The 144,179-nt window shown below is 32.1% G+C and overlaps 4 protein-coding genes and 1 pseudogene across 4 annotated transcripts; 4 read left to right on the top strand and 1 right to left on the bottom strand.

The window, feature by feature from the left end:
• The first annotated feature begins 37,046 nt into the window (after positions 1-37,046).
• On the top strand, positions 37,047-39,164 carry LOC124358241 (MFS-type transporter clz9-like). The gene is made up of 2 exons (XM_046810535.1): positions 37,047-37,669; positions 37,857-39,164. Exons 1-2 carry the CDS (start codon positions 37,565-37,567, stop codon positions 39,162-39,164), a joined length of 1,413 nt encoding a protein of 470 aa, XP_046666491.1. The 5' UTR covers positions 37,047-37,564.
• Positions 39,165-40,996: 1,832 nt separating this feature from the next.
• Positions 40,997-59,887, top strand: LOC124358658 (blood vessel epicardial substance-like). Its single transcript, XM_046810961.1, has 7 exons — positions 40,997-41,304; positions 43,015-43,213; positions 47,101-47,228; positions 48,527-48,635; positions 50,291-50,402; positions 56,485-56,706; positions 59,177-59,887. Exons 1-7 carry the CDS (start codon positions 41,003-41,005, stop codon positions 59,413-59,415), a joined length of 1,311 nt encoding a protein of 436 aa, XP_046666917.1. The 5' UTR covers positions 40,997-41,002; the 3' UTR covers positions 59,416-59,887.
• A 16,799-nt stretch (positions 59,888-76,686) lies between these two features.
• On the bottom strand, positions 76,687-98,403 carry LOC124357066 (peroxisomal targeting signal 2 receptor). Its single transcript, XM_046808472.1, has 8 exons — positions 98,203-98,403; positions 94,340-94,506; positions 92,356-92,531; positions 89,575-89,688; positions 84,074-84,182; positions 82,096-82,289; positions 81,177-81,262; positions 76,687-79,661 (listed from the first exon to the last, which is right to left on the bottom strand). The coding sequence occupies exons 2-8, from the start codon at positions 94,443-94,445 to the stop codon at positions 79,472-79,474; spliced, it is 975 nt and encodes a 324-aa protein (XP_046664428.1). The 5' UTR covers positions 94,446-94,506; positions 98,203-98,403; the 3' UTR covers positions 76,687-79,471.
• A 6,292-nt stretch (positions 98,404-104,695) lies between these two features.
• On the top strand, positions 104,696-115,708 carry LOC124357065 (arrestin homolog). Its single transcript, XM_046808470.1, has 7 exons — positions 104,696-104,849; positions 106,839-106,960; positions 109,562-109,906; positions 111,103-111,291; positions 111,985-112,173; positions 113,080-113,248; positions 114,253-115,708. Exons 1-7 carry the CDS (start codon positions 104,783-104,785, stop codon positions 114,402-114,404), a joined length of 1,233 nt encoding a protein of 410 aa, XP_046664426.1. The 5' UTR covers positions 104,696-104,782; the 3' UTR covers positions 114,405-115,708.
• Positions 115,709-142,374: 26,666 nt separating this feature from the next.
• The window catches only part of LOC124358657, an 8,402-nt pseudogene continuing 6,597 nt past the window's right edge, over positions 142,375-144,179 (top strand).

Below are 144,179 nucleotides of genomic sequence, written 5' to 3'. Positions count from 1 at the left end.
TCCATCCATTATATTTGCAAAAGAAATACATAAGAAGGTCAAGGATGATATATAGTTTGTATAAACGACAAGACGGAATCTTTCTGGAAGGTCTCAATGAAAAGCCATTAAGAGATCTTATTCCTAGAAATCTCGTGGAATATGAGTGTATGAATGGCAAAAGTGTCCAATAAACTTTCATATTTTAATGAGTTTAAGTCTTCAGTGTAAATCTTTACGTTTTCATAGAAATATATTAACATACACTGAAAATTGTCAGAATGAATAATATTTTTGTTTATTGGTGTCAGTTAAAGTACAATGTGTGACAGGACCATGTCCGATCGAAACCTTTGTTCCACCGACTGCTCCGAAGTGGGTGCTCATTTTTGGCTGTCAAAAGTTGCCATCCTGAATAGAAGAATATCACGCAAGACATGGCATGCACCCGAGAGGCCTCACCATGTTGTCGTGTAGCATTGAAACCTGTATCAGATTGTGGCAATATTTTAGCATTGACTTATTTTTTAACATATTGATTTTGACTTGAAATGTGTACATGGTCCATTGTGTTTTCCGATAGAAAACAACGTAAAGCTCAACGCAAAACGTTATTACGATATAAGTATATTATTGCAGTTTCAGTTACTTCATACAGTAAATTCGCTTATTATAATACATTTAAATTTAAATTTTCCAACTATTTGAATGAATACTTTCAATGAGTTTAAACTATAATACAGATTTGTGTATTACACAATATTTACACCAATTCGCCTGTGCATGTAACAAGTAAGAAATTCCTAAAGATACTTAACGAGGAGTCTTTGACTGTTTTCAATTATTATCCAATCACCATTCTGAGATTATGTTTTGCAATAAAAATAAAAGAATATAAATAGATAATTATGTCGTAATATTAAATATTCAAAGCTCTGATAACAGACACAAATATATAATAATTAAAGAATAAACCCATTTTCACTATCTACTGCCTTTTAGAACAGGTAGGTATCATATATTATCTGGCTCGAAATGCTCTCAATTCCATGAAGTAAATTCTTGTCTTAAGAATATCTAACACAAATTTCTAAGATAAGAATATTTTTAGTTTTTACTGAAAGATTAGGCTAGTTGCACACACACCGATTTTGGACGACCGATTTTTTACCGGCCGTCCAAATTCCAATGTGAACCGGCGCCGATCAGCTGTCGGCGTGTGTGCCAGGTTCCGTTCCCTCATTCAGTTCACTATTGGAATTTGGACGGCCGGTAAAAAATCGGTCGTCCAAAATCGGTGTGTGTGCAACTAGCCTTATTTTATAAAAATTGTAGTATATGTTATACATTTATTGAATAAAGCAATAAACAATTATGGAGTAAAACAATCTTTCCTCCAGTGTTCGCAATCGTGATTCCAAAAAGCACGATAAACTGTTAAAACGTCATAAGGATAGTTATACAAAAATGTTTATTTATTTTTATAACAAATCCGAAACATTTTATTCATATTAAGTATACATTTATTTTTAGTTTTATAAAGATTCTATATTTTTGCTTATCTTGCAAAATTGAAGAATAGTTATCCGCTCAAGATAATGAAACAGCTGCTTTTCAGCTGCGTTCATATTGCGCCTTGTTAAATTAAGACATGCAGTCGTTAACACATAGTGTTAAATTGTCCCTATATAAGATTTCTGGCGATTGTAAATTGGCGTTTATACATAATAATACAATAATACTTCCTTACATTAACTGTTATATTAATTTAATTAAAACCAGCCAGTGAATCTTCTTTAATTTATAAGTTATTAGATTTTTTATATTAAATAAATTATCTTGTCTTATTAAACAGATGTTAATTACAGGCGTGAAAACAGATGTTATGCATTATTAATCTTCAAAATATTCTAAATATAAAAGCACCCATTTTGAGAAAATTAAAACATTATGGTAGTAACATTTTAAGTTAATGTATAATGTGGTTTAGGAGATACTTATACTTAGTTTTGGAAGTTGCTATTTAGAGAGAGCCAAATAGAATACATTTTTTATTTCAGTTTCAGCATTTGAATAGCACACAATTTTTGAATATCAAATGTTTTTTTACTAGCATTTTTAATTGATATTCAGTTATAAGTGGTTCTTTCAGGTGTTATTTATTTACAAGTTTCGATTTAAGAGGCTGTTTACTTTTTTTGAAAACAAGATATAACATTTTTAATCAAAGTCCTCCGTTTTTTTTTACTTATTCATTTTTTTTAGTGAATAGGTCACTCCTTTTGGATTTCCAGATATCTCATTCAGTGTGTTCATTAAAATACAAGATACTATCCAATAAAATTAATAGATCCAATCCATTATTTCCATTTTTAATTCCAAAGAGAGTGCAAATAATTAAAAAATATAAAGTATAATAAAGCATTTGCTTTGATTTAAATTAATACAAAGATAAGAATGGTTTGATACAACTCCAAGTATACATTTTTACAACTTTATTGTTTTGATTGAGACAAAAGTATCTTTTTAAGCTTAAATCGACAGAAACGTTCTATTCGGGAATAAAGTATTAGAGCAATGTTTAATCCATTATCAAAGCAAACTCTACAGTCTTTAATACGAATATATTCAGTAGTGTAAACCTTATCTCAATTATTTGTTTAATTTTTCCGCCAATGTGATACAATCTGTGCTAAGAAAATATATTTCACAAACAAATATAACTTATTTATTTTGTTACAGTTATCACAAACGGTTACTTATTCTATTTCAAGGAACTACACAAAACAAACATATATTTGCTGTATTCTTGCACTACACAAATATAAGAATTCAGTATTGGAATGTTGCCACAATATTGACAACAAACCTGCGTTAGGCCATCACAAGGTTCACTGATGTTCTGTCATTCCGCCTACTCAGGATTTCACAAGAATGATCCATCTCTGGAACGAACAAACCTGCGTTAGATCATCTTTTTCTTTTCAACCCAAGCATTATAAACTTGACTAAAAAAAAAGAAAAAATGTTGTAGTCTAATTCTTTTGTTTATTTATTTTATAAACGTCTTTCTACAGAAAACGTTTTTAGCATTTCTAAAAAGAATTTTAGTTAATAATCTTGTTTTTATCAACGTTTTCCACGTCTAGCACATTACTTTAAAACTAACAGAGAGATGCTAATATTTTTTTTTATTTCTTAAAAATTTAAAGCAATAATGGAAAAGTGTAAGTTTTAAGGTATCAGTGAAGCACTTCATTGCAGTGAAACGAACTTGTGTTAGAGTATTGTGTCAAATGCAATCAGTAAAACATGTTAAAGTTCTAAATTTGTATTTAAATAATATGTTTTATGAACTATATACTAAACATACATGCATATAATCGGGCAATATCTTGTACAACATTCACATTTGTGATACCATAAAATGGTTAAAACCTATTAAGGGTACTAATAAATAAAGTGGTTTTATGTTATTACATAGGTCAGAAATTCAAATCGCTCTAAACATTATTAGTAATGAATGCAATTTCAATACGATTTCTGGATGCTCGTTAGTGTCTCTAGTTTTTATTAACAAATTTTATTTTTGGTATTCTCGTCTTAAACTTCAATAAACTAAGGGACACAACGAAAAGCCGTCAAAGAATATTTTTTATTTTGTCCATATGCAAAGCTTTTTTTACTTTTACTAACAATTTACTTTGCTTAACTATCTAGTACACATTAGGCATAAAACACACTCGAGGAATACATGTATAAAGATTCATTAAATATTCGGATGCATTAATGTTAAAGAATGTGACTAAAGACATAAAATTCTTAGGTATTTTCAGGTTTCTCTTAAAACTCATTTATAAATTCCATATTATAAATTTTATATTGTTAAACAATTAAATATTTTCTTTCATTATAAATAACACGTTGATTATATTTTTACATCTCGTTACAAACTAATAACAAAGTACATAAGTCACTGAGTAACTAATACAACACATATAGTGAATACGCTAGGCACATGCTGAACGTAAATCCGATCGCTTACTGGCTCACCACTTAATAAGAATGTAGAGGGGTTTGCCACTGCCAAATCCTAATAGTGCTGGTCGTATTTCGTAATTATGTATGCGGTCTCATGTGGGGTTGCATCTTGGGAATTCGCCAATTCTGATACACGGACGTGACACACATTACGCGATCCCTACTAGACAGATCCACTTGCTACCACGTGGAAGGGTAACTTTTGTACCGATAATAACGAGTGTAACTATTGCAAATCTTGTCAACTTTAGGAGCACTGGATGCTACACGGCATCGATGATAAAAAACATAAATATAACATGAACAATTTAACCACATACTGATTGACTGAGCGTTAGCGAAGGCTATCACTAAACGACTTGAAAGATTTAATTTCAGTCATCTGTGTATCACACAATATCATGAGAACGAACTAACTTATAAGCAGTAAATTTTGCGTTGAAGATTCATTTCTATATAGGCAATATTAAGTTTGATGGAAGTTCATGTCACTCCATAGGATTTGGCTGAACGTTACTGAACATTTTGACGTTGGTTATGCAAGTAACCATGATGGCAATGAAAAATAGCAGGATAAATAAATAAATTTGTAAACAAACTGTTTACGATCGAAGTATATTACTATATGACTATACCGCACATAGAGATATATATGTAGACTGTATATTTTGCATGTAATTTATTCCTATAATGTCCATCAATGGTATTTGGCTGAGTGTCATTGAAACTTATCACTTAGTTGGCTGACACAATATATCTTATATGTGACGGGAGATGTAAAAACTGTCAATATAATTTTCTATATTATTGATGGCCTAGCCGTTTTTTTCTATCCGCAGGATATTTGAAGTTTTCCCTTTTAAAACCAAGTATTTTCTGCGAGATATTTAAGTAATATTTTTATCACTGATTAAACATAGGAAGAATCCAAAAAGACCAAGCCCAAAGAGGGAATTCTGTGGGGTTTCGGAGAAATTCTCCTTAAATACTTACAGTAAGGATGAAAACGTGATTTTAGTTATTTTTGGAGTGATATACTTATATCCCACCATAAATTTAACTTTCAAACTTTATAAAATTTAAAGTGTTCCACGTCAAAAATATGTGCATATATTTCAGGGTTTGGAATAGGTTACAGAAGTACCAATCATGGTCACTACACAGTTGAAACAAATATGGGCACTCCAGTTGCAATGTGGTACGACATCTGATTAAAAGTTAGGAAACAGAATGCTGAAGGATGGAAGTGAGATAAACAGGTAAAATAAGACATATATGATATACCTTTCTTTAAAAAAATTAAGACAATTTCCGTTTCTCTACCAAGTAAGTAATATTAACTATCTACGTTAATGACATTTTGTACAGTGCTAAAAGTAACACAGCATTGACGCCAAACATTTTGTACTCGCAGGCAGAGATTTAATGGCGAGATGGAAGTTCTGGTATTTAAAGAGCAAATGAATAAAACTCTCAGAATCGATTCAACTTTGAATGTCACAGCTATTTCCGTCCTTCATTCTGAATGGGGTTCTCATATGTCAAAGAAACAAAAATGAACTGCGTTTTATCGTTATTTTATTTTTGTATAGATAGAATAGTGGATGATTCTAAAATTGTATTTATATACGTACAATTTAGTTACTTTTAATATAAACCTTATACTGACACGACGTTAACCGATTAATATTTATCCCTCGCTTATTGATTTATTAGTAATTACATACTATCTCCTTCCTTTGGCATTTAAATGCCAGTGGGTCGAAGCTCAGTATTAATTTCTAAACATGTGTAAGATTTATTTTATTCTAACATTTAAAAATCCTAACTTTATATCATAAGTATAAATATAGGCTAGAAAGTTAAAAGAATAATGTTACTATTAATCAAGTATTTTAAAATTATAGTGTCTCAACTTTAATTTTACATTTACACTAAAACTTCAAATTTGCTAGTTCTAGAAGATAATAAAATTTAAAATAAAAGTTGTCTTTTTAAAATCATTATAACCTGGAGCAATTACAGTAAACGAGCGTTTGGGATAATACTTTCAGAGGCAATATTCGCTGAGAATTCTCAATTTCCGGAAGTTTTCATTCACTGAAGCTCCAGAGGAAGAAGGTTTCTAAAATCTGGAACTCATAAAGACCAGGTATCACATAGGTTTGGAGTACGCAGAATTCGTGTGTTTCTAGAAGATAAATTCTACCAGAGGCCGGAATATTCGAGACTTATGAAGCGTGAAAAATATAAACAATCAATTAAGATGTAATAGGTAGCTGCAGTATATCAGTTATGACTTGTGACTTAGATATTTGGAAATTTGGAGCCATTTATATTGTATACGCATTCAACATAGTTTTTCGTACTATCAATAGAATAATTTCCCTTAGTAAAACATTTATCGTCAGCTGTGTTAGTGTGGTTCAGAATAGGAGGTTATCGAAAGAGCAGAATTATCAAACGAAAAATTTGTTCCCACCTCGGACATGTTTGCTTATCTATGTATAATTAAAAGCAGTCGTCAGTTATGTAAATAAAATTTAAAGTATACGTATCTTACTATGTTTTAAATTCCTACCGTTTCACCTGTATACAACAAATGAATCGCATTTCTAAAGCATTTTTCATCAACCATTCTTGATTACTCACAAAATTTAACATTTTCTTCAATATTTCTTTTTACGTTACACAGATTTTATAGTGAAGGGTTTGCTTTATAAGAGCGTCACCTGTCAACACTACTTGTAAATGTCACTCTTGTCACTGTCGACGTCATGTCTACTCTGTCAGTCAATATTTCAGAAATTAAAAGTATCAGAAGTAAAACTTGGTCCTTGAGTTGTCGCATCCCTTGTCACTGGCCTTGTCATCTGGGGTGTCCCAGCAAATCTACTCGTCATGTTCTTGTATTTGAGAAAGTTCGTCTCATGGTATCGTATGAAACTAAAACCTAACTCGAATATGACTAAAAAAAATAATTAACGTGTAACATAAAAGATTTCCTCATCTTAGTACAACTATTATATTACAATAGGGCATACTGGAAGACGACATAAAAAGAACTTAATTACATTACTCTTAATCAGCAAGAACGTAAAATAATAAACAACACCCTGTACAGTATAATACAGCGGATTAAGGACTGAAAGGTAAAGGAACCGCTGTTTTAGGAACAGTATGAATATAAGATACAGTTATACAACTATCTTCTTCCCTTCGTGCTTTCATTTAGTTCGATATACCGAACTAGGTCAAACTATGTATCAACGCCCAATATGGTCTGCCAAGCATACATAACAATGTGATGAGAATAATTTTATATTATATACAGTTTTACAACAACCATTGAACATATGCCACTACAGCAAATTCCCTCAAAGCTTCTAGTCACCAAATGTAACAATACAAATCGGGCCTGTCAAGCAGATATATCAATGTTATGAATGTAATTTCATTCTATATACAGTCTTACATCCACCTTGATACATTCGCCAGCACATGCAATATCTCTCAGACCTCCAGGTCATCAAATGTAACAATACAAAAACGGGGCCTCTCAAGTAAAGATAGCAATGTGATGAGAATAACTTCATTCTATCTAAATTTTTACATCTACCTTGATACATACGCCAGCACATGCAATATCTCTCAGACCTCCAGGTCAACAAATGTAACAATACAAAAACGGGGCTTGTCAGGCAAATATAGCAGTGTGATGAGAATAACTTCAATCTATATACAGTTTTACATCCACCTTAATACATACGCCAGCACATGCAATATCTCTCAGACCTCCAGGTCAACAAATGTAACAATACAAAAACAGGACCTGTCATGCAGAGATAGCAATGTGATGAGAATAACTTCATTCTGTATACGTATTTACATCCACCTTGATACATATGCCAGCACATGCAATATCTCTCAGACCTCCAGGTCAACAAATGTAACAATACAAAAACGGGGCTTGTCAGGCAAATATAGCAGTGTGATGAGAATAACTTCAATCTATATACAGTTTTACATCCACCTTAATACATACGCCAGCACATGCAATATCTCTCAGACCTCCAGGTCAACAAATGTAACAATACAAAAACAGGACCTGTCATGCAGAGATAGCAATGTGATGAGAATAACTTCATTCTGTATACGTATTTACATCCACCTTGATACATATGCCAGCACATGCAATATCTCTCAGACCTCCAGGTCAACAAATGTAACAATACAAAAACTGGGCCTTTCAGGCAGAGATAGCAATGTGATGAGAATAATTTCATTCTATATACAGTTTTACATCCACCTTGATACATACGCCAGCACATGCAATATCTCTCAGACCTCCAGGTCAACAAATGTAACAATACAAAAACTGGGCCTGTCAGGCAGAGATAGCAATGTGATGAGAATAACTTCATTCTATATACAGTTTTACATCCACCTTGATACATACGCCAGCACATGCAATATCTCTCAAACCTCCCCAGGTCAACAAATGTAACAATACAAAAACGGGGCTTGTCAGGCAAATATAGCAGTGTGATGAGAATAACTTCATTCTATATACAGTTTTACATCCACCTTGATACATATGCCAGCACATGCAATATCTCTCAGACCTCCAGGTCAACAAATGTAACAATACAAAAACTGGGCCTGTCAGGCAGAGATAGCAATGTGATGAGAATAATTTCATTCTATATACAGTTTTACATCCACCTTGATACATACGCCAGCACATGCAATATCTCTCAGACCTCCAGGTCAACAAATGTAACAATACAAAAACTGGGCCTGTCAGGCAGAGATAGCAATGTGATGAGAATAACTTCATTCTATATACAGTTTTACATCCACCTTGATACATACGCCAGCACATGCAATATCTCTCAAACCTCCCCAGGTCAACAAATGTAACAATACAAAAACGGGGCTTGTCAGGCAAATATAGCAGTGTGATGAGAATAACTTCATTCTATATACAGTTTTACATCCACCTTGATACATACGCCAGCACATGCAATATCTCTCAGACCTCCAGGTCAACAAATGTAACAATACAAAAACTGGGCCTGTCAGGCAGAGATAGCAATGTGATGAGAATAACTTCATTCTATATACAGTTTTACATCCACCTTGATACATACGCCAGCACATGCAATATCTCTCAGACCTCCAGGTCAACAAATGTAACAATACAAAAACTGGGCCTGTCAGGCAGAGATAGCAATGTGATGAGAATAATTTCATTCTATATACAGTTTTACATCCACCTTGATACATACGCCAGCACATGCAATATCTCTCAGACCTCCAGGTCAACAAATGTAACAATACAAAAACGGGGCCTGTCAAGCAGAGATAGCAATGTGATGAGAATAATTTCATTCTATATACAGTTTTACATCCACCTTGATACATACGCCAGCACATGCAATATCTCTCAGACCTCCAGGTCAACAAATGTAACAATATAAAAACGGGGCCTGTCAAGCAGAGATAGCAATGTGATGAGAATAACTTCATTCTGTATACAGTTTTACATCTACCTTGATACATACGCCAGCACATGCAATATCTCTCAGACCTCCAGGTCAACAAATGTAACAATACAAAAACGGGGCTTGTCAGGCAAATATAGCAGTGTGATGAGAATAACTTCAATCTATATACAGTTTTACATCCACCTTAATACATACGCCAGCACATGCAATATCTCTCAGACCTCCAGGTCAACAAATGTAACAATACAAAAACAGGACCTGTCATGCAGAGATAGCAATGTGATGAGAATAACTTCATTCTGTATACATATTTACATCCACCTTGATACATATGCCAGCACATGCAATATCTCTCAGACCTCCAGGTCAACAAATGTAACAATACAAAAACGGGGCTTGTCAGGCAAATATAGCAGTGTGATGAGAATAACTTCAATCTATATACAGTTTTACATCCACCTTAATACATACGCCAGCACATGCAATATCTCTCAGACCTCCAGGTCAACAAATGTAACAATACAAAAACAGGACCTGTCATGCAGAGATAGCAATGTGATGAGAATAACTTCATTCTGTATACATATTTACATCCACCTTGATACATATGCCAGCACATGCAATATCTCTCAGACCTCCAGGTCAACAAATGTAACAATACAAAAACTGGGCCTGTCAGGCAGAGATAGCAATGTGATGAGAATAACTTCATTCTATATACAGTTTTACATCCACCTTGATACATACGCCAGCACATGCAATATCTCTCAGACCTCCAGGTCAACAAATGTAACAATACAAAAACTGGGCCTGTCAGGCAGAGATAGCAATGTGATGAGAATAACTTCATTCTATATACAGTTTTACATCCACCTTGATACATACGCCAGCACATGCAATATCTCTCAGACCTCCAGGTCAACAAATGTAACAATACAAAAACTGGGCCTGTCAGGCAGAGATAGCAATGTGATGAGAATAACTTCATTCTGTATACAGTTTTACATCTACCTTGATACATACGCCAGCACATGCAATATCTCTCAAACCTCCCCAGGTCAACAAATGTAACAATACAAAACGGGGCCTGTCACTCAGAGATAGCAGTGTGATGATAATTACAAATTCACCCATAATTCTGTGATCCAATACAACAACACTAAACGCACGCCAGACTTTTGGTCAGTTTGAAAGCCTTCGTGTTTGCAATGCAGTGGACAACATACTGACGCGGAGAATAACTCCCAATGGACAAATGTCTCATATTTTCAATTTCGGTATGGAGGTAGAAGAGGTGAGGTTTCATACAAGGTTTCGACAAGTATCATTCATACAGGCACACTGACAGAATTTTGCTTTCACTGCCTTACGGTGGAAGAGACTCTGATAAATTGTTAGCCAATTAAATCTCGTGATTGCTCATTTTTAATATTTAAATTCGTTTTAAGATTACAAAGTTAGATTTAGCTCATCATCTTTAGAAAAGCAGTTCACTTGCGCCTGCAAAATCATAGGAATAAAGTAACACTGCATTATCCAGTGACAAACATGAATTGATTTTCTTGCGGAAGAAACCGTATCCTCTGTTTTATGGGCACTATGCTAGGAATATGAGAAGACTAGCATTTATACGAGTGTTTACTATGGGAAGCAGTAAATTCCATATTATAGCACTGTCATTTAGTTCTAAACTATGTTCCCAATATTATGATTATAAGTCTTTGTAAAGTGTGGTTCAAAATCGATAAATTTTGTGGTACTTAACAGACTAATAATAAATCGAGTTAATAGATATTTCCGAACTACTATGCATAAATGAGATCCTTTGTGCGTCCGACCCATTTTTTATCAATAATCCCAGAGTTAAATATCCCTTTATCGTTTAGTTTGGTATGTAAATAACATTGCAGATTAAGCTAAAACGGCCAAATTTAAGCAACTCCATTACTTGTGTTGATAAGTTACTGAAAAATGTCATGTAATTAATATTTACGTATATTCCGTTTACTAATTTGATTATCTGTGTTTTCTCGCTGCACAGTATGGTTACCCGTAAGACCAATGCAACCAAACTCACTAGTGGACAGAAATCAGCTCTCTCTATATACCGACTCAATATTTACCGTTCTAGATAGTGATGTACTGATACTAGAGGTACAGTTTCGCACTGAATTTCAACTCTCTGGGTAACCTCGTTCGAGTCTTATCTTGCGTACAGAGAAACGGAAATTGGATTTCGTTCACGAGCAACCGGCAATAGACTTCGCTAAACGTTCAGCCAACAAGGCCAAGGGTTGTCTGTCAAGCAGACATAACAGTGTGATAAGAATAATTTCATTCTAGGACATAGTTTGATAAACACCTTCAAAAGTACACTGCCACATGCAAATTCATTCAAAATTTTAGGATACCCAATATAACAGTAGCAAGTGTGGTCTGTCAAACACAGATAACAGTGTGATAAGAATAATTTATTTTGAATCCAGGTGAAGAGGTGTTCTCCTTGTCCTATCAGGTCTACACTGACGACACCACGATATTTTAGATACGCTATCTATACGTGATGGAAAACGTTCACTTTGAACTTCTTCATCGTTGACTGTTTTAGATCCCATCAGAAGTTCATAACTCCAGATTCCAGGAGTAAAGTCTGTGACAGCGTTAGATTCCAGATGGTGCACTTCGAGGCAGGTGGCCAGGAGGTAAACTCAATATTCACATTGAATCAACCATTCTGACCATGCTATGCCATACTTGATTGTCAAAAATATTACTAAGATTCGATTAGCTCACAAATCTAGGTCGTCCAGTATATTTATTAGATATGTTAAGTCAATTTCGTCAGGAAGATATACAACAATATTACCTACGGTACATCCATGACGCGTAAATGTATACAAACATTTAAATATTGAGAAAAATTACGATTTCTGATGAATTTTTACATTATTTAAAATAGTTTTGGCCACTACTCTCGGAAATAAATATTATTCTTATCCTGTGTGAATAAATATATGAATAAATTTTTTAATTGAAAATGTACTGAAACTATTAAGGGGATAATGTACTGTGGTTTATTTGAGATGCACGTACTACATATGAATGTCTTCATTGCTTTAATTTTTTAAACATTAATTAAATTTTATAACATTTTTTCAACTCAAGGGTTATTTTATATACAAATGTTTCGTATGTTCAGTTTTTAAAATGCGCCTTCACAATTAATTTTTGCAGTTGTTCCAACCAATTAGGCAATTTAAACAACTTAAATTAAATCATTATAAAAATATGAAAGATATATAAATTTGTAACTAAGTAATATTTTTAATGTGTGAGACCTTGTCTTTCAAGACATGTCTACAATGACTACAATGTCTAGAATGTAGAAGGAGATGATGTGTTTTATATTTTTGTCATATATATTTGACTACACTTTACACTTTATACATATAATAATAGTATATATATATATATATATATATATATATATATATATATATATATACTATTATTATGTATAAGTATATACGTCATTCCTGAACGATTTACAAAAAAAGCCCCACCAAATTTCATCTCAGGCTAATGGCACTTCCTGAATGTACTTCCGGCATCCACAGCTGATATTTCCGGTGGGACTGTGCCCAACACTAAACCGCGTGGAAAGGCTTAAGCCAGCTGCTAGTGAAATCATTCTTAGTAGTGAGTAATACTGTAGAGATATCATAGCAAAAATTATAGTGCTAGAATAGATATCCAATTGAGAAATTTAGTCAATTGTTCTAATACTCAAAAATAAATCCCCTTATTAAAAAAAACTGCCAATTTTATCGATAAAATGACAACCATTAGTTTTTCATTGCACTTACTTAGAGTAAAAACTATTAAATTTATGTCTATAAGAAATCAGTAGGAATTTATATCATTTTTATTGTATTTAAGTTTCTTTAGTTGATTTTGTAATTGTGCTTTAGTAACACATCAAAACATTCATGATAATATTTAAATTATTTTTAATTAACCACCTCAATACATTTTAAATAAGACGATAAATAAAAAAGTTTGTTATTCTTAAGAAACGGACTACAAGGTTAGATTTTTCAAGCTCATTAGGTTAGGTTGTGGCATTTTTGAGATTTTATACGTCAAGCCAGTAACAATTTTAATTGTGACTTTTGTAAATTTATACCATATCTCAATAGTGTTATGTACACTGCGTTAGTTTTTATAATTTACAAATCCTCCAGAATAAGTCTCCATATACTCCAATTATGAAGTTTTTATTAAAAATAAAATTTTAACCATTAACCTTATTCAAATATAAGCAGCAAAATTATTTGTTCTGAGCTATATAATGATAATAAACGGTGTATTAAAAATTAACTTTTATACATTTAAATTATATCTAGTAAATTTGCATTTGTCTGGAAATGTACAAATATAAATTCAATTTTAGTTTCTTAATATGTTACAGTTCATTGTTACAGGGATATGTTTTATGGTTATATATAAATATGTATACATGATTAAAACATTATTTAATCACATATCAGATCCGTTTTAATTCTTGTTACTGTGTAGTAAATTAAGCATATTATTACTTTAAATCAGATAAATTCAATAGTCTATTGTAATTAAACTCGTCACAGAATTAAAAAAATAACTTTGTCTTTCCCAGTTACAATATCTATGCCCTAAAACCAATCATGTGCAAAAATATATACATAGCTAAGTGCGATATAATTTGGAATTTTTAATATTAAAACTAGAGTAATTTTGACTAATCCAAAATTGTATGTCCCTTTATAAATAATTACTTCATGGAACAACATTTTTATAGATGAAAATATCCCGCGCAATACGACTGCACTGCCCTAAGCAACATGGACCTTTTGCAGATACTTACGTTGACCTACATTTGCTTACTATAAAATTAATTTTGATTTCAGTGCTTCATTTTCAGGCGTCATAATATAAAAATCCATTTTAATGTAAATTTCTAATTTCGCAAAATTAACTAGTGCAGAAATATTTTTAATAATTCATTTCACCTTATAGTGATTATTAAGTAAATATGGTTCTATATTATTTAAGGAGTGTATTTCTCTGATTTTTTGCATAAAAAAACACGTATAAAATGCTAAAAAAATGTTAAAAATTCGCGTAATTTTTTGTTAATTAATTCATTGGTTCTTACACTAAATTCTCTCCGACTTCTATGCTATAATTTCATAATAGGTTTAATAACGATGTTTCAAGAAATTTTCCATCTCATTATGTACACATTACTTACAATTCCTTACTAATGTGCTTCATATGGGCTTAATCAGAAAGGGATTCTTTTCCGAATATGTGTTGGTCCTACTATCATTTAATAAATTCTAGATACAATATAGACATCGCAACAACAACTGAAACAATTAGATTACAATTGCATGGACTTTCATGTTACCAGAATGATATTTTCTTAGAAACAGATTTACCCTCTTAATTCCGAGCTCCACCCTATCGGTCTCATATTCCACATACAAATCTCATAATTTGTCTTTCATGTTACATCAGAGCTGCTCTCTAGGAAATTAATTTGCTCTTTGAGCTGAGGAAGCCGCCTGGCCTACAACTAAATGTCAGGAACTATTCTAATAAGAGCTTTGAAATTTCTTACAATAGTTTCTTCCTTTATATGTGCTCACTAATAAACGGATTACCTATTTATTAATAGCTTTCTTCTATTAAACTGATGTATGAGGAACCACTTCAACAATATCCATAACATGCATAAACATTTATGTTATTTCATGTTTGCTTCCTAGAAAAAGGATTACTATCCGATACCAGAGCTTAACCAACCGACATTTAGAGGTAACTAGAACTAAGCATTATGGTAATGTTCCAGGAACTGAAGCCATCTTACAATGATTGTTATGTGTACAATCATATCCGCACTGTTTAGAATAGTTTTATAAGAAATTAAACACATTATGCTATGAATTACGGTTTCTGTTTCTATTACGCTCTAATTGTTTTGTGAAGGTATGGGAACCAGTACCACGGTGTATGGGCCAGTAGGTGTACAACATTCACTCTTGATGCGACTGCCCCGACTATAGTAGCTGACTGTTTATACCGGTAAAGTCATGTTTGACACGATTATTAATCTACAAACTAATTATCATGATAGTTTTAACTTGGAATAAATATGCTGTGGGATTTTTCCAAAAGTTACATGAATTATTTATGTCTTCCTTAGCTTGGCAAAAAATCTTATTTTCTTTTTTTAAGTTTATCTCTTATTAAGATTCTGAAAAGATATTGTTGACTAACTTATTCACATTTATCCAAGGGATAAGACTTAATTAGAGAAAAAATATTTTAAAAATCCTTCAGACTTCAGGAAAAACAATGCATGTAGAGAATAGAATTGTAGGGCTATATAAAGTCTTCAGGGACTCATAACTACTAACTTAGGACTGCGTCTTCACATACGATGTTACAATGTACCGCGGATGTGTGTTTGTGTATGTGCGCGCGCGCGAGCTTAAGAAAGAACTCTAAAATCAGAGCCAACTCTAGAGTTCTACTATCTTTTAAAACATTCTATCTCAATTTGCTATCAGGTTAATCAATACAATAAAGCAATTAAAAATTAAACTTTTAAAGCTCATCTAAAACACCTCTTGATGTGTAAAGGCTCTGGATGTCTCTAGTAGCTATTCTCTGAAAGAGTTCGTAGCAGTCGAGAGGAATAAATCATTATCTTCCTCTGCTGTTAGATAGGTTTAATTTAAAATACAGAAATTTTTTTGTGTATGAATGAAAACCATATTCTCTAAAGATATTAGTTTGTTTTACAATATCTTGTATTACGCATTATGCATTTTTACAAGTTTGATATAAACCTTTACTTTTACTATAAAATAAAAACATTGCCCAGTATTATAAATATATTTTACATTTGACTTAAATAGTATGCAACGAAATTATACGACTATTCGTATTCTGAAGAAGTGATTGATTATTCTATAATACACCTTTTTTCAGTCCCTATCAGTATATGTAAAAATATGGATTCTAATAACACATCTGTGTATTCATGAGTACTATGATATTAATAGTTTACGTGTCTTTGAGAGTACCAGTTTAATTTCGTTTCTGCTTAGTACCTATTAACGGGTTTAAACTTTTTAGAGATCAATTCCATTTGGAGTGTATACTTATTTAGAATTATATATATATATATATATATATATATATATATATATATATATATATATATATATATATATTATATATATATTTTAAGCTATATTCAAATCAAACTTAAAATCCCTGTAAAAACTGTTTTATTATTTTGGTGGAATATTTAAAATGTTTGAAACTGTTAGAATATGTTTTGGAATCTATAAATTGAGTGAATAATTAAAATATAAAATAATGGAACTCAATAACTTACTACTTAGTATCTTACAAAATCTAATATTCAATTTTTTTCTTCTCTACAATTGCTTACATTTTCTACATTTGCCTATTACTTATTTCTGAGAACACCTCAGTTATTTAGAAGTGAAAGGAAGTACACATAGACTACGGAGCAATACATAGTAGCATATATATTTATTGATGAACAGATGCATGTATAGTGAATGCAAATAGACAAATTTACATGTAAACTGAATGTACTGCTTGAATGATACAGAGCCACTTCCTGTTTGTACGGTACAAGGAAGGACTCATTACAGGCAGGTACCAGGAAGGAAGAGTATCGACCTAGCTATGAGTCACGCCCTGTTGTTAAATCTTATCGTGCAAGTGTACTTCTGAATACATATCTTTAGAGATTGTGTGTATGCATTTGTGTATGTCTATCCCTCTCTAGACACACACTGCTTCTCAGGAATTATTCACCACAATTCGACGTCCTATAAGGGTTTTTGATGACGGCTCTAGTGCAGATAAGGCTTGATTCAGAGAGATTAATGTTAGTTGTTTATCATTGTAGGGTGCAGTGGTGATAAATGATTTCCAGGAATTGTCTACGACATTTCAACGTCCTATAAGGGTTTCTGATGAGGGCCCTATTGCAGATAAAGCTTGATTCAGAGAGATCAATGTTAGTTACCTATCATTGTAGGGTGCAGTGGTGATAACTGCTTTTCAGGAATTTCCTGCGACATTTCAACGTCCTATAAGGGTTTCTGATGACGGCCCTATTGGAGATAAATTTTGATTCAGAAAGACAATGTATATTGTAGTGGTGATAGCTGCTTCTCAGGAATTGTCCATTACAATTTGACGTCCAATAAGAGTTTCTGATGATGGCTCTGTAGGATATAAAGCTTGATACAGAGAGACAATGTAGGTTGCTGTGGCGATGACTGCTTTTCTCGAGAATCGTTCAAGACAATTCAACGACGAATGAGGATTTCTCTTGAATGCTTTATATAGACTACTACGAGCTTTCGAGCCAGCTGTATCCAACAGGAGGAATTATGTAATAGTAGATGTCCTTTACTATTAATATTACTAATCTCTGCCATGTCTTAGGGTATCTTAATGTGAACACATCTGAAGACCAGGGTTCCAAACGACGGCGTTTGTGAGCTATTATGTTTTAGTAAGAATTGATCTCTGACCAACCTTTTACCTATGAAACAACGCAGTGTTTGGGGAATAAGATTAGAGATTTGAGCAAAACCTTTTTTTTTAGTTAATACTCCTCAAGTTAACATTATTTTGAGATAAAGAGCGTTTACAGAATAAATCTGTAAGTATGTTATGCCATTGTAAGATTTAATAAACTGAATGATAGTCACGACCAAACTATTAGCTCTTTAATACTTAAGTTGCAACGTATGATATCTGATGATTTAGGGCTAAAAAGCTGAGTGCTTGGGAACAATATTGAAGAAAGGCATTAATTGTATTATTACTTAATTTTATAAATATATGGTACTTGTATACAAAAAAAACCCAATAATCATGTGTTATAATTCTGTGTTATTACCCATAGATCATGGTGAACAGTGCAATAAATTTTGAGTATCAAATAAAATGTCATTACATCTTGTATGATGGGTTTATCAAAAGCTATTACTTTGCGAATACAAAAAGCCATTTCATAGTTAATTTTTCATATATTTTCATTAAAAAATGTTTGAATGTGTTCCTTTTTTTCTTTTTAACGTTGCTCTTCAACAACAGTGTCATTTTAATGTCATACTAAACCTGTTTAAGGCAAAGCAGTTTGCCATCGATCTTTTTCTGCAAATCCTAAATGAAATACTGTTCATATTGTAAAATTTAGTAACTGTATGCCTGGGTATCCATAAAAATCATGTAAATATGATATTATTCTAGTCCATAAAAGACAATTTCTACAAATTGTGAAAATATAAAATTTATATCATATATAAGCATGTAAATATAGGTTTCCACATATTTTATAGTTTTGAATTAAAAGCTATAAATATTATGAATGCCTTCAAAAATTATTAATTTAAAATTACTAGAAACTGCAGGGTATGGCATAAACTACAAATGTCAAACGAATACTCCACCCCTTCCATCCCAAGCCTTATTCTGCCCGTCTTCATGGGCCATTGGCCTGTGCGAGGATCTTATCAAACAGAATAAGGGGGAGAGTCGATACAGTACAAGGTCGATGGTACTGATAAAACTTGCTGCTGTCACAGCCATGCTTTGAACATGTACTATCAATAACGCAGATCAAAATTCCGACGTCTCAGACCGCTCGGCCAACGGCCATCGGCTATTCCACTTAAGGCATTTAAAGAATAATTCACATTAACACTTTTCCCTCATCTAGTGGAATGTCGATATACATAAGCTGCATAGGTGTAATGCTCTATGTAAAAATATATATATATATATATATATATATATATATATATATATATATATATATATATATATTATTCAAGCATGCTATCAGTTTTTTTTTTTTTTTTTTTTTTTTACTGTTTCAAATCACTGTGAATGCATCCACACATCGATATATACTATGCTTTGATTCATTGCTCGTTAACCACTGGTATATCCTCTTATAGTTATGTGAATGAACTAAGATGTTTCCAGTTGCACAAATCTTACGTTTTCACATGCGCATTTTCCACATAACCATTATGCACTGCATGTTCACAAAATTTATTATTAGTTATAATTTTATACGCAACATTTCGGACATATTACAGAAAAGAATTTTGTTCTTTTACTATGTATAATAATTAAGTTCTAAATCTAAAGTAAAAATTCATCTAAAGAACATGATCATGCCTATCTAAATAGTAGGTTATAACAAATGGGCTAGGCTTCTTGCTAAAAGAGGCAATACAAATCTGTTCTCCAAAGTTTAAATATATAGGGTTAAAGTTAAGCAACTAAGAAACTGAAACTAGAACATTTACAGTTTGTTTGTAGATATTGCATTCAATTTGCAGGAAAAGGATATTAAAGAACCCACGTATGCATAGCGTTATAGATAGTTGACATAGCTTAGCTATGTAACAAGAAAAAAATTAAATAGAACAGATAATCTATTTTTCAAAATGGTAATGTACAGCAAAACATATATGTATAATTTAAAGCATAATCATAGTAATTGGAATATTTTTAGTATATTACAAACACCCATAATACAGAAACTTATACGAGTACATACGCTATGAATAGAAAATATTTAGATTTAACATACGCTACGTCTAGCTCTACATATATATATATAGTCTAAACATCTAGATAGAGCAAGCAGGATTATAATAGACAGATGTATGTACTCCTTAGTTTGAATATAAAGTCGATACCTTAAAATGGAATTTTTCAAGTTTTACAACACATAAGAAAAATGAACAATTATTATCTAATGCTGAATATTGATGAATAAGGTTGATAAATATTTATGAATTGATCTACTTTATCAAGTAAGACGAAAATATAACATTATTAAACATTAGTTCAAGGAAAATCTACTTTTTAATTAAATTATATTGAAAAATAGAACACGTACTATACTTATAGAGGTATAAAGTACGTTGTAAAATTTTAAATTAATGTTAAAGAAAAGTGTTAGTAAATAACTACACAATATGTTGTGAATAAATCAAGTTTATTTTTGCTTATAGTTTACCAATTACGAGTAGTAAAACCAAAATCATAAGTCTTTCATCCAAAAATTCAATAAAATATGTTTTAAATAAGTATTTTACAATAATCTCTGATTTTTAGCGTATACAAACAGTTATATACAATATGAGTGTACGCCACACTAGGTGTCGCGTAGGAGGCTTCGCAGAGGTCGCATCCAAGCTTTAAAAGCTATGAATCATTTTATTCCCAAGATTTCCTGTGGACAAAACAAACAAACAATGATATAGAAAAGGTATTTTTGCATTCCCCGAAAAACAAAAGATTAATTGCCCTGGCCTACTGGGTGATAGGCCCCAATAAAACTGAACTAATTCCAAACATTGGATATGCAACATAATAGAAATCTCTCTTCTCTATGTAGAAATTCATATCAAATTTGGAATCTAAAGATGAAATATCTCTCCAAAATTTTTCCAATTGTTTCCCATTATGTTAGGTTACATTGAAAAAAAAATGATTGAAATGATTAGGTTACATTATGTTAGGTGTTCAAAAATTGAAAGTTTCAGGGAGGGTATTGTAACATAAGTGTTCTGAGATCAAATCGTCTCACCTAGTATTAAAACTGACTATGAATAAAAGTAACATTTTCAAATCTAAAATTATTGCTTTCGGTTTGTTCACAAATTTATGTACTGTGTTTTTTCTCGTTCCATCGTGGTTACCCAACCACGATTGTAAAGATATTCTCTAAAACCCAGCCATATCCCATGGAGTGACATGCACCACCATCAGACCAAGTGTTGGTAATATATAAATAAAGCTTCATACAAAATATCAAGTCTATTAGTGTGTTCATTTTCGAGATATCGTCTGGACAGACAGGCGGACAGAAATCAAGATTTTCAGTCCACAAATAAAAAGCTTCGCAAAAGCTCAGCCAATTACAACAAATATCATACCACAAATATTTAAGGCTTGTAATTGAGATATATTATACCTTAAAAAATATATCTGATAACATTTTTTTTTACTGAAACACTCGCCCTAAAACCTATTCTTCTCTTCACCCTAAGTGTTCATATATTGGTTTCAAAATAACTGTAAATATCACAACCTCGATATATTACATCGTTATTACTGTTCGATTGTTCAAAAACTTCGATTGTCTGAATAGTCCACGATTGTTCAAAATTGTCTTATACGCTGGTCAAAATAAAAATATAGTTATGAGCCCCATTGAGTTAAAATTGTATTTAAAGTTCTTTTTTAATTAGCAATTACATACTCTTTGATATAATGTGTTGAAAGAATTAACCCCACTGTTGAATCATTAACACAAAATAAATACGATCATAAATCGTACGTGAAAACTCTTTTTTTCATCAGTAATGCACCTTTGATTTTTAAATAAGATTTGAAACGGAAAAATATGTTAGATAAATACGTTCTGATATTTCATGATCAACCTGATACTCGTATTAGCTTGTGAGCAAAAAACTATTGAAGGGTTTTTGTATCATGCATAATCCACTTTATGGTCAACATTTTAAATTATAAATAATAAGCCATTTACTAACATTAAAATATAGATTACGTTTAAAATATATAAATAGTGTTGAAACCTAGGAATCCTTTGTACTTGTTTCTTGAGTACAATGTTTATTGCTCCTTTTCTCAGACGCGTTGCAGTGGTAACTTATAAAATCAATATATTGATCTTAACATTGTAATTGTTGCACTTTTGGAAATTCAAGAGTTTTTATAATTATACTATCCTTAGTAATTGTACGAACTGACATTAATTTATATTTACTGTATACATTGAATCTTATTTCTTTATTATTGTACTCACATTATAGGTATTAGAGGATGAATGAGTTCTATATAGGAATATCAGTACAAATCAAACTACAACAGACTCGATTAAACTAGTATTACAATCTTGCTGTATTTACTGTGATACCTCTCTAGACTAAACTCATTACCAAGAATGCATTTGCCTTATCTTGCCTGAATCTTCCCAAACGCCTTAAAGTTGGACAAGGGCCCACTGGAAATATCAGCTGTAGCTGCTGAAGATCATTCAGGAAGTGCCATTGACTTGGGATGGAATTTGCTAAACGTATTCAGTAACTTTTTCAGTACATAATCTTTGAATGAGAATATTACGAATGCTCTTCATTTTTACTATATCTTTAAAAACCACGAGCTCTATACGTCATTTAGATGTTATTTAGTACAACGTGAAGTTTAACATTCCAAAATATGTGAAGTGTTATATACATTAATGCCAAATACATAATTCGTTTACTTATTTTATTATTGATATCATATTTACATTTGGAAAAACCATACACCTTGGAATGGGCAAATGTTTATTCAAGGATATGGATGGGTGTAGCTTATTAAAAATACTGGAATTATTAAATATTCGGATTTAGTAATGCCAGTTGGCAATGAAAACTTTAGTTATTTTCACTCTCTGTATCTCATTGGTTAACTCTAATAAAACATTTTATACGTGGGACGGTTGGTTTACTCCAAATAAAAATATAACCTGCGAAATAATTATTATTATTTGGAATTTACACTTTTTGTTGCTTACACCAACATAATTACCTAGTCTAATTCGTGTTTTATTCTTCATATGCTACTGGCTTTATTACTATTTGACTAAAACTTCAAATTAAAAAAAAAAAAACAAAGATCAATTCTAAACGAAACAATGAATAACAAGTTGCTTGTAGAACAGCTGTTTTCACCGACAGCTGCTCAAGGAATATTAATGATATCATACAGTTGTGTGCACTACATGTTGCTTCAAACCTAGCTCCGCCTATGATCGATTTTTAGCCGAGGTGAAACTTATCTTTTTATTCCATGCAAAACAAGGTTTTTTACTCTGATTTAATGAAAATTTTTACTCAAGTATGGTGTTAGTATCATTCAGATGTTTAAAATACATGTAATAACCATTTCATCACATATTTCTAAATGATAGAGATAAGAGTTCAGGTAGACTGGTGGTGATTTGGCCCCATACTGTGCCAACTGACCATCAACATCAAGCCCGGCAGCCTAACGTCACGATGCCAAAACACTGACCTACTTCACTCGCAACACATGTCATTTTGTGTGTATTACTTTTGGAGCTATCGTTGCTGGGAGTAGGTAATTTGTATTGATAGTAACATTAGCCTGTAATTAATCAAATATATACGTTTTAATAGTATTATTCCTAGTATCAATAACATAATATAGAGGTGTTTTAAAATTATGTAATGACTGAACCATTTTGAATGTGCATAGACTTCGGAGAAAAACTTATGTACAGTTTTGTTGAATTCTACTAAAATGTTTTTAAACAAATTAAGACTTTATGATTTCTGAATTCCAAACCAAACTCATTGCTGTGAATTAAATAGTGGAAGTGTATTGTTAAATTACTAAAAAATTCCAGGAATTACTGATAAATCGTTTTATAAATAAAAAAATATTTTTCAATTTTCCTTGTTTTTTCTCAATTTACTACTTTTATATTATGTATTTAACTAGAATTACTTTTTTAGTTTGTGTATACAGAAACTATTTTTATTTCTTCCTTTTATTTCTTTATTTATTATTTTAAAAATTATATACATAACGATTGGGTTTTTCAATTATAACAGTAATTAACGACGAATTATCTTTATTTATTGGTTCAAAACTATGGAGTCATCATTTTTTTTCCTACTAAGTCAATTTAAAGTAATTTTTTATTTAGAAACGGAGAGCTTGTTAGACGATTATAATATTAAAGTACACATTGTAACAAATTGTTGATAAAAACTCGCTTAACGTTGAAAACCCATATATTTATAAAGATTTTTGCTGTTGCTCAAATATACGTATGCTAATGATTTAATTTGTCTATTTAATACATTTATTACATTTAATAAGATTTATGTATTCCGCCTGTTTCTTGATACACTTAGATAGATATTTATTTTTCCAACCTATAAATTATTTTCAATCTGATTAATTTGAAATCAGTACAAGAAATACTTAAGTAATGGTTCCAGTTTAATGGGAATGTAGTTTTAAATGAAATCATTGAAAGAGTCATTCTACCCTTAATGTAAAGACCATTCTTCCCATATTTAGACTACTAAATATTACTTTTTATTAGTTTCTACGCTAAAGTAACGAAAAAATAAAATTAGGAGTATTGTAAAGGTGGTATGAGATCGTTGTCGATGGAGATGCTAAACAGAATAAAAACCAAGTTACGTTATAAATTTTGCTTGATTCGGTGAATTATATTCCTAGTAAAAATATAAATTATTGAAGTTAAAGTCATTTTAAAACAGAATTTCTAAGTAATACACCATTATCTATTATTATTTTGAAGAGTAACAATGCAAAGTTTGAAGGAGATCGAATACACGTTGGACTGTACAATACATGTATAAGAAAAGGAAAGAACTCTGCTTGGTCAATTAAATAGTTTTATCCTGATTCGATCCGGAAAAGGCTTTGTACAGGACGCTGTGCGGTGTAGGATTAGGTGACCTAGTTTAGTGCGAGAATTTGCATGTAAAGGCGAGGGATGAAGAGGGTAGTAAAGCGGTATCACAGGGTTATATTGTGCTCACAACTCTGCTATCTCCGTCTGACAGGTCTTTGAGGTATCTGACAGAGATAAAGTTGCCCTCCAGAAATACACGAATTCACACGACACACGCACACGTGAGACGTTTACACATAAATAAACAGACGCACGCGTGCATGTACGCTCAGATAAACCCTACAAGCACGCTATCCGCCCATTACTACGTGACTGCCCTTCGGTCTTTGCATTCGTTTCGACTATCTTAACGTGGCTTTTATTGGAATGGTGACACCTTAACGATAACATTGTCACGCAAGACTATAACGGTCTTTATTTTCCACAATTTAAGATTTACAACTATTTTTTAGATATAAAATCTTATATACATTTTTACATGTTGGTTTTAAATCTTTGTATCCAACACAGAAGAGCTTGAGAATTGTTCGAACGCGCGCGTACGTACGTAAGAGGAAAATCACTATCGATGAGCGTCCTATTGGAATATCTCACAGATAATTAATTTCAAATCAATAAACATTGTCACAAACTACTCGAAGCTCAACTCATTTTCCATAAAAAAAGTTGTCAATACGTTACCATCAAAAATATGAATATGTATTTTAAACGTTTTTTCTGCCATTTTCCAACACGGTGTTTAACTTTAAGCTGTTCGTGAGACCCTTTTATTTTTCTTAATATTTTCAGTAGAATATAAATCTTAAAGTATTATTATAGTTAAGTAAATTATTATTAGTAGTATTAGTAGTAGTAGCGTGTCCAATTTCATTATAATATGAGACATATTGCAAGTGCCACAGTTAAGACGGACACTCTGTATACAAGTCCAATCTTTCTTCCTTAGTTATACGTATATTAATAGGACAAAGAAACCCTTTCAGTGTACAAAAATCATCATTTACAAAAAGATATCTTAGGCAACTTTTTGCCTAAAATATATAGTTTTCTTAGATTTTTAAAACTATACAATAGTCGTATACTTGTTATAAGTAATTTTGAGACAAATATGGGAAACATAGGAAATTTAGTGACTACATTCTTTATAAAATAGGTTAAACATCAAACTAAATCGATCAATTCCTACTAACTTGTCCACATCTATGTAATAGCTTTTTATTGATAGTATATAGTTTAATATAATTATGATTTAATAATATGAAAGTAAACATCTTAAGACGCTCAGCTTAGGGCCAGTACCAAAGAATAAAGTATATACCTTGGTCGCTGTCAAATATGAACGCATTATTATTGCGTAAATGGTTTATTTTTGAACCAAAACGTTTAAATGTGCATTGAATATATTTCTTAAGATAACGTAGAAAACAAATTCCTAGATAATTCGTTTGTATGTAAACGTGTTTTACAAATAAAATATAATAGTGTAATATGAAATGTTAATAACATAAAAGGAAACGTTTTAAGAAGCTCTGCTCATATTCAAATGCCAGCGACTAAATAATATCCTGTGCGTCACTGTCAAATACGAACGCATTATTCATGACTGGTTTATTTTTAACCCAAGGAGGTTTAATGTGCATTGGATTCATTGCTCAGGACAACGTGACTATCATTAATCTCCTTCCTATTGGAAAATGATAAAGCAAGTAGCTTGTGGCTTTTCAATGTCTAACAAAGAAGAATTACTTTACTTTATCATCGTTAATTGAATTATAATTAGGTTAGTGGGTGATGAAATAAAATACTTCATAACGTATTGAGGTGAAATTTATGGGGTTAGGTAAAATATCTGTTTAAGTAGTAAATGCGTTAAAACAGTAGTATAAAAAATTAACAAAGTTTTCATTTTCTACAATGAAGAATTAACCTTATCTTTAAAAATTTAACATGAAAAAATGTAATGAGTTCTTATTCAGCCTTGTTTTGATTAAGTAATGAAGATTGTATTGAAGTTTTGACTTCTATTTGAAAAAGTGTGATCATGAAAAACCCTTCATAAAAATAACAAGTTTACCAATTTTCTTTCCATTCCTTTAATGCATTACGTTATATGTGTATTTTCCCTACCTACTTCAAACAACGGTGTCATGCTTACGAGGCTTTGGGTCATTTAGCTGAAAAACAACACAAATAATTTTTGTTTTTTAATTAGATAACCCACATCCTAAGACTAAAGCCCCCAAGTTTAGATCGTGATGAGCTTGACATCTCACGAATACTAATAACACGCACGATGTACTTTATCTGAGTCCTGTTGTCCGTAATCCCAAAAATGAGTAAAGTTAACTGACGCAGTTTCATTAATGGTGAATAGCATTTGTCCAGTAAAAAACTAAACGATTTACAATCTGATCTCTTTCTTAGGCGACAGCACATAGCAAGACTAGGTATCTTAAACCTTGATTCTAGTCGTGTGTGAAGTTGTAAATATTCACCAGAGAGAGAGATGAGATTGCAGGTCTTGAAACGTAATTTTACTCATTGTATCACTAAATTATTGCATGTGTGCAAAAATTCTTATTGACTTTAAAATCATTTTATTGCCAAAAGCTAACTTTAAACAAATAATTGACAATAATTAATTGTCTTCAAGCTAAACTACAGCAGAATAAATGGTTATTGCATAATTACGATTTATCCCTCAATCGCTTGGAAGGATACCGCCAGGGCCACCGGCATGGAATGAAAAAATGAAATTTCAAATTCTTTATATCAACATGCCAAGTGATAAAGATGAACGTCACAGTAAAAAATTGTTATTCCGACAGAAACCACTTTTTTAAGCCGAGAGCCCAAGCTGGAACCTTGAGGCACTACTTACAGGCAATCACTATAATTATTCTAGTAACGTCTTGTTTGGTATCTGAAAAGTTTAAAAACTAACATCTGAAAACATTTAAATAATTAGTTCTATTAATTTAGTAATTTCACTCATTTCCACCTGTAAACAGTTAGTAACTGGACGTCACGCTACTGTACATGTTTTAAGGGGTTACGCCCTGTTGACCTTGTTTTAGAGCTATGACATAAATGCAGTTCATAAATGAACGGGTCGATGCAGTTGTTATTGAAGTATGGGGTGTTAACATTGAAATATTTGTTTGAATTGGTAGTTCACCATGAAACCTTTAGCTTTAATTGATGTGTTCAACTTCAACTTAATGAAAACTAGTTGAACGATACTAAAATGTACCTCTAGCAATATCTAAATATTGCTTACAATCCTCAGAACCTGACCTTTTAACTATAGCTTTTACTGTGAAGCAAAGTAATGCCAACCTACTCCTTTGAAGTTCAGCAAAACTTTGATAGTGCTATGTATTTGGTAACATAAACAATTAATATTTCACTAGAAGAGTTGAATTATACTAGATCAAGGGCTCATGTGTTGCCTAGTCATAGTTTCATTTATATCTGTTATAAACATTAGCCTTTTGTTAAACACCACCAATCAGCATATTAGCAAACACATTCCTTTTTTCAATGTTTTAAATTCATAGTTGTTGAGTGTACATTCCTATAAGTAATTTATAAAATGGACGCTGTTCCTACGAAAAAATGAAGTGTGTTTTTATATATTTAAAGATCTTTATGTAATATTTCCAAATTTACCTTTAGTAAATACTAGCTTTAATTTTTACAAAGCCAAAAGTAAAGCTAACCCTTTATTCTAAAGCTGTATTACAGTATATTTAGATCACACAAAGAATCAAGGAATTGATATAACATTTATAAAACAGTGGATCAAACTATGCTTGATGCTGTTTGAGAGAACAGACATCGAGGACTGCATACCAATGAATCAAGTGCGACCACATCATCCAACTCTCTGCCAAACAATTCGTCTACTTAATCTCTATTTGATGTCAGCGATTTAACACAATATAGATCATGCAACTGGGGGTGTAGAAAAATATTTATACGTGTATTCCTTAAGTTAAAAATTTATACATTTGGTTATTTTCAATCTTTAAGCTTAGTGATTCCATTACTCTTATTTTCTTTCTCAACAAATCGTCTAAGTATAAGTATAAAATGTCCTCTTGTTCTAACAAATTCTAGAAATAAATTAAACAATCAGCAATAAATGCAATTCTTGTAATATTTCATTCAAAACTTTATTAGCATGCGTGTGTGGTTTATAACACCATATTAATTTTAAATTTAGGAATTATAATATATATTCGTCGGGAATCAAGGCAACACTATGGAAAAAATACTAACAGGTGATTAAACTATAATTCCCATCAATATACACGTTTTGACATATTGTGTTGATTGTGGCAACAAGGAAAACTCAAAATTGACGTCTGTAATATAATTTACTCGAACCAGATGTTTTCATGCACGAGCAAATACAAAGAAAGTTGAAATCGCGGGTAAAAGCTAATAGTTTGAAAGCGAGATCGTAGCTTTAATACACAGAAAGCACGATGGAGCTGATGATCACTTTCATTGTTCCAGTGGCCTGTGTTTGCGCGTGGTATCAATAGAAGTTAATTCCATTTTACCAACTACGGAAGTGGTTGAACATTTGAGTCAAGGCCTTCAAATCGATCATCAGCTAATGGGGTTCTCGTGTATGTAAAAAGCGTCCGATTTGGACGTTCTACTATATTTTCCTACCTCTGAATATTGATTCTAATTAGATGTTCAGAACACGACCACTATTTAATAGCCAATTTTATATGACTCTTGGATTTATTTTCTTTTATTAATTTCGCAACTGTATAAAATTTCGAAAGTAAAAACAATCATAAAAGTACACAATCATTTATTACAATAAATAGTCCTTTTTATTAAAAATGGAATTGCAAACATAAAAAATATGATGAAATGCAATACATTATTATATTTGTTATTGGCTGCTATTTTTACGCTAAAATATTAATGCTCAATATATGAAAATAAGTAAAGGGATTTAAATAATGTTATTTTTATGTTAAGATTAGGCAAAGGAATATTATAATAGAATAATTTGTAAAGTTTCTGAAGTCTTTATAACTAACTCTTATTCTTTGTTTCAAGTTTGTTTTTTATAATGGAAGGATTATTCTCAATGCATATGCATATACATACACAGGTCTGAGAAGGCCACTCATATCAAAAGATAATTCATGAGTATATAACTGAATTTTAATACAGACAAATAAGGATTTTATAACAGTCTTTAAATTTATAGGAAATGTTAGATGGTAAATTGGTCTTTTATATCTTACAGTACTGACCAAGTAATGCATACTTAAAGTTAAAAGTATGTTCTTCTTAAAATGTTTCATTTCCGTATCTAGATATTTTCCTATTCTGTGCTCAACAGCGGTTACAGAAAAGGTTAAAATAAGAAGTGTTGTAACTCTCGAGCCTACTCTATGATTTCAAACTGTAAATATAAACAAATTTTAGTGATTATATAAATTAAACATATGGTTGTGTTGTCATAATACAATGCGTAAACAGAGCAGTTAATTACATTTACCAGGCTCTTTCAATTAATAATATTGTTTGCTGTAATGGAACTGTAGAGAACAGTTGGGCGTAGCCTGGAGGCATTTTTAAAATAGAAAGAGGACTACATATTGTTAACTAGGGACCCTAAGAATGTCCATATACAGCACAATCGGTTGAATCGTTTACGCGTAACAAACAAAGAAACTCAATTTCTGTTTATAATACTTTTAGGATAAACATAATGACGCCTATATTGGATGAGATATTCAACTAAAGTCGAAACACACATGCTGGACGTGTGGTTATTATCAATTACTAACCTATTGTTCTGAATCTTTGTGCATTCCTTACACTGCACTTTGTTTTTTTGCGTGTATGTTTAGAATCCAAAAATATAAAAATCGAATTCAGTTAGGGTTGAGTAACAACTGGAAAATTGTGATTATTGTCACCTTTAGGAACTAATTACATTATTGAAAACCACTAAATATGGGGAATAGGTACGTTGCGATAAGACGCGTGTTAATAAATAATTGTAAATGTTACAATTAACGCGTTATACTGACACAAATTAAAGAAGAAGCGAGCATCAGAGTTACTAATTTAGATTTGTGTTACGCAGGGACATATAATGATAGATTGTACTCATTTCAGAGAGTTTGATTAAAACTTTTATTCATTTACAAACAATCCTAGAAATAAATAAGCAAATGCAAAATAATTTTCACAAGAAAAATAGACCCATTTAGTTATTGTTCTTAGAAAATGTGCTGAATGTACCAATCGGGATCTATGGCAAATAATATATATATATATATATATATATATATATATATATATATATATATATATATATATATATATATTTCATTTTTAACAATGTTGATCAGATCCATTTCATATAGCAATATCCACAGAGATTATTAATGTACTGAAACAATTTTACCTTTGAGTTACAGCTTTAATGTTTTGCTGCTTTTCTAATATGATAGTGATGATTACATCACATCTATCTTATTGGTTAACGGCACTTTAAGGTTGACGGAGTAGAACTAAATATTGATGAAACCTTTAAAAGGAGTATAAAACAAAATGTTCTAAACTTGCAATAATATTTCGAGCTAAGACAAAGCCACTAAAGCCAGGTCAGCCTTATCGTTACAGAAATGAGACCTCCGTGATTACGTACAAGCCTAGAGTGACTCGGAGCTCTGCCAAACTAGACTCTTTCCACCAATTATGTCGGTCATTAGCCTTGAAGCAGGCCTTTACTACGTGGACATTATGGACCACGTGACACCAATGTTCACTTTTATCGTGATTCTACAAACTTTCTGAGTCTTTGTATCTAATATTCTAGAATTTCACATTAAAATGTAGTAAAACAGTTTAGCTACGTCAGTAGTTAAAAGAATACTTATTGAATTAATTTAAAACTTACTTTTTGTTTAAAAACTGTTTCAGTATAAAATAAAGCGAATGAAAAATTTCGGATATATTCGTTTTGATTTCCATACAGTTTACTCCACTACATTTCTTTCTCTAAAATATTCCTTCATAAGATATTTAGCTATTGTAATAATTGTTATTTAGGTATTAGAATTTCACTTCTCTCCGTCTACCTCTACGTATATTTGTCTAAATAATGAACTTTATAGCGCCGAACGCCTCTTCGTCTTCCCCAAGTTGTTAACTTCACTAAATACCCAACTACGAATTAATATTAATTCTCATGCTGTTATGGAAACCATCTTATTCAGTACATCAAAAACAACACATAAACGTATTATGCTGGTTTCTGACTCATTATTTTACGATGTAAATTCCAGTTGATTTACCACTATATACAATGTTACATTACGTCAAACTGTTAATGTTTGATACATTTACATTCCACCAATAATAGTGCACTTTTAACAAATTCTTGTTCCATTTTGAAAATTTCACATGATAACCTCTAAGAAGTATCATGACGGCCCACTCCCAGGTGGTGGTGGCATGGTAATTGCGGGAGGAAGAGGGTAGGGAATGGTGGAGAGTCAAGGGAGGGTAACACTGGAAGTCGGCCAGCCACTGCATTGTTGGCACCCCTTTATCTGTCAAGGATTAACAGCCCACCTAGTATATTTCAGTGCTCGTATATTAAACCAGACTAAGGACATGTCTTTCTGGTAACTGGGCCCCCTTTATAACTATAGACCCACTTCACTGTTCCGATCTTTAGATTTATGTTACTACATGTATATTTTATTAAAGTTCCGTTTACCAATAAATAGATGGGTTAAGTTAAATCAATAAATATGAAATCAGTGGAGTTGTAGGACAAATTAAATTTGTAATTCAAAGATAAAACTGATTCATTATATAAATAATTCCATTTCTTTGTGAATATCACTAGTTAAATGGTTCTGATCATCAGCGATTCTAATCGGTCCGTTCTGCATATTTTCTAACTATAAAATTTAAATAGGTCAATTGTTTTAGTACTAAGATTGAAATTTATTTTGCATTCTATTATAATTTTTGCAGTTTTCTAAAAGATGTTGTTTTAAATATTTTAATCAACGTTGAGTTTGAGTTTTATTCATTATTTGGTTCGGTTTGATAATAATTAACTGCTTGCTTCTTCTTTAGTATTTGCTAATGACAATTTGTTTATCGTAAAGATCCTAATTATTTATTAAACCACGTATTCTGGCAATGCATTAGCTCCTTCTTTCTAATAGTTTTTTATACAATAATTAAACAAAACAGAAAAATTGTATAAATTTTCTCAGTCTTGAATGATAGTCAGCGTTATGATGCAGGCAAAATTCAACATAAGTGTCTGTCTTACTAAAATATTTTTATTAATGTCAACTTAAAAGTAGCTCTTGTTTAAACATGTGATGCCAAAGTTCATGATGACAAATATTAGAATTGTAAAATGCTAAGGAATATGACATTAAATCCCAAAAAGAAACAAAACCGTGTATAATTCTTTTCTTAGAATCTCATAAAACAAAAGATAAAGGCGATTCGATTCGGACACTAAGGGGATCAGCCTATCCTTAAAAAGAATCATTGTATGCCATTATGCAATTAAATTATAAATAAAATTACATTATAATATTTAACATTTCCCTTTTGTTTATCATTTAATTATGAGGAAATAATAACATTTTTATTTTAGAACCAAAAATTATGATTCTTAAAAATATTCAGCCCAATCGGTTTTATTGCTTTTGGCAAAGTTTCGAACCCAAACATATGTTCTTTTAAAAACTTTAATACATATATTTAATAAAAATAACAACCAAACTGAGTTTAAATTTCATAGTTTGAGCCGTTTTAAAACTAGCATGTTACTTTTTAAACAATACACAAACATATGAGAAACTAAGAAACATATAAAAAGTACATTACTTAAACTCCTTGTATATTTATCCCACCAAATTATTTGGTGAATTTCGGTAAGTATTACGAGTAAGATCAGAAACAACGACATTATAAAGGTTTAGAGGTGTGAAAGTGACGTTTAATGGACACAAAAGGTGACTAGATACTCCACAGAGAATAAAATTGGTAATGAATGTGACACCTCCACCTACCTAGAGCTGAAAGTTAAGATGCGGCTGCGAGGGCGTCCCTGGGGCATTGAACAAAACATCTCGTTACTCTTGATGCGACAATAGCCTTTGTTTTTTCCCGCTTCAATGCAAGCCTTCGGGGAATCTGGCATCAAGTAAAGGGGTGTTTTCAAAATACTTGAACTTGCAATGAATGAGAGCCCTTCGGAGAGCCATTAACATGATTCTTAATGAGGCCCAAGTGTGAGACACTTTATCTTCGAGAGTTGATCAAATACATTTGTTCAAGTTCTCCGACTCGTTTTAATGTTACATCGTAATTTCGTTTTACGAACCATATGGTTAAAACACCGAATAAAAGATGCATGTTCGTTTTAATTCATTACTAAGATAAAATTATTATTAGTTCTTCAAACGAAAAACGACACACTCATTATAAAATGAAATCAAACCTAGTAACATTTACCATTCGCTTCTCCGGCTCATCCAAGCTAGTTTTTCATATTTGGCCTTGTAATGTTCTCAGTTTGTGCTACAAGTTTAAAATAAATTATTTTAAATTTAGTGCATTAGAGTACGTCAATATATCACTTGCAACACGAATGTAACAAACTTAAACCTGACAAAGTTGTTTAATAAATAATTTGGTATATTTATCAGTGAATTCAACATTATAAAAGTCTACAAGGTATATATGAATCATTTAATTTATAGTATCAATAACAGTTACCCACGGCTTCCCATTTAATTTCATTCTGAAAACTAGAGACACCATAAGTACATACTTTTAAAATGGAATTCCAGACAATACTAATAGTGATATTCACTGAAAGTTATTTCAATCTCTTGATCTATTTTAGATTTAAGTTTAAAGATGGCTCCCTGAAGTCGGTGAGAGAAACTATTTTTTTAAGTACCTCTGAAAATTCTCGAATTTCTGACCAATATTTCTTTGTATTGTATTGTATTGAATATCTCCAATGATTCCAGTAAAAATTGAACTATTTTATGCCAGTTTGGAGACATGTTTAGTATAAAATAAGATTATAAAGTTCTTAGATTTTCACTTAACACGATAGTAATGTAATAAATTATGTAATTTTAATGTAGTTAATTAATATTCGAATTAAAAAACAAGTCCAAACAAAACATAATTTCTACACGTAACATGGCATTTGTGAAGTGTAACTGACTTTATCAGATGAATAACAACAGACATTTACTATCACCTGCTTAAAGAAGAATAAATTAATTAATTACAGACACTTTTACTACATGCTGATTAAGCCAAAAATGGAGTTTTGAAGAACATTGAAGATTTTCGAAATAAAAATAGGCTTATATACTAACCAAGTAGCCTAGGACTGTCTGTATAATATTTCAGTACAATCGATCCAGCAGTTTTTACGTTATTGATTGACACACACAAACAAGGGGGACACCATCAGATTTTTATATAATAGTACATATATGTGGAAATAATATGAATCTTAGTAACAATTGCCATGTCTTCTTTAATTTGATGTAATCTATTAGCTTTTTACATATAATATTCCATAACACTAATTTAATTAATGAAAAGATTCATCAAATCCTCTTGTTATTTTACCATCATGTTCGTGCTACAGTATATTCCGAAGATCCTCTATTACTTTCCACTTCAAGAAAAATTCTTTTTGCAAATGTATTGTGTCCGACTTCACATTTCTGATATTCTCAGACGTATAATACTAATATATTTTCTACAAGCATGATTATTATTACCTTTGTGATGTTTAACTTACATTTAGGGCATTATCTGTCTCGCCTCTGAATTAACAATCACAAGAACATGTTATACTGTATGTTTATAATCTGGTGTCCCTTTTTGTTTGTTTTTTTTTTGTAAGCAGTGTTTTTTTATTTCTAAAATGTTTTTAATAACATAGCACTTGGTATTATACAATTCTTTACTAAAGTATTTCTCCCTTTTCACATTATTTTTATGGATATTTATTTGTGACGAGCTGGTGATATATGTATAGAATTCAGTTCAACTTATTTTAGTTCGTCTTGCAGCCCACCTTTGTTTGAGTACCGACTCTTTCCTCTGTCAAACAAAGATTATACAACCTGATTTTTTATGAATTAAAGAAATGTTTATATTTACTTGAGTGTGCTTTCTATAAACTGTCATCTTAAGAATGTGTCCTCTTTATCCCAGATTACACACATACAAAAAGGGAGCTTAACGTTCAAAAAAGGATTTATGTTGTTGAATTTTGTCCCTATGGTTAGGCAAATGAAGGGGAAAATGCCACTTTCAAAAATTTATTTGGTTTAGCGTCTCCATAAACGAAGGCGAAGAACGGTCATCTGTCGCCTGTATACTCGAATGTAGTTGCATTATAGGTAGGCCTTTTTGTTCAAATCCGTCCACGTAGATTTAAGATACATTGATGGTACAAAAAATGTATTCCTATTCTCTCACCTTGACAGTAATTTATTACCTCCCAGGTCAAATACTTTCAATGAGTTAGAGTCGAATACTCCTTTTAATCGAGGTTAAATAATTAAACGTTTTTGGAACTGGCACACTAGTACATAGAGTTTCAATGTCATGGTTAATTAGGCCGTTAAAGGGTAGAGTAACGTGGGGCAAGAGTGCGCACGGGGCAAAAGTTCGCATTGAGGGTATTTTAGTTTTAGAGATGAACAGTTGGTATCACTGACCGTCCATTTTATTCATCTGCCTAGTAGTGTCAGTCACGTGAAGTTTCGTTGATCTCTGCCTTTTACCTAGGATAATATGAGGTAAGTTTACTTTTAACCTATTCTGGTGTAAATATTGAGAATCGTAGAATCGTGTTTTCATATATCACATAGTAAATAGGGAGGTTGTGTTAGGCATAGTTTTCAACGGCATTTTGTCTAGTTTTCAAAGATATGCTTGAATAGTTTGCAGTCTGCTCACCGACAGCAGCAGCATGCAGGGAACGTAAAATGTACAATTGGGGTAAAAGTTCGCAATGCACAGTGGGGCAAAAGTCCGCGTGCGTACTCTTACCCCATGCATTTTACAACAATTATTTTAATGTTTTTAGTTCATTTTAAACAAATATAATGATGTTTTTACTTTAAAAACAGGTAAAATAGTTCATGTAAATTTGTCACTGAAAAACTTTTATTGAATACTGGTGTATAAAAATTAATACCTATTAAAAATAATCATTTCAGTTGTCGACCTAATATCATGGTTGATTATAGTATTGTTAGCAATATTTTTTATTTATTTCACTAATACTTATGTTTCTCTTTTTTTTAGGAATTATAAGAGAAAAACGGAACGAAAACCATGCACTCCAGAAATGCTAGAATCAGCCAAACAAATGCTCGAGGCTGGACAGTCAAAACGTAGTATAGCTCGTGATTTGGGAATAACGGAAGGAGCATTGAGAAAGAGACTAAAAATGGTAAAACCATATCACGTTTAGTCTATGTTTAAAAACTGCTAATTAAGTATTTTAACGCTTAAAAAAGGAATCACTTAATTAGCTACTATTAGGGCAATAAAGGTCCTGAATTTTGCTGTTAACTTGATTTCGTTTTCAACTATTTTTTTGTACTAAACAAATTTTAAGATCTCGTTTGATGTTTCAGGGAGCTGGAGTTACCAAGCTCGGGCGGTTTGTCTCAGTATTCACAAGTGCAGAAGAAACACAACTGAAAGAACACGTCATCGATTTGGACTCCCATTTTTATGGTTTGACATTCAAGGATTTTCAAGGGACTCAAGTTAGTAATCCCTTTGATAAAGACACTAAAATGGCTGGAAAAGAGTGGGCCTTAAGTTTTTTAAAAAAACACAAGTTATCTCTTCGTGTACCTAAAAAAACAAGTCTTGCACGAATCATGGGCTTCAACAAACCTCAAGTTGACTTATTCTTTCAAAATCTAGAAGAATTGATGACAAAACATAAGTTCCCCCCTTCAAGAATGTTCAACATGGACGAGTCGGGAATTTCTACTGTGCCAAACAGAGCCCCAAGGGTGGTATCAGTTCAAGGTAAAAAAGCTGTCGGAAAAGTTTTATTGGCGGAAAGGGGTCAGTTGACAACAGTAATTTGTGCAATGAGTGCGAGTGGTAATTTCATTCCACCTGCTATCGTTTTTGCCAGGAAAAGACTGAAACAAGAATTGTTAAATGGTGCTCCTACAGAAGCTGTCATGTTTTGTTCAGATTCAGGCTATAGCAACTCAGAAATATTCCTAGAATGGCTAAAGCACTTCCAAACACACATTCATTCTTCTAAGGACAACCCGGTGCTCTTGGTAATGGATAACCATGCATCTCACATCAGCATTAACGCTGTAAACTTTTGCAGGGACCATGAAATTTACTTATTAACAATTCCCCCACATAGTAGCCACAAGCTACAACCTCTGGACAAATGTTTTTTCAAACCTTTAAAGGACTTCTTTGCTCAAATGTGCGACCAATGGATGGTGAACAATCCAGGTCGTGTTGTAACTCAATTTCAAATATCAGAACTGTTGGGTGAAGCATACCCAAAAGCTGCTACAATGGGTAGAGGAATCAATGGCTTTAAAGAATGCGGGATTTATCCGATCAATAAATACATATTCAGTGAAGAGGACTTCCTTCCAAGCTCAGTAACCGATCAAGGTTTTCCAGTTGAACCAATTATAGAGGACAATATGCAAACTCTTCAGACACCAGCACAAAACGGAGGTGAGACACCCACAACATCAATGCCGAACACAGCGACTTCGTCAGCTCAATCAACAGGAAAAATTATTCAGACACCAGCACATGACGGAGGTGAGACACCCACAAAACCAATGCCGAACACACCATCTTCGTCAGCTCAATCAACAAGAAAAACATGGGTTTCTCCAGCAGACATTAAGCCGCTCCCTAAGAGAGCCCATAAGCAAAAGAGATAAAACAAAAAACAAAAGTCCGAGATATTAACGAGCTCACCATTTAAGTTGAAGCTTCAAGAAAAAGAAAATGAAAAGAACGAAGCGGAAGAGAAACGCTTGAAAAAAGTAGATAATAAGAAAAATCCAGCAAAAAAGCTGTTCCCTTCTGACTCCGCTACCAAATCAAAAGTAAATAGGCCTACTGGATCATCACAGAATAAGGACCAAGCAGGCTCATCAAAAGAGAAAATTATTTGTCCAGCCTGTGAGGAAGAATATACTGACCCACCAGAAGAAGACTGGCTCCAGTGTTCTTTGTGTAAAGAATGGTGGCATGAAGATTGCTCAAACTATGAAGGTGTAGGAGGTTTTGTGTGCGATTATTGTTGACTTCCATTGTGACACTTTACCATTCTAAGTATCATTTTGTCAAATGGTTTGTTTGTAGATTGATAAAAAATAAAAAATTTCAACCAAAAAAGTGCGAACTTCTACCCCACTACCTGCGAACTTTTGCCCCACCTATGGGGCATAAGTTCGTTTTTGCAATGTTTTGTAATTTGATGCTTATTGCAAAAAATATATTTTAAAAGTAAATTTTATTAATGTTGATCGAAAACTATGTAAATGTTGCTATTATTTTAATTTTTTATTTCTTTTTAAAGAATTCCTTTTATAGCTAAGCTTTGCTTCAAGCTTAGGTGCGCACTCTTGCCCCACTCTACTCTACGGGCAAAGGCGCCTGACTATTTCTCCCTCCCCCAGTTCTCGCGTCATCCCGTCTTTTGTCCGTCTAGGTGTCGCGCCTCCCTGACGCTGGACGCATTAATATGGAATTCTCTGTTAATCTCCATTAACACGCTGTGCTGTGTGCATAGCAGCTTGTATTTTCGTGGTATTTTGTTTGACATTTTTCTGACTTTGATCTCGTCTCTCAATTATGTGCGGTGCTTGATTATTTTACGTATGTATATTCTGCTTCCAAAAATAACTTTCCTGACTTTGATATTGTCTCTCAATTATGTGCGGTGCTTGATTATTTGACGTATATCTGTTCTGCTTCTAAGAATAACTTTGGAGTTTTCATAGCCATGCTTAGTTAATTTATTAATTTTATTATATGGTGATCCTTTTATCATTATTTTAACACAAAGTACTTAAAACGTAGTGTTTCGAAGTGATAACAGGATTAGAGATAGAATTTACCTCGTTAAAAGTTTTAATAAAAACATGCCTTTCGAGGTCTCATACGTGCTTGTAAGATATTTTTAAAGATACAATTTACAAGCATGACAGTCTCATCCGGGCTTATTTAGTGCTTGTATCGGATGTTTCAGCAGTACCTCTGTTTGGTATCATAGTTTTCGTTTGTGCTACTGACTCGATGCTGAGTTATGTTGTGTTTGGTTTGACGTACCACTTTATTATTGGCAAATTTCATCTTGATTTGTACATTAAAAGTGTTAGTTTAAAAAAATGTATGGTAATATTTATGTAATCGAATTTGAAACCTGAGGAAGAGGGCAGATACAACACCTCGAAACGTCATGTTTCTGCTATTGTAACACTTAACGGTCGAAACTTTCCATAATCTTGTCATCCCTACAAATCATCCAACATCAATAACTAATTTTAAACAAAGACTAGTGTTTTGTCTTGTGTGAAATATAACGAATGCAAATGCAATTCCTACAGAAACAAATGGTCAATTAAAGGTCTGAGTAAAATCTATAAGCCTGAAAATTAATATATAAGGCAATATCGTTTTACTGTGAGAGACTAAGGCTTTAGTTCCTCAGCAACTCAAAATCTTTGTTCTGTTTCAGTGATTTCGGCATAGCCTGATGCTCACAGAGGTGATGGAGATCTGGCATTGTCGAGTGCCACCGCTGACCCTGACCTTGGTAACCATGGATAACACGACAACCTATCAGCTGAGCAACTGGACCGCTCTAGACCAATCAGAGCTCAGTTTGGAGGAGCTGCTGCTACTGGTGGCCGACAACGACACCAACACCACCCTCACCGAGGATGACTACGGGGGGCTCTCTTGTGGCGAGTGGGAGCCGGCGCAACACAATCTCTTCCAACTCTCGAATATCTTCTTTGTCGCCGCCTTCCTCTTGCCTAAGAAGTTCAAGAAGAGTGTGCTTCTGCTGAGGTGAGCATTTACTATTTACTAGCACTTATCAGGTATTTTACAATAAATATGAACATAATCACATGAGGGCCTAAAAGTGTATCAAAGCTATCAAATTTATTTTATTTTTTATTTTTATTTTATTAACGGACAAACCATTTTACAATAAATTACGCAATAGCTGATACATGCGATAAGATAATATAAATACAAATTAGAAAGTAAAAAGAATAAGTGTATAAATCGAGAGAATATGATACAATAGCAATATGAAGCTTATAAACAACAAGATGTAAACAAAAATATTAACTATTGATACATAAACAATGAAACTGCAAGATGTATTCTGCAAAATACAGCAATTACCAGCGAACCATGAATTATCAAAAAGTAGAAACTAATAACAATATAATATATAATAATAAATACCAGCAATAATAAACTATATAAAATTACAATAACATGAAAAAAATAAGATATAATAAATATATTAAAGCAACAACAACGAATATTAACAGCTAATAAACTATATAATGTAGCAATAACAAGAATACCGTATATTAGGATTAAAAATAAGACATTAATAAATCTGAAATGTAGCTAGAAAATAAGTTATTATATTAATCGCAGTACACGACACTCCGTAGAGGCACATCCAATCACTCTTGAGCTGCGAGATGTGAGGTGACCTTCCTCCTGAACAGCTGGGCACTGCAGTTAAAGATGTCAATCTCAAGAGGAAGGCTGTTTCCCGTGGCTTGGATCCGAACCATGATGCTATGTTGCTCATAGGCAGTAGCGTGATGACCTCTAGCAAATAAGTCACTCGAACTCGTGCCGGCAGGAACGTGAAACTTCAAATTGTCAAGTAATTACTGTATCTTGTTTAGTTTCATCTTCCATCAGGCTCTGATTCATTAATGATCATTTCATCCATTACACATCTGATTTATCGAATGAATCGGCTAGGTTTATTTTGATCAACTTAGACTATTCTTATTACTTATCATGTTAGACAGCGAAGATTAATTTATACCTACGTATCCTTTAAATTCTTGGACACGTTTGTACAATAGACATTTATGATAGACTTTAAGGTCATAAGAAATTACATGATAATCTATATTTCATCATTTCCAGGTTAAATCTTTTGCTCTAAAACTTTTGGAGGACGAGAGGTAAAATTTAATTTGGTTGAAATCGTGTTGTAAACTATGTGTATTTTTGTTGTGGATTGTACCAATGGCGCAGTGGTACGGTGATTATCACAAGATAGCCGAATCAAGCAACGACGAGGGTGGCTGCTGCTTCGATGCGTGATCGCTGAGCGAACCTGCCCTTGCAAACAGACCGCCATTGGCAGTGATTCGGAAGTCACCTACAAGCTGTTGGCTCCTAGATTGTGTTATAGACTTAACTTCGACTGAAAAATAAGACATATTTTACTTTATTTCACCGTTACTATTATTATGCAGAGCACTTCCATGTGTGGGGTTTGTAGTTTATTTATCGAGTAAGTCTGCTAGGTATAGTTTGATCAACATTGACTCTTCTTAATACTTTCTGTTTAAGATATCTATATATTAAAATATCTAAGTCGTAAAACGTCATAGATATTTTTAAACTAGAAATAACAGTATTTACAGGTGAAAGCTCTGGTAAAACTATTGGGGGATAAGGTCAGAATGTAATTGAGTTGAAATCATACTGTAACCCATGTGTATTGTACAGGGCACTCCTATGTGCGGGGTTTATAGTGTCGGCCCTCTGGTCGGGGATTCACGTGTGTACACCCGACATGTTTGCCTGGGACACGCTGCTGGCTGGCCTCAACCTGGTGCACGCCGTCATACTCACGTTCCGCTTCCTGCCTCCCGCCCTCTCGGTCGAACTAACCGAACTGTACGTGCGAATGTTCAAGCCCCTGAAGGTCAGTTAGTCCACCAGCATATCTCTCCATTCTGATTATACTTTAAGATAATAATCAGAATTTTTTTATAATAACACAACTTTTTTAAAGAGTAAAAAGAAAGAGTTATACCATTTAGCAATCCATAAATTCACAGTAACGAACTCACAAAGCAACTTTAGTCGGTGCTCACAAAAAATAGTACCTTACTCCACCACCCGCTCTTAGGAAATGAGCCACTTCTCTTTTCCTGTTCATTTCACGATTAAAATGTTCAAGAAGAAACAATATACAAGACATATTAATATCTTCCGGTTCAGATTTCTGACCCATCACATTAGCTTCTCATTCTTTTGGACATATCATTCCAGTTAAACTACCCAGCACTGATAACCCCATAGGCAACATTCTCTTTCAATGTACAGGCAGGTAAAGGTCACTTGCAATAGTTTAGAGAACGAATTTTCACTCAATTAAATATAAAATTTTCAATTTCAATTCATTTTCAATTCTAATAATTGTATACTTTTATTAAATGTTCAATTTACGACTCCTTTGTTTCTTCATTTTCAGACAAAAAAATTTCTGTATTTTTTATTGTAAGAAGAAATATGTTTAATATTTATAAATTATTTTAATTTTTTTATTATTATAAGAAATATTTATTGCTGCGTTAATGTAATCAACATTAATGTAGATGTATTTATGTAAAGAATATGGATGTAAAGTATTTTTAATATAAACTAAAAAGCTTTTTAAGCAAATCTTCTCCCTCGATTAGCAGTGCTAGAGGGTTAGATAGAGTTATACATATCTGCATTGTAATTAATGCTTTTCTTAAAATAAATGAATTTTGAATTTGAAGATGAAAATAAACACTACTTACAACCTCAGTATCACTCACAATTCAATATACTGTAAATATAATATTATGAATAACTAATCTATAAACTACTTAATGATTCAAAAGTTCAGTCCCAGTGACGAGCCGAGGCGACCCCGACCCCACGGTGGAGTTATGCTTGTGTTACACCGCTACTGCTGCTGAACAGACGTGACGTCAGAGGAGCGCCACGTACATGCATTTTTAAGCCGCAGAACCTTTTACTTTTTTATAATATATTTTACTTACTCCTACGTTTTTATTTCTAAAACAGGCTTTGCAATACCAACATTGAGTTCACTGTAGATCAGTATAAGTAGTATATTGAGAAACGCTCGACAATTAAAGGCAATTTCAACTTCGAAATAACTTCAGTTTTTATTAATTAGTCCTCGAAGTGTATATAGTTTTTTCATAGCTTTAAAAGCAACTGCTAAAAATCAGCTGACTTGCTTACTACTTTCATGTAATACCCCTATTTTAGGCTGGATTAAATTTTGCAACATTTTTAATGTATTTAGCGATGATAATAAGCTTTGGCATGGACGTCAAACATTAATGTAATGAGGTTTCACAACAATCCTGTTAAATTAATATAATAATATAACCGCTTCTTAATAAATTAACTCATTTTCGTTTTTATTTTCTACAAAATTCTGTATTTAAAAAAATAAATTTTCATTACTCACCCACTTTATAACAAGGAAATTAAACATTTTGAATATATAGACCATTACAAGTAGACAGCACTAAATTATGTAGTTTATATCGATTAAAAAGTTATATGCCCTACATTAATGAAAATCTTTATCACAAAGACTAAAAAACTAGCTTTTTCATTTTTGCTCATGCATTTGAAAGCCAAGTTTCCTTTGAAATTTAACATGGTAATACATATAATTATGAACTCGATTTAATAGACATGTTTTTACTTTTGGCTCTGATTAAGCCAAAATCACAGCTCCAAATATTCCAAGCTCAAAATTCAAATTTACAACCTACAAAAGGTTAAATAGGCTGTTATATGGTAAATTGATTCAAATGAATTATAAAGTAAGCCGTATACAACTAATTATAATGCATATTTACACCAAAGTTGTATTTTAGATTTAGATAGCCAATTATGTGGTTGTGTAGGCAGTTTTAGACCAATTTTAATCTACAAAACTACGAATATGTCAATATAAGCTTGTAAATTCTGGCCTAAAAATCTTCTTTACCTAATAAAAAAAGATTTAGGCCTGGAAGGAGGCACATAGAGGACATGTTTTATCAAAAACTAGACAACTGAGTTTGCTGCTTATTTCAAATTATGAACAAGGTATAAATATGTCACATCACGAATCGTATCAGGCTTCACTGAGATTGCAATGCGAAATTTCAAATTTATAGCCCATTTAATTCTTAAAGTTACCTGTGGACAGACTGACAGAGAGAGAATCACACAAAAAATTATACACGAAAATGCCGCGTCTTAGAACTTATTCTTGAGGACTGATAGCAAAAATTTCGTGTAAAATTTAAGGTCTACATGTGAAATCTTTCTCAACAGTTTTTGGCATATGATACGTTAAGTTTCATTTCATTACATCGGGTTTTATATCAGCGTTTAAGTAAAAAGGGTCCACACAACCATGTACAAAGTTATGTTGTATGTGTCGGTATATTTAGGCTACATCTGTTCATATATCACACGTTTTAATCTCTTGTGGGTATGTTCGTATTGAGTATGTTCGAAACTTTATTTATTCTGTTACTTTCTCGCTGCCACATGATTACCAATAAGAACAATGTAAAAATTTTCGCTTACGCTCATCCAACTACCATGGAGTGACATATAGCATCATTGAACTTAGTTTTCATCATATAGCTCACAAAGCTTAATACACAATTTCAAATCTATAGTTCAATTCGTTTTCGAGATATCGTGCGACAAACAGACAGACAAAAATAAAAATTTTTCCAGCCCACCGCTTAAAAATTCGCTTCGTTAAAGCTTAGCCAATAACTAAGTTTAGTTTAACATATACAGTATACTAAACAATAATAAACTATGTATATAGGCCTATGGATGTGATGTAAACTGTTTCAATATTGTACGGAAATTCTCCTGTAAACTTAACGTAGTTAACTATTCCTCTTCAAAAAATGGTGTTATATCATAACTAAGCAAACTATATTACGACTGAACAAAACATTTCATATGTCTTTTGTTTAATTAATTAAATTCACCTTTCTTTGTTTATTCGTTGATTATAACGGATAATATATTATATAATTAATATTAATCTCACTAACAATCATAGTTGGTACGAAATATTTCTATGAATTAGGTCTGCTTTATAAGAATTATATTTCTCCAGAATCACTTCCAGTTAATTAAATACTGTAAAACCCCAGAGATAATAACTCTTAGGTTATAAGGCATCATTAAATGCAGTGACATGTGTGACGCTTTAAGTGCTTCGTTAGCCGTACCCTTCCTTTGGGATCTATCGTTAATTTTTACTGGCGATGTCAATATTCAAATTTGCGTAGATTTCTAGCACTTTTTAATTGTTTTTATTCGTTAATATTAATAATTTCACAACCTTGACAACTTCATAACAAAAGTCATCCTAAGATATCCAAGAACGATACCGATTTAAAGAGAAAGAAACTTCTATGTTATCTAATAAATTTAAATAATGTTTTATAAGTAAAGATAATTTATTTTATCCTTTAGAAGAGATTGTGACAATACCTTCTTTGAGCGCTATCCGGATTTATTTTTAAATATTCAAAACTAATACAGCATATAGTAATTTATAAAATTGCTCATAATGTTTTAATAACCAATAAAAAAATAATTATGAATATTTGCCTGTTACCTACCGTATTACGCCTTCAGCAAAGGTGCTCGTGAATCCATGATGAAAATGCACGATAATAGACATTAATTTCTTCAACTTCACAAGTATCATTCATTCAAATAGTTTTCATTTAGTATGAAATCCATTCATTCTACGTGGTAAATCTTGTTTAGGTATCAAGAAAGCATTTCAAGGAACTAACGAGAGAAGCGTCTCTACTGCATCTTGCTGCAGGCGAGAGCTACGCTATAGAGGAGTCCACTCCTGCAGACGAGAGGCTATCGGTTCTGCTCAGGGGGAAGTAAGTTTACTAGTTGACTTCGATTCTATTTAAACTTATACATGTAAACTTCACAATAATAAAAATCAAATTATACGTCCATCTTCATTCAAATTTCTGAATTTTAAATAAGGTCGCTATGATTAAGAGGCAATGTAAAAATCACCAGAAACAATGTGATGGTCAACGAATAGACTGTGGACTTAACTTGTAAATCGCAACTAACAGTTGAATGCATTTTTATCTCGATGAATACATATTGCATTTTAAGCTGTTTACAAAGAATGTATATTGCTATAAAAAGTTTTTTCAATGAAAAAATAAAAACTATCTATCTATATTACTCTTGTACTGTATTTTTTTTTCTTGTTATCCAATTGTAAAAATGCATTCCCATTAAGGAAAGTTCACTTTTTCAAATAAACTGATCAAAAACCCCGAGATATTTTAAAATCGAGGTCTTTGCCATGAAAATCGGATATTCAAGATGACTCGATGTGAGGGGACGAGTTTTCCCTCCAAAATCCTAGTACTGTTCCCACCTGTTAGTTGAAGTGGACTAAGTAAAATTTTCACCACTATTGTAGACATTTTTGCCAACATTTTCCACTGCGTCTACCGTAACCATAGACTTTTGAACCGACTTATCCCTTCATGTCAATATCTCAACATTAAAACTAAAACAAGCTGATTGTTTACCTATTGAATCTAAATGTAAACTGAGTATTTCAATGAACAGTACCACCAGTGTTTTCTATACCCCGTTTAGTTTACATTGGACAGGATATAGATGAGGCACACCTGAAGCGTTCCGAGATTCAGTAAGTATCATTATCAAGTTTTAATTCTTCACTTAAAGTACATTAACACTCTGACTCTGGAGCGATAAAGTTACACGACAACATAGTGTTAACGACAATTACTATACGCATTATTCTTGTAACGTATATTGGGAAATGCGTTAAACCAACAAGTAGTGAGAGATTTTTTATCACACACTTGAAATTTTTTGTTTCCAGTGCTCCTAAACGATTTAATGGGAATTGGTAGAATTAACATTTACACAATTAAGTTTACAATGAGTGAAGTCTTAACGTTTGAAGTGCTGTACTTTATTGCTAAAGTCTCCATGGAATCATGGTGTACAGGACACTTTAGTTCTATGCACTAGAATGAAGTTCAGTTTGTGTAAAACTAGTCGAATAGTGTACTATTTCTTTACGTGGCACATCAATTTATATTTACCATAGAACATTGTTAGACTAAGAGAATATTAATAAGGCCAATAAATAACATTAAAGATGCCCACTCTGTGATAGGCTGCGGGTCACCTGTGATGGGATGCATCTGCACTACATCAACTCATACCAGTTCATTGATTCCCCAGAGTGGGAAGCAGGTCATGAGACTAGCGACGACCTATTTCAGGTATGTTAGACAAATAATATTGTTTATTTCTTTGAAAATTGATCCCCAGTAGCTCATAAAATCCTTAAAGATTTTTTTAGATATATTCGTTTTAAAAACTGTTTTTTTATTTTCTCAATGACTCCCCACAGGGATGGATCATGAAACTATCAGCGATATCTTAGGTACGTTCGTCTTACAAAACTATCCCTAGTAGGGAGTAGACCAGAAGATTAGTGACCCTTTTAGATATATTGCGAAAAAACAGCTGTTTATTTATTTACACAATTAAATTAAGATATACGGAGCTAACTGTCCAATTAACATATTGGGGCTTATAAAGCTTTCACATGCTATCAAATTAGTGTACAGTAAATTTTATATTGTCTTAATATAGGCTACTCGATACAAGAAACCATACATCCAGTATTGGTTTCCTGCTTCATTTTACAGTTTATAGTTACTCTTCTTTAACCCATTCGTAACAGTACGCAAAGGGATTGTACATTTTTATTACCTAGTGTACCAGATTTTACAGCAACAGTACACCTCCATGTTGTTGGTAACACTCGGCACTTGGAAGCTCCAAGCCCTTCATAGCACTCAACATCTGGGAGCCTCTGGTATTTTCCGCTCTTCCAAAGCTCCTGGTCCTGTAAAGCTCTCGATCAACCAGGTGTTTATCAGCTCCCAGCTTAAGAAATGTGTCAACCTCTGACAAGTCTGTTTCTGACCTTTACAAATTCTAAAAACCTTCGATCCAATCGCAAGGTATTCAGAGTAATTGTACAATGTAATAGATTTTGTCCTAGAACTCTCCCACTTTTCTCAGAAGGCGCTGAAAAACCATTCGTGATTTATATTTGTCATACTACACTTTTGTGCTAGTTTTGTTTAAAATTAACCTCTATAGTATTTGTGTATAAAACGGGTTTGTTCTGGGGGCTCCGCCTAGTTAACTCCAAAGTGCTATCCTCCTTAGATATGCACTATCCTTAGTTATAACTGAGTCAATTTTGGTTGAAATCCATCCAACTAAAGGCGTCTAGCGTAATTGTTTATAAAGTTGCCTTAACCCTAGGGCTCCAACCCCTTGTCTAAAAAACCATACCAAAATCCTACCCAAGCTAAATCCCATCACCTAAAAAGTTTCATTCCATTCATTGTTACCAAGTTTCTTAAAGATGTGGCCGTAATCTTTACGATACATATATAGAGAATGTTTACACGTTGAAATTGTTATACTAGTAATGTACCAGTACGCATTTTGATATTTGTGTCAGCTGTGGACTTAAAGTTTTTTTTTACTGAAAAATGCTAGATTATAACTATCTTATTATTTTACGTATCTTTCTTCATTTTATTTATCATATTCTTAGTATAACCTCTTGAGGCAAAGAGTAGTACTTTACAAACTTATAAATATTTGTTTCCGCTTCTACGATTATATGGAATGAAAGCATGGCGCAAAGACGAATAGGTTCGCAAAGTACATAGGAAACCTCCAATATTGTTAATGCTAGACGTACGCGAGCGCTTGCAACCAGAAATAGAAGACAGAAATAAAATTAACCTCATCAATGCCTTACTGTTTATAATGCATTCCAATTCGATAACTATATGTTGTTTATTGTTACTAATGTGATTGTAGTTTATAAGTCTATTGATTTTTTTAGGTGACGATAACAGCGGAAGAAGAAAGTTTATACCTGTGTTGGCCTAAACTTAGAATGGATAGAGTATTGAGACACAGGCCTATGTTACGTACTATACTTTCAAATCTTATAGGTAAGTCTATGAAATTTCATAGTGTCAAAATATTATACTAGTGTATATTTAACTACATATATTAATAGAACGCCTTGTTCCGAGGATTGCAATACATCATTACATTCATGGCACCTTAAGAACAATCCATAATACTGCACAAAACACACACATGCTCCAGATATCACAGAGGTGAGAAATTGCAGAAAATCAATATCGGCACTTTCTGCAGCACTTCAGTTGCACAAAAGCAAAAGAGCATAAACGGCTTTTGGTGAAAGTGATGAAATGTAGACACCTTCGCCCTCACGTTTGGCTCTTGATCTCAAAGTCATACTGTGTACGATGCACTTTTTTTGTGCAGTACAAGTTCAAGCTTTACTTAAAAAACGTTTATTTTTTATAAATACATAAATTAATAAATATTCCATGAGTTCTGCTGAACTCGCGCGGAGTATTTGTTACAATAATTGGTAATTTATGGAGCAATCAGCTGGTACAATGTAGGTATTCTTCTCTAAAGCTAATACAATTTACAAATGTTCTTAATGTTTTTATTTGTATTTCTCTTTACAGAACCATAACAAATAACATAGGATAACAAAGAAACCAGCTACTATAAACAATGTTATCCAATATTAACATATAATATAATGTGTCTTAACAGTTACAAGCTAATACGAACAATAAATATATACGATTGAACATATAAATAAATATAAATAACCAAAAGCTAACAAAATTCAATCAATTGCAACAGCTAATAAGCTGGACACCGGTCTATGCAGACACCTGGACACAAGTCCCAACAATAGTTATACGATTCCTAAACATAAACGACAACAACAAAATCTGAAAAAGCAACAGTAACAAAATTACAAAAATAACAACCAAATAGTGCAACTAAGTAGTGAAACAAGAAATAGAATATATTAACAATAAACAACACATTTTCAACTATAAAGCTGTTACAATAACAATAATTAAATATACTGCATCTTAAATTACAACAAAATTACAAAAGGATACAACAAGACATAGAATATGCATACAAACAATAGCAAAAAATTAAATATATATAATCAATAACAAATATGTATCGAAAAAGGTGCTTTAATATAACCGCAACAAAGAAAAATAACAATAACCTATGCACACCAATCCACTTTTCACTTTATGTTTATATCCGAATACATCACTTACAAATTCCTTTGCTTTTATCTTAAAATTCGGTTTATTGTTGAAGATAACACTATTTTAAAACTTCCCTATTATTCCAGTGAAAATTCTCTTCCCTCTATAAAAGAACTGTCTAAGGTCTGATACTCAATCTTATATCTAAAAAATTATCCAGTTTCAAAATAAATGTACTTGCAGCTACCACCCTTGCAGTGTTATTCTCTTACTTACGATTCTGTTAATTAAACATTATGCATCTATATAAAACGCAAAATACTTGGAATTTTGTACTTACAGTTTTTTATTTTTTTAGACTTTTACGAGTCTAAATAATATGCTTGAATTATTTTTAATGTGTTGTGCTAGCGGTTTTTAAAACTTGAAGAAGAGGGTGAACTCCGATCCTTAAAACGCAGTATTCTATTTGTAACATCAATGGCAAATGCCCGAAACTCTATTATCATCTTATGCATCTAAAATTAAGATATTTTTGTTTGATATCTGGAAAAGGTTCGTTATAGAAATGAGTTTGAATTAATAAACCTCAAACATATACAACAAACTTAAAGTAGAATATAGTACAATTTTGATAAACAGAAATTCGTTTAACCGAACTTCTGAGTTAACCGAATCTATTCTTAGCATAAAACCTTTCAATGCCGACCATATGATAAAATTCATATTTATTTCTCATGTTATATTTCCATTGCAAGCGCGCATTTTCCCTTTAAAAAGAATGATTTTTGTATACCACCCCCTACCAACCTATGTTTAACCAACCCTATTATCATCAATCCCATCAGAATCGGTCCCATAAGTAATCGAAGACTCATATGCAATATATTATAATACACAGTATACAAATAATATTCAGTGTGACAAGCGTACACTTTACAAGTGTTTCTGTTGCAGCATTTCCTGTTTCTCCAAATAGAAACTTATGTAGGCCCTACTTATTTCCATCAACCAAGACTTAACAGAATGCCAAACGGGATTAAACTCATATTGAGTTTAACTGCAATATTAAATGTGATATGAATGCACAAATACGCGTATGTTCTCTATTACGCTTTAATTACTTTCAATAGATTGCATTTGAAACTTTATCAGATCGGAATTGCTTCATTATTTGTTTGCGGTAGACGTGAAGTCATGTAATATATCATCCAACTTGGAAACGTATTTCATTCGTATTTTATTTTATATTATACTGAAATTTCTTACTCGAATTCTTTAACAAATATAAAGTGGTCATACATGAGTCACTCCCATAATGCTTATAATTCTTTTTTAAATTAAATAGTGATACGATAAAATTTCACGACAATATCGTTTTACTAAAAAAAATATAATTCTTTATTTCGTTTCCAAATAAGAGTACTATAGAAATTTACAAGAAACGAGCAAGAAGTATAATACAAAATAACGTAACGTGCACTCGCTGACTTTGATCAAACAAGTTTGATTGTGATCGAATAAAAGTTATCACAGTTACATGGTACTGACTAACAGGCATGAGTTATGTATGCTGTACTGTACTATGTGTCTATATACCAGGTGTATTTGTGTAAAATTTCTTGGCCTTTCAAAACCAATGCACTTCTAAGATATGTTCAAATAAACTTATACCTCTTAAAATACATTCAAGGAATAGAACCAAGAGTATTACAAGAGTGTTACAAGAGTGACAGCAACCTCTTCCACCTGTTTAGACCACATAATAGTGGACAGGTCGGTCGAGGTCGAGAGGACCGGCGTCATCGATGCAGCAGGCATTAGGGACCATAGAGGGGTGAAGATAACGGACCACAAGTTGATATATTGTTGCGTAAAAGTTAAGAAAGAGAAAAAAGGGCCAAAAATGATAACCTACAGAGATTTTTCAAAATTCAACCCAGAAAGTGCCGTCAAAGCAGTCGCGGAGATTGACTGGGAGAGAGCAATGCACATTGACGGGGTTGACAATATTGAGCACTTCATCACTACCCATGTTATAAGTGTATTTGATGCACATGCTCCAATTGTATGCAAGAGAGTAACAAAAAAGAAAGCCCCATGGAGGATCGATGTCATAAACAAGCAGACTAAACTAAAAAACAAACTCCGTAAAATATATTGGAAAACCAGGGACAGTAAAGATTGGGAGATGTATAAAAGAACATGCAATGAATTGAATGGGATGGTGTGGAGAGCAAAGAGAGATTTTTTTACTGAGAAATTATCCACTAACAAGGATCCCAAAGATTTTTGGACTTGTTTGAAACAGTGTAATATAGTTATGAAAAACAGAAATGAAAACATTCCACACCAACTGAAGCTTGATGACATCAATCAGTATTTTGTCAATATGGGGAATGGAAATGAAGCCAGTGTTGAAGAAATTGATGTCTTCAGAACTAGTAAGAGAATTGAATCGATGAATGATTTTAGCTTTTCTGCTGTCACTGAAGATGATGTAAAAAAGCACTAAATGAAATAAAATCTAAAGCTGTTGGTAGTGATGAAATATCCATCCAAATGATTAAGGCCGTGAGTCCGTATGCTTTGGGTGCAATTACTAATCTCATTAACAAATCATTGATGAGTGGTGTGTTCCCGCAGAGATGGAAAAAGAGTATTGTTCATCCATTGCCAAAAGTAACGTCCCCTAAAAGTGTCCAACAACTGAGACCCATCTCGATTTTACCAGCAATATCAAAGATTATGGAAAAGATAGTAACACGTCAAATAGCACAGTATATGAACGAAGTAAACATATTGCCAAAAACACAATCTGGATTTAGAAAAAATGAGGCTATTGAGAAAATAAATTCCGACCTAGTGAACATCAACACTTGGTCGATTAACAATGGCCTTAAACTCAATATAGGTAAGTGCATTGTCCTTCATCTTGCCCCACACAATCTTGTGCAGGCCTTTGGTCAGAGAGGTGTGAGAGTAAGGCTCAGTGGGGAGAGCCTGTCTGTCTCTGAGTCAGTCAAGACTCTCGGAGTAGTGCTTGACAGTGAGCTCACCTTTTCCGATCATGTCACTCATGCTATCCAGCGTGCCCTTGGTAGGCTGAGGGGTACAGATTTAGAAGTCTGCTGCCAGAATCCGCTAAGCTCCGGCTTATGAGTTCCCTTGTTCTATCTGTATTTTATTACTGCTATCCTGCATACGGCAACAGTATCTCTAGGGGAGACATAGATCGGATTCAAAGACTGCAAAATTCTGCAGTTCGATTCATTTTCAATTTGAGGCGCTTTGATCATGTGTCACCCTTCCGAGATGCTGTCAGTTTGTCCCCTATGGAAAATGTATGCAGGATCCTGACATGTGGCATGATCCACAAGGTGCTTGCGCTGGGTGAGCCGCGGTACCTGATCGAGAAGCTCCAATTTCGGGAGGAGGTCTCTCAACGCAGTGTCCGCCATGGTGACCTGCTTCACTTTCCCAGAGTCAAGCATGAGTTTGGGAGGAGGAGCTTTTCTTACTTTGGCCCAAAGTTGTACAATGACCTCCCCCAGAACCTTAAACAGACTTCTGTTACTGTTTTTAAAAGTAAATTAAGAAAAATGATTGTACAGTAATTTATTTGTCTTGTTTGGGTGTTTTCTTTAGTCTATAGGTTTTAGTTTTTATTTTTATTTTCCAGTATTGTAAATAGTGTAAGATATGACAAGAGTTGTTCTGTAAAGCAGTTGTTATACTGAGAAACGCTTGCAATAAAGGCATTTTTATTTATTTATTTAACCAGATTGACTTATCTATACCGGTAAAAATATGAAATACCAGGTTGATCGAACTATATTCAAAAAATGTGAGTTTTCCACAGTTACAGGGTGACGCCAAATAACTTCTAAGATGAATAAATCATTATTCTAGAAGTTTATATCACGTAGCCTACACGTAGAATAAGCTGCATTCTGTTACTTCTATTCTAGGTAGTCTACATCGCGGGTCAAACCAAACTTCTCACTCTTTAAAACCAAATAATCGTTCTAAATAAGTGTATTACAAGTTGTGCCTCAAATACATGTAAAACACATGATTACGCATTAGTCTTTCGTGTCTAAATGTTTTGGTCAACACCGCAAAACCACGTATTAGATGTTTTGACAATTTGGTAATAATAAAACACCTGTCTTCCAGTATTTTAAGCGTGACGTCAAAATAATACAAACTAGAAATCCACTTGTGACCTTACAACAAATAGTACGCCGGAATTCGGCGCCCTACAATTGATCCGTGTTGCCAACTTCAGGAAAAACTATCACAGCAAATTATTCCCAATCAAAAGAAAAACTTAAACATGTGATGTTTATCTGATGTTCTATCAAATTTTGACCCTAACGCACACCTCGATCTTATTCTCCCACCGTCCCCTTATATGTGACATATTGATGGCACGGTTCACAACTTGGTTTTGGTGAGATCTCTTGTACAGAGTTTTGTCTTTCATAGGTTTAAGACCATATTAGAGTTTACTTGGTGTAAAAAGTTACACCAACCGTTTTTCAAAGACAACAAACCATATGTGAAAATCCTTCGGTTAATACAGATGCAAAACATAGTAATATAAAGATTCGAATAAAGAAATCAAATGTGCCAATATAACTCACAATGCTACGAATATAATGAACTTTACATAGTTGAGCAGATATAGTCAGTAAACTGATATTACATTCCTAAGAATCAGAATCACGGTAGTAACCTTGATACTTCGCTTGGCTGACAGGAAGGGGTTTGTAATGTTATCCAAAGTTATGAAATTATTAAATTAAATTAGAATTAGAAATTATTATATGAAAATTTTAAGAAAACCTCTTACGCTGGATATATAGATACATCTTACAGAGTTAGTTCTTATTGGAGTAAAGATGACATGCTGATGTAATGTGGCTCTACTTTCCCTTACATAACTTGGAATGTATTTACCTAGGTAAAGACATAACTCAGAAGCTGTATTCGCTAAACGAGCAGCTAGGGTCGGCCATCCTGCTGAGCACGACAAGCAAGGCAATCAAGTCAGACCACTGGAGACACGTGATGACTCGCTCACTCAGTGTGGACGCGGTCAGCACGGGTACCAAGGGTCATGTCCGCTCCTCGGCGTGGCGACAAGCTCACCACAACAGGCGCAACTCTCTCGTCTTCTCTGATAGTAAGTTTTCTGCTTCTCGTCACTCGTTTCTCAAACAAGCAATCACAAAGGATATACAGAATGCTAATTCCAAAAACTTATTCAGGCTCTCAAAATGATAAAAATATCAAATGGAAAATTAAATATACAAAAGTGATGTTTGCCGTCTAGTTGTCAGTGCCTAGATGTTTAGTAGATTTTTTATTTTAAAACCAATTTAAGCTACAACGATTTGGTACATATATTGGAATAACCCTTAATAGCCTACATTTTAAAGTAAGAATACCACACTAGGGTTCAAATACTGCGCACACTACTGTATCCATATTGCTACACTGGCCTGTATTGTGTTAAACCATTTATATACTAGCTGGATTAAGTGTTGTGTTCCAATGGTTAAAAATAAACAAATATTATACCAGGTAAACTTTCAAAAAGGTTGTACCAACTTTTAGTACCAAATTTCATGAAACTCAAGGTTTTTACTAATACGCATCAAATTAATAAAATATGTCCGATGTAGTCACAAAATTAATAATAACAAGATTAATATAGTTATAAAAATTCTTTTTATAGTTAATCTTAATGTATGGGAATACCAGTAGATTTGAATGTCTTTTAAATGTTGCCATCAACATAATACTATGGCACTATACTGCCATAGGATCGGTAATTAGGATATGCTTTGGTTAAAACATAAGTCTTATGAATATGTATATTTTCTGTTTTATTAATTTAAATTGCCTTTTTACTTCATAAGAATTTGTGCAAACTTAGTTTTGGTTACAGAAAGTACAGTTGTAAATTTTCTACATCCCCAGGAGGGTTCACTTCTGGCTGGTATATACATTCCAATTGAACCCACAGTGCGTACATCAAAAACTGATGTGTCACTTAAATCTGGGCAACCTTATGGATGTCCAGGAACGGCAGGCACGTCACCAACCGCAAATGTCAAGATTCTGGGGCACAAGGGTAATTTGATAGGTCTAGTCTACTGCGGGAGATGACTGTTGGAGTTGGTGGGGTTTGTTCCCTAAGAGTCAAAGGCTCTCGCCAGCCTAGACATAAGGGTGTGCCACCCTCTGCCTGCTTAGACTTGAGAGGCTGGTTCAGAGCTAGCTTATCCTTCTTCCTAGGAGACATGTCTTGAAATTAAGATCCTAAACTTTTCCTCGTGAATCTTGACAGGAGGCGGCCCCTACTTCCAACCTTACCCATCCAAAATATCCTGTCACTCCGGAAGCACCGAAAAGGTCCCAAAAAAGCAAAGGTCCGCAAGGGTGGGGGGTAGGGGGATATGAGGACTAGGTGAAAATTGTAAGCTTCTTTTCCTAAGAGAACAAACAAAAATATTTCTACAGGTGCTGCTGGATATTGAATGAGATATCCAAGCTATCATCAAGCTTCCACAAAAGTGTTTGGTTACTACAGTATTTAGAGGGGATCGTTCCATTTAACTTACTCTTGTCGTGGAAAAGAACGTTTTAAATTTCCCATACATAAAAAACTATTGCATATTCTTGTGAAGGAAAGTCATCGGTCTATTTGTCTGTATTCTATTCACGAATGAGGATATAATACAACCATTTAAAAGAGCATTGTTGGGCAAAACATATGTTGCCTTGATGAAAGGTTAACTCGCTATTTTGCCACCCTTCCAGAATTCAAAACACTCAACACAAACGTTCCAGTTCAATAACACATTCTATAATATAGTATGTACGGCTAGACGCTGAATGTCAATAACTCATAGGTTAACGACCCTATTAAAGACTTGGTTTGTGGGGTTCCCTTGTCAGTATCGAACGCCACAGTTCAAACAATATCGGATGACACTGCTGTTGCCATAGTATCTTCAAGCATCATTGTACTTGATGTATGATCCCCAGTTTAGTGGCAATTTTTGAACTGTGATTAACATTGAAATGGAAATGGTCCGGCATCGTATAACTGTACAAAGGTCAACTTCACTCTGTTCATGCTTTTGTATATTGGGAGACTATCATTCGAACATGAACATGAACCAATTGTAATTATAGACAGGGTTCAAAGAGAACCTGAGTTCTTGAGTTCTAGGCCACACGTTGAAGTTTTGACATTTCAATATTTGTTGTATTTAACTTAGTATTATAACTCTGTTCATCAAATCACTGAGTTTTTTAAAGAACCACTCTTACTTTAAATATTTTCTTAGATAGCTGTGTGTTTCGAAACCTAGGTACTGGTTCTGTCTCAAGCATACTGTGAAAACCGCTAGTGAAAATTTCCTCTGACATTGTAACTTAGCTTACAGTGATAACTCAGAGTTAATAATTTATAATTAATTCATAATATCAATTCTATTGGATTGTTTATGTTCTCTGAATAATTTACACTCCTGTCCTTGAGCACTTTAACATTCTGCGCTGTAGACATCTCTTCAGCACTAACGGACTCCACCGACCCAGCTTAGATTATATTTATTAAATGCTATTGTTCTTCTTTACAGATCAGTCACCATCGAGAGGACAACAGCAGTGTTGGATTCCTATTGTAGCCAATCATTTTCCTGCGACGTCTCCATTCATAGGACCTCCGCAGCCTCCACTGACGGCTGCAGGTCCTGCGAGTCCTGTTACTCTGATACCCGTGCCAGTGATAGTTCCCGTGCTTCCCCCACCACCCGCTGCATCGCGACCTGTCCGGAGTCGACCCAGAGAAGTCAAATTCGACGAGAGCAAAGTCTGACGACAGCTCTCCGGGAGGAGGAAGAGGGGAACTTCGTTTCGGGACAAGAAAGTCGAGTCGAATCCTGAAACGATCCCCCTCTTCCACTTCCCCCCGGGGTCATAGTCGCGCATTTACTTATGAGATTTTGTTGCTTCCCTATGTTATTAATGACTGCCTTCTGTACATTTGCAAATGTCCCCTTGCCTTACAGTCAGTTGATGTGATGTTTCAAACCAATCGAAAGACACCTGGTGAGAATTAGAGTGGATGTGACTTGTTTGTATTTTTAAAATATGATTGTTTGTATAACCTTGTCCTAAGTAATAGTACTAATGAATAATATAAACAACTGAGTAGGCTTATGTTCATCCCATTACTTATGAAAGGTATAGAATATATGTTTCAGCTTTAGATGGATAAAGAATGAAAAAATGTTGATCGCTATTTTACCATATGATTTTTATGAAATTTATTTATATTTCAAAAACATATCAAATTTACTCAAGAACATAATTAAAATATGTCATACTGTACTTTAAAATTAATTACATAATTATTTAATGCAATATTTTTTACTTATTTTATGTCCATAACTATACAATTGTCAGAAACATAATTTCTCATATATCTTTCTTGTAGAACGTTCAACTAAAATGCAGAATTTCTTATGCGAGACAATTTATATTTTAAATGATAATAGTGCTAAACAAAATTTAATTTTATACATTAAATCAAAATATAAAAGTATGCATAAGCTCAAATTTGTACTTTTCATACATGACTATTAGTCAATTTTAAATACTTCTTCCACTAAAATTAATCAAATATCTATTTCTCTCACAGAATTGCCAATGTATTTCTCATTATTAATTTTGGTCCCTGTGATTTCAGCTATCAAATAGCATTTGAAGGTTTTTATCAACAAATTTATTAAAGACCAGATATTTTTCCTATTTGATTGTAAGAAATGACCTAATAATCCTAAATTTACCTGATAAAATATTTCAAAAACAACATATAGCTTATACAAAAATAAAAAACATTTATTTTTTCAGGAATCATATAACTATTTTTCAAACAAAACAGATTCCAGGAACTGTTTTTGTTTATTACAAAAACCCATTCCTCTAATCAGACTTTTAATTTTATCAAGGTCTCTGTAGGATTTGGATTATTTAAATAAAAGTTTATACTATTACATTTTCTCAAGGTTATGAAATTTATTTCATCTTATGTAGCAAAGACTATCAATCAACATTGGTTTTTGAATGTCAACCTTATGAAAAATAATCCAGCTTTGTCAAGAAGATGTCAAAATCTAACAAAATATAATATATATCAGTGTCATACTAGGACTGCACCAAAGTGGGGATTAATCTGATAAAAGAGCACACCAGACCAGTGGTGGTATGGGGTAAATATAAATTCAAATAATTTAGATAGGCACAGTTCAAAATGAAACCTTTAATTCCTTTATTTAAAACAAGTTGGATTGCTATTACAAGTTATTACAAGTTTCTTTTTATTCTGATAGGACTCTTGGGGTAGTTCTATTCCCCCCATCTCACTCTTAGTTACACCACTGATATATGTGTCCAGAAATCTTGAAGACTAATCATGAATTATGTTACTTAATAAAAATTGAATAATTATTAGCATACTTATAGGAAGAAGATGTTTAACTTGTAAATTTTGTGATTTGCTAGTCAACTTTGGTCAGGTCACAAAGTTTAGGATATTAATGGCAATTCACATTATTATTTCGGTTCAAATTAGATTTTTTGTTATTTTATTTTCTTTTCTTATATAAATATTACAAATTATAAACTGGTACTCTAAAATCCGTTTTTCAATGGTACTACCTCCTATTGCAGTGTTCCCAACAGATTTTATAATTTAGTGAAAATACAAAGAAAACCCATCTTAACTGTTAAATCTTTCATAACAAAGATAAAACTTTGCAATTTTTATCAGATAATTTGAAATTAGTTTTATAATATTTACAATTTGACCTTTCATTTTCCACTATTCCTAAAATGGGAAGGCTTGGAGACAACTTGGAGTTTTCATATAACAATGAAAGAATTATAAATCTTTAACAGCCTTACTACCTTACTGTTCATGTAACATTTATGCATATAGGATTTTATAACATGCATATTCTATTCAAAACTTAACATTTTTCTTAAAATATTTGTTGAAAAATCCAACTGCTTATTGGATGTAGTAAAATATATAGTTTATTCATAAGTAAGCATTTTATTTTATTTATTTATTTAAAATATATACTAATAATGTTAATAAATTAGAATATAGGTGGGTGGGTAAAAGTCATGTTTGTGAAAATCAGAAACCAAAACAAGATTTCTGTTTACCCAAAACAGTTATCCCTGCTTTCATATTACATATTACAATTAAGATGGCCATCAGAACATTAAGGTCCTTATTAAATTTCAACTGTTATGGTTTGAAAGATATATGTTTTTAAACTGAATAATGGATTTTTAATTTAAAAGGCTGTAATTTTGTAAAAAAAAAAAAAAAATACTTTTAACAAACCGTGTAGGATTTAGTATTTGTGCTCTATTCACTAAACCGAATGAAAATATTTGAATAACTCCCAGTCCTTCCAATTTTATGTGAATGAGAAATGGAAAAATACTTCAAAAATACGTATCTGAAACTTATTATGGACAAAGTTTTTTATTTTGTTTGGCTAATAAAGTATTTAAAGGCTGTAACTGACCTTGAGGTTTTCCCCATAAGAACAATACTAAAATATGAACATTTTAAAACCTTTATTTAGTAGCAATATTATAGGAGACGTCAGTCTCATTTTAAACATAAATAATTAATCTAAATACACCCACCACTTCAGATCTTTTTTAAATGTATACTTTTTGATTATTTAAATGTTGATGTAAAAATTTTACTTATTGAAATAGGAATAATTAAAATGACTAAAAAGTATTTGTATGCTTATTAATGTTACCTACATACAGTGGCACACTACTAAACCTTGGCTTTTGGGGGAGAGATTAATCTAATTAAAGAGCATACCACAACAATGGGGGAAAGGGGTATGAATAAGTCTGAAGAAATCTAAACTTGAATAAATTAGGCCTAATTCAAAGTAAAACATTTAACTGTATTTAAAATAAGTTAAATTGTTTAATATATATATATATATATATATATATATATATACACGTTAAATTGTATAAATGGCAATAGCCTTATTTAATTTCAATAAACATTGAATCACAAAAATATAATGGTTCGACTCCCGGCGGAGCAAATTATATATATATATATAGCCCTCTATACCATCATATGCCCCTCCCCTTAGTTATACAACTGCCTACTACATATTTCATAATTTTACAATTAAATAATGAATGCTAAAATTGTTTGAGGTTAAGAATTATTCTTATGGGGTTAAAATCAAGAAGGCTACCAGTACTGCAGGTTTTTGATAGGGAAGTGTACTTTATCACTATTATAGTCATTGCTGAAGAAATTCATTACTTTACCTTGCTCAGACATGTAGCTACTGATACCTGGTAAATCTGATCTGTAGGCTGTCATTATTCTAACTTCCTGATACCTTCCACCTCATATCATACCATAGTGCCCTGATAATCACTTCTTTTACTTGTTGAAAATTAAAACTAGATGAAACGTTCACCCTAAGTTTTAACACAAATATGACACTTAAAGTTCTTGAAGACAAATAATCAATATAAATAATCAACTTGCAAACAAGTTAATTATTTCACCCTAATATAAAACTGTAGCAAATACAAATTTAAAAATTCAGAAGAGTAATGCTGTGGATCCTAACAAGATCTCTAGAAACATTAGTTGATACGTATGAGTTTAATTTTTCATTACATTTAAAACTTGTATTTATGTACACAACGGTCAAAAAGGCTTTTCATTTTCAGTCTAAATATAAGTAAAAAAGTTGTGTTAGCTATTTAGTTTTGTTTTAAATATCACATCTGACATTGTGATAATTTAAAATTATTGTGATATACCAAGCACACAATGATTCATAGACTAATCAATTACATGTAAATATATAGACAGAACCAAGTTAGCTCTACTTTTATAAGGCACGAAGCAGCAAGGTCTCGAACAATGTGATATTTCCATGTTTTACTTTGATGATCAGACTCTTCGTTCTTACTGTCGTTCTAAGGCACTTTGAAGTAAATTACATACAAATTTTAATTTTCTGACTGCTGGATATGAAAAATAATTCTTTATTAAAAAATGTATTCATAGCATCTAATGAAAGGAGAGGGTAAGGAAAATACATGATTGGTGTTAATTTGTCTGTTACAACCCTTCATACTGTGTAGTTTATAAGCACATTGGTTGACTCTTTTTTATTTTTATTTTTCATATGCGGGAATCAGAAAAGTCAAACAAAATGAGTGTTCAGTGTTCTGTGAAGATTTGTATTGATCCCTTTTTTTATATGACTTGTGGTTTTGGACTCTCATAGAGATGCCACAGGGACAGCTAGGTGCTTCTATATCGGAAACTGCCTTTTCCTGTTTGTACCTGGTCTCAATGGATGGTCAAGCCACCCACACTCACTCTTTGATGTTGTTCAAACATAACATTTTACTATCAGTGTTTGAATTTATTTCTAATTTCGGTAATTAAATGCACTTAATATATTTTAATACATATATGTTTCAAAAAAGGATAAATTGATTTTTACAATGTCAATTCAGTTCCTCATTTCTTCTGGTACAATTATTTTAACATTTCCTAAAGAAAATACAAAATTAAACCAATGTAGATATGTTTATATTAGTTTCTATGACTTGATAAGAGATAATGACATTGTTGATTTTTTACTCAACAAAATTTATATAATCTGAAATAAATTATGGAAAGGGTTTCATCTCTTTACAACTCAGTAAGGATTTTAAATAGAACAGTACAAAACGTGGCATGATGTATATTGTAGCTTTATGTAGGACTAGATTTAATATATTTATCATCAGAAAAGCTGAATTTGTTCAAACTATGTTTTTTATATATGGACCGATTTGCCTCTTCCATAAGTAAGAATTGCTATTTAAAAATCCAGATTGATGTTTTGTCAGTAAACAGGTTTACCATGTATTTAAACCACAGAGTCAGCCATTGTTTTGAATTTACCTTTTTGAAGAACCTGTCAAAAAGCGAGTGAGGAGCTTCTAGTGAAGGTAGCTAGTGCCTTTGTGTTTGCATGACTCATGCCATTGATGTTTTGTCATCTATTAGAATTGTTATTTACTACAGTAGTATTGTAGGTTAAAATGCTATTATTAAATTGCTTGAGTTAAAGTTCACATTTTTTTATTTTTAGTGAAATACTATATAATCCTTGTTAGAACATGTTGCAGGTTTCCTAACGAATGAGAGATGCCAATTGATATTATGTGTTATTCTTAGGTTTTTTACTAACAACGATCTGCTGTACATCACTTGAAATAGTGGCTCTGTCTTTCTCGATGGTACTTAAAATCTAACCTCTCAATTTGAATCATAATTCCTAAAATACAATAAGTTATACTCAACTGGACTATGTCTTTCAAACATTCCGATTTACTAACATCGAATAAGTAATCATTTTGTCAATTTCAATAATTCCTTGGATATCTTTTTTGAATTTTTTTTGTAACAGTGTGAATCAATTATTATGTAATGTTATAGTAGTCAATGTATCTGTACTATTAATGTTTTTGTACAGAACAATATTGTTCACTAATATGTCAGATTACCAATTAGGTAGAACTTAAAAGCTCAAAAAATAGATTTCACGGCCTCAATAAAATTTCTTAAGCAAACGAATATTGTTATAATGATTTTTGTAAACTTATTCATGAATATGTGTTTTTAATCTTAAATCCAGAAACAGGAATAGCTCAAACATTTTTTGATCACACAGTACATAAAGTGTTATATTCTAATTTTAGTAATTATTTTAGATTATTATTTCATACAATTTTATATATTTAAAAAATGAGTTGATACTTTATTCATTGCTGTCACAGGATATTGTTTTAGAACAAACAGAAAGATATCCTTGATAAGGATCATAGATAATAGTTTCATTCTCAAACTTATATCACATTTGTTTGTTATAACTTAAATATATTTAAATCAATACTTTTTTAAGACTGGGTATCTGCTCTATGCAAAATGGAAAACCTAAATCAATATTAATAGATTATAGAAACAAAATTTGGTCAGATAAAAATGTGCAGCTCTAAATAAATACTCAGTTTTGTGAGTTCTGAAAAATGTCATTTGTTTAACTTTTCCTTATTTTTTTTTTTTTTCATGTGTATGTTTAACACCCCATTTTTTCTATAATTCTTTAATTTCATTGTAACATAGTTACCTAATACCAAACAAGATGATTCTGATGGTATATATATATATATATATATATATATATATATATATATATATATATATATACATTTTAATAAAAAAATGTGTGTGTTGGTCAAGTGACTGAAAAGACAATCAGGATACTAGACACTGTTCTTGGAAATACAATACCAGGTAATGCCATGGTCAAGTATCAGGACACCACATGTTGAGGCTTACTCTATCTTAAAAGTATGATATCTGCTACTAATATGGCCAAGTATCAAGATATCAGATGTTGAGACAGACTCTGTTAATTACAATTCTGATGCTAATAACATCATGTATGATTATTTACTGAGAACTGAAGTTGTCTTAAAGGGCAGAACTTTCATCAGAATTGTTTTATTACATGATATCTGGGTTTAACTTTTTGCTTTATTGGAAAATCACCAATAGGACTCCCCAGAGAATGATTTTTTAAATATTTTTTTTATTATTTTTTTTTAAAGGAGAAGCCGATCTTCTTTTATGCCTTATTCTGCCCGTCCTCATGGGCCACTGGCCTGTGCGAGGATCTTATCAAACAGAATAAAGGGGAGAGTCGATACAGTACAAGGTCGATGGTACTGATAAAAAGTGCAACGGTCACAAACAGGATTCGAATCTGTGCTGTCTCTAACTGAGACTCAAGTCCAACGTCTTAGACCACTCGGCCACCGGCACTCCCTATGTTTAGTCCCTATGATGAATGTGTCTAGGTTAAATAAGATGACCAGAAGAGCTTCTAGGCTTTCTGTGATCAGGTAATCTATCTGTGATATTTTTTGTGAAGTCGCCTGATGATGAAACCTTTGGTTTCGAAAGGCCTCGTCCAAAAAATAAATAATTTGGAAAAGTATTGTATTATTTACATATAGTAGTATTTATCAGCTAATCTATTCAACCATTCCACTTATAGTTGTTTGGGGAATTACTGTCTTGTGACAATAGCTCACTTTCTATTATTCCTTTCCTCTCATATTGTTAATACTTTTTCCTTTGATTCTACATATAATGATGGAAATATATTTTTTTTTAACTGTTATTTGAAAATTATAGAGCAGATCCCAGTTCCTGAATCAATGTGTTTGTGTAACACAACAATGATAAACATCAGTAGCACTACTGCTACAATTTAAAATCATCCACCATCAATAATACACTTTGGGCAGTAATTTTAGCTATAGTGTCAAGAATTAAAAATGGTAATACTTGTTAAAATATTAAGCGGGAGTAATAATTCACCCCCTCCCGTTATTTATATTATTACATGATTTTATATGTATATAATGTTTTGAAATGTTATATAATGTAAAATTGTTTACCATTATTATTTTTGTTGTATTATATAGTTGGGATTTTTGGAAAATAATAGTCTATGCCATTTTGTTTTCTAACTCTATGTTATAGTTTACTAAGTATAAAAACATGTTATATTACTTGACTAAAGACATGTTATAAACTTGGTAAATAAACCGCCTATTTAGATAGTTGGGTTTTTCTATTTATGTATTTTTTATTTCTGCTGCAAGGGCTTTACCAATGTGATAAGTTAGAAATATTACCACATTTTTAGTGTGGAATTAATGTATTATTTGTAAATTCTTAATTAATTAGCTAAGAAACGTTTATGTATAAAAAGAACAGTTTAATGCTCGAAGGTGCTAAGAGATCCATTGTTCATTTTTTATTGTGTTGGGCTACAAAATAATCTGTGTTTTTGCTAACATGCCTATATATAAATTATTAAACTAAGTTAGATGCTTAGATGTGGCTGATTCTAAAATGTCTGTCTGTGTTTCTGATGTCTTTCACGATAATTTACATTAGAGTACCGTAATAGTTTAGTCTATGTGTTTGTCGGGTCAGTGTTTAGTTGTATGTTTCTATTCTTGCAGTGTTAACATGATGTGACAATATTTTCGTTAGATGTTGTTTGTGTACTGCTGGTGCAAAACCAATGTTTTATTGTATTTTGTGTAGTGCGTTCACTTTAATGTAAGTAAAAACCCTTAATTGTGTTGATGTTGGTTCCTTGATTATACATTTTTAAGCTTAAAAATAATAAATTAAATTTTTATAATAAAAGAACTGAATGCAAAATATAATGAATTTTTTAATCCGATACTATGAATAATTTATTAATTAATTCAGAAACATTTGTACTACAATTGAAAACTACAAGTTTTGAAAATATGGAGCAAATAAATGAAATAGAATAGAAATGATAAGATTTAAAATGTTAAATAACATCTTGAAGTTTTTCTATTTATTGTCAACATGATTAAACCTTGAGAGATGTACTTGAATATTATTTTTTATATATAATTTAATTCGTGACTAGTGTGTTTCCTTAAAATTTTATTAACACTATCATTAATTAAATATGTACCTTTTAAAGTTCATTCATACCCTAGTAATTCAGTAATCCATTTGTTTAAATATAATAAAATTATCACTTTTCTTTATCTATATCAAACCTTATAAAATCTGAAGTGGTCTCTCTTTTTAAATCACTTTATCCATTATCGTTATTCTTTTACTTTAATGAATTATCTTTCAATATGATTTTTCATATGGGCAAGATTTTTGTGAGACTAAGCAGAGCTAAATTTTGTTCACACACGTTGGATTGGACCATTCTTTCCTAAGCATTTATCTATGTACACCTCTTAGTTAATTGGCATTACCAAAACGCTCGGTACATGCTATACTGGGCTGTAATCAAAATACCATTTTGCCACCCACCATCACCTACTATACCAACCCCTCTCTGCATCCACTCGCCAAACTAAAACAGAACTTCTTCTACAGAATGCTTTTGAATGTACAGAGACTTTAATTACCAATATAACAGTGTATTATATATTTGTGTATTTAATTCCAAATATAAATGTAATACATAAACACAAAAACAACTATTTTGTAATTCAATAGAAATAGCTTTATTTATATACGTTTACACGAGTATATGCAGTTTGTTTGCAGTTTAATTTCTATGATTGATGACAATGGCCTGAGCCAAGTCTTATTTTATTCATGGGGTGGATAGTCCTTGAATTATTTCTTGGATCATTGAAAAGCAAATTTACGAGAAGCTGTGCTAACTACTAGCAAAACTGATGTATAAGTCAACAAAATTCATAAGAGCCTAATAAATATTGAAAATTCATCCAAAACCACACAAATTAGTGAAATATTTGTATTATAAATAATATAGACCTAAATAATTTAAATTAAAAGTTAAACGAACAAATTACATAATAAATAATTCAAGTTTAGGCTCTGAAAACAATGTGCAGACTGTAGCAATTTAATCCTAGGTATTTGAGTACTAATTCAGACACAGCATTTCCACAAATAATTTTCTAAACCTGACCTGATGTAGTGTGGTAAATGGTTCTGGGCTGCAGGGGAAAACCCTGTTTGTCTAATAATATAATTCCAGATGTTTAGAGATTTTAAACCAGAGCTGGCCAATAAATCTTGATGAATTTCATTTCCGGCCCTAAAGTTCTTCTGCAATAGGTAACAAGGTTCAAGAGTTGTAAGGATGAGTGAGGAAGAGGTTAGAGGACATTCTTCATAGACCCTTTGTTTCATCCTGTTCTGTCTAGGTATAACCCCAAATCACATGCCAAGCCAACTCAGTGGTGTATATAGAAAATTATTCTGGGAGGGGGCTGACACACTGAATGGTCTAGGAAGTATAAAATATCCTGCAAAAATAGGAGCTCGGAAATATTTCCTTGGGAAATTTTTAAGCTTTAAGACCTCATAAATAAGTTTTAGCTTACAACAAACTACTTTCAAAATTTCAGGGGATGGGTTAAGTCCTCCCTTATATACGCCATGAACCAATTGACTTATAATTGCCAATATCATCCTTATAAAACTCTAAAACTGCTTGGAACAAGCACCTATTCAACTCATTCCATCACATTTAACCTACTTCTTTCTTCTTCCAGTTCTTTTGTCAATTCGTTCCTCTTCTCTTAACACCTTCCATTATCCTCTCATGTATATTCTTTGGGAATATAAGTTCCTCCATCCTCTTCTTTAAATACCTCACCTGATACCTTTTATCCTTTCTAATACTGCTCCCCTAGTACCTTTTCAGTGTCTACATTTATTAATTTGTCCCTTCTGTCAACCAAATGCTGCTCCCTGAGAAACTTACAATCAACTTTTGTTCCATATATGCTTCCCATAGTATCAAATCAGCTAGTTGACAAATCCTTGTTTGCTTCTCCTATTCTTGTCACTCTAAAAATCACTCTGCCTGGTTATTTGAAATCGTTTACCTTTTTCACTCCTTATTGCACCTCTACCAATCTTCTTTTTTCTATATTGCTTGTAACACTATATTGAACTTCTCTTATTTATATTTAAGCTCATTCCAATGCTGTCACTGTCTTCAGCCAGTGTCAACTCACTTCCGTACATTTCTTTAATACACTTCAACCCTATCAAACTTTCCACAAATGTCATAACATCCAACTTCTTCACTATCCTCTTTGCAATATTCTTCATTATTAAATCTAGCATCACTGTACTAAGAGTAGGGGTGGTGGCATGAAGATCTTTGTGAAGTAACACAATTGCCACCACTTTCTCCAGCTCTTTTAAATTCTTTCATGCTCTCCAGTGGCCTCATGAACAGTTCTAACTCATCAGATATAAAAGCTGCAGGGTGGACAGCAACTGAAACCATTCGTATGCAGTGTGTAAAGTTAGGCTGACACAAATATGGTACAGGAGATTGAGCTAAGAACCATGTTTGAAGTTCAAATAAACATGTACAAAATTGTGTTGCTTTATTTAAAAAAACATAAATTATTATTTTTCCACTGTTTCTTCCAATTTTTTTTAACACAGCAAACTCCGGTATTCATCAAACTCAACTATGAACATTAACTAAATTAATGGGTACATTAAAGTTTAAAAAGGGATGGTTTATAATTTAAATTGTTGTATTTGTGGATTTTATAAGAGATGGCCAGCTTCCACAGCACTCCCTAACATATAGACATATTGTACATATAGACCTAAAGGTGAGCCTATATCACTACTCATTCTCTGTGCGTTTGTACGGCAGTTTGATACCCAGTGTTGTTATATGTTGCGTGAACCTGTTGGATAATGTTGTGTTTTTGTAAACAAACCATTGCATTGTAAATTAAAACATAATTGCAACTGTGTATTTTCATTTCCTGATTATCCCATGTTGTGCTCAACTTTTCATCGTTTTCCAGATAAAAAGTTGTTTACTCAGATGTTTACTTTTAACCTGTAGAAAATGCAGATTCCCAACTCCAAAAATATGTTTAAAAATATTAGCATATTTTTCATTGGTTCCAGAAAAACTATAACTATAAGCGTAGAAGTGCTTTATTTTCCATCTGTATGTCTCACTATATTTCACTTCATAAATTCATGTCAAAAACTGTTTTGGTGCTACAAATCAAACCAAATCAAATCAAAATTTTCTTTATTTATCAATGTACAGCTAGTACATTAGTACATGAAATATTGTAATTAACAAAAAAAAAAAAAAAACATAACTAAAATTATATTAGGATTAATATTTACAATTAAAACTACAGTTATAAGTCAACTGACTCATAAAATCTCCGCAAGTAAATATAACACCAATTCCATTAATGCTCTTTTAAATTTGATTTTACTTTCTTTAACCTAATTTTCATTCTTTAAATCATTTGGCAATTTTTGAAAAACTTACTACCAGCATAAGTGGTTTTTTTTTATTCTAAATTGTATTTTTTTATAGTACATTTTCCCTTTCCTTTAGTGTTATATGGATGTTGTATCTCACCTTTCTTATATTCATGGCGTTTAAAGAAAAGAACGGATTCAAAAACAAATAAACTATAAACTTGTTAATATATTTAATTCTCGAAAATACTGCCTTACTGCTAATTAAGTTTAAGAATAGCTCTCAATACTTTCTTTATGTTAAGAATATGATCTAGATTTTCTTTAGAAATTGATCCGTATAAGCCACAACCAAGATCATAAGATACAAGATAGTAAGAAAATGTTTTGTTATACGAACTTGTTTCCAACATTTAAAGGTGTTTTCAGTAGTTTCAAAATGGTGACTATTGCAAAATTTGAATTATAAATTTCAGAGAAATCGGTGTTACAAATAATTATTAAGAGATATTGTTTTTAACTAATAAACTAACTAACTAGATATTGTAAACTAACTAATAAAAATTGATAAATAACCTAAAAAATGTTTACTATTTAACTCTAAACATTGTTTTAATATAGATTGAAAAGAGTGACTAAAATACATTTTTAGTTATTTATAATTCAATCACCAAATAAGTATGTATTGCCTTTTTTAATCTATTTGTTACGTTGCATCACAATATTTTGTTCTTGTATTGGTATTCATGCAATTTTGTATGGTAATTTTAAAATTGCCACCATTGTAAAACTATTTAATGAAGATTGTCAAAATTTTGCAACAAATTGTTTATACCAATATCCATGCCAAATAACATAATAACACCATAACTTTTAATCGTTTTTAGTGGAAAACACAAAAACAAAGCTTCTTATAGACTAAATTTATAGCATCATTTTGATGTTAAGACGATGTTAATGTGATCGGGAAACACTCTGAAATATTGTAAAAATTAAAGTGTAATTCAGTAAATGAAGATGTGGAGTTACGTCACAGTTACCAGTGTTCAGATAAAATTACCTCTGTAATAACAACCAACTTCAGCCACCAAATTAAAATGGTGGTATGTTGCAGGTTTCATTGAGTGTTGAAACCTGTGGTGAATCATTAAGATTTATATCTGGTTTCCTATTGTGCTAACATTTTGATGAAATAGTGTTAGATTTTTTAATCTTGTATTTTTTGGATTGCTTAGATTGCTTGCTCTTAGTTTATATGGCCTATAAATAGTTCAGTCATTTTAGGGATTAACTTGGAATGAGAGATAATAAGCTGAATATTTGTGTATATACCTTCATTTTGGCATTCTAAAAGCTGTCTCAAAAGTCTAATATAATCTTGTGTCTGCATCGTGTTATTCAAGGTCAAAGGTAAAAAGAGCAGTCCATCGCAATTAACTCAGTTTCTATTGATCCAGTGATCATCTGTTATAAAAGTTGTACAATTTAAAACATAAAACATTTTTTATGTGCTCAATGCTCATATGTAGTGCGCAGTGCTCAGCAATACATACTGTAATGCAAATTCAACCATAAATATCCGTGGATTTTACCTTGAATTTAGAAAAAAATTTATTATTTATCATTTCGTACATTCATTACTTTGTTTAAAATATATTTCAAGAAGAAAATTAAGTATTTTATCCTTAAAACGTGTAAGATTTTAGATATTAGATGATATATTATACTTATTATATTATTATATATCTCAAAGTTATATCAATTTATTCAAAGTAAATTTTAAGGAAGTAAAACAAATTAATATATTTTAATTTTATCTTTATTCAGCTACTGTACATTCATAATTTAAACTACAGTGAAAATCTATAAATCTTCAATAATTTAAAGAACAAAAGTATTAATTGTTTTCTTTTCAACATTTTCTTCTTAGTTGCCCTGAATCATTGTTTCCGGACCTTCCAGAATTTCAAGGTTAAATACACACTCTTCATCACAGTCACTTTGCAGTAAAACAGCATTGAAGTAAGCTTGCTCATTGTACTGGCCACATGGCCCAATTTTCTACACCCACACCATGAATCATATCCATGTGTACAATTACAAAATAAGTACTAAGTAATTATTCGGAAGTTGGTGGTAGTATTGTTGTCGTTGGCTTCAGGAATTCACTTTGGAACACACAATCCCATTCCTGAGGTTTAAAATCATTCTTAAACATTTTCGATCTTGGTAATAGGCATGGTTTATATATTGATGGGCTGCTGCACTTGGTGGAAGATTTGATAAATGGACAGGTTTATGAAGTTTTGTAGATTGAATGAACTGATTATATAAAAAAATGATAGATATCATTCTCAAATTTTGGAACCCTAAATATCACTAGTAAGATCTGAATTCCAATTTTGTTGAACAGGGCAGTTTTCTTGAAGAAAAACATGAGCTAGTTCATCAAAATTGGAAATTTTTTCTAGCAATTTGTTGAAAGTTTCTTCAATTTTTTTAAAAGCGCAGTAAACACAAAATGTTTTTTACAAAGGGGGTGGTCTATAAAGTTTTGAAACATTAATTGAAAGAGCATGTCTAATGTGATCAACCGTTGTTTGTAAACATTGCTTATTATTTTCAATTTGTTTACATTTATAGTAAGTACATTCAAATATGAGTAATATTTCTAATAATGGTAAAAATAAGCATTATTTTAAAAGCTCTTTTAGATTTCAGTGATTAGATAAGTAATTTACAAAAGAATTTGACTTCAAAGACTCCCTTTGAAGCAGTTGACAAGAACTATGCTAGATGAAAGTTCGCTGAGAGATTGTCATTAATTGTAATGTCGAAGTATTTTAATTCATTGTCTTTGGTTATTTCAGGTAAGCCACAGTAGTATTAAGTAAATGAAGTGAGGTAAGACAGCTTTGAGTATATTGGTTAGAAAGTTGTTCTTGTAACTTGGAAATTGCCATATTATTTTTTCCAGTCTTGGTTTTATCTACATATATTTCGTAAAAAGAAAAGGAATGACATTAATAACTGTAGACATGTTTGTGTATCCATATCCCTGTACTCTGGTGTCTTTTACATTACACTACTTATAATCTTAAACCTCTTTTCAAAAAGAGCAGTCAATTGGATGCAGCAGCTAATTATCGGCCACTGGCCTTACTGTCTGTAATATCTAAAATACTTGAGCAACAGCGAATCAATTGGTTGAATATTTTTAAACACGATTTATTTGACAGCATCCAACATGTGCGTCATCTAGGGAGGAAGACAAAATGTCAGCCTTCCTCATTTTGTCAAATTTCCACGGTTTTTCGAAGGAATTCATTTAATTTTAAATCCACAAAAAACAGTTTATGTTAAGTTTAATGCAACTAGAGACAGAAATCAAATTGAACAAATTTCTGTACTGAAAGCTGAAGAGGTAAAATTCTTAGACCTAATTTTAGACAGTTCACTAAACTGGAATAAACATTCAGATAAGATCGTCTCAAAAATTAATTCTGGTTTATATGCTCTTTGTAGAATGTCAAAATTTTGTAGGCTACACATCAAACACTAAAGTCTATATATTTTTCGCATAAGCTCACATATTACATTCTGTATTTCTTTACATCGGCAAAAAATTTGGATTCAATTTTAATAATTCAGAAAAAAAGCAATCAGTATTATTCTAAAATTGCAATGGAATGAATTAGTTAAAACGCACTGCCCTCGATTGTGGATGACAGTTCATAGTGCATATATCTATAGCACTGTACTGTCAGCCAAAAATCGTGTAAGTGACATTATTACCTGTGGCAACATTCACAACTATAATACCTGAAATAGAAATAATATGGTTGTAGAATGTCATAATTTCCAATTTTATTGTAAAAAGCCAAAACATATGGGTTCAAAATTCTTTAATAAACTTAAAATTACCAAAAACTTACAGAAGAGACTAAAATGTTTCAAATTAAATTGTGAAATTACCAAACAACTTACCATCACATTTCTTCTCTGAATTTTTTGAAATTCATAATGGATAAAGATTGTATATATTTATGTTACTATTTATGGATTACAAACACCAACTTATGTATGTAAATATAACTGTTGTGTTTATATTCTTGTTACCATTCATGTAACCATGTGTAAACTTTAAATAAAGATGTTTCCGATTCTGGACTAGGGGTGCTCCAGCAAGCCAAAGGCAGGTGATATATAAACATTCCTTTTCCAAACTTTGAATGGCCGCAATCTAGAAACATTAAGGTGTATAGAGAAAAGTAAAGAAATGAAGTTGTTTAGACTTACGTAATATATGTAAAAATGTATGGGTTTGAATCTATGGTAGGAATTAGTTGAGTTAAAAATTTTCCTCAAATTTGAAACACCGCCTTCTTGAAGTAGGCTAGCTATTGGTTAAGACTAGCTAACGAACTCATCTAAGCTATGTACTGTCTAATCAAGTTTAGTCTGAATTTATTAGGAAATAAGGTAGGTAACTTGTTCACAATAATTATTCCCACAATATTGTATTTTATTAAAAAAATTTTGTACGTCTGCTACTAGAAACCATATGTGTTATCAAAAAACTCATTATAACAAACATTATTACAAATTACCTGAGAATTCAACAAAATTTTTGTTTTGCAATATAAGGCATAATAATTTATAATATAATCATTCCTTTCCAAACTTTGAATGGCCACCATTATGAAACCTTAAGAGATATAAAAAGTGAAAAAATAAAATGTTTTTATAATTTATGTGAAATGTGTAAAAATGTAAAATTTTGGGTCTATAATGTTCATGAGATGAGTAACAATTTTTACTCAAATATGAATTTCCTCCATTCTTTAAATGTTACTCAAAATGAACAAGTACTGCCTTTGTACCAAATTAATCTGGATATTTAAAAAATTACGGCAGTTATCGTGTTTACAAGCTCGCGATATATTGCATAAGCCCATACATACGTCGTATGTATAAAATTTTCAGATTATGGTGGTTTTGGAACAAGAAAATCCAAAAAATCCCCTGGAAAATCCACCATGCAATAGGCAGATTTCTATGAAATTTACACAAAATTCCAGTAATTTTCCAATACTGGTACATCTGCTTCCAAACGCTGTAAAATAAACAACTTTTTGCTTAACTAAGTTTGAATAAAAACGATAAGGAATAAATAACAGAAATAAAAAGTTTGATGACGCTCATCATTTAATACAAAATATTATTAAATTAAGTATAACAAAGAAATCACAGTAAACAGCAACATTTAAATAATTTACAGAATCTGTACACTATTTATAAATAACAAATATAAATTTGGTTTAAGAAAATGCCTAACCTCTCAATGTAAGTCTTTGCTTCCAAAAAGCTCCTCACAAACATATTTCTACTCACAACTAGAATTAGGATAAACATGTTTAAGTTTACCATAACGTAACATTCACATTCACTGAGATTAATCAACCACAAAATCCTCTGCAAGTGATTCCTTGAAGATTGTTCTGTTACAGTCTAAAGAATACAATTTACAAAACTGACAACAGAAACATCTTAAACCGGCAAGAAATTAATACAAAGATCTGAAATGCTGTAAATATTCATCTTTAAGGTTTCTTCAAGACACTATTCTATATCTGAGAAAATGTGCATTCCCTACCATGAGGTCATTCTGATTTATAAGAATATACAAATGGTGGACCAGAAAAATGAGAGAGAATGAAATTTATCTCAAAAATACAGTTTCTCCGCTAGTTTAGACGTGAACATGGAGAGCAACTCATCACCCAATTAAGTATTAAGATATTAAATGTTTATATGGAGGACATAACAAATTAATAAATCAAACATTTTTACCATTACAGTATACACTAAAAAATATGGTGTTTAGAAGTATATAAAACATATGTTGAAAATTAAACCTCACCCATGATTCTACAAACAGAAATAAGGGCATAAAAGTGTTTGAAGATTAATATTGTTGTTATGGGCTAAAACTTAAGATAATTAAATTTACTACAGCCAGTTCTTAAAATCCTCTTAAATGTATTATTTCTGATATTCAAAGATTTGTGATGGACACATTAAATGAATTTGAATTTTTATCACATCTCATGACCAATTAGTAAATTTTCTTCCAAACCGCTGGAAAAACATTACAAATATTTATAAATTAATGTCAGATGTGTCAGTAATTTGGGATACATCCAGGAAAAAATACATTCACAGCATTCCAACAACCACACTACACAAGAATCACACTGCGCTACTTACGAAACAGTACTTATTTATCTATCTCACTTGCTCGCACTTTGTTGACATTACAGGTTCCTACCAGTCCAATCATATATCGATCATTTAGTAAATATGTCAGCCTTAATTTGCTTACACTATTGGGATTTTAATGTAGTCTTTTGTCCTGGAGACAAAGTAAATTAACTCAACCCCCGAAGTCATTTTCAAACTTTACAAAGTGTCTAATACCTATGTTGAACTTTGTTCGTGGTTACTGGATCATTCATTGATTAATGGTTTTTGTCTATGAATCAACCAACCTCAGATTCTAACTGGGTTAACGCATTCACATTCTACATAATATATCTCATACACTCCCATGACTCAACAGGCAACATTCAAAATAAATATAAAAATATATAAATAAAACTCATTTATAAATATAGAAACATGTATCTGTTATTTGGGACTAATCAAAACAATCTTTTATGTTGTTCACAAATTAACAACCAGCCTGTCACAGTTTTGAACTATTAGTCTTGAATGTTACTTTTACAAAGAAAGTCTTGTAGTAGGTATGTTTAATATACCTTTTAATGTTCCTATATTCGAGTATGATACAGATCCTACATTAACTAATCATAAATGTAAGTGTGCAATAATAAAACTATAAAACTAAATGAAAGTTATTCTTTAACAAATAAAACATGCATTCTAAATCTGTAACCTTATTTACAAAAAGCATTTACCTTCATAAGTAGTATTTACATTAAGGGTACCTGTCACAGTAATGCTAACATGATTTAGATTTGATAGACACATAATATTAACTATTTTTAATTTAAACTAAAACGCCTATTTATGTTCAAAAATCAAATAAAATTAATATGGAATGGTTTATTCTGTTATAGGAATATAGATATTTACATTGAGTTAAAAATATATTAAATTGCCTACGTAAAAGTTAAAAAAACAAGTTGTAATGTTACTGTGGTGTAGGTTAAAGTTATTTACATTTTACTTTTAAGGTAAATCAAATTACCTTGATTAAAAGATTAATGGTAATGTCAGTGTTATTGGGAATCAAGCTATTTACATTTATTTTAAAAGTAAATAAAATTGCCTAAAATTAAATTTACAAAACAATGGTAATGTCTTAACTAGGCGAGAAATATTACTTTGAAAACACTATTTAAACCTAATAAATGTGAAAAATTCTCTGTACACGTTTACTTGTTAAAACCCTTCCAAGAATGAAGTAATACACTGACTTGATTGATGAACCAGTTTAAGTAAATGAACCCACATTTCCCATTAATTTAGAGAAAGAGCCATTATTTTTCCATTTGGAGCACCAAAGCAAAATTCCAACTCAGTTGCAAGCTGCTTCAACATTTTTTAACTAAATATATTTAAAAATTAACACTTTTTGAAGGCCAAGTGAAATATGTATGTTATGCAGTGAATATATTAATTCTAACTGATCTGCTGGAATTGCAGTGTGCAAAATGTAACTTAATACTTTATAATTACAATAGTGAAATTAAATGTAAATGAAATGTGAACATATAAAGTGGAACCGTTTTAGAACTGATTGTCCTTGACTTGTTGGGGTTTTTAAAACATTACAAGCCAAGAAATCGACTTATGGCCCTCAAAAGGTTAAATAAACAACTGTATAACAAAACACATAAAAATAAACAGGATTTGTTAACAATAGATTACAGTACGAGAGAGATGGAAACTAAGCGTGTGAGATGGTGGAGCTGGCTAAGTTGGCAAGACTGCGAGGTGTGAAGACATGGATTAGAGAGTCCCATCCACAGTCAGCTATTTGCCCTTGGACATGTTGGTTGAAATCCAGCCCATAGACAAACTCAGAGTGGTGTTTTATAGTTTCAATAGCTTCAGACGACGCTTTGAAATCCCAAATCCTGAAACAAAAATTTACATTTTCAAAGATTCATCAGTATTTGTATATATTCAAAATGTGTTTATAACAAAACTAAACATAACCTTTCTACACAAAATACTCCCTATCGTTGCTCAAGAGAAGATTTTATAGTAACAAGATTTCTTTCACTACACAGATAAATTTACTTCTATATGATTCAGGAACAGTATTTGTGTCACAGATTTTGCCCAACAATGACTGAAATCATTAATTTCAGCACTTTATTGCTTAGGAAGTGTGATTGATTCTTCAGAAATCACTTCATCAGTTATAGGAACAGGTGAAAAAAGATAGTAAAGTACTATATTGGAAACTTATTAGGGTCCTGGGTGGATTTTGTATGTCTGAGAGACAACACGATAATGTACAGGTAAAATGAGATAAAATACAGGGTACAGTGAAATAATATTAAAAATGTACTGAGATGCTACATAGTATCTTTGATTCTACAACTATTCCAGTATGACTTTAGAGACCCGATACTGTTCTTGGAAAGAGGTTTTATCCTGGTTAAGTGGGGATACTGACAGAGATGTAACCAGTGAGGGGGTCCAAGGGAACCGGATCCATCCCCATATTTTCAATTTTTTCAATACTTTTTTAGTAAACGATTATTATTATTTAAATAAATCAGTATTATTAACATGTACCGCTAAAAGATTGTTCTCAACAAAGAAATGGGCCAAGAACGTTTTAAGGAACAAAATGGGGCCTTAATCTCTGTGTACTATGGGAAATATCCGTTATCTGGACCTCCTCCAAATTTTTCCTGACTACGTTCTTGGCTAGTGAATATTTCCAAGGCATCAAGTTGAAACTTGCTAATACCCAACAGATTGTCTTTGATTGGCCGCATTGGATTTGGGGGATCATATCACGTACTTAATTACTGGTCTCCTTACTGTCTGACTGGATAGTCTTTTTAAAGTTTACTTATTATGTTGGGATCTGCAAGGCAAAAATTTATCTCTATTTTCTGCATGTGAGTCATTCAGTAGACTTAGCAAATTCTGTGGGGGGATATTCGTTGTTAGTTCATTGGTATACAGATCTACTTTATTCACCTTTCCATCACATTTTTAGATCTGACAGGTGTTTAAACCTATTACATGGCTGTACAATGGCTAGGACAGTGATGTGGTAAAAAATGTACTATTTCTTGGTCTATTGTGCACGATTGGTTTTCAATTGTTTAAAATGGTTTAAAAAAATTGACTTTTTCACTAGATTCTGACTCTAAAATGTTGGGTTTCCCGCTTTGCACAGGAGTAGCTGCTAATATTGAAATGTTGCCAGTTAAACAAACTTGACCATGAGGCAAAAGAATTAAAGGCATAGGTAGGGAGCACTGAAAATGGTGAAATGGGAGTCTGTTCCCAGTGTAGCATGAAAACATTCTATACTTTCATATGTATAAACGAAATAATCTTGTTAATATTATAAAAGCAACATCACATTTTTATGTGTTAGAGATTGTATTGTTTTATTAGATTACCTGGTTGTAAAATCGTAAGACACAGATGCTAATACAGAGAGATGGTGGGGAGAGAACTGTATCCTACGAACTGCATACTCACAACCCTGAAACAAGTAACATTTTTAATCAATGATTCATCCGTTTATTTTTCTAAGACCACAGTGCTACAATATTCCGCACAGCAAAATATGATACATCACAAAACCATTGACCTGTTAGTGTATACAGCCTCTAAACTTTACAGTATATCAAATGAATTTAGTGTAGAATGCAAACTTTTGCTTGAAACTGTATTGCTTCAATACAGCCATCCCAAGCTAAATTTTATAAAAATATGTATAGAAAATTAAGTCTGTTAAATGTAATACTGTTCTATATTTTCATTAAAAATGCATTTTTTACTTTAAATTATTTTCTTATATAATGTTTTAATCCTTTCACGATTTTCACTATAATATTACATTCATAGCGATTTCGTAAAAGTGTGCTACTGAGTAAACTATGCATTGTTACATTGCTCCTGTTTAATTCTGTTGTCTGCCATAATAATATATAAGAAGCAAGAAACATTTCTATGATAACTGTGTGTCACACTGATCTACGTTTTCAACTAGATGTGAGCATTTCCATGGTCCATTGTCATGTGTGTTTGCACCTTGGTGAGTTCGCTGCAGTAGCACAGTACTATTGGTGGCCAGTTTACTCTGATAGTTGCCAGAGAAAGAGTTCATTATGATGACAAATTATAAGTCTCAAATCAATATAAATCAGCTTGCAACTTATGTGAAAACATTAGCAAATTAGTTACGGATCTACAATATTGTACTGTGACTGTAACATGATAAGATGGCGATTCACGTTCGATTTGGTAACAATATGTCAGACTTCAATTTTTAAATGAAGTTGCAAATTTAGAACAGAATACAAACTGACTCACTTTTTGTTCGAATATGGGAGCTATAAAGTTGCGCAGATCCCAGCCGCGGATAAGACCGTCACTGCCACCAGTGGCGAGGATGTTCTGGTCATACTTGCACCAGCTGCAAGTCAGCACCTCAGCGTCATGGGCCTTCAGCGTCATCGAGGCTCTCTGGGGTACCAGTGAGTTCCATATCCTCAATGTGCCGTCTCCTGTGGAATAAAAGACAGAAAATCATGGAGAGGTACTTACAAAGAAATAGAAGAGTTTTTGCTACACAGCTCTTTCAGCAATGTATATAAAATCAAAACGTTGAGGAAAACGTAATACTGATAACAAACGATAATATGGTGTTTTATTTTAATTTAACTCCTCTATGTTTGTTATAAATCACTCCCAGACAAGTCTGCAGGTGGGTAGCTGATGGCTGCGACAGCTGCAATCTCATATGTATTGCACATTTGTTTATCAAGTGTGTTTAAAACAAAATTATATTCTATTATATTTGTAGTTTTTCTCATTAGCTATTTATCTTACTTATTTTATTTTCAGGGGAAAATAAATTAAAATTTCAGAGATAGATTAAGTGGCTTCAAATAGCCACACTTCTTCACTTGTACTCCATATATTATAAATAGAGGTTGGTTATGTAATTCATTTATAATACTTTATTTAGTATTTAGTTCATTTCTGATCAGAATGACATATATAAATTGTTATAGGATTTTGCTAACACATATTTCTATTTGGTTGCCTTTTAGCAGATGTTGTTTGTTCTACTTTCAGCCACCACACTAAGGCAGCATATGTGACCATTGGTTTTATTATGGTTTCGTAAATCCAATATATCATTTTGGGTTTAAGTCCCCACTTAAATCCAAAAAGTCTCTTACAGGCCTCAAGGGCCATTGTTGCTTTGGATATCCTGTTTTCAATATGGGAGTTCCAAGTGAGCTTTTCATCCAGGATTAAACCCAGGTATTTCACTTCTTTTGTTTGGTCGATGCTGATTCCCTCCAGAACAGGTTGTGTTAGCTGGAACTTTCTTTTCCTGGTAAAGGTAATCATATTTGTTTTAGATGGGTTGATCCGTAGACCTAAAAAAACATTAGCTGAAAACATTAGCCTAAAGAAAGCATTAGACAACTATATGACTTAAAGACTACCCATTTAGGTCAGGAAAATATGATTGTTCACTAAGTTAACCTAATTAAAAAAATTTCTACTGGAGTCCACATCAAAATATTCTGTTGATAATGGTGTTGAAGATGATATTAGATTTGTATTGTAAATTTTCAAATAACAGGTTAATACAGTTGTCACTTTTATAAACTGTGTACATTTCGTATTCTTCCAATGTTGACAATAAACTGCCCTTGCTACAGCGATTTATTACTTTTAGGCCATTTTCTATTTCATTCATGCTATGGTTTTCATCCAGTAGATGTTGGAAGAAGTAGACCTTTATTTATTCAATTTTATATTGGTAACGTATCCCTTGTATCTTTGTTTGAATAAATAACCGGCTTGTCCTATGTAATTTTTGGGGCAGTTTTTGCATTTTATTTTATATTTTATGCAGGTTTTTGATGTATTAGACAACACTGGAGTGTATAATATAAAATGAAAAGACTGCCCCAAAAATTACATAGGACAAACCGGTCGTTCATTCAAATAAAGCTACAAGGTATAAAAAGAACACTGTCCCAATATAAAATTAAGTAAACAAAGATTCATGAGTTATCCTGATCTTCATAACTTGGACTTTTAACCTCCTCAGTAACAGTAACAGGGGTCATAAACTAAGACACTAATATCCATTCTCATTAGATGCTCCAACAACCTTTGAAGACTTTCATAAATTTGATATTGTTCAATTCCGCTTTTGTTCTCAACTAAAACAAACTAAACAGGTTCAAGTTAGTAACTTAGCACTAAAGAGTTAATTATGTTTCTGAAACTTAAAAGATTTGGTATCCTTCTCTATATAACCTACCTGAGACAGATGAGAAGCAGGATGGTACATGGGGAGACCACATCGCATTGTAAACCAGTTGAGAGTGTCCAAGAAATGTTGCTAATGATACAGAACGATTTGGATCCCACTAAAATCAAAACAAGAAATTCTAAGAATAAACCTATGAGATGTAAAAATATTACTAAATTAAATAATGCATTTCATGACTAAATACAAAAATTAAAACAATGGTGTTTTTAGGGTGAGATGAAGAAAATGAAAACATAAATTCGATTAACAACCATAATAATACATTTTTAGCACAAGAAATCAACAATATTGATTACTGTGTTGTAAACCTTAAACAAAAACACAGATAAGCAGGTTTACATTGCAAAAACTTATGTGTAAAACTGCTTATTTTTGTAGGATATAGCACAGATTTCTTTACATTTTGAGACTAATTCTAAAGTAATAATTCGGTGTGTAATATTTTAACAAATCGTGTTTTTATTACTAAGTGTATTACTACGAAATGTATTAAGTATTTATAATTTGTTCATAGTGTAATCATAATACGTTTTGCAGTTTTTGGTTGCATAATAATGTATTATAGATGATAAAATCTTCATAGATGATCAAACTTGATATCATTAGAAATGTCCAATTTTATTATTACTTGGGTTTTTTGAAAGGTAAACAAAACCAATTAGTACTATTTTAATATTTTAACGTAATAGTTTAATGACACCATTATTGTGCTTTTTAATGAGTATTGTAACATTTGGTTATATGGACTAGGGGAAAGACAGGCAAAGTGGCCAAGGTGGGTAAAGTGGCTACTCCAGGTTATTCTACTGGATATGTCTGCTATCTAGTGGAAATCGCCGCAACTAGTTCATACCAATGGCCTTAGTATTCTCTGTGCGTCTGAGAGAGCAATCGTTCTTAAATTCTTTCTCGTGTTATTTTTTACGTTTTTCTACATGTCTGACTTTTGGTAAGTAGAAAATCTCAATACACGTAACTACGTAATAATTACGAATACGGTTATGAGCTATAATGCTATTTGGTAGTCTTAATTTAAGCCTCCAACTAATGTTTACTTGAAAGTGTTTTTTCACTCATGTTAGGCTTTTGGTTACAGTTCTCGTAATGGCATTTTCTACATATACAAAGTAATATGGCTAACTAATTTTAATTCTTGATGTACTATAAATTTAAATCAATTCTTGTGTTTTTATGGTAGAAAATATAATATTAGTTGGTAATAATTTTCATCTGTAAGCTGATAATGAGTGAATGTTCTGCCGAAATTCATTTTCCATTTTACTCTATGAATTGTTTTTGTTTATTTATGTGTGTTCATGTGTATTGAATGGTGTATATATATATATATATATAAATATATATAAATATATATATAAATAAATAGTCTATGTGATCTCAACATATTTATAGGTTCATACACTAATGAAGGTTGTGTTGGAGAAGAAAATTGTGTTTTATTTAATATGCTAATAGTCTATAAAACATTCTATTGTTTTTCGTAATTTGCAGATTATATCAAGATGCCGTACAAATATATAAGGAAATCAACCCAACAATCTTGGAGTGCAGAGGCAATGAAACAAGCTATTTTAGCTGTAAAACGAGATAAGATGCCATTTGCAACAGCAGCAAAACAATTTGATGTGTCACCAAGAAACACTCTCAAAAGAAGAGTCCTAGAGAAGAATCGTGATGCACTTGACGACAAAAAAATTCTGGGAAAATACAGGAAGGTGTTTACTGATGAGCAGGAGCTGGAACTTTGTCAACACATTATTGAAATGGAACAACGGTTTTACGGTGTCACGCAAAATGATTTACGCTACATGGCTTATAGTCTCGCGACCAAAAACAATATCGTTCGTAACTTTAATAAGGAGAAAAAGATGGCAGGCAAAGATTGGTTGGTAGGCTTCAAAAAAAGGCATCCACACACCACTTTGAGAAGCCCCGAAGCTACTTCTCTAGCAAGAGCTCAAGGCTTTAATAAAGTCAATGTAACAAAATGTTTTGATATTTTAAAAACAGTCCTAGATAATCAAGAGTATCCAGCTCATAGAATTTACAACTGTGACGAAACAGGTCTACTAATAGTTCAAAGTAGACACTCAAAGGTTTTTGCTTTGAAGGGAAGAAGGCAAGTCGGAGCGATAACTTCGGCAGAAAGAGGCTTACTTTCGACATTTGAAGTTTGCATGTCGGCTGGGGGAACTTTCATTCCACCCTATGTAATATTTCCCAGAAAGAACATGAAGGCTGAGCTTGCAGACAGTGCTCCCCCTGGATCAAAATTTGCATGTACTCCCAGAGGGTGGATGCAGACTGATATTTTCCTGAAATGGTTTGATCACTTTTTAGAACACGCCAAGCCTTCAAAAGACGCCCCAGTTCTTTTAATTTTGGATGGTCATGCAACGCACACAAAGAGTCTTGATTTTATCAATAAGGCTAGAGAAAATCACACTAAAGTTATATGTTTACCTCCACACACTGTAGTCATAAGCTGCAACCTTTAGATGTATCTTTTATGGCACCTTTCAAAGCCTATTACATCCAAGAATGTGAAAAATTCCTCAGAAATAACCCTGGAAGAGCTATCACACAATTTCAAATTAGCAGACTTATGGGAGAGGCATTTTTACGTGCAGCAGGCCCTACAACAGCTATTAGCGGGTTCCGCAAGTGCGGGATTTTCCTATTTAACCCTGAAGTGTTTGTGGACGCAGATTTTCTTACTGCAGAGGTAAGTGACATTCCAATGAATGATCCCCAACATGAAGAAGATTTAAATCGTATTGTAAATTAAGTTGACCCAGTAAATTCGTTGGAAGAAAATGAAGAGGGACAAACAAAATTACTTAGCTCGCCTTCATCCAGCGGTACAAATGTAAATGGAAAGAAGACAGCTAATGATCCAAGCAGTGAAGATTTGGCAGTTGCCGGACCCAGTGAAGTAGGCTTAGTTCGAAGTGTCTTTGAAGTAAGTCCAAAAGATATTTTTCATTTGCCAAAACAAACTATGATGAAGAAAAGTAAACAGAACAGAAAAAGGGGAAAAACAGCAATCATCACCGACAGTCCTTACAAAAACGAATTAGAAGAAGAAACTAAAAAGCGACAGGAGGAAGAGTCAAAGAAGAGAAAAAGGTCAGATATGAAGAAACAAACTCAAAAAACAAAAAAATCTACTCAATAAAGAAACGACTTAATTTTGATGTCGAAGAAGAAGCGGAAGTTGAAGAAGATTGCCTTTGTTTCTATTGCAATGAATCATTCTCCAGATCTAAAGACAATGAAGGGTGGATTATGTGTTCTCTCTGCAAGCAATGGGCCCACCAAGAGTGTGCAGAGTGCGAGGAAGAGGATGATGATTTTCAGTGTGACTATTGTAAAATGAAGCAGGCCTAGTGTATAAGCCTTTTCTTGCAATTGAATATTTAAAGGGTAATAGTTAATACTATATTCACTCAATGTATTAAATATTTTGACAAGGTAATATAAAATAACCTGTTAATTTTGCAAATGTGGTATTAATTCGTTCGCTCACCCATTCCACTTCGCCAGCCCTTAGCCACTTTACCCGACCTGTGAGGGTAAAGTGGCCACTTTGTACTTTCTTTAAAAAACCGTTTAAAGTTGATTTAAATTGTTAGGGTAAAAATAAAATACTTTATTATCTTAAACCTAATGTGTAATAGAAGATGTTGGTGTTAGGTTCAGTGAATTTGGTGATTCATAAAGCATTGTAAAAATTATGCAAACAAAAAAGTGGCCACTTTGCCCGTCCCTCCCCTAATACTTTAAGGCATGACTTTTAGTATACTTGTAATCCTAAAAGGGTTAAGATTCTATAAATATGTAGCAATCTAACACAAGAAACAAACATTTCCAAATAAAATAATAAGTACAGTAGATTCTCAGTTATCTGACCGTTGGTTATCCGACCTTCAAAGTTATCCGATTTTCCAGAGCAAACTATAATGTAACATGATTTTACGCAATGTGTCGTGTGATGCAATCCCTGCATTTTACTCGACTATACACACTAAATTTGTGTGCCAGGTGACAGTTTGATAATCTCATTTTCTCTTTGTTTTAGTGCGCTGCAGTCCTCAGTGCGTACATAGCTCTTTCACTGAGAGATCATTTTGTGTATCATTTCTTTGTTTCGTTTCAACTGTTTTGTTAGACTGTTACTCATGTTTTGACTTTGTTGTGTCTAAAAGTTGTGGCAATGGCTTCAAAACATAAAAAGATGGATGTTTCAATTGAAGAAAAACTGACAGCCTTGAAGAGATTAGACAATTATTGTGAAACTTATTGAAAGTAGTGCAAGATTATAACGAAGGAAAAACAACAATAAGAGGAAAGCAATGACATTGAAAAATGGTGCTCTCAGCGAGTCACAGCAACTGTTTTGGAAAAATTGAATACAAAAACGTAAGCGAAGCTTTATACCTGTGATTTACTCAACATAGAGATAAAAGTGTATCGATATCAGAACCAATCTTACAACAAAAAGCCTTAAAGTTTCAAAAATGAACTTAACAAAGGTGAATCTGATTTCACAGCTAGTGTAAGTTGAACCGATAGATGGAAGAAAAGACACGGAATTTGCCAGCTTAATAACGTGGCGAGAAGTTATCAGCAAACTGTGAAGCTGTTCAATTTTTTATGGACAAACTTCATATGCTATTGGACAGTGAAAGCCTATCAAGTGATCAAATATTTAACGGTGATGAGACTGGTCTCAATTACAAATTGTTACAGGCAAAAACACTAGTGTCAAAAGCCAAAGCAGCAGCACCAGTTTACAAACGTAACAAAGAAAGAGTGACAATTCTTGCATGCAGTAAAGCCACGGCAAATATGAGAATGAAACTGGCTATGATAGGCAAGTCGAAAAATCCGAGAGTGTTTAATGATGTTTCTAAAAAACCTTTACCAGTAAAAAATTACAATAAAAAAAATGAATGAGCTCAGAAATTTTAAAAGAATTTGTGCCACAAACAGAACAGTTTTTGAAATCCACAAATGAACCGTTATAAGTAAATATGTTTACAAACATAATTTTTATTGATTGTAATTAAATCTAGTCCACATTTAAAAAAAAAATTTTTACACTTATAACGATTTTCTAAGGTTTTAGGATAATGGGGTTTCTATAAATATTTGAAAGTGTTACGAGTATATAAACATGCCAACCTTGAGAGTTATTATCCCATCAGTGTTGTGCAAATTAAACGTCTCAACTAATAATATATCTTCAGTCTGACATATAGAGATGACAACCACATTTAAAATCTACATTTTTTCTGACTAAGCCGGAAAGGATATTTCACTTAAAACTAAATTGAGTGAGTATTTTTTTTTTAATATAATTAATTATGCATCTAATAACATACAGCTTTGTACTTTCGGAGTGTTCTTACTGTGCTCAACCACAACATTAGTCACTCAATTGTCATATAATATGTAATATAATTTACCAGTTTGACACTGCAGTCCCATGATGCTGAGAGGATGAACTGTTCTTGCCTGGTCTGGCTCCAGTCCACACTGTACACTTCCTTCTTATGCTCTCGTAGAGTTTGTGGAGGCAGCTAGAACAATTACGTAAATCATTGCACTTTACTGTTAGGGTACTTTTTATTTTTTTCAATGTGGAAACGAGTTCTTTTACACATTCTATACCTGCATACTCTCATCAAACCATGTATAATACAGTTTTTATAACACAATAAGTTACTCGCTTAAAGACATTGATACACATACATATTGTGCAACCAGAATCGCTTTCTTAATGCCTACAAGATTTACACATCTAACTGTACTGGACAGAATGACTCATGAAACTAATCAAACAAGAATTTGAAACTTGGTTACATTATTTTTAAGACATCTTTTGTGCCATCTACTTAGACACTTCCAAGGTGATATTTGTTATTCAGTTCAAGGCAAATGAAAATATAATAGCCTATAAAAATTGGTAAACAATTCTTAGTTTACCACCCTCTTGTCAGTTAATGCTTTTCATATTTAATTTTTTAATTCAGACACCAGTAAAGATTTAAAATTGAAATTTGGCACAATTATTGTCCTTGCAACCTCAAATACAGAGAAAAATTAATATTACATAATCAAATCATGTTTTAGGTTGGCTAGCAGTTTCTTAAGCTTGTTGATTTTATTGTTAAAAATTTTTAAAGCTTAGTAACGTAAAATCTTACATTAATTTAAACTTTCTGACCAATTTTTATGATCTAAGTGTCAACATGTTTGTATATATAATCATAGTCTTATTAACTTAAACTTAAGCGATAACAATTACAACTGTTCACCATTTTGAAACATGATATGATAATCTAATATTAATTTTTCTCTTGACTTGAAGCTGCCAAATTTAAACTTTTCTTCTTCACTTTTCAAGTCAAAAATACAATATAAAAAAACATGCACACAGTAAAGTAGCATTTTTGACCCATGACGGCTATATATTATGTGGGCTGTCCAGAAAGTAACAGACGTTTTGACATGGTGTGGCAATTGGCAGGACTAGCATCACTATATTGGCATCTACATGTTAAACAATTATGTAGTGATAGTTTAATTCCTAGGCTAGATGACAGACATACCTATTTTATCAGTACAACTGAGATAAACATAACTGTGAATTTAGGTTCAAGGAATAATAGTGAAAGCCAAGTGAAGCAGTGGTGCATTGATTAAAAAAAATGGACGAACCAGTGTTCACGATGAGCATCACAGTGGTAGGCCTAGAAGTGATGATTTTGTGGCAAAAATCAATTAAACAATCTGTGAAAATCGTAATTTCACAAATATGGAACTCATAGAATATTTCCCCTAACTTAATGGACTTTAGTTCATGAAACTGTGGTTGGTAACATTGGTTATACACAAATTATGTGCCAAGTGGGTTCCAAAATCCTAACAGAAGACCACAAAACATGCTGCATACTGACACTTCAGACTTGCTAAAACACTGACATCTTAAGACTAAAACAAAAGAGGAAACCATGTCATCAATCATATTGTAACTGGTAACGAGACTTTTGTAAAGCATGTCAACTGTAATACAAAACAGCAGTCAATGGAATGGAGACACACGCATTTACCCAAGAAACCGAGGAAGTATTCGCAAACACTGTCAGCAAGAAAAATCATGGCTACTGTGTTTTAGGAATGTGCAGAGAGCAATACTCGTTGATTTTCTTGAATGTGACTAATCTGTCAACTCAGAGTTATTTTACCAAACACTCAGAAACTCCACAACACTCGTCCACATACGACCAATCATACCCCAGAACTCTTGGATAGTTTCGGATTGGATGTTTTCAATCATCCGCCGTACAGCCCGGATTTGGCCCTGAGTGACTACCATTTGTTCCCACCGATAAAGACGTGGCTTGCTACGCAATAATTTGACATTGACGCTGAACTGCTGCCAGTATAAAATAATGAAAGGAAAAAATTCTCACCCAAAATTTTTCAGGAAAAGGTGAGAAGAGTTAGATCTAGTTAAATAATTGTGAATATAAAAAAAAATTTTGCACAATTGTAAAAAAGGTTTCTAGTCGTGAATCTAGCCTGAAATTTAAAAAAAAAAGTAAAAAGTAAAGAATGTCTTATTTTACCAGGCGAAGTTAGGGCTAAGAAGCTCTCTCTAACACTTAACCTGGGGACCAACGGCTTAAAGGTGACTTCCGAACCACCACCAATGGCCGGGCAGGCGGGCCGCTTGCAAGGACAGGATCGCTCAGCGGTCACCTGTCCAAGCAGCAGCCACGCTCGGCGTTGCTTGATCTGGTTATCTTGCGATAACCGCCGTACCCACTACACTGCGCCATTGGCCATTTGGCCATTGGAAATTTAGGGTCTGTGTCTAATTTTTAAGCAAAGCAGGTCTCATAACCCACAAATTTTAATTTTCGTTCCAATCGTTCCAAAGTAAAAAAGAGATTAGCTTCACAACAGAATAATAGGATACTCTAGAAAAAAGTCCATTCTCTCATTTTCAGATCTAAGGAGCTTAATAATTTTGTAAGATATATGAAATGAGATACAAAGGTCATGTGAAGATCAAATTGTGGTGGAATCCAAACCTGGAAGGGCGTTTCATTATTCTTCCCTTTACAATTTCCTATTCTTTTGGTTTTTACTAGCAGATTTAATAAGCAATTTTTTTTTACTCCAGTCTTCTAATCATCAAACACAACACAAATGAAAAGTCATTGAAAAAATGGACGAACCTGAGGACACAAGATGTTCCAGAGCTGCAACACCCCGTCTCCACTGGCAGTGACAACGATGTTAGCATCTGTCTCACTCCAGACTACATCGAACAATCCATCTGGCCACTGAGAAGTGGAGAGTTCCACCAGCGATCCATCAGGCGTTACTTCCAACACAAACAGTGTGCCTCCACCTTAACAGAACAAAAATATGTTGTTTAAATTCAGTTAAACCACTACATTTAGCAGTATTCAGGATAGCATATTTTTTCAGTACCAACAAACAATTTAAATTAATTAAAACATTGTCAGGACCAACATTTGTTGAGAAATTGAAAAAGATTTAACTCCAATTCTTATGCTTGATGGGAATTCATAAGAATACCCCTACATTCAGCATTAAACAGGTGAACTCCAAATGTGTGTGCTTCAAGCACAAAGTGACAGTTACAAGAAGCAAATGTCTACAAACCGTTATGTGACTCACTGTTTGATTTTGTTACTTCCAATAATACACAGCCTATTTCATCCTTCATAAAAGTCTGAGGCTTTGATTCCAATTTAATTTATTTTTATTAACTTATTTTGTGAATTTAATTTATGTATTGTGTAGTACATCATGTTAGTTGCCACCATATAACTTCTAAACGTCTCACGATCCAATCTTTTCGCTTCTTTTGAATTGTGATATTTTTACAGACTATTAATAAAATTTATCATTATAAAATGTATTCTACAGTGGTGAGAAACATCATTCTTTTCGATTTGGTCTACAATTTTATTTTCAGTTATAATGCCTTAAATAATGTTTCTGCCAGCCCATTGATCTAACATATTATATTCCAGATGATATTCATATGTTTTAGAATGTGTGACGTCCTAACATAACTGCAAGCTGTTCTCATTCTTACACTTCTCCCCACTAAACAAATGCAACATATTTTGTGGTTTTTTTCTAAGATGAAAATAAAATTCCAGATTGTTTTAGTATTAAACCTGTAATAACAGGATTACAAACATTTTCTGTCATTGAATGTTACAATTAAAAAAACACTGTGTTTTGAGGACTTCCTTCTTCTTCAGGACAAAACACTTCAGAATAAGATTAAGAATGCAAAATTTAAATTAATTAATAGTACTGTTTTGGTATATATAAGATAACCAGTAAATTTTTTGTATAAATTTCTTTTTGTATGAAAGCCTATAGGCCTACTTTATTGTACTCTTTGTATTATGCCTTTTATCATATTAAGCAACCTTTCTGATAGTTTCGTCATAGAAATTTACCACTTGATTTAACAGTGAATGCAATACAGATATTTTACTACTATTGTCGTCATCACAGAGATGCTTCTTCAGTTGCAAAACACATGGTAACCACCAGGCACTAGATTTGGGGCTGTATACAGGATGATCAAATTGTTTCCAGACAATTGTCGAGATGAGGTCTTGACATCGTTTCGTCGAATGTGGTCGGCAGAAAAACAAACGTGCAGCAAAACAACACTTTTTTATTGATAGGTTGAATAAAAATGGCATAAAAAACACTTTTTGAAACTTGGGGAACCTCCTCTGATAGCAAAGAAATCAAGAAACGTCTGTTCATTTTCACTTTTTCATTCACTTTCTGCACCAAATTGTCAATGATTAATGAGTCACCCCCACTCTGTTTTTATCACGAATATTCTTTCGGCTATTTTTTAAAGCTCTCGACCTGTAAATACAATTGATTTTTGCCGTAATGGTATCTGTAGCTTGCCAACAGATGTAGGTAGACATCTGAGAGCTGTGTTCAGAAAAACCTACCTGTGAAAGGAATGTTAAACGTAATTTATAAATCCATGAAACTGAAGAACATTTCATAGTTCTCTATAGTTATAAAGTGTGTAACTAATAAACTAGAATAATGAAATATTGTTTTATTTAATTTACTGAAAGTTCCCCATAAAATGCAAATAAAATAACTAAATGATTTTCTTTTTAACAGGATAGATGTAGTTACCTGCCAAACCAAAGTACTGTGAAGTAGCACACACAATCTTTTCAGGCTGGAATGGAGAAAACCGAACAGAGTAGCCATGTCTATTGGGCGTGAGGTAAGTGGGCATGCTGCTACCACAAGTGAGATTGTCAGTTTCAGCACAACTCACTTATGGACTATCTGGTTACCTGAAACATTAACTCTTTATTACTGAAGCATATCCAACAGGAGAATTAAACATAAATGTTACATCATTTCAGCCCTCCATCCCTCATTGCCTAGTTTAGAAAATTACTTAATTCTAATATTTAATAAAATGTTGAATACAGTTCACTTTTGGCTAGACATACGTCAGAGTAGCAAATCTTTATTTTGAGTAATGACTTTATTGCACTCGTCATCCTAAACATAACTATTTGAGGTTCCAGGGGATAGTTTATGCCAGGCGGATATGAGTGCCTCTAGCCATCAGTGTTAACCTGCATTGATTGCAATGAACGATAAACATTCCTTGAGATACCTTTTACTTTTACTCATTAAAGTCCACAGGTTTGATCCCAAATACCATGAAAAACAATTTCAGAGAGCATATTGTAGGCTAAACTTCCTTATCCATAACTTAAAACCAGTGGTGTATATAGAAAATTATTCCGGACCCGGCTGTGTGGTTTAGGAGGTTTCCTAACCTCAAAATACAAGGGCTCGGGAATCTTCTCCTGAAAATTTAGTAAGCTATTTAAGACCTCATAAATGTGTTCTAGCTCAAAACAAATTACTGAGTGCAATTTTAATGTTGCTTAAGTGTTGGGGTAGTTTTAGACTACATATTATTGTACTCAGGTTGTTTATAAATTAATTTATTCTGCTATTTTCTCTTTCCCATAAGACCAATGTAAACATGTTCGTTAACGCTCAGGCAAATTCCATTGAATAACATGTACTATCATCGACCTCAATATTTTTATATAGAAATGAAGCTTTATACAAAATTTCAAGTTTACAGATTAGTTTTTAGACAAAAAGAAATGAAATTTACCAGTCCCTCCAGTGATAGGCTTTGCTAACACTCAATCAATAAAATATAATAAAATAAACTCCTAAATAATATAATGATTTGTAACAAGTAAGCAAACAAACAGTAAGTAGGGCATTCCTTACAAAGCATTTTAGAAGCTTGTTCAAACTGGGTAGCAAGTTTAAAAAGTGATTGATGTGCCTTTTAACCATAATTTAAAAATATTGTATTTATTGCTATTGATATGAAAACTGAGTCCGATACTCAATACCCTCAAAATATGAACAAAATGGACATTTTATTACTGCACTAAACAAATATAAAACTCCAGAATATTGCAATAGAGATGAAGTGTATAAAATTTAGTGAAACTTATAGAATGATTCGATATTAAATGCCATTGTTATATTTATTTTATTAAGAATTGTAATGTATTATTTTTGTTGTTAATGTAGGCCTAATATAATTCTTGTTGCATATGATTATTATGTAATATCGAAGTTAGATAATATATTTAATCGTTTGATAATAATTGAATAATGAGTGTAGGCCACTTAATAAAGTTTCCCATGTTTAATTTCTATATTCCACTGCTAGGTAACAACATGTCATTCAGTAAAAAATCTAAATAGACTATATATTGTTGCAAATTTTATGCTGCTTTCAAAATTATACAGTTTGCAGCACTTTTTTCTACAAATCCACAAATGAAGCTTTATCATTTTATAAAGGAACAAACAACAAATCAATTAATAGGTTACCTGTATTTATGACCCTAAGACAATATTTTATGTAATATTCTACCTAAATGAGATTAATAACAAACTGATATGAATTTTATAAAAACAATACATTTATATATACCATTTGTATAAGGAAAGAGTAGTTGCTCTATACTAAATTGCTCGAGGACAACTCCTCTTTCATTCTGTGACCTGTTATTCAGCAGAATAAAACCCAACAAAACTGGTAATTATGAGTAAATTGGTTACCTATTTCTCTTAATAACTAGGTGAATTTTTCTTTATGGATTGGTAAACATTTTCATGATCGCAAGTCATGATAGCAAAAGCTTGCATAATATACATACCAGATGAAAACGGTGCTTAAGGATACCTTCCTCTTCCTGCCATCTCCTGGCAGGAAGTTGGCAGAAAAAACAAGGCTGCAGTATAGTAAGAGGCCACCACTGCAATCGTATCAGAGTACTAAATTATCGGTACTTTGGGATTATACCGACCACACCAGTATGAAGAACACAAAAATAGAAATTTATAGAAACAAACATGATAGAACGAAAAAAACAACTCTTCAATTACAAAATTTTACAAGCATTTCCAGGTATTGTGATCGGTATTGTTGTCGCTGTTATCTTATCTTTCTCGAGAATCCTGATTACGGCAGGCCGCGCGGCATCACGTGATTTGCACGGTACATAATTACCTTTCCATTACAATTCAATTTATATTTCTGATTAGCCCCTCTAGAATTTGATATTTTACTGATAGGTACTATCTCGAGGGATGTTTTTCTTTCGTCGACATCAGCGCGGGGCAGCACCGAAGGTGCTGCCGAAGCCCGCGCTGATGGCTGGAGGCACTCGCATTTTGGGTGGCGGAATGTGATCAAGAATAAAAACAAGTTTTGAGTGTTTTTTAAATAAAGAGTTTAGTTTGGTAAATGTTTGTTTTTGTTGAATTTTTGTGTTTGGAGAAATGTAGAGGTAAAACACGGAAGTACAACAAAGCGATGCACCAGCTGAACGGGCGGCGAGACTCTGCAATCACGTTATCTACTAGACGCTCGACTTTGACCTCTGTCTGAGGATGGGATCTGTAGAAACGAAATGTGAAATAACGATTCATGTCTGGGTGTGGTCGGTATAATCCCAAAGTACCAAATTATCAATTATAAATACTTAAACTATAAAACACAAAAACATTTTAATTATAGTTATTTATAATTAATGTTTATCAGCTCATTTAATGTATGAAATAACAATATTGTTCCAAATTAATTAAAACAAAGTATAATCATTTATATGGTATTTTAGTAATGGCCACTAGTATATGTGTTGTCTCTAGCTGTCACACACATTTATCCTTAAAAACAGTAAAAAGTAACTAAATGTTAACTTAAACTGTTTTGTTTTGTTACATTTTATAGATACACATAACATATATAGTTTTTATTCCTCAATAAATGATTAATATTTAAGATTTTAAACAGCTAAATTATATTATAATTTAAAAGTATCTATAACGTAATTCACGTCAAAAAATTTGTTTCTACAGTTTAGAATTATTATATATATATATAATTCTATTGTGGTGGTGGCCTCTTATTATACTGCAGCCAAAACAAAATGTTACTTATAAGTAAAGTGGTTCTTCCTCTTTGCAACCATGAAAGATTTGTGAATATTTACAGTATCACGAGTCACGAAATCAAGAGTTTGTGAACGCCCCAGATAGGCTATGATAACAGTTGAACAACCAACATTCTCGCCAGAAATCTGGCGATCACCATTTCTAAGGTTAAGTGAAATAGAAGGCACTAATCATTAAGCTAAATGTTGCATTACTTTTCTCTACACCACTAATACAACTTACTTGTCTACTTTATTTTTTTCTTATATGAATTAAAGTGTCCATGTCTTTTACTATTTTAGCCTATTCCTCATAAGCATAACAGGATTAGTAAATAATGTTTAAATTGTAAAAACCAATCAAAATACATTTTTAAATATTGTTGCTTAACACCAAGTGTTCAAAGGCTTACTTCTTTTTGTCAAAGCTCTGAAGTTTTCGCATGTCATCTAGGCTATATAGCATAATTTAGTAAAAAAGAATAAATTTCAAACTTACACACTTTCATCCATTTCTTGCAGTACTGTTGGATTCTAAATTCCAAAGAAGTCATAAAGTTTGTAGCAATGAATGAAAGAGGAAAATGAATTTTGAGATAAGAAAATCTAAAAATTCTCAACATTAACACAAATTTTGTTTCCGAAATGTCATTTTCACATGTTTTGCTCTTGTTCTGCTGATTCAGAGACAGCACTGTTTTCTATTTATCAACGCCTTAATGATATCGTCATTGAAACGAAATTATGAGCTGTTCATATACAATGCATGTTTTGATTTCTTTGAAGCGTCTAATTCCCAAGTTTTTTTTTAATTTTGTAATTATTAAATAGATAAATAGATTCTATGATACTGCGATTTCCTATTGGGAATTAATTCAATTTTAAATATGATTTTGAACTTTTATTAGAAACTTACAAACATAAATATTATTTCTTTATACTAACAAATTACTTATTATAATTGTAATTATAAGTTGACAATCTATAATTTATGACTTTGTAAATGTTGTAATAGCTGCACATTTTAAGCTCCCTGCCAAATTAATTTACTAAACTATGCTTAATAAAAAAAAAAAAATAATTTCTGTTTACATCAGTCGCAGGCCTAGTAAAAATTTTCAAAGCTCGTTGCTTTTAAGAATTTATTCTCTATTCTAGAGTGTTAAAAATATATTGCACTATGATCATTATATCAAACCTACTGATACATCATCTAACCTCTTTTCTTTCAGAAAATCACTTATAACAAGAAACGTTTCATCCTTAAGTACTTTCTAAAAAAATGGAAAGGCATTGTGCTTTATTTTGTAGAAGTATATAAGCATTTATAAGTGTCTTATGAATACCCGTGTCCTTTAATTTATTTCAGGAAAAATGTGTATGGAATAGTTGAATACTTTCCGATTCATCGTAATGCAAATTTGTAGTAGTAGTTTAACATACACCAATGAATGTTGCCAGTTAAATGAACGGTGACTTAAAAATGTACAATGTTAGTTTCTTATGGTTCAGTGTTTTCCAGATATGTTTTAATCCAGATATTTTGTTAAAACTATTCAGCTATATTCGTATGAGTAATAAGAAAAAATGTTGTTGTAAAATGTAATATAGATGGAGTCAGAAAAGCAATAAAATAGTAATATTTCATTAAAGTTAGTCTTTCATTTACATATGAAGTGAGACTATTGAAAATATGGAGGTTCAAATTTGGTATTTTGGTGAAACCGTACATGATTTTCCAGAAGTATAATTATATTATTGGTGAGTTAAAAACTAGAAGACATGGATAGTTATAGCCCAAAACAAAACACGATAGGATAGGTCATGGAAAGGATTGTGATGTTAACGAAGCCTATCAGGGTAAAATTTTTTTTACAAAAGCCTGAAGGACTTGAAATTGAAGAACAAAATAAAATACTGATTGGTTCTGACGCACAAGGAGCAATAATTACAGAAAGACATGAAAAACTAAAATGTGAACTGATGATAGCGATGAAAACATTGTTAAGCTGGATAATTTTTAGAGGCAAACCACCCTGGAATAGTTCTACAGATGATAATTCTAGTTCCATAGGTGCTTCAGTAACTAGTTTGTTTAGACCATCTAGAAATATACCAGATTTGTGCACTTTACAAACGTTAGGAATTTCTGACACTTATGAGGTGAAGAAAAAAGAAGAAAACGAACGTATAGCACTTGAATCGTTCAAAAGCAGTGATACAAATCAAGATAACTTAAAAAATAATACAGTTATGGCAGAAAGAAGACTTCAGAGTAGTACTAGAAGGTAAATAAAGAAGGTTTTTTTGAAGAATATAAAAATGTACTTAAAGAATGGAAAACCCTAAGAATAATAAACAAAGTATACAATAAAGAAAAAGTGGAAGAGAGTTATTACTTGCCTCATCATCCAATAAAATAAGCACAATACACTAAAAATTAGGCCAATATTTTAAGCTTCAAGCAAGGCAAAGAATTGTTTATCTTTAAATGACTATTTTTAAAAAGGGGCCTAATTTGGTTGAGGAAATGCCACAAACATTGACAAGATTCAGAGAAAGCTGTAGGCCTATGTAGTAATTACTGATATTAAACCGGCGTTTTTACAAATGTTTCAATAAAACTGATCAAGATTACTTAATATTCTTTTAATGGGAACATTCTTAGAAGCAAATTTTAAAGGTATATCAACATTGTAGAGTATTTTTGAGTTGAACTGCAGTCATTCTTCGCACCTTTACTCGGTGCTACAATAAAGTTATAGAAAGCAGTTCAAAAAAATATCCTCTAAAATTAGAATAATTGACAAAAATCATTTTATGTGGACATCAGGGTGACATCTGTAAAGAATTTAACGGAACTTACAACATTCAAGAAAGATTCTACTGAGTTGATGAACAAAAGAATGTTTAATTCGACAGATTAGGTGTTTTCTGAATCAAATACAGTTATAGTGTTTTAGAACTTTAGTGGGACCCTAGAGAAGACACATTATTCTGCAACATTTCAAACAATCATGTTCAAACACCAGTAACAAGAAAAGTTATCTTTCCAACTGTACATAGATTGTTTGATTCCATATGTTTTACATGTCATATAAGTTTATTTCCAAAACTATTGTTGCAAAAAGTTGGAGTAGCAAATTGAATTGGGACGAGGAAGTTTTAGAAAATATTAAAAAGAGGTTTATCGAATGGAGTTTTGAACTGCCTAAACTTACACAAATTAACATACCTAGATGCATGGTCACCATTTCAAATGATCAGCCTGAAGACATCACTTTACATCAGTTTTGTGATGCTAGTAAAAATACATATTCTTCTTTTGTGTTCATTAAATGTGAAATAAAAAGGAGTGTGCAAGTTCAAATGGTAAAGGTAAAATCACGAGTTGCGCCTATAAAAGAGATGACAGTACCTCGGCTTGAGCTCATGGCGTGTTGCATAGGGGTATGATTAGCACGTACTGTCAGTGAGAGCCTAAACAAAAAAGTGAGTTGGAGTAATCAGTATTTCTGGACTGATTCAACCACTGTATTGTAGTGGAAAAAATTGAAGATAATCTGGGACCATTTGTACAAAACTGAGTAATGAACATGTGAAACGGAAACTGGTTTCATATAGCAGGAATAAACAGCCCTGCAGATCTTTCCATGGGGTGCTCTATTCAGACTCTAATAGACTCATACTGGCGGGAGTGATCAAAATGGTTAAGAACACCAAGAAATTGGCAAATTTCATCAACATTAATATGTGACTGAGATACAGTTGATGTAGAGAAAAATAAAGAAGATGCTGTACTTTGAACTAACTTTAATAAAGAAGAACACCAATGGTATATGAAATATTTTTCAAACTACAATAAAAAATAAGAATAGTAGCTTGGGTGAATACGTTTCTTCATAACGTTACAAACCCACCAAACCTATTGGTAATAAAAGATTAAACACTTATTTAAGTAAAGACCTTGATGTGTTCTCATATAATTCTAATTCTAATAATAATTATTATAAATGTGAAAGTGCCTTTGTAGGTTTTGCTTTCACGGCGTAAACTATTCAACCGATGTAGGTACTAAAATTTTACATTGACATTCTTACTGTCCCTAGTATGAATATAGGCCTGTTCATATTTCGAAAATCACTCCGCACTACGCCCGACTGGTCTTCAAATAACGAACAGTTTCAATTAGGTCTCTAAAGTTGAAAAATTTTAATCGAAAGAGCCTGTAACACGGTAAACTCAACTTTGGCGTCGGAAATAGCCAACGATTCACTCGAACCAGAAGTAGTCATACACGTGCAAAGCATATGAAATTGCGTGTGAAGCTACGGGTAACTACTAGTTTAATATAAAATGAAATAACCATACGACATGACGTACCGACTTCACGTTCACTACGTACAGTGTTTTCCTTATATACTAGCCTTCAAAAACATCACACATTACTCGTCTTCGCTGTGAGGTTTTCTTTCATTATATTATTACGATTGAATTCACATAAGAAATGAAAATAAGATTTTTCATATTAAATAAATTTGAATGGCCATAAAAGGTATAATATATATCAATAATGAATAGAATATACTCTCATATCAGAGGAAAAGGGCAGTGGAGCATTAACACAGCTGAATTAGCGGAAAAGAGAAGCGCAATCAGCTGATGGTATAAACAGTTCTGCCAACAGGCCTAATAGTTCTTATATATGTTTCACCCTAAATACTCAATAAATTCAAGATTACTTGTATTATGGATATCAATATTTGAATATTTTATTTCTATAACTTCTTCATAAAAAAATACTTTTGCGCAATAAGCTATTAACGTTATTATGCAAACTTAACAGTTCCAATCACTAATATATATATTAGTTTCCATTTTTAAGCCCGCTTGCCTGTTTCAGTTTTTATAATTTAGTTGCATGCATCAACGTTCTTGTGGCCCACAGTGAGCATTGTACGCGGTGTTGAGGGTAGGTGATAGTATAAGTATATTGAACAGTAAAGCCATATTTCTATAATGGTCTGATAAGTAATTGTCTGTTTTTTCTGAAGGCGAGGATAAGTACATTTTATGTTGGGGTTTACTGTTATTCATTGCCACTTCTTTAAATACAATGTTGAATAGAACCGCCCTAAACGTTTGTGAGAAATTTTAATGAAATAAAATCACGAGCGGCAACGAAAATCAACTATTTTTAAGTCTGCCTAATACGAATCACCTCATTTGTGACATCACGGTGTTGACATCACTACCATCGCGGACAGAGATGACGATGTAGCCCATGGGCCGCGCGTGGTTGAATAAGGGCGGAGTGTACAGGTGGAAAGGTCGGAGGGGCAGAAATCACGCGGCTAACATGTGATTTGTTAAGATACAACTTTCAAGAAACCCACCCTAGTCCGGCAGTAAGTGGATTGTGACGCTGCAAGGCTGAGGCCGCGTGTTTCCCACGGTACTGTTTATTGCACAACACCAAGGAAATAGCAACTGCGACGGAATAACCCTCTAACATATTACACTGATACAGTTATCATTTTGCGTCATTGTCTAATTTAGAACCAAAAATGTTATAAAGAGAATCAATGCTAATCACGCCATTGGCTTCACATTTGCACTGAAGCACAACAATAATTAAACCATGTCACAGTAATAAAGCACGGCATCTTTTGCTATTACGAACATAATAAACATTTTAACATAACAAAATAAATAATAAAGAAATATAAAGAGATAATTAAAAAAAAAAAAAAAAAAAAAAAAAAAAAAAAAAAAAAAAAAAAAAAAAAAAAAACTATTTTCAGTGGAGACAGATCAGTTAGTTACCCATTGATAAACAAACTTATCAGGTCTCTGCCAGCTCAAGGCTCTACAGTTTGTTTTGTACACCCATTCTCTCCAGTTACTCGATCTCTGTGTTGTAGTAGATGGTTCCTTAAAATAACTATATTATCCATCGATGAATTATAAAGATTAATACTATCAAAATTTCTCCTTTAATATCTAGTCCTTAACAAATTAAATTAGACTAATTTTAATCATCAACGTGGATAAACGAGATCTTGCTGTTTTTGGATTATTTTTCCAGGAGTGTACTTTTTACGATTATGACATTTCTCTCGATTATACTTAATGCTTTAAAAAAACCCTTTATTCCTTCTGTTAAACATTCAGGTAATTAAATTATTCCTCTCATTGTTAAATCTGTTAGCCATATAAGGTCGTAATAACGTAAGAAATATGTATTTGTTCATAATACACCAAGTTTAAGCTTAAAACAATAATTAAATCACAAATCAATTTTATGGTAATTTGTTTAATTGCAAATTTTATTGCATGATATTGTTTGAATTTACGCTTTTTGTTTAGTTACAAAATATATGCAATTAATATAAATAAAATATTAATAAATATATTCTATACTTGTAAACAACAAAAGTTCATATAGTTTTATTATTAATAAAAATATTCCCCTCGCGTTCATCTAAATATTGAACTGATGTATGTGTATGTATGTACGTAGTATATTGTCAGTGGAAACAAATAAAATAAACGCTGTACAATTGATGTATATCTCAAATACGTATATAAATTAAAACTAATTTCCACAGAGATTTTCAAATTATACTGTTTATGGATCAGTAACATGCAAAATTATCTTTTTCGTACAATTCCTAAGCTACGATCCCTGGACTGACAGTGACAACTAGTTTTTTGATTAAATTTTTAAGTTGATAAATTTTAAATTTTGATTTAATTAAGTCATTAAATTTAGTCTGACATTGTGTAACGACATACAGAGTCAGACGTAAAGTTAACATTGCAAGAGGGAATAACAAAAATAAACAATTTAGTCCTCTCCAGACTCAACAAGTTTCTTGCAGTTTCTTTTGTTACACCCAGTCTCTTCAGAGAGTTGCGCCTTCAACAAGGGCTTCAGTAACGGGATTGCAAGTAAGTAATGCGGTTAGCCAGTGAAAGCATGCAGGCGTAGGGGGAAGCCGTACAGAGGTTTAAAAGTAAGGGTGTACAGCTCTCGACCTACACACCCTACCGGGATACTTGGGATTCCAACACAACCATGTTCCCTATCGTGTTGCTGGCCTACGTCGTCGCCGTCAAGGTATTCAAGAAAACCACCCCTAATGGTTAGTAATAACTTATAAATAACTTGCAATATTTTATGAAACAGCTTAAAATAATTTTGTAGCTTTGGTCCTCTGAATTTAATTAATTAAATGTTTTAGTATAAATGCTATGTTGATATCTTATTATTTTATAACAGATGTAACTAATTATTAGTATTTTTTACGTTACTTTTGTCAAGGTATGATATGAATTAGTGGTTATTATACTTTTATATACAAATTATTTTCCTTAAAATATTTTGGATCGTGACAATAACTTACTTATTTTTGTGTGCATGATTCAATAACTGTTGCAAAATAATATACTGATAATAATTGTATGAAATATAATGAATAATAATGTAAATGTATTATAATTAAAATACTATTTTTTTACCATAAACATGAAACATGCATGGCTAATTACAGTATGATTAAATTATACAAATACAACACACACACACACACACACACACACACACACACACACACACACACACACACACACACACACACATATTATTATTATTATTAATTATTATAAAATTGTATGATTAAATAATTTACAACTTTTCTGACACTAAGTATTTAAAATGTAAAAGTATTTTCTGGTAACTTGTTTAGGTGACTTCCTGCTTACTTTTATATTTAAAGTTTATTTGTGGATAATACCTTTATCTTTTCTTAGTTAAGAATTCATTAATTGTATATTAAGATTTTTCACTTTTCAAGATTAAATAACAAACAAGCAATAAAGAAAATAAAGCTGTGCATTATGATGATATGCACATAAACACTTTAATTATTAATTTAAGATAGCAATTTCCTTTCTAAAAAGTGTTTAAAAACAAATATCGATCTAGTGTTATATTTTTAAATAGTCTTAAAGGTAAGAAAACATATATTTTATTCTTTAAAACCAATTTCTAATAATATGTAGGTCAATCGAAGTAAGAGTAAAATGATCAAGACTCCTAACGGAATTATTTCACATGATAACAATATAATTTTATATCGGTTATTTAATTACAAAACGGTTTCGTACATATTTCAAGTAATGGATTAATTGCTAATACAAGTTAAATTAAAATTTCTTAAACCAAATCTTGTAATATTTTTCCATATTAATCTTTTATCAGTACTATTTGTAATACATTTTGATTTTTAGAAGCTACTTTTGATTCTCAGTAGTTGTAACCAATCATTCTTGTGAAATGAATTTTATTTACATAATGTAATTTTAAAATTTACGGTGGAATTGTGAGTGCCTTATTGGTCATACTATCTTTTTATTAATTCCACGGTCTCAAAAGATAAAACCATTATTGGATTAACCTTGAATAGATCGCTAATTGTTTGCAAGTTTTCTTAATATAGTGTTTAAAACGCTGTGATGGACAAACTTACGTAAAGGAATTAATTTTGGATAGGAAGCTTATCGATATTCATTACCAAAGAGGTTCCCGAAACGTTAAACATTTAACAGTTATTTAAATAACTGTAAAAATAGATAATACGCCATCTGGAGGTAAATTTTATTTTTAGAGTAGCAATACTTAATTTATGAATAAAAAAACTTCTTAAAATAATGAATAGCAATTTTCAAATTTATAAAAGCTCCAGTATAATACTGGTATACTGATTTTTATTGAATCACATTTATTTGATGTAGAAAAAATATAAATACCACTGTTAGGTAAATCAATAAACAGTAGGGAGAGAGAAGCCTGTTGACTGATAATTTGTCAATGATGACGCGCGAGGTAAGATGGTTAGGTTAACAAGATTACAGTCTGCCGGTGTCGTGCACTGCCCTAATGTGGTTAAAGATCACGAACACCAACTACATAACCGTAACACATAACACAGAAACGAACTATTAGAAAATCGAAGCTGACTCGAAACAGTTCAAATTTATAAAAAAAGAATGTTTCTAGTTTAATGTGACACGAGTTTTGAAACCGACATGTGTGACAAAGATGTACTGAGGTTGTTCTGTTCGTTTTGTAGGAAAGGTTACTGTGTACCTTGGAAAGCGAGACTTCATCGACCACTTGGACTCTGTAGACCCCATCGATGGCGTTGTGGTGGTGGACAACGACTACCTCAAGGGCAGGAAGGTCTACGGTCAGGTTGGTATAAAAACTTGGCAATTTAAGTCTGTAGAGTGAATATACAGGATGCACCTGCCATAAAGCGACAGTCCTCTGATGGATATTCAAAGGTCAAACATAATTGTTGTTTTGTTTATGAAAAATATTATATAAATTAAATCCCTTTAAATGCAGTTATAAAAAGTTTGGAGAAATAAATATTTTTATAAATCACATCAGTAACAATGGACTGGTAGCACAAAAATATTTTTAGGGTTACAGCATCGCAAAATTCATGTTCGGCCTTAAAAATAACCAGAGAATTTCAAACGACGTTTCAATTATAGTCCTTAGAGTGGATACTTTTTACGCTGCTGAATAATTTTATGATGAATTGTGGAATTAGGGTATATTGCCACATCGTACGCCTAATTGATTAAGAGTAAAACATCTCAAGTTTTATTATTTTATTGCGATTTATTGTTTTTTGTCAATAAGATTTTGCGTAAATGGGAATGTCTAGAGTAATTGCAATGGTGAAAATATTTTAAAAAACTGTCGTGTATCGTATTGAAACTGCATCTAGGAGGTATCTAAAATTCTTAATAAGTACACTTTTATTAAATAATTTAAGTAATGCTAAAAATGCTTATGTTTTCAATCTTTATTTAAAAATAGTTTGCAAACAGTGAATTTTCAGAAATATATAGAATTCAAGTATTTATTTAACTTCTTTTAGAACTTAGAAATTTATAATGTATGTCTGAATGGACGTACCCTGCGTGTTTCCTTTACTTAGTATTTTACAGATATAATAATAGTACTACCTTTATATCAAGTCGGAACCCACGTGGGCGAATTCTAAAAGAACAAATTAAAGAAAAAGACCAGTAATGAAGAAAAGACGTCGTAAGACGCAACACGGACTGTGATAAAGTAATGCTAACGCGGCTCCGACCCAAAACGCGGGGGTGGTTTTTGGTCGGTGTGGGGGTTTCTATATACCAGGTAGAATATCTAGTCCTGATAGTACATAAAAGGTGTTTTCCCCTTCTAACAAAGAATAAAAACTACACTTATTTCATAATAAAACAAAAATATTGTCAACATGCCTATCAGTAAGACACAGAATCGATGAATCAATAATCGCTCCTTTTAGCCTTTTAACAAATAGTTCGGGTCTTTGAGTTTTTTTTAAAGCAAATTTGACTTATAAAGCCAACAAATTTGACTTTTATTGTACTTAGATACAATGCAAATTGTGGTGATAGACAAATAAATACGTGCTGATGCAAATCACAGAAGAAAAACATTTACGTCTTTGTATCACATTTCCATTCCTTAATTTCAATTTTATTGCACTTAATTTTTAATATAACAATAATAATAATCAGTAGAGAATTCTGCATAGTTTTTTGTAGGCAACTTATCTCATACTCGTTTCTGATATATTTTTAAAAAACTGTTATATTCCTACAGTTTAATTTTTTAAACGTTCGTTTGTATACTACTCATAAGTTGTCCCCAATAACAATAAGCAGTATTTCCGATTGTTTTATTAAGTTTAAATACTTGGTTATAACTAATTTTGTAGGTTTTATTCACCAGTAAATACTTCACCTATAGTATAATTACGCATTTTACTTAGCGGTTAAATTAATATTTTTCACTGACGAGTTCAGCTCATAATGGATTTGTTATAAAAATATGTAAGGTTTTAAAGCTTTTCATAACACGATGAAGCTAAAAATGCTTCGATGAAATGATTTTAATAATATTTTTCTACATTCAGAATTCAGTTGAGTTTTTTTTAATCTGCTATTTACGCAAGAAAACAATATAACAAATGCCTTTGAAAATATTCTAAGTGTACAAATTTTAAATGTTTATAAATAAGATAAAGTTCAAACATTTTTTTGGCTTAAATACATATATTAAATAAATTGATACAATGAAGTATCGAAGGACCCAACAGAACATGACATCGTCACGGCATTTCATGACAGAAATACTTGCGATTTTGCAGCACTTTCACCCCAAAATCAATAAAGTTCTATTTTGAACCAAAAGAAATCTACCAAGTTTCAAGTCTCTACGATCTGTCAATAAAGAGTTATCACACAAACAGACATAATAGGTGGAATATGTGATTCGATTGTAAGAATTACCTATTGGGCCCATTAAACGAATAATTTTAAAATCGACCAGTTTTTATTCACAATTTTAACGCTAATGGTTATACAGTTTAAATATGAGAAGTGATGCATACAATACACTTAACAGTTTAATAAAGAAAGGGGCCCTCTAGTTTATTAACAGAAGTTTCTCGTTTAATGTTACTCGAGTTTTGGAACTGGCATTAGTTATACCAAAGTCACAAAGATATACTGTGGTGGCTCTGTTGTTCTTGTAGGGAACGTCACCGTACATTTTCTAGGGGAATTCATTGACGACTTAGACTCAGTAGACCAAATCGACGGCGTATTTACTTTATTATTTACAGATAACCAAACAACATTCATCCGACCGTACGTTCATTTACATCCAAAAAGTTCATTTTAACTGGATTTTTCATTACATAACCGTAAGATTAGACTTTAGTACACTGATTGAGAGTTTAATACGGACACGTGTGTGCAGGTTTCCACCACATACCGATATGGACGGGAGGAGGATGAGGTTATGGGCGTCAAGTTCAGCAAGGACATCGTTATTGCCAAGAGCCAGATCGTCCCTGAACCCCGCGAGCAGGAGAAGATGGAGCTGACCCCCGTCCAAGAGAAGCTGTTGAGGAAGTTTGGCCAGAACGCATTCCCCTTCACGTTCCACTTCCCCGCATGCTCACCCTCGTCCGTAACACTCCAGCCTGGAGATGATGATGCCGGCAAGCCCCTCGGAGTCGAGTATTCCATCAGGACCTACGTCGGCGACAACTCCGAGGACCGCGGCCACAAGAGGTCATCCGTCACTCTGGCTATCAAGAAGGTAAGGTCTGACGCTTTTAGTGAAAACATAAAAAACTTTTTCGTTCCACCGAATTATTTTTGTTAATGAGAAGAAAATCTCAATGCAATCGTCAACAATTAATTTTTCTAAAAGTATATATAACGTCCAGATATAGAAGTTATCGGTCTTTCAATTGGCGCTGGAGAAAAACTACCAGAATTTATTGACATTTGGACACAATTTAAGCTAAATCGAAACCAACTGTGCTCCATATCCGTAGTTAGTGATAACATTTCTATTTAGATTAAAAAAATCGTTTGTATAAAAATAAAAAAGTGTTCTTTGTTATAAGCTACTTGTAATGTACAAGAAGCTGAAATTTCTTATAGATGTTCTTTATATATAAATAACTTTGTATTTGTATTTATTGACTTAGATTAAATATAAGAGCCTAATCTAACATAACTTAATAAAATAAAGAGCTTATTCTTTCACACTAACCGAATCTGATAAAACTCCGCAATTTTACTAAACATATTCAAATTAAGTTATATGTTTTTTCATGTCTATGAGTTTGAAGGTTAAACGTTTGTGTTAAAAACCAACGACGTTATTGTCTTGTATAGGCCTGCAATAATTTAATTGAATAAATATGACGATTACCGTATGTTGACACTGAGGAATCTAAACATGTATGAAACACGTGTTTCACTTTACACACAGGGTCACAAATTTAATACGCTTTCTAAGGAATAATAAGGCTTTAAACAGAAGCAGATATTCATCACACCGGCAAAAATGTCAATTTTAATATGAAAACGTAAAAGTTTCATGCATGTGAGACTTATATGTTTTCCTTTCAGTGTTGATTTGTTTTCAGGCATACTAATAGTTTTTAAGGTTTTAATTATCTTTAGAAAAATTATTCAATTTGGACTCTGTTGGAAAAACCTGAGCGACCCGCAATGCTAAATGATCCCCGATTTACTAATGTCCGATTTAATTTATAACTTACTGTTTCGCTTACGATTTGAGATTGAGGATAAATTATTTTCTTTCTCAGGTGCTCGTAGATTATCAATTTATTCCTAATTAATCTAGTTGTAAATAATTAACAGTTGTATGGATCCATCCCGAACAAATTTGTATACGACAAATCTAATCAAATCCTTTTAACAACAATTGCCCCTTTTATCTTTTATCTCTAGAATTATATTTCTGGTTCTGGTTTACAGCTGCAGTTCGCCCCTCCCAGCCGTGGCCGCCGTCTCCCGAGCTCCCTGGTCAGCAAGGGCTTTACCTTCTCCCAGGGCAAACTGAACCTGGAAGTCACCCTGGACCGTGAGATCTACTACCACGGCGAGAAGGTTGCCGGCAACGTCACCGTCACCAACAACTCCAGGAAGACCGTGAAGAACATCAAGGTAAGAACATAATTAACGTCGAGCTACCCATTCTCGAAAACCATTATCTCAGTTTGATGAGAGATTACTTTTCTCAACTTTTAATATGGGCTTGGTATAGTTTTAAAAACTACATTTCTCGCCACAGATGAGTTCTTTACAGCTATGATTCAATAATCCTAAATTGCTTTGCTGTGTGACGAATACCTCTATAAAGCTTATTGAAGCTATTTAAGTTTGGAAATAGAAACCGGCTAATGTATGTTAAACTTCAAGAGCTGAAGTAATCTCTGTCTTTTCGTTATTTCAAAAGGGTATTCCCAAAAGTTTCGCAAAAGAGTATTTTCAAATATTTAAATAGCCACCCTATTACGGATCATGGCAAAGATGTGGGCAAGGTTAAACTGAATTGATAGAGTCCACCGTAGAGAACACAACAGGAGATTTAATAAAAACTCGTATTAGTCCTCGTACAGCGACACAATATATTCTGGGATATTTCAGTGAAAATTATTTATCAAGAGCTTTAATTATAAGTACATGTTTAATTAAGAGATTCTATGAGATAATTAGAACTATATGTTTGCCAAGATAGATGCGATGTATTCTATCGATGAAATAGAATGCAGGATTCAGAAATAAAAGCGTAGGAAATCTTTCCCCAAAAGAAATGATACTGTCTCGTAACATAGTTAATTTGGTATCTTTGCCCAGATCTTCGTGGTACAGCACTGCGAGGTGACCATGGTTAATGCCCAGTTCTCCCGCCACGTCGCCAGCCTGGAGACTCGTGAGGGATGCCCCATCACCCCCGGAGCGTCTTTCACCAAGGTCTTCTACCTCGTGCCTCTGGCCAGCAGCAACAAGGACCGCCGCGGCATCGCTCTTGACGGACATCTCAAGGTAGGTTTAGTCTTTATGTAATATGAAACATTGGTTTTTGCTGTGTAATAATATGCTAATTAGTTTCAATATTTGCCTGAGGACTTTCGTAATTTAAAAAATAGTTAAAACAAAAAATAACAATGGAAGTCAAAGAAAAACAATTACTGTATCTGTGCGTTAAGTAATACTTGACATATTAATTACATAACATTTGAACTTTAATCAACTTTGAATTTTGATTCCTCGATTTTTGGTTTCTGTGAAAATATCACGTCCATATACAAATTTCACGGTAAGAATAAATCCATATTCCAAGATACATTTCTAGTTGATCATTTTGAAACTCTAAGAGACTGACTCAAAAAACCTAAAGGACAATGCAAATTTTGCCAACATCTAGGTCAAAATATATTATTTGCAGTTCTAAAAAAAAATATTTTTGGGTATTCATTTTATTAAAATAGTTATAGTTTATCGCTCCTTTAGAAATCTATTATATCTAAAAAAAATTATTCATTGAAAAATAAAACAGACGTACACTAACCCAAATTTCTGTAGGCTACTAAAAGAAACCCAACATACGGACATGGAAAATTGACAATACTGGAAAACATTGTAAATAAATCACAAGTTGGTTGTTTAAAAAACATACGTAAAACACAAGGTACTACCCACCACAGCTACAATGTTTGAGTTAAAGTTCTAACCATAACGAAAAGAATCAAGAGGAGAAAACAGGCATGGTGTAAAGTCTTGATTTTTCTGTGTTTGGTCAATTTCATTGTAAAAGGTGTTATATTATATTATGATCATAAACTGAAAGGTCTGCAAGGGTGAACTCAGATGGCCTATATGAACTTCTACAGAAAAAGATTGTTCCCTCTTGGAGTTGTCTATGTAGAATACAGAGAATTGCTGTTCCAGGACGACGATGTCAACTTGGCCTCGTCTACGATGGTCGCGGAGGGAAAGAGCCCTGCTGACGCCATGGGTATCGTCATCTCCTACTCTCTCCGGGTGAAGCTCAACTGCGGCACTCTGGGAGGGGAGCTCGTCACTGACGTTCCCTTCAAGCTCATGCACCCCGCTCCCGGTCAGTATTTCGTAATATATCACACTGTCTGGTTTATCAGCAAATACGACGAGACTCCTACAATGTTATTCATGCTGTACTAACTCCATTAAACCTTTGTAATTTTATTGTATAAGAATAACGCATTTAACTATTGTTACATATTTTACTACTCTCTGAATTAACAATTTATTGAATAGTATATTGAAATTACTACTCATAATACTTGTCACCCTACAAATAATCTCTTCTCTTCTGCGAATTACGAATATCAATAAAACCCGCAATAAGATGAATAGACAAAATTTTAGCGGTATATGTAAGATAATTAAACAGATAAAGATTTGTTTTTATTAATTGTACAAGAAGAGTCTTATTACTCTTCTTACTTATTAATACTTTCAAAAACTGAACTTAAATATCCTGGATATCCCAATTTTATTAAATATCTTCCTAATAGTTTAATAATATTCAAATATATTTAATATATACCCAAATTAAAATATCTGAAGAGTTTATTTTAATTTTCGGAATATTTGGCGTTCCGATAAAGACATATTCCTACAAACTGTAACAATTTTCCAAGGAAAAAGCCTTAAATTGTAAAGAAATCAGGGTTAATAACTAGTACTTTAATATAATTTTATTTTTTCAAATATACTATTAATCATAAACAAACATTTTTGCCTAATAGTTGTATAACGTAAAATGTTATGCTAAATAATAGTTATATTTTTGATGGGGATGAAAATGGGAAACTATGACTTTCCAGGTCATATTACTGAGATTGACCAGCGTTTTCCAACCTAATGAAGACCGAATAATTGGCAGAAAAGGGCGAGTTTCAGGCTCTAGGATAATTGTTGGCTAACACTATTTGCTTATCTAACGATTGATTTTAAATGAAAATAATGCTATAAAAGAACATACTTATAACGGCTGACGATCGATACATTGTACTAAGTATGTCTAATGAAGATTAAGTTAAGTAAAGTAAACATTTCATGACTTTTGGCATCTTCCAGGAACCCAAGAGATGGAGAAGTCCAAGGCTATGAAGAAGTCCAAGAGCATTGAGCGGTCTCGCTACGAGAACTCCCACTACGCTGACGATGACGATGACAACATCGTGTTCGAGGACTTCGCGCGTCTGCGACTGAACGAGCCCGACGAATAAACTGGACTGCTGACCACATAATAATTCTGCTATGGGTGTTGTGGAGGTGTCGCTGCAGATCAAACGTTGCCGAAGATCAAGGGGTGTAACAATTGGTTTACTTTTATTTCATATATAACGTAAAGTATAACACAGAAAGTGACTTAACTCGTACCTTTTTACTAACCTGTATAGATTAAACTTGCACTGCATGTAACTACCAGGTCGATTCAGCAAGACGCACGAGTATAGAATATCACAAGTTTATTCAACACAAAATTATCACTGCACGGATTATGTTTTAATCTTTAATTTGTATTTAGTAGCTTGCTGGATCTTAAATTTAGCAGTTTCTGAGTGATTTCATGATGCCAAAGTAGGTTAACTTAGCAACGCTTCTTTACTTCACTGGCGATAGATTGTTATTTTAGCACTAAATTTTAACACGAAATGAAAATTTGCACGTAAGACTATCAAAACTTGATATGCTTAAGCAATTCAGTTGGTGCTCTTAAATATTTAGATATTCATATTGACACGATGGAATACAACAAATAGGATTAAAATTGCTTATTTAATTTTGCACGGTTTTTATAGAAAGATATGTTGCTTCTTAGTGTTACGTTTTGCTGTAGGCTATTCTTGCATTGAAACTTAATTCTTTGTAACTAACCGTATAAATAATTGTTATAAGCACATATCAAAAGTAATATATTTTCCTAATAAATTAGTATGTCAACTGTTTATATGTATCGTAACTAGACTTAATTCTATAATTCTATTCTATGTTTAATTGTCGTTTTCATGTACAGCTAACCGTATCTTCAACGCTTTTGTCTGTTTTTTAATCCTTGTAAATAAATTTAATCGATGTGCGTGAAACTAATTTCTAAATAGCTATATTTTTGTCAAAAACATATAAATAATACACCTTTAAGCGACGATATTAATATAAGTGATAGAAAGGTATGGTAATACGGAGAGTTGGTTGACTATACTTGGTCGAGTTATAATAATTCCATAGGAGAAAAAATTATGGAACCAACAACAACACGTAAACCAATATGCCAATCGACCTATAAACAAACCAGGAGCTACATATCAATTTGTACATAAGCGTAACCTGAGTTCCTATTATTCATAAAATAGAAACTTGTGTTTCCATTCCACTGTTCCCTGCCCATTGTTCACAGATCTGTTGTTATGTTGGTTTATATTGTTTCTATTGTGGGTTGTTATCAGCTGGATTATGTAATACGGTTAGGTCTATTGATAAAGGTTTTGGGAATGTATATTGATGGAATCAAATAAAAGTTTCGAGTATATTTTCTCTGGTTTTATTGACACCAAGAATTTCCAGTACATTTAGGATAAGACTATCACTAAACAATGATTGTTGCACCATTCTGTCCACACACAAAATTTCTTCGTGACGTAAAATGCAAAGAGATTGAAATAAAAATCCCAAATAATTAAAAGATAAGTATACTACTTCCAAATTATTCGCCGAGCTTTTAAACAAATGGTTGATATAAAAATGTCGTTTCTAGCTGGTTCCGTGTTATAAAGTTGTTCCAGTATGCACAGGTTCATACAGACCATACTGTGTCCAATAGATTTCAACCCTTTTTTGACCAAGTTTTTGGAATAAAAAATCGTTTAAAAAGCCGCAGAAGGTATTTCAAACTAACTTGTATCCAAACAGAATCGACTAAATTACATTTTATTTAAAAAAAACATTGTTCGAGATAAGTAGTCTCAGGAAGATACAGACTGCTCTGGACATATTTATTAAATTTTATACCTGGGCTGTTGGTTATATTAGCTTGGATTCATTAAATTAATCTCCTTGGAAATTGCCAGAGAGTAAGTATTAAACGAGAAAAACTATTATAGTAAAATTGCATACATTTATTGTAGTATGAGCTACAGCGCGACTTACTTGTTTTAACAGTTTACAATATAAATACCACGAGAAAATCTGATACGTTGGATTGTTAAAGTGCATTTACGATAGGAACACCATCTGTCTGCAGCAGCATCTAACTGTTTTGTGGCTTTTAATATTTATAGTTATAATATCTTATAAATCTTTAAATTTTGTACAGTATTCAGCCTGATTGTTAGATTTAAGACTCCGAAGGAAGATTCGAAGTTTAAAATAGTTAAGAAAATATGAAACTGTTCTAACATAGTTTACATCTGTCTGCAGTGGAAAATTGTGCGTGAATTTGTATTAGTTTGAACACTGTTATAGAACTTGTACAGTAATTGTTAAATGTTTTACTGCCTCATTTGTTTGTATTTCTTCAGATACTAAGCCGATACATACTTTATTTCGACACGTTTAGCATTTTTGGCCATCATCTTAAGTTCATCATTTCCTAACTAATGTTTTATTAAAGTCACGTATAGTATTGCCACACTTGTTTATAGACTATGTTTTAATACATATCACAATGCTGCAGTCCATTATTGTTGGAAATATATATAAACAGCAGTTTTAGGGGTACAATATTACGTTGTAATTACGACTTTATCAAGTACACTTTATAAACATACACTGAATAAAATATACAAACTAATGTTTAGGATAAAATTATTCTGAATCATACATCACAATACAAATCAATATACTTGATCAGTTATTTAGTTTAAGCATTGTGAGTCAATGAAGGCGGTGAAAAATCTGAATTATGTACAATTATAATATTTTTTCTACAAGAATCGCTGAGTGTTACTTAAAGCCATGTATAAAAGTGTGAACAACACAATCTAATGCTGTATAATTATTATAAATTTATTATAGAAACACAATAATTGAATACAAAACTCTAGAAATCGTCAAAGTAAAGCCACATTTACTAGTTAATAAGTTAATTGAAAGTGTAGGTCCCAATTAGTGACAGTGTAATAGAATCATTATTAGTTACAGAACCAATATTTTGGCTGGAAAGTATTGTGCCTTAACCACAAGACAACCGCAGCCGGACAGTATTTTTGGAAGAAATCGGAGTCACAGCTGGACAACCATGACAGTCCTTTCACTGTTTTCCCACCAGCAAGAAGTCATGCATACAATTGCTTATACCAGCTAATTGATACAAATGTAATTTTGACAATCAATAAATAGTGTGTAATATATCCACACGAATATTATTTGAAAATATCTATATCCAAGTTTGTATATTGTGCCATAATCTATTAAACAAATTGTTAAAAAGAATAAACTAGTTAGTACATATTATAAATATTTGCTTGTTCAGAGAGTTCTGTAAAGAGCATTGAATGATTATCAATCGTAAACTAGGTTCAGTATAATTTTATCATATGAATTATCACTTTGTTAAACATGAATATAAAAATATAGCCGAAACACCAAAAAAGGTATACATATAAGAGGCTACTTTTTAAATGTTGGGTGTAAAAGTGATAAACAACTTACCATATTAATGTATCTCATGAATGCCACATTTGTAATAAATAAATCATGAAACGGTCTAATTGGACAGTGAGTAATATTTTCCTGTCTCAAAAACTTACATGTAGCTTAAAAATAAAATAAAAAAAAAAACAGTAAATGACAAACATAAATAATTTAACTCATGGAATAACCATTAAAAGCACCCGAGATTTCAATAAGTATTGTATCAATACACCAACAAAGCTAATGTCAGAACACAGTGATTTTCATACTCACCACTAATAGGCTCGTACAATGTTATTTTCTGTGCTCATGTAATTTTGTAAAAAACAATAACCTTAATATAAATTAATACATTTTACATATTTATGCACACAATGTTAAGGCAGATTAATGTATTTACACTTAAACATAGGGTGATATGAATTTTTTCTATAACAATTGTAAAACATTGTATCCATCCGAAATTCTTATATCTATACAAGCAGTGGAACATGAAGATGGTACTCACGTGTGGGCTAGACTGTCGAGGCGAGAAGGAAGGGCAGTACTGAGGGTTAAAGGGCTAAGACACAAGTGAGCCTCTAACCCTTTAACCCTTCCTCCACACTTCCGCCGTGACCGGTCCGGCTGTCCGCGACGTCAGCCCCCGACCCTCTCACTCGGCCATCAATCATCCGTCACTGGACTTAACGGACACCCTGGGAACTGGGGTCTTCTGTAAACATACCTCTATGTACGTACTCATAATATGATCAATCATAGTTTTCACATGCTCGTGAAACCAGGATGGTGTTAAATTCCAATAGATTATTGTAAAAAATATTTGGCCAAATGTCAATTATGGATGTACAAATATAGGATTTAAATTTAATGGTTTATTCTTTCTTAATACACAAATTAATAAAAATCAATTATATAAAAGCAATAAAACCAGACAAACCTTAAGAATAAGTATAAAACTAATAATTTTAAGTAACCAAAATGAATATAGCTACCATTCAATCTGAGTTCATCTTAGTAACCTGTTAGCTCATGTTTCACAAGAGCAATAAATATATTTATCGTATGTTATAAAAAATAAAATATTCAAATTTTTGTTACTTTACAAGTTATATCTTATGTGTTTCAACATATTTTTCTTTTTATTGTCGGTTTCACTATGTTTTGTTTAGCAAGTTTTAAGAGACCGCCAAATTGAAACGGCATTGATATTTATTTTCATTTTAGAAAAAACTAGCGGACCCGGCGCGCTTCGCTGCGCATTTCAATAAGTTTCCCGCGGCTTCGCACGCAATTTCCCGTTGAAAACAGTACACTATATTCACTTATTCATTTTCTATCACATTCTAAACATTGCTGAGATAATTGATAGTCGTTCCTTCGTGAGCTTCTTGGGCGCATTATGAAGGTATGTACCACATTCCTGATACTTCTGTCAAAAAAAAAAACAACTAAGGTTGATTTTATAACATTCTTTATATTTGTAGCCAACGTAAGATAGTAATTATGATATCTGCATTGCTCTTCTGATCAAGCATGAGCATGGTTTATATTAAATAAATATTGCAGTTAAAGGTGAATTTTTACGTCAAATTTGAATTGTATTATCTGGATAGTAAAGTCTATGTTTAACAGTGATTGCAGAAACAGTTTAAACAAAATTTGTCGTTTCTCTTAAGCTTACTCTATGCTTTAAAACTATAAGTGTAGTAATTAAATTATATATAAATATATTTTTTGTCGCATTATATATGTTTACAAAGAACAGCTGATTAAAAATTTGAAAAGACTCTTTCACTTAATAACATATGTTTGCTGCAATGCATTTCTTACGGGTATTTCTGTAACCAGTGGGGCGGAATCCTGAATCGGGAAAGGGATAAAAAGTATCCTATAACCTTCTACAGATCAAGACGAACAAATTAAAAAAAAAATTAGGCGAATCCGTCCAGCCGTTTGTGAGTGATGCTGTTACACACGAACAGTTTCATTTTTATTATAATAGACAAGAAAATTTGTAATGTCATATTGACATACAAAATGATAACACCGTAACTGTAATCATTTAGAATTATGATAATTTTGTGAAAATAGAAACAGGTGCTAAATGAAGGGAAATATATCATAGTGTTAGATTAAACTTTTTGTTTATTTTCATCTAATTTAGCATAATATCTTAAGATATTTCTCTAAATTTTTAACATCCTGTAACCCTCTCAACACAAATAATATGGATTTGTAATATTTATTATGTAAACTCTTATACTACAAAAATTATTGTAACAGTTTCTTTTAACTGTTTAAAAGGGTTTAACAGAATAAAACACCATAACAATATTTCAAGCTAAAACATGTGACAACGCGTTATGTTTCTTGGTCACCCACATTGGTTTTTGGCAACGCTTTATATATATGGGTGTATATTATGTCTGGAAACACCCAAATATATCCTTTAATAATTTAAATATAAATTTGAAACCTCTTACAATCGTGATAGAGATTGGGCATCTACTTTTTGGAACAATGTTTTGTTATGTCACACCAACGGGGGACGTCCTGCCGAGGGTATCGTGAATATTCTTAATGGAAGCCTATACCTTGTGATACATAATTTTAAAGGTAATAGCTTACTGAATTGAATGCCACAAACCGCATCTCAAGGGAATTATTCTATCAGAAAATAGAGCATTTTTAGTATTGAAAATTTACTGATGTTCAACAATGTAATTTTAACATGGTTCTTGCCACAAAATGTGTTACACTAATTTTTTAGCATTTTTTTAAATGTTCAATTAAATAAAACAAAAATTTAATTTTAAGCTGGTTCTATTAGCACAAATTTGCCAGTTTTTATTACAGTACAATTATGGAAATACTTATGTTATTGATTTCTTATTACAAATAAAAAATAATGTATGCTGTTAGAAAAGTCTTACAACAAACGTTTTACCTGCATTTGGTGTCAAAGCAATTGTTCGAACTGTGTTCCTTCTACGGTTTGACAATGAGCCAATCTTGTGTAAAATGATTCGACAGAGTTGCCTAACATTTCTTCAGTTATCAAAGCAATCTCCTCTATAATCCTGTTTCTTAGGTCTTCCAAATTATGAGGCTTTCTTCTATAAACATTGGATTTTAAATGACCCCATAGGAAATAATCGATTGGTGACAAATCCGGAGATCTTGGAGGCCATTCGATTTCTCCTCTTCGGCCAATCCATTTATGAGGAAACCTTAAATCCAAATACTCTCTTACCTGTCTCCCATAATGGGGTGGAGCACCATCCTGCTGAAACCATACATTATCAAAGTATTCTCCTGATGCAATTTGAATAGCTGGGATTATTTCATTTTGGAGCATATTGTAGTAAAGTTCGGCATTTAAATTTCCATTGATGAAAAAGGGTCCAACAATTTTGTTACCTAAAATTCCACACCATACGTTCAGTTTTTGTGGTTGCTGTGAATGGGACTCAGTAATCCAATGTGGGTTTTCACTAGCCCAGTAACGGCAATTGTGCCTGTTAACATTGCCATTTAGGAAAAAAGTTGCCTCATCAGAAAATAGTATATTGGTCAGAAAATCTCTAGTAACACATTTTGTGGCAAGAACCATGTTAAAATTACATTGTTGAACATCAGTAAATTTTCAATACTAAAAATGCTCTATTTTCTGATAGAATAATTCCCTTGAGATGCGGTTTGTGGCATTCAATTCAGTAAGCTATTACCTTTAAAATTATGTATCACAAGGTATATGCTTCCATTAAGAATATTCACGATACCCTCGGCAGGACGTCCCCCGTTGGTGTGACATAACAAAACATTGTTCCAAAAAGTAGATGCCCAATCTCTATCACGATTGTAAGAGGTTTCAAATTTATATTTAAATTATTAAAGGATATATTTGGGTGTTTCCAGACATAATATACACCCTGTATATATATACAGGGTGAGTTTTTTAAAGTGATCCAATAGCTAACTTTTTAATTACACGACTTAGCACCACACTTTAAATTTGGAACTTGCTCAATTTTAAGTTTCACTCAGGGATACACTTTCAAATTTTTTGAAGATGGCCGCCATTTTCCAATATGGCGGTCAACTTTAAAATCTCTTATGGAACACCCTGTATTTTATGTTGTTTTTAGATTCTAATCAACAAAATAATACATTTTTTCTTTTGAGAGTTTTTCAATATCTCTAATGGTTCAGGAGCTACGTGGACTGGAAGTTTTCATAATTTTTGCCAATATGGCGGCCAACTTTAAAATATGTTATGGAACACCCTGTATTTTATGTTGTTTTTATGTTCTACACTACAAAATAAGACATTTATGCATTTTAGAGTTTTTCTATATCTCTAATGGTTCTTATCTCTTGCAAGTTTTTATCATCAGTCCGAAAAAATCCGAAAACTTGCAGTCCACGTAGCTCCTGAACCATTAGAGATATAGAAAAACTCTAAAATGCATAAATGTCTTATTTTGTAGTGTAGAACATAAAAACAACATAAAATACAGGGTGTTCCATAACATATTTTAAAGTTGGCCGCCATATTGGCAAAAATTATGAAAACTTCCAGTCCACGTAGCTCCTGAACCATTAGAGATATTGAAAAACTCTCAAAATAAAAAATGTATTATTTTGTTGATTAGAATCTAAAAACAACATAAAATACAGGGTGTTCCATAAGAGATTTTAAAGTTGACAGCCATATTGGAAAAGGGCGGCCATCTTCAAAAAATTTGAAAGTGTATCCCTGAGTGAAACTTAAAATTGAGCAAGTTCCAAATTTAAAGTGTGGTGCTAAGTCGTGTAATTAAAAAGTTAGCTATTGGATCACTTTAAAAAACTCACCCTGTATATATATATATATATATATATATATATATATATATATATATATATATATATATATATATATATATATATATATATAGAACGTTGTCACAAACTACTGTGGCTGATAGTACTGATTCATCATGATTCCTAATATAACAATATGAACTTTAAACATGTTGTATAAACATAGATCGAGATATTAGAGACAGTTATTTAGACATAAATAAAATTCTTCCAGCTTCTCGAGTGAAAAACTTCATAAACCCTCAGCCAATTACCCAAGAACGTTGGAAAATATATAAACTGATAAAAAATATTTATATTCCACGATGGGTGAATTTTTCTCTTAGCGTCCAAACAAATAGCGGGAGATGTAGGGGTAAATATTTATTTACAATGGGTTTTGAGCAACAGTTCCATAATGTCAAATAATTAGGAGATGTTAACAAAGTGTGATTGCATTAGCTTCCATTAAAACATCACTATTAAACAGGGAAGTGGTTTGTTTTGAATATTGTAGACTATACAATCATGTAAATCGTGTCTTCCACCTCACCCTTTTTCCTGGTTGTCCAAACGGAGCGGTTCCTCATCAAACCTGATTATGGGAGCCCGATACAAGTGTTTCGCTCTGATCAAGTTCTCGACTAGACACTTGCAGGGTTAGTTGTTGACCTATAGCCTGTCGCATTATATTAAGGGTACCAGAGGTTAAAGGTTGTGACCTATAAACTGGTTAATGCCCTTACTTCCGGCTACATCTCTCACGATACCGAGGTACCGACAGGTCCTGGGAATCCGTTACAGCAGGAAATATTTGTAACAGCCCGTTGTAAAAGAGTTGATGTGATTGAAAATTATATTTTACTTAGGGTACGATCATTTTAGCAGAAGTTTTCTATTTTAAAATATTAAAAATCATTCACTCGTATAGATCAATTAATAATCTTCTTGAAAAATTATAAAATTTAAAAAACAAATTAATAACACTTTTATATATTATATATTAGCGAAATTCAAATACAAAACATTTACTTTTTGAAGACTCGATTTTGTTCATCATTAGGGCTTAACTTAGAGCATTAATTAGATCAAGCCTCGGTAAGATACGTACTAAGTATGAAATATCTCACTAATTTCTTTGTATAAGATTGATTTTTGCGATGGGTGGTTTCAAGAGATAACCCGGAAATTAAGCTATTGTTAGGTGTTATAGTAGTTATAGGTGTGAGAAATGCAGTCTCTACTAGTGTAAAATACTAACACTTGTTTGGCGGCTTAAACTAGTGTTTTAGTACTTAATCGTGTTCAAAGTACTAAGTTGTTGCACTGCTCGTTTTCAGTTAAGTATTATTTCCAACACGGCAGTGTTTCTACCTGTATTGTAGCATGGATATATTTTAAGAAGTTGTAATATGACGGTTCATAGCATAATTACAATGTTTAAAATGTTGTAAGAAACATTTGAATACGAAAGTTCTTCTTCGTTTAGATTTGTCAAACACGATATGCAATCAAATATATATTTATCATACTTAATAAAGTCATTAATATACTAGTCTAAAAGAGTTGTGAGTGTTTTGTGTTTGCCAACATAATATCTGCATAACTTTCTCATGGGATCTGCAGCACCTTATCTTGTAACTCAGGAAGATAGCTTTTGAAAGAGCATAGACGTAATATAGCCTCAAGTTATATATTGATTTAAAATATTTAAAATACAAGTATTGAAGCATGAAAATTAAAATTCCATAAATAAAGATACGAAAAATGACTGTGTCAAACACACATTTTGCAATTTACAAATACTTTACAATATGCCTACTGCATCGACAGCAGATGATAGATATTTATCGCATTATTTTGATGTTTGGGAAAAACCACTGAATAACGTTAACCACTGCATACCTAATATAACACCATAAAAATAAACAGGAACTAACAATTTTGTAACAAGTGAAATACTTTACAATATGCCTACTGCACCTACATCAGATGATAGATATTTATCGCATTATTTTTATGTTTGGGAAAAACCACTGAATAACGTTAACCACTGCATACCTAATATAACACCATAAAAATAAACAGGGACTAACAATTTTGTAACAAGTGAAATACTTTACAATATGCCTACTGCACCTACATCAGATGATAGATATTTATCGCATTATTTTTATGTTTGGGAAAACCACTGAATAACGTTAACCACTGCATACCTAATATAACACCATAAAAATAAACAGGGACTAACAATTTTGTAACAAGTGAAATACTTTACAATATGCCTACTGCACCAACATCAGATGATAGATATTTATCGCATTATTTTTATGTTTGGGAAAAACCACTGAATAACGTTAACCACTGCATACCTAATATAACACCATAAAAATAAACAGGAACTAACAATTTTGTAACAAGTGAAATACTTTACAATATGCCTACTGCACCAACAGCAGATGATAGATATTTATCGCATTATTTTTATGTTTGGGAAAACCACTGAATAACGTTAACCACTGCATACCTAATATAACACCATAAAAATAAACAGGAACTAACAATTTTGTAACAAGTGAAATACTTTACAATATGCCTACTGCACCTAACAGCAGATGATAGATATTTATCGCATTATTTTGATGTTTGGGAAAACCACTGAATAACGTTAACCACTGCATACCTAATATAACACCATAAAAATAAACAGGAACTAACAATTTTGTAACAAGTGAAATACTTTACAATATGCCTACTGCACCTACATCAGATGATAGATATTTATCGCATTATTTTGATGTTTGGGAAAACCACTGAATAACGTTAACCACTGCATACCTAATATAACACCATAAAAATAAACAGGAACTAACAATTTTGTAACAAGTGAAATACTTTACAATATGCCTACTGCACCAACAGCAGATGATAGATATTTATCGCATTATTTTGATGTTTGGGAAAACCACTGAATAACGTTAACCACTGCATACCTAATATAACACCATAAAAATAAACAGGAACTAACAATTTTGTAACAAGTGAAATACTTTACAATATGCCAACTGCACCAGCAGCAGATGATAGATATTTATCGCATTATTTTGATGTTTGGGAAAAACCACTGAATAACGTTAACCACTGCATACCTAATATAACACCATAAAAATAAACAGGAACTAACAATTTTGTAACAAGTGAAATACTTTACAATATGCCAACTGCACCAGCAGCAGATGATAGATATTTATCGCATTATTTTGATGTTTGGGAAAAACCACTGAATAACGTTAACCACTGCATACCTAATATAACACCATAAAAATAAACAGGAACTAACAATTTTGTAACAAGTGAAATATTTTACAATATGCCAACTGCACCAGCAGCAGATGATAGATATTTATCGCATTATTTTGATGTTTGGGAAAAACCACTGAATAACGTTAACCACTGCATACCTAATATAACACCATAAAAATAAACAGGAACTAACAATTTTGTAACAAGTGAAATACTTTACAATATGCCTAACTGCACCAGCAGCAGATGATAGATATTTATCGCATTATTTTGATGTTTGGGAAAAACCACTGAATAACGTTAACCACTGCATACCTAATATAACACCATAAAAATAAACAGGAACTAACAATTTTGTAACAAGTGAAATACTTTACAATATGCCAACTGCACCAGCAGCAGATGATAGATATTTATCGCATTATTTTGATGTTTGGGAAAAACCACTGAATAACGTTAACCACTGCATACCTAATATAACACCATAAAAATAAACAGGAACTAACAATTTTGTAACAAGTGAAATACTTTACAATATGCCTACTGCACCAGCAGCAGATGATAGATATTTATCGCATTATTTTGATGTTTGGGAAAAACCACTGAATAACGTTAACCACTGCATACCTAATATAACACCATAAAAATAAACAGGAACTAACAATTTTGTAACAAGTGAAATATTTTACAATATGCCAACTGCACCAGCAGCAGATGATAGATATTTATCGCATTATTTTGATGTTTGGGAAAAACCACTGAATAACGTTAACCACTGCATACCTAATATAACACCATAAAAATAAACAGGAACTAACAATTTTGTAACAAGTGAAATATTTTACAATATGCCAACTGCATCGACAGCAGATGATAGATATTTATCGCATTATTTTGATGTTTGGGAAAAACCACTGAATAACGTTAACCACTGCATACCTAATATAACACCATAAAAATAAACAGGAACTAACAATTTTGTAACAAGTGAAATATTTTACAATATGCCTACTGCACCTACATCAGATGATAGATATTTATCGCATTATTTTGATGTTTGGGAAAAAACCACTGAATAACGTTAACCACTGCATACCTAATATAACACCATAAAAATAAACAGGAACTAACAATTTTGTCTGAAACTTTCTTACTAAACTCCTGCTTTTATTGTCTTACAGTAGTAATCAGGAAAGGATTACCGAACTGGATTAGTAATTTCGTGGTCAACTTATGTGGTGTAACCAATATACTGTAATATTGAAGAATTACAACTCAGTAAAATACTCATAAATCACAAAACTAACAAAATACTTACGAAATCCTCCTTTAGAAATTAAGAATATAAAATTGTTTAAGGCTCAGCATTGTTCTTATTACGGAGAAAACACTAGATCAAAATATGAAAGATCTTGATAATTTAATTAAGGAATCATGTAGAATCTGCATTCACTTTATATTCATAACGTGTTATTATAGTTTAATGTTTTCTGTAGTCTACATATATACATTGTGTGACATAGTAAATAATTAATTAATTACACAAAATATATAAGGTTTTTTACTAGAAGTTTTAATTAATTAAGTTGAGAGTTAAGGCTTTACCATCAAATTATTTATATTATATCATTTTGAATTATTGTTAGAATCAGTGAACAACCAGTTTTAATAGTCAATTTGAATTTGGACTAAACTTAACACCTTAAAAAAAGGAGACATTGTTTCTATTTCTGTTTTAGCAGAAGAAATTTTAAATTTGGAAGCAAATGAATATTATTTTGCAAATTTTTCTTACACTATATATTACTTATTAGTATAGTAAGATAAAATTTAACAACAATAATAATTGTTGTCACTTTCAAATTACATTAAATGGTGCCCATTTAGTGTTTGAAATCCTAGAAGAATATGAAAAAAATGTTTTACGTCCAAGCAAAACGTTTCGTCGCACATAATGTTTACGATTTTGACACAAACACATTAATATAATATAAATTAATCTTTGTTTATACAAATAATAACTAATAGTTTGTTTGCTATTAGTTTTCATCCAAGAGTAAAAACATACAGTGAAAATGTTAACTGCTAACCTGCATAATATTTTATTTTTTAAAGATCCTAATAAAAAATCATGAGAAATAAAAATACTGAACTATCGTAAATAATGCCAACCACAGATATCATATTTTTCAAGGGACTCTTGAATATAAGATTAGAACGTATATATTTAAAAAAAATGTTAATGCAAAAGGGTCTTAACGTAAGATAAAAAAAATAGAAAAGATTTATAAAAATACTGTTATTCTAATTTATTAATTACTTCATCGTTACTTAAGAAAACGTGTCGGCCGTTCAATAGCGAGCATATTCCAACGTTTACGAGAAATATATGTATACCTCAAGTTAAACATACAAAAAAAAACCTTTTTCACGTAGTACAGTTATTTTAATTATAAGATTTCACAATAAAACATACCTAAAATGCATTATTTGCAATGTGTGCACCAGTTCCAGATTTTCAAACAGATTAAGTACGCGATGTCCCAAAGTCAACAGGGGGTCCAGTGTAGAGGAGGGGCTGAAACAAAGCTGTTGATTAATGGTGACTTTGATAGCCCTGAGACAATGAGGGGTCGCTAATGACCTGACCAGTGCCCACCTGGCAGAACAGGTTTCTTGGGAACTGTGCTGTCCCCTTCCTTGTCTCAGAGCCACTCGACCCTGTGTAATTAGGGCCGACTTCCATTGAGCATCCTTCCGCATTGGCGGTTAATGCCCTCCCCACCTTTCAACACTTTCAGGCTATCTGGACATAAAGCTCATCCGTGATAGTCTCAGAAATATTTTTTCGCAAATCAGGACAAGGAAGTCTGTTATATTTAAGTTCAACAAATAAATTATCTGATATAATTTGTGTTACGACAATACTGGCGTACTTTCGTAAATGGTACCTTGCATTTAAAAAAAGTATATTGAAGTTGTCGTTAAGATATTCCCCAAATTTTCAATTTTGTTGGAGGGTTTAAATTACTCATAATTACCTTGACGAGTCTATAAGATGCGATACTAAACCATTGAAAGAACTAAAACACCTATAAAGATGTTTAATACGAGTATATCATTCAAGTGACATTATTCACACAGTATGAGTAAGAAGGAACAAACTTAATATCTCCCCCACATTACGAAGTGGATAGATTCCAATCTTCGAAACGTTGTGTTATTCCTATAACGATGGAAAATGTCCGAAATCCTGTTATACTTTTGTTTTATCATGTAAACGTCAGGGCTGGTTAAAAAATATTACCTAAACTATTTGTATTTGAAATGCTTATTTGTGTTCAATGTGTTATTCATAACACAGTACAGTAGTCCCTACTTGAATATACACAATATTAACTACATACTTAAAATTAAATGAAAACTTGTAGCTGAGAATGTGTCAACTAATCATATTATGTCATATGCTACATATGAATATGATTCAAATGGGATTAAACATGGATGTTTATCAATACATGTTGTAATTGTACACCTTAAAGAGAAAGTTAAACAAATTCGTGTAAGAGTTATGTGTTATGTTTGTACATAATCTCAACATTCTAACCATAACATTGATTTTTTCAGTTAATCTTTGCTGTCCTTCAGGAAGAAATTATTTTATTTGATCTTTGAGCAACACTAAACTAATCTAGATGCTTAGTCTTAGGTAATATAAATCAAACACTAATATAACTTAGTTATGCTTTAGGGTTGTTCTGGTTAATCATAGTTGTACTGCCAATTGTTCCTGTTTTCTTAGTTTATCCCTGTTAATGTTTTCTCTTAGTAAGATCTCATCACTGTTGATGTCTTTGCTGTTATTTTGTTTGTTATTTATTGTTGTTACTGTTATTTATTATTATTGTATTGTTGAATTATTTAGCCACTAGTAGAATATTGTATGTAGTATAGTATTTGCCATCTCGAAAATGTTCCTTTAATTTATATTATTATTGTAAATGGTGTATCCGTTGGAAGAATAAATAAATAAATAACTTCCATTACTTATGTTATTTCTACAAACTTGTACTTTTTTGTAATTAGGTAGTGATTTTATACATAACATATTAACTGTTAAACTGCTAAGCATATTTAACTAACAACCTAAGTTTACTCAGTGAAATGTAAAGACATAGACATTAAAAAGGAGTCTACAAAAATAAAATTTAATAATTTGTTATACCAAACTGTACATAATATACATAGTAATTTCTAAAACAGTGGACAAGGCATCAAGGAGTTGAATTTATGAGTGGGACTTAAGTGTAAAGAACTCTTTTTACTATCTATAATAACATCTTGAAGTGGTTAATTAAAAAACAAGTTTTGAATAGTTCATTTGTTATTAATTCATGGTAAAACTGAATGCCGTTCTTACTGAGCAGTTGTCAACTTCTTAAAGAATGGTCCCACCGTCTTGGATTTACAAGTATCGTTATTGTAGTAATTATTGTCATATTTTTTCTCACCATATCTGATGTAATATGTGTCTTGCATTACTTTTCACATACATCCAAACAGTCCTTTTTAGCTTTTCGTATTGTTGAATCATATATAATAATTAGGCCTACATTAAAATACGTCAACGTCATACTACTCTGTATGCAAGAACCTAGCGTAAACATTAAGTTTCATTCAATAGCAGCTTTTGTAATGTAACACCAAAAATAAGTAATATTTTAGATTATTTGATTCTATTTAAAGAAAAATGTGTGTTTTAAAATCGCTCCTGTTAACGTGTTTATAGTCTGGAATTTAATGGTTTTCTATTACTAACAAGGTAAGAGTACACCATACCACATGTCGCGTAACAGGCTTCGCCAAAGTAAGGTACCCGGGTTCGAGTTCCGGCGGAGCAAGTAGATTTTGCGATTCAATGACAATTAAATATGTAGATAGAAATAGTAAACATAAGGAACTTGAAACCCATTCTATAGCCTGTAATGATATTATTAGATATTAATAAGATTTATTACAGTAGAATGAGCCGCCTCCTCTCAAAACTGAAAATCGCGTCTAATAATTAATTTTATAGAAGGTCCTGCGAAAGCGATATTATTCTGTCCGAGTAACCAAAGCTGTAGTGTTTTCAGTAATACCTATAAGTCTCCCTTACAAGCAATACAATGTAAATTAACATGTGGCCGAGCATTCAACAATATCATTCTTTGTTTTCAAACAATTACTGGTTATTTTAACCACTATGAACTTCTGAACTTGCTGAAGTTTTAACGCACAACTTGAACTGTTGTCATCGTTGACTTTGAAGAGTTATCACAATAAATTAGTAAGTTTCTAATTGTTTTCAAAGTTTCAGACAACTGAAGAAACGGATACTTTCCAAAAATCGGAACGCAATCTTCTACTCAACTTATAATGATGGCAGATATTCAAAAGCCTGTTGTTATCTTTCCAAACAGTACCAATCACAATCCGAAAAATTGACCATATATAATAACATTTGCTATTTTAGTTAGCCTACACTATTAATTCAATAATTATATTACCATGTATCACCTTTCAAATATTTTACATTCGTAAAAACAAAATGTTATTATAAGTTGTAACAATTAATACTGTAGATAAATGTATTATTTTAGCATTGTATAAACATTACGTTGCTAAAAGGTAGAAAGCCGTTTAAACTTAGCTTCATATACAGCTTTCGCTTTGGTTCGTTCATACAATTCGATTCAGAAAGAAATTAAAACTCGCTTTAATCCTCACGAGAAGTAAGAAAGCATGCAGTAATAAGTGGCTGTAGAAAGTGGATTTGCAATGTCAAGCACGAACTGAAACTTCATAGTCAATGTTAAAATACTTGTAGTGTTTTTATCACCAGCCAAACAGGTCGTATCCTATCGTGCCTACACGAGGAGGAGTCGCCAGACCACTTCTCATGTAACAGGCTTTTACGCTGAAGCTGCATGTAAATTTTCACCAGCCATACGTTTTTCTTTTCCAGACCATGATAGGCCTTAACTTTATATCTATTATTTGTTTGTATTTGTTATTATTACTTGTTAGGGCAATAGAACTTTTATCTTTTTACTAATCGAATTTTTACTAATTGATATTTTTCACGGCTAAACGTATTTATTGTTAACTGCCATAGGATTTATAGTTCACTTTGAGCTTTCTAGTATTTAATTTTATACGTTTGTTGTATATTATAAATTTTCTTCCTTCTGTTTTATTATGAACCTAGAGGAGTTTTATTATCTTCGGTTATTTTGTTAGTAATTTTGGTTGTTACATTTTAACTACAAAATGTAACATTTTAATATGCAAAATTGTAATGCCTATTTATTTTAATTAAATAATAACAGAAAATACTATACATTGAATAAAGAGACCTATTTAATTAGTGACCTTTTAAAGGCGTGAGATAATATATAAATACCCACAAAACATTGCAGGATATTTGTCTAACGGTCTAAAAATCAAATGGATATAGTTTTATTATTTCCGTCAACTCCATAATATACCCACTTTCCATTGCTCTGCGTTTCGTGTTCTCCAGGCATGTAGTACTAAATAATACATGGAAAATGATAGAGTACAATTTACATTTTAAACAACCTTATTATATTTCATAAAATATAATACTTCAAGCTACAATGTTCTACCATTATTATTATCTTGCATTAATTTAAACGGACATAATAATACAAAATGTTATGTATATTTCATTACAAAAATTCACTAATAAAATAATGCAATCAATGTTATTCGCGAATTTTATCAACCACAGAGGGGAACTACAGTGATATCAACACCTCTGTAACGCCACCTGTTCTACAGGTTTTTTTGGCGTATAAGTCTCCCGTCGCGCTCGCTCTAATCGCGGTAACCCCTATCTCTGTCCCGCTGTTTGCCATACAAACAATCTCCTTTTGTTCTAATTTAAATGTAGCACCCTTCACCTAGATTAGTCACACCGTATTGTATAAATACCAACATAGAATCTAATGTAAGCCTACGATAAAATTCTCTGTTTAAAAATTGTTGTTGACGATGGAAGAATTGTGCAGGTAATAGGATTTTCCAGACATTTTCCATGGTTAAATGACACAAAATTTAGATACAGTGTGCATGGTTATGTGCACATAACTTGTATATTGTGATTCCTGACTTATGCGCGTTACAACGCTCTTGTATGATTAGTTATGTTTTACTATTTTAAATATTGATTGTAGTTAGGTGTTAGGTTAAGTATACATACACCTCTGGAAGATATCAGATTGCAAATCTTGAAACTTGGCGCTACTGATTTCACTTAATTAATGAACAATTGCAAATTTCCTAGGAAAATTAGACTTATATTGTTACAGAATTTTCATGATTTTTTACTCGATTCAAATGCTTGTAGTAAAAAATATAGATGCTCAATGTTGAAGTAATGGCTTGATATGGCAGTATATTTTATCAAACAAATTATGCCCATTTTGTAACACTATAGTATATGCTTTATTGTCATGATATTACAGTGGATGTTTCAAAGTAAACTGTGTTTATAATCTTTTAATAATCCCAAAACATTTTAATTCTATCAAATAATTAGTGTTTTATGACAATGTATTTAATTTCAGTGAACAAACCCTGTTTAGTTACACGACTGTGTCTTTTAACCAGATTATACTTAACATTAAAGGTATAAATACATTACAATATAGTTCATCTTTTTTTTGTTGTTTTTGTATCTTGAAGTATGTTTACATAGTATATTTTAAGTACAACTTCCACATCTTAGATTCCACTAGTTATCAAAATATTTTGCTGAATTAAATCGGCAAAATATTTTCCTTAACAACTCAAAATTGCTGGACCTCAACATGAAGTGATGCGCAAACCATGTGCTGTTAATTAAAAAACCACATAACAAAGTATTTTTGGATTGGAGAAACTTTTTTGAAAGAGCACTTTGTTGCAATGAAACCTGTTCTGCAAGAAAATAAAACATAAAAAAGAAATGTATGAAAAATTTAACATATTTATAATGTAAATTTTAATTTGAACTTATTTGTACAATGGTGAACCAAAAACATGATTGGTTATGATGTGCTATAATTTTAGAAGATTGGTTCCTTATTTTGAGTTAGTTATAATTGAAAACATAATAAATTAGAGTTATTTTAATATGCAACAAGAATTAATCTTATGTAATTGCGCAGGCATTTTTAAATATATAAAGCTGTCTATCTTTCAGACCAAATAGTACGCTGTACTTATGTTTTTTTTGTATTCTATTCGAGATGTGTATTTCATGAATGGTAGCATTAGTTATTTTAGTTCTTCTATAAAGGATAAGTTTCTCGGTTTGTTTCAAATATCCAAGTGGTAGACACCACACAAATACAGGGGTATCTATCTATACATTAATCTCAATAATTGTATTTCTACATTTAACTGTCACTTGACAAACAACACTAGAAACTGATACTTCTTCATAAAGCATAGTTAACTTAATGAACATGTTTTATTTAACAGATTGAGATTCAAATGGGTTTAAAACTAATTATTATCAGCAACTAAAACGATAGTATTTTGCTTTGTAAGTTTAGAAAGTCGAGACGTTGGGCAAGTTTGCGGTAGAGATTAGGGTCTCACGGGTTGTGGTAGATAAGCCGCGATACGCTCCCTCTGCATTACGCTCAAACATCCCTCCAGGCCTTTTATACAAAATTTTTAAAAATTTCAACAAAGAGCACCTGGAATCGTTTTGTAAAGGCACTTAATGTTTATGTTGGTTGCCTATATAATTTACGGTTTTTTGTCGGTGGGGTCAGTAGAACCTGTTTCGACCCTAACCAATGTTTGGGTCCACCAATAAATCACAAAGGAAGGGGTGAGCTAGGCCGGGGGGGGGGTCGAGGACATTATTGCCCTCCGCACTTCCTTGACCCTTCCTAAGTCCATTCATACTGCTTCCTTCCTTCAGTTTTGCTGATGGTTCCTTCCTCATTGCACTTATTATAATATGATGTAATTGTTGGTTTCATTAGTTGTTTTGCAATCCCTTTGTTTCGCTGTGTAGTTTCAGTTTCAGTAGTATGAGACCTTGCTATTACATATTCTCGTAGCCACTGCCCTGACGGATGATTGAATAGTATTCTATATTCCACGTTTTTCATACTGTTCCTTTCATGTCCATAGTATATGTATTTTGAAGTAGTTCAATCATTAAGTTCTTTATAAAGCAAAATTGCAAATATATTTTTATTCCGACGAATAACAACACGAAAAACACTCATAACCTGTTCTGGAGGGTAGGATTGGTGTGCATTATGAATGCAGGTAGAAAAACTAATGCACGGCCAGGTCAGTTTTGAAAAGTAGGACAGTTAGTCCACGGGTGTTGGCGTGGACTAACTGTCCTACCCTGCAGAAAACCTGACGTCAGCCACCCTCGTCTAAACTAGGCATGGACCTACAGTCCTACAATCGTGAATGATTTTCACTGTTCCGTGTTTGTCACTAAGAAGGTTACTGAATACAATTAGAAATACAAAATTCAATTCGGAAATTCTTTAACATAAAGTTTAATAATTAATAGCCAATTTGTTTCTTGAATTATAACATTATTGAACAGTTAATGGTTTTAAATAGATAAATATTAGGCTAGAATTATATAATTGTTCTATGTAATTATATCATTGGTAAAATATGAATATGATATTAATTATAAACTCACCTCATAATACCGCCCGTTTATATTTTATCCAACTACGACGTATTCTGCAGATAGGTGATAAAATGTGTGATAACCCTGCAGTTCTCCTATCACTTGCAAAAGTGCCTAGAGCTGCTTTGAAGAACTCTAGCTATTACTCCTTCTATTTTCTTATATCTATTAGGCAATCCCTGTAATTAGTTAGCCGAAAATAAAATGATATTGAATGTCTGAATGGGTGTTCGATGTGGTTAGTGCCTAAAAAATATGATACTTTTGCTACAAACGTGCATTGTTTCTTAAATAAATACTTGATTATTAAATATTTATCATATAAGTATGATTTCCTCATAATCCTAGTAATAAATTAGTCATGCTTTACTAAACTTGTTAAAGGAAAGAATAAATTTTCCAATATATTTAGGGAACTAAATAATGTATTATAAACCTTTTTGCTTTAGGTTGAACTTGGTGTTCAAATACATGACAAGTTTTTTTACTATACGACCGCATTTCTTCAACAATTTACTGTACAAACACACTGACATAAAAGTATAAGATAATATTCTCTCTATTTTGAACTTGATGTTTTAAATACATGACAAGTTTTTTTTTTAATTATACGATCGCATTTCTTAAACAATTTTTTATACACATACTAACATGAAAGTATAAAATATTATTCTCTGAACTATTATAATGGAAGAATGTTCAAGAAATGGGATCTTATAACAGAAAAGCCTCCTGCCATCAGTTCAGGGCAACACCGATTGTACAATTGGCGGCAAGCAAAAAATATCCCTCGCTCAAGATCGTACATATCAGTTAAATATCAAAATGTATTTTCATATTATTGTATTAGTGTAAAAAAATTGCTTAATATAATTTAATGCGGTTGTATAATAAAAAAGAACCCACATAACATGTGCATTCCTACCCTTGTATTTAAATTTGAATTTTTTACAACTATTTGTTAGTAGATGTATCTTTGTACTCTTTTGATGTCTTAGTTACAATTATTGTTTGTTTATAACTTGACTGCTATTGTGTTAATAATTCGTTACAGTAAAAGATCGCGCTATTGTTGAAGTCTATAAAGGGCTTCTTTCTGTACGACTTGTATTACTCTCTGTAATTTTAATGTTTTTTTTATCAGACATACAACATATTTGAGGGCAATAAAACTTTAAAATTTATAATATGAGTGACAATTAGCAATTACGAGAGGTTATGACACAAATTTTAATATTATAAGTCGTAGCTATGGTGGAAAGGGTTGATTCAATGAGAAGATATAAAAATGGAGTAGAACTCAAAATTCTCAATATTATAAATGCTGTGAAAATTGGTAGTTTGATATTTAACTCTTATTTGGTATTAAATTCACTTCAGTACAACCTACGAACAGGAATAAGATGGACTAAACCATGAGAACAGGCCGCTGTCGCAATCCAGTGGCCCAATCCGATAGTAAAACTGCTGGGAACTGTCCAGGCGAAACACCCTATTTTATTACCCAACTATAATTAAGGTCCAAAACCCCTAGGACAGTAAGCCGAGTGGACAAAGGGTCAACCCTTCACGGGCCGTTACTAAGGCAAAATGCGGAGTGCCAGGGCAAGGCCCGGGCACGGGCATGAATACGTTAAGGACATTTCTTACTCCTAAGGGACTAGTAATTTTGCAATTCTATACACAAGTTAATATAATGTTTCACTATATTTCTGGACTATGTATAAAGGGAACGTAAGGCATCAATGTACGTAATATTTCGATAATACATTATTATATTTTAAAATGTTCATGACTAAGTATACAATTCATTTGGGAATTCATGATTTATTTCACCAAAAAATTTCAAAACCCGTATTATTGAAATAAAATCAATGATATACATAAATGGGTATTCCCAATCTTCAAAGATCGAAACAAATCACAAACCAAGGGATGGTGAGGTGTACCTAAGCTTGCCAGAGATCTGCCTCTGAACTTGTCAATCCTGGACGTTCAAGGGTTCCAACAGGATTCATTGGCGGTTGTTTTTAGGAAGCAATACAGTGTTTCAAGAGAACACTTGAACTATCAGCGTACAAAAAGACGTCTTAATAAAGATTTTTAACTACATTCCAGTAATTGCTTATATAGTATTTAGCATAGTGCTTATAGTATTTGGTTCAGAATCAAACATATCACATGTAATACCTTATTCTAAAGTACATTAAATTATCAAGAACCCTAAAGAGTTTTTTATAATCATGTCGTTATCCATCCGTTTGTCCGACAGTGGGATAAATTGTGATAGAAAGGTCCTAGAGAGTTAAAATTTGGTTTACAGGTTTCTCATGGTCTAAAGTAGAACGGTATTGAATTGGAGTTGAATGGTCAAATGGTGATTCGATCGTCCGTCTGTCCGTCTCAAAGGTTATTCATAGGACTAATCCATTTGCAGATGGACAGTTTCTACAGGTGAAACTAATTAGTTCATCACTCCAGTCAGATGGCTTGTTGATAATATTTTTAAAGCAGTATTTTAGATATTTCTTGAAGATTTCATGGATTTTTGGCGTCTTAAGTAAAATGTCATTTATGTAAGTTTTTTTTTTAAAGTAAAGAAAAGTAAAACACGTTACATGAAATCTATTTACTTTTTCTCCAGAGTTGACGCTGGCACAATGTCAAGTTACAGTGATTTACTGTAATTATAGAGTATACTCGAGTTATTCCATATTTGTAATGCATTGTGGCGTTGCCGATCAGACACCAAGATCGATTAAAGTCTTTTCAAAATAATAAGTTTGTACGTCTGTGCTAGTTAAATGGGTGGTATCAAAAATGTAGTGTGAGGATATCGGAACAGTGACACCTCTCTGTTCGATGAACGCTCATCAATAAGTAAATTGTTGCATGTATTTTTACGTCCAAAAAATTAGGCAATTTGTCATCAATTTGCAAGGGTCATATAGTTCGGAGTACTGTGCTATTTCCAAATATACATTATAACATAATACAATCGTTTAAGACAAGTAAAATTTGTAAATCTAATATGATGAAATAATGATTTATTTCCACTTCAAAAAAACTTCAACGGGTCTTACAACTTATATTATTTGAAAATCCTTCCTTAACTTGTATGAAAGCTAGCTATACAGAAACCTAAATTTAAATAACAGAATCTACCATATAAGTAGAATATCTTTCACAACATACTGGAATTAAGACAACTTACCCTTTTTTATATAAACGGTGGTAATATACTATTTACACACACTATATTAGTAAGAATATTATATAATATAAGTCGTTAAAGAAGTAACACAAATTTTGAGTAGGCATATGTCTGAAAGGAAATAAGCACAAGAAAAATAATGTTTTGTAATAAACAGTCATTTAACCTACGTTCATAATTATTTTAAAGAAAATTGTATACAAGTAGCCTACTTTTAATCTAAATGATACTTTTACAATTTGTAGCATTTAAGTTTATTGCAAATTGTTAGATACAGTAATTGCATTATATCTTCGTAGTCAAGTAACCATTTATTAATAACAACTATATGCAGTAGTTCCTCTACAACCCTCTAGGTCTGTTAAACCAGTTTAATCTAGCCACCCACAACGGTTGCCCAGAAAAAAACACCATACAACGACAACGGAACGATGTTCAGGAAGTGATCGCTCCTTTTTAGTCGCTTCAAGAGAGTCATTGAAACGACTTGAGAGGGACAAAAAACGCGAGCACGAAACTAGCGTTACACAACGGATACCGTACAGTGGGCGGAGGCGTGTCGGTTACTGTCTCCGCACCACGGCATTTAATTGCACCTTTAAAATCATTACATTTTACATATTGATACAATTTTTATTTAACAATATTTGTATGTACACGTGATTTTTGATCGCTTTAGCCTCTATAAAATTCAATCACTTTCTGTAGAGTTCGAATAACCTGGTAATGAATGTGATGAACGAAAGTTACCGTTCCATATTGTAGACGACTGTCCTAAAATAATTATTTTCTCGTAGTACATCAACGATTTTATGGTGTCTATAACCATTGGATACACATTAATTAGATGATATATTAAAGTTTTCATATCACATTTCAACATTGTGACGAAACAAGAAATTTAAGAGAAGTTATTATTTCAACGTAAACTTAAGAAGTAGAAGAATAACCGTATTCAAATTCCACTTACGTAACAATTGATATTTAAATTTACAGTTAAAATAATTTTATTTTTATAAAACAAAAGGAAGGGTAATAATGCCTACATGACAATAGCTTATGCTAATGCAGACACTGCCTACATAATTATGGTTAGTTCTAATGGCATTATTCCTAGTATCCAATAAGTAGTATAAGTAAGTATCTAATTTGTTACATAAATATAAATGTGAAAATTATAATTAAAATTATAATTTTTTAGATTATTTACAACAGAATTATAAAGATTTAGTACTTTAATCTTTAGGCACAATTAAAATATATTTTATTTGCCACAATTATTTAAATTTCGTCTAAATATATACTTCAAAATTTGAAGTCTTATTATACAACAAAAGCAACAATTGTTTCTAGACAAGTCATCAACAGCGAACTATGAATTCTAACTTGACTCAAAGATATACTAAAGATATAGTAAAGATATACTCAAATAATTAATTACTTGCATAAATATATACTTGTTGTGAGTATAGCATGGCATATATAAATTATAGTACAAGTATTCATTACTAATACAGTTTTTTTTTATCGGTTGAGCCTTAGTGAAGCCTATCACCCGTGGGGTTGGAGATATTCAGTTCTGTCCGTCTGTCTGTCTAACTGTATGTTTGTCCGCATGAGATTTCGCGAACGAACTGACTTACTCAGTTGCATAAAACTTCATATAGGCAACATTGAGTTCGATGATAATGCTTGTCACTCTGTCGGTTTCACTGAACGTTAGCAAAACTCCTTGCATTAGTCTTATAGGTAACCACATTAGTAACGAGATAATCGTAAACTAAATACATTGCTAAACAAATTGAACACAATCAAATGATTTTTTGACATTTGACATAGTAACACGTGTAGCTGAGTGATATGAGCTATAGTCTTGAATCTCTGATTGCATACAATCTAAGCAAAGCCTATTACGACACAAGTGGTGTGGTATGCTCCTACCTTTCAAATGGGTTACTTAGGTCTTATGTAATTGATTAGTAATGTTTAAACTAATATAGTATGTCAAAACGATTATATCTATTAGGATTCAATCTGAGATAACACTCAATCTTCTTCAAATTTGAATTCAAATTTAAAGACGATTTTGTGATCATAAATAATTTTCATAAGTAATCAGTTTATCGTAATCCTTTGAACATACTTGTAAAATATTCAACAATAATAACAACAACAAAAAACACATTTGTTTCACGTATTGGACAAAAATGCGTAAAAAGCCTGTAGATTGCTTATTGATTCTACGTTCGTTTCAGGAGAGCTTAAGCAGTCACCCTTGCTGTGGCTGTTGTGTTGATGTATATTGCATCTGTGCAATAAGGTGCCAACCACATGCGTATCATTGCACCGATGTGCTAACATTTCCAACGTAAGGTTTTCGACTACGCCTAATATGGAGGTCCAAGCAGCCGGACCTAGTCTACCGCTACAGGACGTATACGAAGATGGACATTTCTCTAGTTAATCACTTATATTCTCAAAAATATACAAATGTTTTGCGATCAATATAAATCAGTCGTATGATAGCTTGTGTTTATGACCTAGGCCTGATGCAACGAAAAGAAATTAAACGAGTTGCAGGTATAGAACCTTTTTCCCACTGTCCGTAAATGAACTCAAAAAAGCTTGGAGACATATCTTCAACACTTAATGGGCCCAATGAGTGTAAATGATTTAATTACTGTAAATGAACTTATAGACCTTATGTGGCGAGAAGTAATAGTTTCGAGATAATGGGATATTTTCCCAATGTCCGTAACTGATCTCAGATAAAGAAGACATTTCATATATGTAAAGGTACCCATCAAATCGACATTAGGATACCTGTACGTAGGCCTAGAAGATCTGAAGCAGCGAGAAGGAATGGGTTGCATACATTGAGATTCTTTCCAGTATTTATAAATGACTTTGGAGATGCTTATTATACGTAACTCCATACATGTACAAGTTACCGTGATACTCTTAGTCTAGCATATCATGTTTCAATCTCGTGCAATGAGAATTTATGTAGTATATCTAATAAAGATTTAATGTTTTTGGACGTATTTTTGTTATATTTGGAAACACCTTGTTCGGTTTAATGGAAGTTCTTGAAGTATCACGCTTGGTAGAATGGTGAAATGCAAGTGGTAGCAGGAGATTATATATTTCGTAGCTAAAATCTATGATCTGATTATTAGAAGACTTTGTGAAATCTTAAAGAGGCTGACTGTAGCGACGCCTATTTAAAGTCCTCAATGTAAACTTCAGTGGTTGCAAACCTTTATGATTGCAGATAAGAACTTATTTCACGAATTTTAAAAATAGCTAATGGACTTATTAAACAAGGTCTTCGACTCAGAAAACCTTATGTAAAATGTGTTTTGCTTTAGGAACTTATTGTGGGACATCTGTACTTAAGAAGATGCTTTTTATGATGTATTTAAATATTAGTAGAAGTTTCATCTACTATTACGAAACTGCATAGATGATGTCCTCTGGAAGACCAATGCGAACGGAAGTAGCTGGGAGCCAAAACCGCGGAGGTGGGAGGCTCGTGAGTTGGACCATGACAGTTGCGGTTCCAGGACGGTTTATATAAAGCACTATCAGGGTACAACTGTCTGTCACATGAGCAATCGGCAACAATGGTCACACACATCAACTGGGTGAGCATGAATGTTCATACTAATTTTATTTAAGATTTCAACAAAATATTAAAATTTCAGTTAGATCTGTTTCTAAATACATTCTTTCACTAATCATCGTTTCTTTCGTACTAAACACTTGTACCTTTCCAAATTAACGCCTATTTTTTGTAAATAGTACTACATAAATGATAGCATTTTTATAAATTAGTATGAATTCTCAAAATGTATTGTGACTATTTTTAAGAATTTAAGCTACCTAAGCATTTAAAATATCGCAAACCTATAGAAATAAATTTAGCGACTCAGGTGCATGGTATTCAGGTACGCGAATTTTGTGGATTATCTGGAAAAAGTAAATCAAGCAAAATACAAAATGTCTATAAAAAAAGAAGAGCTATGATGTCAATTTTATTAAAAATAACTACATTTTTAAACTAACTTGTTCAAAGAATATAATGGTAACAAAGTTAAATAAAATACTAAAAGTCCGTAATAAATGTCACACAGTAAATCGATTACTAATTCAGTTTAGGAAATAATTTTATTTGCAGCGATAACTATTTTGCTATGTTTATTGCACGTATACATATTTGGTTAACTGAATATAATTGAGAACAATTTTCCATTCGTGATGCCATTTCAATCTCAAATTAAGTGTTTGTAATGCGTTAAACATCATGAACGGACTCTTCCAGGTTCTGCTGCTAGCGAGTCTGGCAAGCTGCGCGCATGCTTCACTCAAGTCACCCACACTACCCCAGAAGAGGGTTCCCAAGCAGATACACACTAAGGGTGAGTTCAGTTTGATACATCTATAGAAAAAACTATTAAAAACATTTTGGAATTCTAAAAATCTATTTATATTTAAGGATTTTTACCTATCATGTACTTTTATGACAATTATTATTCTTACCATTCGTTAAAAGATATAAAATATTTTATTCCACCTTAATCATATATGAAATATTATATTAATTATCTTTAACCTGCTGATTGCAATTGTGATAGAGTTATTTGCTATTTTATGTATCTAATGATTAACCTGCAACAGATTATGGGAGCTCAGTTTTTAATAACTATATAAAACAGGATTATTGGTTGGATATCTAAAAACTACTCGTGAGTTCATTAAAATTTGGATTAGGTGCCGACAATATTTGTTTTTTAGCAGGTCCAAGAATCTAATCACAAAAATAGTACAATATTGACTATGAGAAAACACTTGTTTAAAATTCAACTGCAGTTGCAAAACGTACATATTTATTTTGTAACTATTTCACGGTGTATAAATTTTAACTCTGTTTAAATGGAATAAAGTCATATTTCAGTTATAACTGAACATATTAACGGTAATATATGATAAGTTTAAAATATTTGTGCATCTATACTTTATGAAGGTGGAAAAGGACTAATATTTTCTCCCTACAGAATAATAAAAAAAAAAAATCAAAGCCTATGTTAACTTAAGATGTTATTTTGATGTCAAAATCGGTACTTGCTTCCTTTAGTGAAGTATATTGGTTTATAATTACATTATAATCGTATTCTTAAAATAATCTCACTTAACTGCATAATTATTTATAAGCTTAATGAAGTAAAATGTTTAATGTGCTAACATATACTTTACGTTTTTCACTACTGATTATTG

This window comes from Homalodisca vitripennis, chromosome 3 (genome assembly GCF_021130785.1).
Source record: "Homalodisca vitripennis isolate AUS2020 chromosome 3, UT_GWSS_2.1, whole genome shotgun sequence".
NCBI lineage: Eukaryota > Metazoa > Arthropoda > Insecta > Hemiptera > Cicadellidae > Homalodisca > Homalodisca vitripennis.
This window is presented reverse-complemented; position numbering and strand designations above follow the sequence as displayed.

Excerpts from the sequence above, each read along its gene's own strand:
- LOC124358658 (XM_046810961.1), top strand. The coding sequence starts at position 41,003 with ATGGAGATCTGGCATTGTCGAGTGCCACCGCTGACCCTGACCTTGGTA. Across the intron at positions 41,305-43,014 it reads AAGAGTGTGCTTCTGCTGAG|GGCACTCCTATGTGCGGGGT; the intron begins GTGAGCATTTAC and ends TGTATTGTACAG. Across the intron at positions 43,214-47,100 it reads GAATGTTCAAGCCCCTGAAG|GTATCAAGAAAGCATTTCAA; the intron begins GTCAGTTAGTCC and ends AATCTTGTTTAG.
- LOC124357066 (XM_046808472.1), bottom strand. The coding sequence starts at position 94,445 with ATGCCCACTTACCTCACGCCCAATAGACATGGCTACTCTGTTCGGTTT. Across the intron at positions 89,689-92,355 it reads GGAACATCTTGTGTCCTCAG|CTGCCTCCACAAACTCTACG; the intron begins GTTCGTCCATTT and ends TAATTGTTCTAG. Across the intron at positions 79,662-81,176 it reads TCTTACGATTTTACAACCAG|GATTTGGGATTTCAAAGCGT; the intron begins GTAATCTAATAA and ends TTTTTGTTTCAG.
- LOC124358241 (XM_046810535.1), top strand. The coding sequence starts at position 37,565 with ATGCTAGAATCAGCCAAACAAATGCTCGAGGCTGGACAGTCAAAACGT. Across the intron at positions 37,670-37,856 it reads TGAGAAAGAGACTAAAAATG|GGAGCTGGAGTTACCAAGCT; the intron begins GTAAAACCATAT and ends TTGATGTTTCAG.
- LOC124357065 (XM_046808470.1), top strand. The coding sequence starts at position 104,783 with ATGTTCCCTATCGTGTTGCTGGCCTACGTCGTCGCCGTCAAGGTATTC. Across the intron at positions 104,850-106,838 it reads CAAGAAAACCACCCCTAATG|GAAAGGTTACTGTGTACCTT; the intron begins GTTAGTAATAAC and ends TTCGTTTTGTAG. Across the intron at positions 111,292-111,984 it reads AGACCGTGAAGAACATCAAG|ATCTTCGTGGTACAGCACTG; the intron begins GTAAGAACATAA and ends ATCTTTGCCCAG.